The sequence below is a fragment of the Dendrobates tinctorius genome, unplaced genomic scaffold (assembly GCF_039654945.1).
Source record: "Dendrobates tinctorius isolate UK_male_01 unplaced genomic scaffold, ASM3965494v1 ptg000221l, whole genome shotgun sequence".
Lineage (NCBI taxonomy): Eukaryota > Metazoa > Chordata > Amphibia > Anura > Dendrobatidae > Dendrobates > Dendrobates tinctorius.
In genome coordinates, this window is record NW_027361888.1 from 801,678 (window position 1) to 945,856 (window position 144,179).

At 46.9% G+C, this 144,179-nt stretch overlaps 3 protein-coding genes across 3 annotated transcripts in view; 2 read left to right on the top strand and 1 right to left on the bottom strand.

The window, feature by feature from the left end:
* The first annotated feature begins 795 nt into the window (after window positions 1-795).
* LOC141058948 (uncharacterized) lies at window positions 796-10,818 on the top strand. Its single transcript, XM_073555159.1, has 6 exons — window positions 796-1,020; window positions 3,908-4,087; window positions 4,170-4,293; window positions 4,377-4,474; window positions 4,671-4,761; window positions 8,988-10,818. The coding sequence occupies exons 1-6, from the start codon at window positions 943-945 to the stop codon at window positions 10,430-10,432; spliced, it is 2,016 nt and encodes a 671-aa protein (XP_073411260.1). The 5' UTR covers window positions 796-942; the 3' UTR covers window positions 10,433-10,818.
* A 21,365-nt stretch (window positions 10,819-32,183) lies between these two features.
* LOC141058939 (uncharacterized) lies at window positions 32,184-110,528 on the bottom strand. The gene is made up of 11 exons (XM_073555152.1): window positions 110,329-110,528; window positions 72,930-73,079; window positions 72,625-72,804; window positions 67,891-68,014; window positions 67,710-67,807; window positions 52,785-52,934; window positions 52,476-52,655; window positions 52,270-52,393; window positions 52,089-52,186; window positions 51,800-51,890; window positions 32,184-34,813 (listed from the first exon to the last, which is right to left on the bottom strand). Exons 2-11 carry the CDS (start codon window positions 73,005-73,007, stop codon window positions 32,763-32,765), a joined length of 3,174 nt encoding a protein of 1,057 aa, XP_073411253.1. The 5' UTR covers window positions 73,008-73,079; window positions 110,329-110,528; the 3' UTR covers window positions 32,184-32,762.
* A 27,596-nt stretch (window positions 110,529-138,124) lies between these two features.
* The window catches only part of LOC141058950 (uncharacterized), a 6,759-nt gene continuing 704 nt past the window's right edge, over window positions 138,125-144,179 (top strand). Inside the window, exons 1-4 of the mRNA XM_073555161.1 lie at window positions 138,125-138,242; window positions 138,326-138,423; window positions 138,622-138,712; window positions 143,065-144,179. The exon at window positions 143,065-144,179 is cut by the window's right edge and continues 444 nt beyond it. Coding sequence (XP_073411262.1) covers window positions 138,158-138,242; window positions 138,326-138,423; window positions 138,622-138,712; window positions 143,065-144,179 — 1,389 coding nt within the window. The 5' untranslated portion in view covers window positions 138,125-138,157. The remainder of the gene's footprint in view (window positions 138,243-138,325; window positions 138,424-138,621; window positions 138,713-143,064) is intronic.

Sequence of the window (144,179 nt, forward strand, 5' to 3'; positions counted from 1 at the left end):
AGCCAAACTCTGTCACACCTTCTTAGATGCCATGTTTGCTTTTCAGGGTTTTTGTTGAAGCCTCATCTGTGCCGTCCCTGCGGTGTACATCTATGTTCTGGGGCCCAAAAAGATTCATTTCTTTTTAATAAATGTTTCACGTTAAAATTTATAAAATGTGTCTTCTGCTTTTTACATATTTTTTTCTTCTTACAAGAATAGTTGGAGCCAATTTTTCTTTAGAAACATTTTAATATCGGCTTTTTCTGGTGTTTTTCTTGTAATATAGGAAAGTCTAAGGCCAGAAATAATCCCCATAAATCACTGTACATGGAGACTTTGGGATCAGATCATTTCTGTCCGTTGTGATTGTGGAAACAAAAAATCTTTTCTAAAAGCCTCAAACTTCTGTGTGTGACTCAGAGCTGAGATCTAACGTGATAGAAGATTCCAGTGCGGGGAAGACGGGAAACCTTCATATAGACGGCTGGTGGGGATGGAGTCAGTGACCGACTCTGGCCAAATCTGTCTCTAGAGCCGCAGTAGAAGATGAAGATGTCGTCCTCATCATGAAGGAGTTATTTCTCATGTCGCGTGTAATGAATATCTCCTGCAGTATTGCTAATGCCGATTCCAGTGTCGGTAATGAGAGGAGAATTAGCGTTATGGAAGATGAGTCTATGAGGAACGTGTTCAGCTGCCGACTCCGAGGAGGAAACTGCTTGTTGTCTGTGGCCTAAATATATAGGTTTTATTAGTAGATGTCAGGGAAGAAAACTAAACCCTGTAAGATAATAAATCTCCTCATATGTTTCCCTTATTATCTCCAGTAATTGTATTATTACACAGGATTCTTATGCTGTTACATCGGATCATCTTCTTCTCATTCAGGTCTCTACAATATCGGATCCTCTCAGTGAAGATCTTCTACAGAAGAGAATTTTCCTGATTTACCCATCAAGGATGGATATGGACAGAGACAAGATGACGGAGAGGATGTTACACCTCACCCTAGAGATCCTCTTCCATCTCACTGGAGAGGTGAGAGATTCTGATGACGTCATGGATCGCCCTCACCCAGGGAGGCGGGGTACTCGGTACCGGGCCCGTTGATCTCAATGGGAGTTGTCACTGTAGCTGTGACCCGGTCCGTGGCCCTGGGCGTCCATTGTAAAAGGGGGATGATTGCAAGTACTTGTGGATAATGATTAAAGTTTATAAGTGGATGATTCGTGATGCCACCTGTGGTGTTCGGCAATGAAGATTTTAAGCCGACGTTGCAGACAGATCCTCTGGGACAGATGGTGTGGTGCAGCAATGATGTTGTGGCCCTCCACAGGTAGGGCTGCAGTCCCAGGGCAGAGTAGACATAGAGACAGTGAAAAGAGGGAGATGGTGCGGTGTTAAGCACAGAGATGTAGCAGTGCTGAGTGTGTTGGCGCAGGAATAAGCGGAGGACACCAGGGCATGTAGTTCCAAAGCTTTACTCACAGTCTGTTGTGCATACAGGTGCCCGCATCCATGCCGTGTCCTCCAGGTCAGGAGCTCAGCCAACATCCAGGCAAGATGAAGTACTCCATTCCAACACTCCGCCAACATATGTCTTTCCTGAACGTCTCCCTTATAGCGCCTATTTGAAGTACTCCTAGTACTGAGTTACACTGGAGTTCCTCCTGTCAGATGTTCCTATGAACTCTACTTGTACGGCAGACAGCTGTAGCCTGCTTCGGGGACTAATTGCTACTAAGTCCCGGCTCACTCACGTTGCTGTTGTGCCCCCAAGTCTTGTGTGGGAATAAAGTGGTGACAACTTCTATTCCTCCGGTGTCTGCTGCAGGACCATTAGTATCCATACAACCTCAGGGACCGGACCCCGGCCATTCGCTTAGAACTTGAGGAAGGCCTCTGCTCTAACCCTAGTCCTTAGTTCTCTTCTTCTCCTTACGTTCCGAACAAAACTATCTTTCCTATGGAGAATTAGGCTTTCTGAATATCTCTTTCCTGTGCCAGCAGACACAGGTCACTGAGGTCTGCTGCAGCACTTCCTTCAATCCATCCCACTCACAGGATCTTATCTCACAGACTACTTAGTCAGACCGCTGATGCCTGGTTCGTCACCTGTATTCAAATCTTTATTCAAATTTTACACATCCTTATCAAAGTGCTACCATAAGTCTAAATTCTGTAAAATATTCACTCCTAATCAGATACCTAGATATTACTACCAGCTAAACTCTATATAAAATCTGTTCTATTGCTATCAACATTTTTATTAAAGACCACTATAAAGTTCTATAACTATACTCTATTGCTATTAATATTTTTAAGGCACATCATATAATACTTCACATTAAGACGTCAATAATTCTTGCACTTGTTGGACACCGCTCCCAGCCGGGATTTCTTGCAGTGTCCTTTGGGTGGGAGCCATGCTCCAAGATGAGGTAGTTCTTATCTATAAAAGACTTATGTAAAACCAAGAGAGGGCACCTTAAGAGGCTCAACTATTTACAAGGACAGTTTGTGGATCACTCATTGTCCATGATCTCTGCAGTTCAATAAGAAATGCTGCCAACGCAACTAAGCAAAAAGAAAACTGAAGAAAACATGATAACAAAAAGGCACAACGGTGCTAATACCCTCCTGGGTAACAGTTAGTTATCGTGGACATGTTCCTTAATGTGGGTCTCCTCCTTGGGTGGTGGAAGCAGGTTTCTTGGGCTGCTTCCAGGGGAAAACTTCAGGTTTTCCTCTTCCTGTTGATGATCTACAAATTGCAGGTATTCCTGCTCCCAAGGAGTTAAGGTGGTGGCTGGAGCTGCCTGTGTAGATGGGGTGGCAGCTGATGGAACCATTGCCTGGGGTACAGCAGGGGTGGCAACTTGTACCAATGTGTGTTGTTCCTCAGCTTCAGGTGATATCTCCGCTGCTCTGCTTTTTGGTCTGACAGCTGGTGAAACTTGAGTGCTGCCGCTTAAGACCTGAGCAAGCACTGGACCATTTTGGTCCACAGGTACAGTTCCCAGCACCAGGATCATGGCAGGGGCAGTGATCATACCTGGTGCCTCCTGGTGATGTTCTGGCTCCGGTGCAGGTACCGGGTGGTGAACGGTGGCAGCTGCAACCTCCGGAGCTGCTTGGTGAGCGGGTGACAGCTGGATCTGAGCGGGCACAGGACTGGTGCCTGCCGATGCCTCCGGTAGGGACCTGCGCGGCCACGCCGGGTCCGGGCGGGGACACAGCCCTTGCCCCACAGGCTGCTCTGGGACTCTCATGTATCTCCTCCTGGCAGGCCGCATCCAGTGGCAGTATCGACTTGGAGGTTGTGGCGGGTCCTGCAACTGGTATCGCAGCGGCCATGGGCTCCGCAGGTGCTGTCTCGGAGAGAGTTGTTTTTCTCCACCGTTTTCTCTTGGCCTCCATCCTTCTTCCATCATGGTGTCCTGGCATTCTCTCTCCTTCCTGGGCTCCTTTCCCACCATGGGGCTTCACTCCTCCTTCTGGGGGCGGCATCTTCTTCCTACTCCTCCATAACAGGCCAGTATACGAACCCCTCTGGGAGTGGGCCATGTTGCTGTAGCATAGAAGTTTAGGCAGGGGAGGCCCAGAACAGTTTGCGCTCTTTTCTTAGGACCACCCATGTTGTTCGTGTTCCAAGCAGGGAGCCACCAAAGGTGCTTTGCTACACTACTATGTTGTGTGGGATGCAGGTGTTGGAGCGTGGTCAGGTGTCTCCACCTTACCTGGATGGTGGGGCACCACACCTCAGGAGGAGGTGCAGTACCTCTGTGACGACTGAACCCTCAGGGGCACCACAGTCACATTGCATCATTCTTATCTATGGGAATAACAGATGGACAGAACTGGAGAGGTGAGGACTCTGGAAATGTCTTTAGTGAGATTTATTAATGTGTCTCTCCATAACCAGGATTACACAGTGGTGAAGAAGACCTCTAGTGATCGCTGTCAGGACCCTGTGTCTGAGGGATGGGGAAGTCTCCTGAGCCCAATCACGGGGACTCCACCTCACCCCCTGATCCATGAGGACATCAATGACCAGAAGATCCTAGATCTCACCTACAAGATGATTGAGCTGCTGACTGGAGAGGTGACACTGCTGGGAATGCTGGGACATTATACAGTAATGCTATGAAGGGATCGGGGGATGATGGTATCATTGTATGTGTCAGGTTCCTATAAGGTGTCAGGATGTCGCTATCTATTTCTCCATGGAGGAGTGGGAGTATTTAGAAGGACACAGAGATCTATACAAGAATGTCATAATGGAGGTTCCCCAACCCCTCACATCACCAGGTAATAGACAGGACTAAATACACACGGCCTATAATTATCTGTATGTAGAGAATGAATTCAGTCCCTGTATGTGTTTCCTCCAGATCTATCCAGTAAGAGGACAACACCAGAGAGATGTCCCCGACCTCTTCTTCCACAGGACTGTAACCAAGAAGATCCCAGTGCTCCTCAGGATCATCAGGTAGATGGAGAGAAGGTGTCAGGAGATCTCCCCTATGATGTGTAGACGGCTGTGAAGGTCTTGTTCTCAGTTGTTTTATCCACCAGTATTATATGTTTTATACTTGTGTAATGAGAGCGGTGGAGATGGCAGGATTAGAGCTGATCATAGATGGGACTTCTCCATCTGTCGGTGACTTTTACAATATTTGTTTCAGGGTGAAGATCTGACCCATATTAATACTACAGAGACATATGTGAGGGGTGATGAGCGGTGTAAAGAGGAGATTCCCACATATGACTACCCAGGTGAGTAGTAACCACTGAATGCAGAGAAGTCACAGATTCCTCTCAGTCACCGGCTGTGGCTGCTTTATCGGTGGTGTAGTCCGGACGTATTACCATGACCACCATTTTGCCTCTAGACCACAACATTCTCCTCCACCCAAAACTGTTGAAATGACTTTGGGCAGTGAAAGCCCTTTTCTATAGAACTTACAACCTGGAGGATCCACCTACTCCCTGGTATTAGTGTGAGGGTGATCCCTTAAAGCGAGATCTATATGATTGCTTGTATCTGACCCAATATAGGCCGAGTGCGCGCTTAAAGAGTCACACCGAACACAGAGTTAGGCCGGATTCACACTACCTTGTGTGATACGAGAAACTCGCACGAATCTCTCGTAATCAACATCCGGTGCTACCGCTGGTACTCAGGACCGGAGATGCGGCTGCATAGAAATCAGCAGACTTAATCTTCTGCTCAGGATCCATAGTAGCTCCAATGATCCACCATAAATGAGAGCAACTCTGGTTTACTGTTGTTTAATTTGCATTTGTAGTTTTCAGTTAATGAGATTCTCGTGCTCTGGGGCGGGGCTGTGGGTGGGGCTGTGGGTGGGGCTTTATGTGGTGCTTTGATTACATATTCATCTGTATTGGCTTATGACAGGTCGCTGACCCCTCACTGACCTGCCCCCATTATTACATAATGCATATAATAGCATTGATATTATTGGTGATAATTCCTATAATATTGTGGCTATTGTGATGCTTAGAAAAAAATTACATCTAGCAAAATGACACCAGCGGCGCCTGTCCAGTAGCCTCTATCTCTTACTTATAGATGCTACTGCGCAGGCGCCGCCATTTTACTTTTGAATGTAAAATATGCTGGACTAATTAGCGGTTGCCATGTCACATTTCGAGAGCCCCTAATGTGCCTAAACAGTGGAAACCGCCAACAAGGGACCCCATTTTAGAAACTAGACCCCTTAGGAAACTTATATAGATGTGTATGGAGCACGCTGAAACCACTGGTGCTTCACAGAAGTTTATAACGTAGAGCCGTGGAAATAAAAAATACAATTTTTCACAAATCTTTTCATCTCCATATTTTGCATTTTCATAAGGGTAAGAGGAGAAATTGCTCCATGCAATTTCTCCTGAACACGTAGATACCCCATATGTGGGAGAATACTACTGTTTGGGAGCATGGCAAAGCTTGGAAGGGAGGGAGACACCATATTGGAGAGCAGATTTTGCTGGAATTGTTTGTGGGTGACATGTCACATTGTCAGAGACAATGACGTGTCTAAACATTGAAGTGACCCCATTTTGGAAACTAAACCCCCCAAGGAACTTATCTAGATGTGTGGTGAGCACTGTGAAGCCCCAAGTGCTTCACAGAAGTTAGTTACATAGAGTTGTGAAAATAAAAAATCATATTTTTTGGACAAAAAATGAACTTTTTGACCTTAAATGTTTTTTCCAAAATGGTAACAGTAGAAATTGGACCCAAAAAGTTGTTTTGCAATTTGTCCTGAGTATGCTGACACCCCATATGTGGGGGTAATCCACTGTTTGGGCGCATGGCAGAGCTCGGAAGGGAAGGAGCGCCGTATTGGAGAGCAGATTTTGCTGGAATTGTTTGTGGGTGACATGTCACATTGTCAGAGCCCCTGAGGTGCCAGAACAGCATAAGCCCCCAAAAGTGACTGCATTTTACCAAATACTTCCCTGAATGAATTCTTCTAGTGGTGCAGTGAGCATACTGACACCACAGCTGTTCCATAGACAATTATACCATTGGGCAGTGAAGAAAAAATAATTACATTTTTACCACTAAAATGTTTTTAACCCCAGATTTTACATTGGAAAATAGGTAGATAGGTAAATGGTCACTACACCCAGAGATGAATTACCTCCTGAAGTGACCCCATTTTGGAAATGACACCCCTCTGGGAATTCATCTATGGATATAGTGACCATTTTCACTACATGGATGATTTCCAGAAACACGTAGAAGTTTCAGAGCAAAAATTGCAGCAATGTCATGGTAGTGCCCAATATATTGTGCCCAGCTTGTGTCTCTGGAGACCTCCCCCCCACCTACCCCCGGAAATTGTTAAGTCAGCTCTACTCAAATGTGTCTGTCACTAAATAAACCAAATGCTTGAATCTCAAAACAGTTCAAAAACGTGGTTCTGTGTGGAAGATTGTAAAGCCGTCATGGAGGCATAAGGCTGGCAGTGATGGGCATTGTGGGTAATAATAGCGGGGATCATGCCTCATTCCTCTCTAGGAACATACACGACATCTTCTCTGGGGTTCTTTCTTGTCTCAGTTACTGGGATGAGTGCAATAAAATGTCGCTCAGTGAGTCTTCTGACATCTTCACATTCTAAAGGATTGGCGGGGAAAGAATTATCAAAAACAAAATTTTCAGTGACCTTTTCCTGATAATCAAGGAAAGTGTCTGCATTTCCGGCTTTTTTGTATAACACAAAAGAATTATATGTGGCCACCTGAAACAAATACATGACTAACTTTTTATACCAGAGATATGATTTGTCTGATACCTGGTATGGCTGTAGAACCTGATCTGCAAGGTCCACACCCCCATATATTTGTGGTAGTCAATGACAGACACAGGTTTTGGAGTAGTGGATCCCTGTTGGTCTGCAGTGGCCCTTGTGGCATCTGTGTGGATCGAGCTCAGGATAAAAATATCTTTTTTATCCTTATACTTAATGGCAAGCAGCTGTCCATTGCGGAAAGCCCCTGACTGCCCCTTTCAGAACTTTTTGCTGACCATTGATTGTGGAAACCCCTGATGGTTTTTGCGAATGGTCCCACAAGCCCCTAATGTTCAACCAGACTTTTTAATAGAGATATGCTGGTGTAATAGTTATCAACATACAGATTGTAGCCTTCTTGTAAAAATGGAGTTATCAGCTCCCAAACGATTTTTCCAGATGTCCACAGATAAGTAGGGCATCCTGGTGGGTTTAGTTGGCTATCATTCCCCTCATTAATACGAAAAGCTTTCATAATAGGTCCTAGGAAGAATGGAAGAAAACATAGGGGTGGCTTGAACAGGGCGGTTGGACCAATAGGACCAAATGCTCATTTTTTTAACAAGCCCCATAGCGAATGTAAGTCCTAAAAATGTTTTCATTTCTAGGACATTAGTTGGTGTCCATAAATTTGACCTAGCATAATAGGATCGTGGATTCTGGCTGATGAATTGGGACACATATAAATTTGTAGGACAATATGCTCTAGCAAGCGATCTGTCATAAACAAATTAAAAAAAATAATTGGTCCAAAATGTTCCACCTCCACATTTATACCAGGAATGGCATTAAAATTAGGGATGAATGGAGTAGCCGAATCCGAAGCCTCCCATCTGGGAAATGCTACATCAAGAGGCAAAGCCCCTTGGACATCGGTGTGCGCCAATTCACGAGCACTAGGGACAGCGCTAGTACTGGGCATTGTTCCCTGAGTTGGAGACATTTCTCCAGAAGCGCTATTTGTCCTTCTTGTTGTACTGGTCCTTGTGTGTGTGGATGGACCAGAATCACTGCTCATTTCTGAGCTATCACTGTCGCTGTTACTAAAGCCCTCGAAATCCACATCGCCATCTGACACTGCAGTTTCTTCACTGTCAGAACATAAAAGTGCATAAGCCTCCTCTGCACTATAATACTGACGGGACATTTTATTTGTTTTTATTTTTTTTTTTTCTGGAAATAGAAAACTCTGACGTGACCAAATTATTTGGGAGACAATTGAGAAAAGCCTAATTCTTTAGCCTACCCCTAACTTTAGAATAAACCCTAACTTTAGCCTAACAGTAACCCTAACAGTAACCCTAACTTTAGCCCCAACACTAACCCTATCTATAGCATTAACTGTAACCTGCCTTATCTGTTTTCCCATTAACAAATGATGGACCTGAGTGGGGACTTGTTTTTGTGAGATGAGAATTGGTATTACTTTCGACTACATAACATTGATTGGTTTCTTTTTATTCGATATTTGGGAGGCAGAATGAACAAACAGTTGAACACCACAAACTACTGGCTCATCCAACACGGTTTTCTATTAGACTGTGAACTGTCATTGTCTTGGTAAATAATTAAAGTTTTTTACATAGCTTGCAATTTTTATGGACAGTTTAAGTAGAAATGTTCAAAAATATAAAACTCAAGGATATTTTATTAAAAAAAATTGTTTTTTTATCTTAGCAGATGACTATAACAGGAGATCAGATGGACAGTTGACATCTTCAATTTTTAAATCTGATAATCTTGAGATCCTACAAGATACAACTGAAGTGATTGCTGTTACTCCAGATATATCATCATCTATTTACAGCAAAGATCTGTCATCTGGTCCTATGAAACAGGTCCCATCTCCTGACTCATTACTGATTACTAAGGGAAATCAAGGTCACAAAAAAAGCAGTAAAAAACAAACTTCTCCTAAAGTAAATAAGTCATTTTCATGTTCAGAATGTGGGAAATGTTTTAACAAGAAATCTCTTTTTGTTACTCACCAGAGAATTCACACAGGGGAGAAGCCTTTCTGCTGTTCAAAATGTGGGAAATGTTTTAACAGTAAATCAGAATGTGTTAAGCACCAGAGAATCCACACAGGAGAGAAGCCTTTTTCATGTTCTGAATGTGGGAAATGTTTTAGCCAGAAAGTGATTCTTGTTAGACATCAGAGCAGTCACACGGGGGAGAAGCCTTTTTCCTGTTCAGAATGTGGGAAATGTTATAGTCAGAAAGCGATTCTTGTTAGACATCAGAGCAGTCACACAGGGGAGAAGCCTTTTTCCTGTTCAGAATGTGGGATATGTTTTAGCCGGAAAGCGATTCTTGTTAGACATCAGAGCATTCACACGGGGGAGAAGCCTTTTTCCTGTTCAGAATGTGGGAAATGTTTTAACCGGAAATCAGATTTGTTTAATCACCATAGAACTCACACGGGGGAGAAGCCTTTTTCCTGTTCAGAATGTGGGAAATGTTTTAACAAGAAAGAGCATCTTATTACTCACCAGAGAACTCACACAGGGGAGAAGCCTTTTTCCTGTTCAGAATGTGGGAAATGTTTTAATAATAAATCAGATTGTGTTAAGCACCAGAGACTCCACACAGGATTTAAGCCTTTTTCCTGTTCAGAGTGTGAGAAATGTTTTAACCGCAAATCACAATTGGTTAATCACCAGAGAACTCACACAGGGGAGAAGCCTTTTTCCTGTTCAGAATGTGGGAAATGTTTTAACCGGAAATCACAATTGGTTAATCACCAAAGAACTCATACAGGGGAGAAACCTTTTTCATGTTCAGAATGTGGGAAATGTTTTAACCGGAAATCACAATTGGTTAATCACCAAAGAACTCATACAGGGGAGAAACCTTTTTCATGTTCAGAATGTGGGAAAACTTTTAACCAGAAATGTCATCTTTTTAGTCACCAGAGAATTCACACAGGAGAGAGGCCTTTTTCCTGTTCAAAATGTGGGAAATGTTTTATCAATAAATCAGAATTGGCTAGGCACCAAAGAAGTCACACAGGGGAGAAACCTTATTCATGTTCAGAATGTGGGAAATGTTTTAACCAGAAAACGCTTCTTGTAAGACATCAGAGCAGTCACACAGAGGAGAAGCCTTTTTCATTTTCTTAAGATAGGAAATATTTTACTTGGCAATCAAGTGTTAATAAACATCAGAGACGTCACATAGGGGAGAAGCCTTTTTTATGTTCATAATGTTGGAATAGATTTAACCAAAATTGAATCTTCTTAAATGGGCTGTCTCTTGTCATTCCTCATGTTTGCTGACAAAATGATAAAACTAAACTTTATTAATTCCAAATGTAAAACTGTACCCATAATTCACCCCCTGAAGGTTAGTTAATAGGTGACTAATAGAAAAAACATGTACCCCACAGTTCAGTATATAGGGTGAGGTGACGTATACACACTCACTCTCCAAGCCTCTCATTTCTATGGGTTTCATCGTCCTCTCCAAAGGCGACTCATAAGGAGACTATTTAATATTGACCTATATTCAAGCGAGACTAGACAAAAAACTAAAATCATGTATCATGTTATCTGAAAAAGTCAGAAAACTAGCCCCATATTGGCAGATCCCAGACCTCAGACTATATACTGTGTAAGTTTATAAGCCCCTCCAGTGTCCGGAATAGATAGTATGTGACAATACAGTATAATTCTTGTGTTTTCCTCCTATAGGGACTGCCCTAGTTTGGTAATGTAACTGCTGATAATTAGTAGTGCAGACAAATTGTCCTAGACTAAACTCAGTCTTCAGACGGCCCAATATGTACCACTCAGGGAAAACTTACCTGCTCCAAAGATCATTAGCAGCTTCTAACTAATGGCCATGCTGCGGTCTGTCAGGGAATGAGTGCAATATCGGTATAAAGACTAGGGATATGTGCAGTCATAATGTCTGGGAGATCTGTGCCATTATTTAGTGTGAATATGGAAATTATCTCTGAAAGGTAAGTGTTCCCTGAGCAGTATATACTGTATTTTCACATACTATCTATTCCTGACACTGGAGGGGCTTATAAACTTACAAAGTATATAGTTTGAAGCTGGAGTCTGCCAATATGGGGCTAGTTTTCTGACTGTTTCAGATAACATGATACATGATTTTAGGGTTTTCTTCGTCTAGTCTCGCTTGAATATAGTTCAATATTAAATAGTCTCCTGATGAATGAATCCAATGAATATTCATTTCTCATAAGTAGCGGCACACATGACCACTGGCAGCAGCAGGATGCCGGTGGCTGAATCTGCACACTACTGAAGAGCAATGAGTACTCACTGCGATCTCCGATGAACAGTCCTGGCGAGTACTGCGGCAGCTGTGCTCTGCTTGTGAGCAGCGTATGATGTCCCTGCCATGTGCTGCTTACAAGCATATAGCAGTTACTGACACTGGAGCAGGACGCTGTGAGGGAGCGCCGGGTAGGTAAGTGTAATTTTTTTTAATGTTTTCTGATGGTGCCATGCATACCAGGATGGGGGAGGAGGCCCTGCATACCAGGACGAGATGGGGGCCCTGCATACCAGGATAGGGATGGGGGGGGTTGTGTATCGGATGGGGGTGAGGGGACCATATATACCAGGATAGGGGATATTAAGTACAGAATTGACCACATTTTTTGCATTAATTTATTTTCCTAATTTCCTGCTCTAAAACCAAGTGTGTCTTATAGTCCAAAAAATACGGTATATACATCTTTTTTTTTTCTCAGTGAACTCATTCCTCATGTTTGGCCTCTTTAAAATAAAAACACACATACTCCGCTGGCGTGCCGGCTCCACTTCAGTGGTGTTGAGACTCACTGTCCCGGGGCCTATGTGAGGTTCTCACATCACACGAGCCCTGCACCCAATCAGCGGCAGCTTCACTGTTCCTTCCTTCGGACGTATTGAACATGAACATGAAGCCAGGGCTGCGGCTGCTCTCTGACGGCCTCATGATGCTTGATTTGTCCGAAGGTGGGGACAGTGACGTCAGCGCTGATTGGGCACAGGGCTCACATGACGTAAAAACCTCAAAAGAGACCAAAGAACGCAAGTGCCGACACCACTGAGACGGTGCCAGCATGGGAGGTTTGTGTAAGTGTTTTTATTCTAACAGGACCAAACATGAGGAATGAGAAGGGGTTGTCCAACTAGTTGTCAACCTTTTTATCAAAAATCCCACAAAGGGAAAAGTCATTATATAGGTATTATTATAGCTAGAGTGAATTTAGACTTTTCAGACCATTTTACATCTTTCATATAATCTATTACTGATGACGGATCTTTTAAATAACCTGGTATTCTGGGAATGAATGGCTGTAGATAATCTACCCATCGTCTTAAATTCTCATTCAAGGAAGACATGCTCGATATAATGGGACGCAGGGGTGTAGGAAATTCTAATTTATGGGTTTTTGGAAGCCCATGAAATATTGGTGTTTTTCCTCTATGGTTAGATTATTTCTTTTGAGTGATACATTCTGTTTATTTTTTTGGAGAAAGTTCTATCAAATCTCTTTCAATTAAAGACTGAAAAGTTGAAATACATTCTACCTTGGAATCTTTTCGGTAAAATAAGAAAAAAGCAATCACCAGCTTATCCCAAAGAGATGACCTGGTGATTAAGAAATCCGATAAAGCCGGCTGCATTGTCCTTATGGATAAGAAACTTTATGGAAAATGGGTTTATGATTTCCTGGATTCAATTTGACTCTACAGAATCGTGCAGAAAAACCCTGGGTAAACTGGTTGAAGATGGAGAGAAAATGGGGGTGTTCTTTAATAAAATAAGTTGCAATATTATACCTGATAATCCGATAACACCAATATTCCATGGGATTCCATAAATTAGATTTCCTACACCCTGCGTCCCATTATATCGAGCATGTCTTCCTTGAATAAGAATTTAAGCCGATGGGTAGATTTTTATCTACAGCCGTTCATTCCCAGAAGCCCAGGTTATAAAAGATCCGTCATCAGTAATCGATTATATGAAAGATGTAAAATGGTCTGAAAAGTCTAAATGCCTGCCATGTGGTGAACCTGTTCTCATCTATTCCACAGAACTTAGCACTGCTGTGTTCCATAACCTACAAAAATACAGCGGATACACGGATGAAACAAAGAACATTATTCTCCGCAGCACTGAATATCTGTTACAGCATAACTTTATGTTCAATGAGGAATGTTACTTCCAAATCAGAGGTTGCCCAATGGGCTCGTGCTTCGCTCCATCTTTAGCGGTGCTTTTTGTATCGTGGTGGGAAGAAAACATTATTTTTACCGACAAAAATCCATTCAAAATTGACCTTGAGCTATATGTGAGATATTTGGATGATGTTCTATTAATATGGGTCGGGCAAGTGGAGAAAATCCCACATTTTGTATCCTATATCCATGCCAATGATGTAAATGTAAAATTTACATATACCGAACCACAGGGTAAAATCAGTCTCTTGGATTTGTTTCTTATGGGAGATGTAAAACAACAAAAAGTCAGATATCGGCACTATAGAAAATCAGTGGGAACACCACCCTTAGAGCGGACAGCTGCCACCCTGCACACACTGCGAATTCATCCCTTATGGGGACTAAATAGAATCTATAGAAACCGCTCTGACATCACACTATGCCATGAGCAAGCAGAGACAGCGACATCGAGACTGATGGGGACACAGGAAGAAACAAACTGATACAGCAATAACAAAAGTTCTTGTAAGAAACACTCGAGATGACGGAATAAATAGTAATAACAAAGTAATAACAAAATGAAAAATAAAACCATTTTTAGTTCTCCACATAGTGGCCAATTTCAGGAAATAAAAACATTGTACATAGATATGTCCCTATATTATTCCAAGGTCAGGACTTATATAAAATCCTGGAAAATGGATTAGTATGTGTGCCGAGAGAAGGGCGATCAGTAGGTGCTACTCTTTCCCCAAGTCTGTACAGGACTCCAAAAAGTGATAAAGAACCTTGGCTAAGCTGCAGAGGTTTATTAAATGTGCATGTCCCAAATGTGCCGTGTGTCAGTATACCCTGCAAACGCCAAAGATTGATGCCGCCAATGAGATCAAACGATTCATCAATTGTAGCACAAACCATGCTGTGTATTGTATATTCTGCAAAGAACGTAAAATGAAATCCATGGGCCGCACAATGCGTAAATTACAGAAAAGGACACAGAACATGTTACTAACATCAGAAATAAGAAGGCCTCCTACTCAGGAGCAGGAAACACTGTGCAGAGGGACATAAGGGGGAACAACCAATGTTTCACTCTATGGGATAGAAAGAGTGGAGAATCCTATCAGAGGCGGTGAGTGGAAGAAAAACTCCTCCGAAGGGAACGATTTTGGATCATCAGACGTGACACAAAATGCCCCAATGGTAAGAATGATAGAAATGACACTATCTATATTAAAATTCCGGTGGTTTGATTATGGAGGTTTTTGTTTTTTTCCTTGGGATCTAGCTTGCTGATTATGCAAATTATTCTCAAAATGTGATTGATTGCTAACATGTGTGTTCATTGATCAGCGGTTGGTTACCATTTGTTTTTAGATCATGTATCATAAGGAATCTGTATCTCAGTGAATAAGGGCTTTTGCCAGAAACGCGTTGAGATGTATCCCCAACCTGTATGAGCTTTTAAAATATGTGAAATAAATTTGAGGATTTTATAAATTTTTGGGACTTGCCAAAATTTTTTTTTTTTTAAATTCATTTATTAAATATCAGGGTACAAAGAATGTACAACATACACAATGGCTTATGATAACAGGCATTATACAAAGCACACATATCTCCGTCCATAGTAAAACATAATACAAAGAGATTGCACACTCATAGATAAACAAGGTAATGTGTACTTTTCCTTCCAAGCATATGTAAAGGATAACCGTTTATGTATTTCCCTACATGTACATCAATCCAATTTCACAAACCTTGTCATATCATGCAACAATAAGAACTAACTAAAAATTCCTAAACTACAACTACCGCTACATCAACTAATATCTACTATTTCCGCAGCCTGGTTTCTATATCATATTGTGTCGCCTGTGATGTCTCAGTCTTGCAACGTGAGGTGAGAGGAATTCCACCTCTCCCAGATCTCTTCACACTTACCCGGGCATCCCCTGTTTTGGTATAACGAGCGCTCATATGGAGCAATTGAATTTACCAACTTGATCCAAAACCTAAGGGAAGGACATGAACCCCCCATCCACCTCAGTGCCAACACCTTCCGTGTCATAAACAGCATCTCGCGCAAGAAGACCCCAGCATAGCGATCCCAAATCTCCTCCTCCCACACCCCAAACAAGCAGACCAATGGCTCTAGAGGGACAGGGGCCCGCACCAGGGACGTCAGTAGTGTAGTCACCTCTTTCCAGTAGTGTAGAATAATGGGACACTGCCACACCATATGGATAAAATCAGCATCTGGCGAGTGACATCGCAAACATTCTGATGATTGAAGCCGACCCATCCTAACAAGTCGCCTCGGAGTCAAATATGATTGATTTATTATATACAGCTGTATCATTCTGTTATTGATAGATGGTGATACTCCAATCGGAGACTCCAGAATCTCCTCCCACTCCTCTCTTTGCGCATCAGGGATGAGTCGTTCCCACTTCATCTCTATAGAGCTTATGGCCGATTCTGCCCCTACTGACAGCATATATGTGTACAAGGAGGATATGAGACCCTGGGGACCCTGCGAGTTAAGAATTCCTATCAGAGGTAAAGATGAAATAGTGCGGTCCACACCCCCATCCCTCGTGTGATTGAAGAGCCGATCTCAGCTGCAGATAGCGAAAAAACTGAGACCTCGGAATATCATGCGCGGCTTGTAATTGTTCAAAAGACTTTACGGTCCCTTGGTCATACAAGTCTCCCACTGAAGAAATGCCACACTGAGCCCAAAAAACAGCGGACGGGTGGTTCAGCAGCTCCGGAAAATAGCTATTACTCCACAGGGGCATTTCAGCTACAACATCTTTAAACCCTATTACCTTCTTAATTTGCCTCCATATTAATCGTGCCAGCCGGAGCAGGGGTAATAGACGCGGAGCACTGTTTTTTTCCAACTCAAGGAAACCTAATGGGCAATCCGCTTGTGCAGCGTGAAGCAGGTGGCTTTCAGAATTAGGAAGGCAATTACCCGTCATCCATTTATTTAAAGCTTTAGCCTGCCCAGCTAGGTAGTATAGGAAAAAATCTGGCAGCGCCGCCCCACCTCCCTTCCTTGGTCTTTGTAAAGTGGACAATTTAAGTTTGGGCCTAGTTTTCCCCCAAATAAAGGACGTGACCAGAGAATTAAGATTAACAAAAAAGGACTTGGGCACCGCTACCGCACTGTGCTGGAGCGAGTAGCCAAATTTAGGGAGTAATATCATTTTACTCAGGTTAATGCATCCAGCCACAGATAATGGGAGCCTACTCCAAATTTAGCTTTACCTAGGTCCAGCAGCGGGTGGACATTAAGTTGTAGATCAAGCGTACTATTATTAGAAATGTGGATACCCAGATATTTAAAACTAGATACAATAGGCAGCGAGGAGAGAGCCTCTAGCTGGGGAATCGGAGCATGGGAAAGGGGTAACAGGGCAGACTTCTCCCAATTTATATGTAAGCCTGAATATTTACTAAATTTATCTATAAGGGATATCACCTGCGGTAAAGTTTCTTCCACATTATTCAAGAATATCACCATGTTATCGGCATATAGGCCTATGGTATCTACCCTGCCTGCTATATCTATACCTCGGATATTAGGGAAGGACCTTATACGTATTGCTAGTGCCTCAATCACAAGGGCGAAGAGAGCCGGGGAAAGAGGGCAACCCTGACGGGTTCCCCTATGCAACGCGAAAGACTCAGATATAGAATTATTTATTATAATACAGGCCTTAGGTTTCATGTATAATATTTTGATCCATGTTATAAATTTATTGCCAAAGCGATACCTTTGCAAACATGCGGAGAGGAAATGCCATTCCAGAGAGTCAAAAGTCTTGGCAGCATCTAACGATGCCAATGCCCATCTGTTGTCTGGCACCAGGGAGCTATATTGGACTATTGACTGGACTCTTCTGATGTTGATAGAAGTACTTTTGCCAGGCATAAAGCCCATTTGATCTGGATGTATGAGATTCAATATAATGGAATTCAGCCTGGTAGCTAGAATCTTGGTAAAAATTTTATAGTGCGCATTCACTAATGAAATGGGACGATAGGATCCACATTCTAAAGGGTCCTTCCCCTCCTTCCGAAGCACTATGATATTAGCCCCGTAAAAGGACTCAGGCATAGAATTCCCCTCCCATATTCCCCGAAATACCTTTACAAGGAGTGGCGTCAATATATCCCGGTACTTCCTATATAGTTCAATAGGTAACCCATCAGGTCCAGGGGCCTTCCCAGAAGCCATGTCTGTCATAGCGTTATCTATCTCCTCTGCAGTAAACTCAGTGTCCACAAGGGCCCGCTGTTCCGAATTTAATGTGGGGAATGATATATCTGACAAATAGTCTAAGCACCCCAAAGTGTCAAAGTCACTTTTAGATTCATATAGTGACCTGTAGTAATCCTGAAAACAGCCAAGAATATCCTCGGTCGAAAACACCAATGTACCGTCCACCCTACGAATTTGCAATATCATATTAGAGGTGTTATGTTGGCGCACCAGGTAGGCCAAAAATGTACCCGCCTGGTTCCCCAGTTCAAAATAGGATTGACGAGTAAAGAATAATTTACGCTTAGATTTAGTGTCCACGTGCTGAGTATATAACCTCTGGGCAGTCAGCCACTCAATCCTGTTCCCGCTAGTTTGGTTAGATACATACGCTGCCTCTGCGTCTTTCAGACGTTGCTCCACCTCATCATCCTTCCTTGCGGTTACCCGCTTAATATAAGAGATCGTGGAGGACAAACAGCCCCTCAGGTATGCCTTAAGGGCATCCCAGAATAAATTAATATCTTGGGGTTCCGGGGGGGACGCGATGAAGCAATTCAACTGATCAATTGTTCTGTCAGGAGACCCCATCAGTTTTAACCAGAAAGGATTAAACTTCCAAGCTATCCCACTGTTTACTTGCCCATATTTGAGTTTAAGGATGACCTGACTATGGTCTGAGATCCCCCTACTTCCATGCTCTATATCAGCCACCCGCATTGCCAGACCGCCAGAACCAAATATATAGTCTATGCGTGATAGAGAGCATTTAGTGGATGAGTGACAAGTGTATTCCCTTAACTCAGGGTGACGCACCCTCCACAAATCCAACCACCCACCACCCCCCATAAATGATGAAAATGGGGTTGTAGTCGTTGGAGAAGACCCCCCAGTCGCTTCATCATCCAGCCTAAATTTATCAAGGTGGTTGTTCATGACCACATTAAAGTCGCCCATACAAATAACATCTGCGTCTGGGTAGTTAAGGGAAAAACTCATTGCCTTCTGCAGGATGGATATACGAGCCGGAGGGGGGTTGTAAATACATAAGACCACATATTTCCTGGTGTTTATCAATGCATGGACAGAAATAAAACCACCCTCAGGATCCCTCCGAGTCTCCCTCGCTTCCCATCTGACGTCTTTATGTACCAACAGTGAGACCCCTCTCGAGTAGCTGGTATGGAATGTATGGGCAGACCATTGTACCCAGGGCTTCTGCACTCACCGCGCTGTATCCCTAGTCAGGTGCGTCTCCACCAAGACCACAATGTGAGGGTGATAATGTCTGACCTGTGAGAAGACCTTGATCTTTTTTCAAGGAGTTTTTATTTCCCTCACATTCCATGTCATACATATTAACTCCGACTCCATATTTTACTCCTCTGAACATGGTGCATAGTATTACCCGGGCAAAGTTTAGAGACATCACCTAGAGACTGAAATTGTTGTTGACTGCAATTATAACCTAAAAAATACCAAAAACCACTACGGAAAAAAAAACAAAACAAAGTGAATAAACAACAAACAACGTAGGAGCAGAGTCCTGTACTCACATCACAAAACAAACAAGGGGATACCATCACTGAGCCCTGTGTCCGGTATTGTTGGTAACCTGGACGCCTTCGAGTAAAGCTCCAATCAGCCGATTAATAGAGAAAAAAAAATACCAACTAGCAATAGATGCGTTAGGATTCTTTTTCAGCAGACCCTCCATGGGATCGCAGCCACTCCGCCGCCTTTGCCGGGTCTGTAAAAAACAGAGTAGAGCCCCGGTGAACCACCCAGAGCCGGGCCGGGTAAATCATCGAGTACACAACATTCCTCTCCCGTAGATGTCTTTTGACCTCCGTAAACTGCGCCCGTTGTTTCTGGAGTTCCGCAGAGAAATCCGGGAAAATCGAGATCGTGGCATTGTTGAACTTGATAGGACTCTTTTTCCGCGCCAGACGTAGAGCCACGTCTCTATCCCTGCAGTTGAGGATGCGCGCCAGAAAGGGTCTAGGTGGGGCTCCCGGAGGAAGAGGCCTAGTAGGGACTCTGTGAGCCCTTTCCACCACAAAGATTGAGGAGAATTCGTCGCCCAAAGTGGTTTTAAGCCAGTCTTCTAGGAATTGCTCCCGGTGTTGTCCTTCCGATCGCTCCGGGAGGCCAATAATTCGGATGTTGTTCCGACGCATTCTATTCTCCAGGTCATCTGCTTTTTGCCTCCACACATTCATGGAGCCTGCCACTTTCGTTAGTTTAGCTTCCATGGGTGTGATGGTGTCTTCAACTGGGATACCCACGTCTCCACCTCCGTAATGCGGCCCTTCATGGCTTGCATATCTTGTCGGAGGCATCCCACCTCGGTGTATACATCCTCTATCTTCCCAGACCGAGATGTCCTGGTCAAGGAGATGGCCTGCAAGAGTTGCTCGGACGCCTGTTTAAGGGTTAATTCCTCCTCCTCACTCTCTTCCCCACCTTTAGAGGGGCGGCTCTTACGCTGAGCTTGTGAGGGACTATTTTTAATAGATCTTGAGCCCTCAGCATGGTCTATTCTGGCATATTCCTTTAGCCTTTCAGCCGTTGTTCCAGACCCCTTGGAACGACTCATTTTAGTAGCAATAGGGCACAGCCGGGTATTAGAAACAGTGCACTCTGGAGTCTTCTGAATCAGAGTTACAGACAGGGTATAATGATCAGATGATGGCTGCAGGGTCCCAGGAGCAGCACAGACCCGCAGCGTCTCACAGGGAGGTAATGTCCAGCCCCAGGAGGCAGGCAAGGGCCCCCACAGCCCAGGGAATGACCCTCAGGACCCCACAGGGACAACAGTTAGAGAGGGATCCAAATCCCTATAGTTATGGCGCTGGCTGGGCAGGCGATATAGTAAAGAGGGGGACGCGGGGCCCAATTTTTCAGGGCACACACCGCTTGTCCCTCACAACTGGTCAGATTGTCCGCTCACCGTCCTCCGGCATCCTCAGCGCTGCAGCGATGGAGCCCGGCGCCGCATCTCTCACAGGCAGAGCGCGCGCCTCCAAGATGACCGGCGCCCTGTGCAGGCCCCGCCGGCCGCCCAAGTGCACAGAGCCGCAGGCACTGAAGAATCCAGCCCCGCTCTCCCGCGGGGGTCCAGGAGCGGCCCCGAGTCCAGAGGGGTCAGAAGACAGGCAAGTGTGCTGCCGAAGCAGGGGTCCGCTGGCCGGATATTATCAGGATAACAGGAGCTTCCACAAAGCGCGTCCTCACTCCGTCGCTTACATAGCCACGCCCCTGCCAAAACATCTTTCTTATGATAAGTCGCAAGTCACGACTATTGGCTGGAGACCCACTACATTGCAAGACGAACTGAATAATAATATAGGACACAGTGAGACTAATTTTTTTGTTTTACCTTGTTGTTAATGACTTTATTTAAATTTAATAAAAAGCTTATGGAAAAAAAAGTTCTATGCCTCCAGGAGACTCATTTACTATGGGAAAAGGTGGAGGTGTTGAAGAGGAGGTGGATTGGGAGAGCATATCATTCCACGTATTCTTCATATGCTAGAGGGGTCTCGCCATTAATAGGAGCGTCTACGCCATGTGAAGAAATTGAAAGCCATGTTGATAGTGAAGGACAGTATATTTTTGTTATTTGTAGAATCTATGGGCAATCACTATGTATAGTAGCTATGTACATACCACCGCCATGTAGCGGGACAAAGCTATGTGAGGTTATGGAATTATATAAGCGGGGTACGGGATTACCATTACTTATTATTGGTGATGTCAATAATGTTATAGATGAGGGGCGGGATAGACCTAAACAGAGTGCAGGTAAAAGCATTAGGAAACTGACGGTACTTGGGAATTATATTACAGAGATTGGAATGATGGACCTGTGGAGGGTGAGGAATGAGAACGCGGTGTGCTACTCTTGTTATTCGACGACACATGGGTCTCTCTCACGAATAGATATGGCACTGGGACATGAACTAATGACACAACTGGTCTGTGGAGTGGAATACCTCCCAAGGGTGATTCCAGACCATAAGCCTCTAGAATTGTCCATTAGATGGGTAGGGGGGAAGAATGGGAAGGGAGGTGGGTGGAAGTTGAACCCAGTGTGGCTGGAATATATTGATATGAATATTATCAAGGAAGAATTGGAGGAGTATTGGCGGATTAATGAAGGGAGTGCTGATAGTCGGGTGGTGTGGGACGCTATGAAAGCGGTCCTAAGGGGTCTCTTGTTTCGAGACATTTCCAGGTGTAGGTCGAAATCTCAGCTAGAAGACAGGAAAATAATAGAAACTTTGGAGAGGGTGGAGAGGGATATGGTACTGGACCCGTCAGCAGAAAATCAGAGTAGGCCAAGGGGTGCACAGGAAGAGGTTAATAAGGTGTATCTGAGGAAAGCAGAGAGGAGGAGGGCCTTCCAGAAAATGCAATTTTATGATGAAGGTGAAAAAGTGGGGCCTCTGTTGTCAGTGGCGGTAGCGGCGCAGAGGGAATCGTCTTATGTATATAAATTGAAGACTGATGAGGGAAGGGAGGTGGGGGACACAGAGTATTTTGGAGGAATTTAGACGATTCTATAATCAGTTATATTCTTCGGGATTGGGGGATTCATTTGGGGACATAGAGGGTTTTCTTCAGGAAGCAGGGCTCCAGAGGATTAAAGACAGTGATAGGGGGAGACTGGAGCTGCCCATAACAAAAGAAGAGATAGAAATGGCTGTTACATCTATGGCTAATAATAGGGCCCTGGGGCAGATGGTATCCGAGTGAAATCTACAAACAATTAATTGAGATGGTGACACTCAGACTGCAAAAGGTTTTTGAAGAGGCTCTTCGGGAGGGTGAATTACTGGCGTCCATGAGGGAGGCGGTGGTGGTGGTCATTCCGAAATAGGGAAGAGATCCGGGGTTGGCAGAATCTTATAGGCCCATCTCTTTGCTGACGGTGGATGTAATGATTTTGGCTAGCCGTTTGGCGAGTGTGGTTAAGGATCTTGTCCATCCGGACCAATCCGGTTTTATGCCAAATAAGTCTACGGCGATTAATTTGCGTAGAATTTTTCTGAACTTGCAGCTGCCGTCGGACAATAGGGGCAGTAGGGTTGTGGTATCATTGGACATGTGTAAAGCGTTTGATAGTGTTGAGTGACAGTATCTTTGGAGGGTGTTGGAACGCTTTGGTTTTGGGCCAACCTTTATTTCATGGATACGGTTGCTATATACTTTTCCGACCGCTAGGGTCAGAGTTAATGGGCAAATGTCTGGGAGTTTTTCGCTTCATAGGGGGACTAGGCAGGGGTGTCCACCAGTGGCGGGCTGGGCCGGGTGGCAGGGAGGAATTTTCCCCCCGGGCCGGTTAATTGGCAGAAGGACAGGGCCACAGTGCTTGTTGTGAACATAATAGTACTGTCGGCATCATCAGAGGACTGGAGACAGGAGGAGGAGAGCGGCCGCCGCACTAGCAGCTGCAGACACAGGGGGGCCGGGCGGGCTGCCTGCCACACAGACATAGCATAGGCATAGGTTAGCATTAGCTGAGACAGGGTTGCTGGGCGGGTGGCCGGGCACTACTGCAGCCACACACACATAGGCTATGTGTGTGCGGCGCCCCGCCCACTCGCCCTCCCTCCATGTGTCTGCTAAATGCTATGTGACATTATCATAGCATTAGCAGACACGGGGGGCGGGCCGCCGCACACACATAGCACATTAACTGACACAGGGGGGGTGGGCAGGACACGGCAGCACACATAGGTTGCATCATTCATTATAGTACTGTGTAGCAGTACAGAGACATGGGGAGGGGCACTCAGTCACTGCACACAGAGTCAGACTGTCACTGCAGGCTGACTGAGACAGTGAGACAGCACAGACGTGGCAGCCTGTGATTGGAGGATCTGGCCGAGGTTCAGAGAGAGGGGGGTGGGTGGGTCATGTGTACAGCGTGCTACGTAAGCACGTCTCTGAACCGTCCGCAGCCATATCTGAGAGAAGAGGCAGAGATCAGCCGCCATTGCTCACACAGTGAGAGCCTCAGTCCTCAGCCAGGCCTCAAACTGTCCACTCGTGACTCGCTCCACTGAGTGCACTACTGATCGTGTGTCCTCCAGCCCAGGCAGGCTCCTCCAGCACAGCAAGTATGGGAAAATGTGTTTTAGCCACATTCACAGACATCTAAAATGTTAATGTGACTGTGACTGATGTGTCCCTCTAAGGCCTGTTTCACACCTCAGTTTTTTCTTGTCAGTTACAATCCGCCAAAATGGCAGAAAGCGGATCCGTTCGTAACTGATGCAAACGGACGGCAGCGGACCGTTTTTTTTACGGATCCGTTGACTGAAGAATTTTTAAGGAACCGCAGTTTGGGGAAAAGAAAGAGAGAGAAAGAGAGAGAAAGAGAGAGAGAGAATTTTTCCGTGCGCCAGAAAGTATTTCAGGGTTAAATTGCCGGCTGAGTTCATGCCTCCGGGCATGCGCAATACAAAAATGCGGATCATTCAGCCAAAAAAACGTTACATGCTCCGTCTGGGCATGTCGGCGGACGGTAAAAAAATGGCGGATCCGCAAAAAAACGGATTCAACGGATGGCCATCCCCATCCGTCAAGATCCGCCAGTAATGCAAGTCAATGGGAAAAAAAACTGATCCGCCAAATCAGACAAGGTGATTTTCTGGATTTGTTTTCTCATTTTGACTCTCATAGTTGTGGTCTACCTATGGTGTCAATTACAGGCCTCTCTCATCTTTTTAAGTGGGAGAACTTGCACAATTGGTGGCTGACTAAATACTTTTTTCCCCACTGTATGATACGTATAGGACAGTGAGGACCTTCATACTATATATAGGGGGCAGTGGGGACATCATATTGTATATAGGGGCTATGTAGCCATTTTACTATATATAGGGAGCTCTGGGGTCCTCAATGTATTATAAAGGGCTTTGGGGAAAATCATATTGTGTATTGAGGGCTGTAGGACTATCATTCTGTATATACAGAGCTGTGTGGGTACTCAAAGGACATTATTTATTATAAAAGGAGACATTATTAGTTTTGATAGGGGCACTCAGGTCCCATTATTTATTTTTGTTGGGGGGGGCATTATTAACTTTAAGTGGACACTCAAGAGTATTTGTTGCTGGAAGGGGGCACTTGGGATATTATATAGAATTTTTTGGGGAGGGAGTAATCCTAATGATGCCATAATTTTTTAAATATTGGGGTCAGTGCTCCACACCGCAAGTGCACGCAGAGTGGGGAGTTTTTGTAGGTTGGAAATAGATGGCTACGTCGCTTTAAATGTGTTTTTATTGTAATCTGTGCAGACAAGCTGTGGCTGGAGAAGTGGTAATGGAGGTCTGGGCCAGATGGAAAAGACTGGAAAAGTGAACAACCCGAATCAGAAAGAACGTCATGTGTAAGTTAAACTGTACTGTAATCACGTGTATGTTCTGTGGGACTGGTATCTACCAATATACAGTTACTGTAAGGTGGTAAGATTGCTCTTTTTAGTAGGGTTTTTATTTTTTTTATTTAGTAACAGGTTAATGTGTTTCAGTCATTATGTAGTAGAAGGTGTATGGTGGTATCATTGGTCTTTGTATAGAGTGTTTTGTTATGTAGAGATAATGGTCATATTATTATGTATTCTCTGTGTATTGGTGATGATAGTGGACATTGTGTAGCCGTATTGTTTGGTCTTTTGTAGTAGTCATTAATATTGGTCATTGCATTGTGTGTTGTTGGCTAGCAACAGTGATATACTGTAATTACAGATGCTATTTTATATGGATATAGGGCGGTCATATGGGGAAACATGCACTTTGGGGCTTGGACCCCTGGTCTTTTAGGACCCTAGCAACACCCCTGCGTACTGTGTGTTTACATGTCCGTGTTTCCGGAGTTGTATGTTTGAAGGTAAGCTCAGTTATGGTACCATATCTAAGCAGTAAGCTTGGTTCTGATACTGTATCGATGTAGTAATCTAGATTCTGGTACCATATGTATGCCGTAAGCTTGGTGTTGTTCCCGTATTTATGTAGTAGACTTAATAATCTCGGTTCAGCTCCCATATCTCTGGAGTAAGCTCTGTTCTGCTCCCATATCTCTGTAGTAAGCTCATTTCTGCTCCCATATCTCTGGAGTAAGCTCTGTTCTGCTCCCATATCTCTGTAGTAAGCTCATTTCTGCTCCCATATCTCTGTAGTAAGCTCGGATCTGCTCCCATATCTCTGTAGTAAGATCATTTCTGCTCCCATATCTCTGTAGTATGCTCGGTTCTGCTCCCATATCTCTGTAGTAAGCTCATTTCTGCTCCCATATCTCTGTAGTAAGCTCGGATCTGCTCCCATATCTCTGTAGTAAGCTCAGTTCTACTCGCTTATCTCTGTAGTATGCTCGGTTCTGCTCCCATATCTCTGTAGTATGCTCGGTTCTGCTCCCATATCTCTGTAGTAAGCTCATTTCTGCTCCCATATCTCTGTAGTAAGCTCGGATCTGCTCCCATATCTCTGGAGTAAGCTCATTTCTGCTCCCATATCTCTGTAGTAAGCTCTGTTCTGCTCCCATAGCTCTGTAGTAAGCTCTGTTCTGCTCCCATATCTCTGTAGTAAGCTCATTTCTGCTCCCATATCTCTGTAGTAAGCTCGGATCTGCTCCCATAGCTCTGCAGTAAGCTCAGTTCTACTCGCTTATCTCTGTAGTATGCTCGGTTCTGCTCCCATATCTCTGTAGTAAGCTCATTTCTGCTCCCATATCTCTGTAGTAAGCTCGGATCTGCTCCCACAGCTCTGTAGTAAGCTCAGTTCTACTCGCTTATCTCTGTAGTATGCTCGGTTCTGCTCCCATATCTCTGTAGTAAGCTCATTTCTGCTCCCATATCTCTGTAATAAGCTCGGATCTGCTCCCACAGCTCTGTAGTAAGCTCAGTTCTACTCGCTTATCTCTGTAGTATGCTCGGTTCTGCTCCCATATCTCTGTAGTAAGCTTGGCTCTGCTCCCATATCTCTGTAGTAAGCTTGGCTCTGCTCCCTTATTGCTGTAGTAAGCTCGTTTCAGTTCCCTTATCTAAGTAGTATTCTTGGTTCCGTTCTTGTGTCTATGTAGTTAGCTTGCTTCTGTTACTGTATCTATGTAGGCAGTAAGCTTGGTTCTACTCCCATATCTATGCAGCAAGCTTTGTTCTGTTCGCATATCTATGTACCAGCCTGTCTTTAAAGCTTGTCATTGCTGCTGCTTTAATGCAGCGGCCAGAGATAAGCAGGACAGAGGTGGGCCACAACTCGAGGGCCACTGCCTTGTGATTGCCCCCCAGGCTGAAAAGTGCCAGCCAGCCCCTGGTGTCCGCTGTCCCCGCTACTTTTTGCATTGGCAGTGGAGCCCCTGGAGCAGACAATTAGGAGGATGGCTTCGGTTAAAGGGTTCAGATATGGCTTGGTAGAAGAAAAAGTATCACTGTATGCAGATGATGTGTTGCTTTATTTGGAGGATTCCGGAGAGTCGTTGTTGAGAGCAATGGAAATTATTAAAACATTTAGGTCCATATCGGGATTAGAAATTAACTGGGAAAAATCCACTGTCATGGCTGTAGATGATTGTGTTGTTGATTTGCCAGTGTCGGGGGAGGGTAGTAGGTTGGCAGTGGTGCGACAGTTTAAATACCTGGGCATTCAGGTGACACTTCTGATTTTGAGCTATGCAGATTTGAATCTGATTCCACTGCTGAGTACGTTTTGGAGTAAAGTAGGGGTGTGGTGTAAACTGTATCTTTCGGTAGTGGGAAGAATTCATCTGATTAAGATGATTTTGATGCCCCAACTGCTATACGCCTTGCACAATGCCCCTATCTGGTTCCCTAAGCGATGGTTTCGTGCTATTTACTCTATATTTAGGGATCTTGTGTGGGACAAAAAAGCAGCCAAGGATCAGACTTGAGATATTACAGAGGCCCAAGGATGGAGGGGGACTGGCAGTTCCGAACCCTTGGATTTATTACTTAGCTGCTCAGGGCCAACAGACGAGGGGGTGGAGGGATGTGTCTGGGGCTGGTTCAATACAAAGGGTCTTCGTCCAGGTGACGGGGAGGGATCCCTTGGTTCAGGGGTTGGAGGCAGGAAGGTTTAGGAAGTTGGGTTTGATGTATCCTACTTTAGCGCTGATACATAAAGTCTGGGAAGCAATTAAAAAGATGAGGGGTTTGGAACACTTGACAAATTTTTCCCCGATATGGCAAAACGAGACTCTACCGGAATTTGTTAAAATGGGAGAATTTAAAAATTGCATGAGACTGGGAATACAGTACATGGTTCAGGTGCAGGACGCACAGAGACTGGTGCCGTTTGGAAAGTTCCAGGAAGATTATGGGCTACGGGAGGTCTGCAGATTTCAATATGGGCAGTGTAGGCATGCTTATGTTACGCAGAGTAGGACGATGAATATGGAGATTCAGAAGGATATATTGATTATGTCTCTGCAGAGGGGGGAACAAAAGGGGTAGTGTCGGGCATTTATAAGGATCTAATGCATACTTTTTTAAATAATTATCCTATTAGAGCACAGGGGAAATGGGAGGAGTTGGGTAGGATAGAGGAAGATAAATGGGAAGTGATTATGGAATATATACCCCAATTATCGCTGAGTTAACCGGGCAGACTCTCGCAGATATATGTACTCCATAGAGTATATAGGACTCCTGGATGGCTGTATAGAGCGGGTCTGAGACAGACTTCTGAGTGTCCTCGGTGCCGAGGGGGCTGGAGTTCTCTATATGTTATGGCAGTGTCCAAATCTGAACCCATATTGGACGGCGGTGCGTAATGCCATAGGAGGCGCGTATGGTTGTAGGATTGAGAGGGATCCTGTGGTGTGTATACTGGGATATGTGGAGGAGGTCCAGGTACATAATAAATATAAGGTGGCTATAGCTAGATTATTATATATTGCGCAAAAACTGATCGCCAGACACTGGATAAATGAAGATCCGCCGACACTGAGGGAATTTTTCAGACAATCTGACTATATTGTGAATACGGAAAAAAACATTTACATTAAAAGAAAAGGCAAAAGAACATCTGAGACACTGTGGACACCTTGGGTGGAGAGAAGATGACCCTGAACTTAGGTTACACCATCCATTATTTGCTGCTCTTGTATGTAATGGGGGGGAGGGAGAGAATTTCTGAAACTAATGACCATTGTTAATGCTGTACTCATTGCGATTTTTGTTCTTTTAGAATCATAGAATCATAGAATCGTAGAGTTGGAAGGGACCTCCTGGGCCATCTGGTCCAACCCCCTGCTCAAAGCAGGATTCGCTAAATCATCCCAGTCAGATGTCTGTCCAGCCTCTGTTTGAAGACTTCCATTGAAGGAGAACTCACCACTTCTCGTGGCAGCCTGTTCCACTCATTGATCACTCTGTCAAAAAGTTTTTTCTAATATCTAATCTGTGTCTCCTCCCATTCAGTTTCATCCCATTGCTTCTAGTCTTTCCTTGTGCAAATGAGAATAAAGTTGATCCTTCTACAATGTGACAGCCCTTTAGATATTTGTAGACAGCAATTAAGTCTCCTCTCAGTCTTCTCTTTTGCAAACTAAACATTCCCAAATCCTGCAACCTTTCCTCATAAGACAGGGTTTGCAGACCGGTCACCATTCTGGTCGCTCTTTTCTGAACTTGCTCCAGTTTGTTGATGTCTTTTTTAAAATGTGGTGCCCAAAACTGGACACAATATTCCAGATGAGGTCTGACCAAAGAGGAGTAGAGGGAAATAATGACTTCACGTGATCTAGACTGTATGCTTCTGTTAATACATCCTAGAACTACATTTGCCTTTTTTGCTGCTGCATCACACTGTTGACTCATATTCAGTCTGTGATCTATTAGTATACCCAAGTCTTTTTCACATGTGCTGTCACTTAGCCCTATTCCTCCCATTCTATATATGCTTTTTTCATTTTTATTGCCCAGATGTAGTACTTTGCATTTCTCCCTGTTAAAAACCATTCTGTTAGTTACTGCCCACTTCTCCAGTTTATTTAAATCTTTTTGAATCCTCTCTCTCTCTTCTCTAGTATTAGCTATCCCTCCTAGCTTTGTGTCATCAGCAAATTTAATCAGTTTACCCTCAATTCCTTCATCTAAATCGTTGATAAAGATGTTGAACAATACAGGGCCCAGGACAGAGCCCTGTGGTACCCCACTTGAGACATTCTTCCAACTGGATGTGCAGCCATTTACGACCACTCTTTGGGTCCGATCACTAAGCCAGCTATGAATCCACCTAACAGTTGCCTTGTCCATTCCATACTTAGTCATTTTTTCAATAAGGATTGTATGAGAGACTTTGTCAAATGCTTTGCTGAAGTCAAGATATACTATATCTACAGCATTTCCTTGATCCACCCAATCAGTGATACCGTCATAGAAGGAAATTAAGTTAGTCTGACATGACTTATTAGTTACAAACCCATGCTGACTCTGTTTGATCACTTCATTCTTATCCAGGTATTGACTTACATGTTGTTTAATAATTTGTTCAAAGATCTTTCCTGGTATAGAAGTCAGACTCACCGGCCTATAGTTGCCTGGGTCCACCTTCTTCCCCTTTTTGAAGATAGGAACAACATTTGCTCTTCTCCAGTCTTCTGGCACTTCTCCTGTTCTCCAAGAATTTTCAAAGATTATGGAGAGTGGTTCAGAAATTTCTTCTGCTATCTCCTTCAGTACTCTGGGGTGTAATTCATCTGGACCTGGAGACTTGAATTCATTTAGGTTAGCTAAGTGTTTCCTCACTATCTTTCTGTTTATAGATATCCTGGATTCTTCTATTCCCTTAATAGGACAGTGAATGTTTTGTACCTTAAATTTGGTTAAATAAAAATTTATCTGATTTAAAAAAACTATATGGGCCCACTCACCCTGACAGTGCATTTGTTTGGAGGTCTGGGCAGGTCAGCATCTCTGCCTCTTTGCTGTGTTTTAAATTATATTTTGCACAAATTATATTTACCCAAATTATATTTTCTTGTCTTAACTCTATACTATTTAACATTAGAAGCTGTGTATTTTTGTAGTTATTTGTATGTATACATGATTGATTACCACTTCTGTCTGTAAAAACAATCCCTTTTAACCCCTTTCTGACATTGGGTGTAAATGTACGCTGATGTCAGACTCCGTCCTTTTGATGTGAGCCACGGCGCTGAGTCTACATCTTTTCTCGCACATGATGGGCCAGAAATCCCGCACATCAGTGACCCTGTCACATGAGCGCGGGTCACTGATGAGTTAGCATGACAACCAGAAGTCTCCAGCCGACCTCTATGGTTGTCACTGCCGGATCCTATGAGCGCTGCCAAGTGGTTGGCGCTCATAGCAAGTGAGCAACTCTTCTACATACAGGTGATCTGAGCATTGCCTGTATGTAGCAGAGCCGATCAGATTATAGCAGCTTCTAGCCTCCCATTGAGACTATTGAAGCATGCCTGTGGAGACATGGGGTGGTCAGCGGGTGCCCACGTCCACTGGCTGAAACCACATGAATCAGGGATCGTCCCACCGAGCGCCGGCTCTCCCTTTAACATGGGCATAACGCTACTCTGACAACACACAGTGAGGGTAAAACAGTGTGGCAATGCTTTTTTGAACCACAAAACAGGCAGCTAACACATAGAACAGTCCCAGCAAAATACCCAACAGAGTGAACATTACAGAGTCTCACCCTTCCGCTGATTCACTCCCAGGGTCGCTACCCCACCTGTGGCACGCACAGAGAGGAGGTAACGACAAGCGTAGGAAGATGACAATCCATACAGTCCATACAAAGTAAAAGGCCAGTTGATCCGAGGATCACAACCTGGCTTCTCCAAATGTATCCATGGTTCAGCAATAGTAGATCTGTATAGATCTGTATTCTTCCAACCGAGGCTGAAAACCCCTAGGTTGTTTCCTGTAGAATGATAGATCCATGTCTCTCGTGATGTAAAAACTATATGAAGTATATAGTTTGAAGTCTGGGATCTGCCTATATGGGGCTAGTTTTCTGTTTCGGATAACATGATACATGATTTTAATTGTTTTTTGTCCAGTCTCGCTTGAATATAGATCAATATTAGTCACCTGATGACGCCTTTGGCGATCACAATGAAACCCATAGAAATGAGAGGCTTGGAGAGTGAGTGTGTATACATCACCTCACCCTATATACTGAAATGTGGGGTGTTTTTTTCTCTTAGTCACCTACTGACTAACCTTCAGGGGGTGAATTATGGGTATAGTTTTACATTTGGAATTAATGAAGTTTAGTTTTATCCCTTTGTCAGCAAACATGAGGAATGACAAGAGACAACCCATTTAAGAAAATTCAAGTTTGGTTAAAACTATTCCAACATTATGAACATAAAAAAGGCTTCTCCCTTACGTGACGTCTCTGATGTTTATTAACAGCTGATTTCCAAGTAAAATATTTCCCACATTAAGAAAATAAAAAAGACTTCTCCCCTGTGTGACTGCTCTGATGTTTAACAAGAAGCGCTTTCCGGTTAAAATATTTCCCAGATTCTGAACAGGAAAAAGGCTTCTCCCCTGTGTGGGTTCTCTGGTGAGGTGGCTCAGTAGTTATCTCTGCAGCCTTGTAGTGCTGTAATCCTGGGTTCAACTTCCCACCAAGGACAACATCTGCAAGGAGTTTGTATGTTCTTCCCGTGTTTGCGTGGGTTTCCTCCTGCATTTCAAAGACATACTGATAGGGAATTTACATTGTTATCCCCATTGGGGACAGTGATGATAATGTGTGCAAACTGAAAAGGGCTGCGGAATATGTAAGCGCTATATAAAAAGATAGATTATTATTAGTAAGATTCCATTTCTGGTTAAAACATTACCACATTATGAACAGGAAAAATGGCTTCTCTGATGTGATCAAGATTTATTTTTCATTTAACAAGAAAGAAGTTTCTCCCCTGTGTGTTATTTGGTGTGGAACAAGACTCCCTTTCTGGCTAAAAATTGTTCCACATTATGAACATGAAAAAGGTTTCTCCCCTTGGGTGAGTTCTCTGGTGCCTAACACACTCTGATTTAGTGCAAAAACATTTCCCACATTCTGAACATGAAAAAGGCTTCTCCCCTGTGTGAATTCTCTGGTGTCTAACAAAATGTGATTTATGTGCAAAACATTTCCCACATTCTGAACAGCAAAAAGGCTTCTCCCCTGTGTGAGTTTTATGGTGATTAACCAAATCTGATTTCAGCTTAAAACATTTCCCACATTCTGAACAGGAAAAAGGCTTCTCCCCTGTGTGAGTTCTATGGTGATAAACCAATTGTGATTTCCGGTTAAAACATTTCCCACATTCTGAACAGGAAAAAGGCTTCTCCCCTGTGTGAGTTCTCTGGTGAGTAACAAAATGTGATTTCTGTATAAAACATTTCCCACATTCTGAACAGGAAAAAGGCTTCTCCCCTGTGTGAGTTCTATAGTGATTAACCAAATCTGATTTCTGGTTAAAACATTTCCCACATTCTGAACAGGAAAAAGTCTTCTCTCCTGTGTGAGTTCTCTGGTGAGTAACAAAATGTGATTTCTGTATAAAACATTTTCCACATTCTGAACAGGAAAAAGGCTTCTCCCCTGTGTGAGTGCTATGGTGATTAACCAAATCTGATTTCTGGTTAAAACATTTCCCACATTCTGAACAGGAAAAACGCTTCTCCCCTGTGTGAGTTCTATGGTGATTAACCAAATCTGATTTCTGGTTAAAACATTTCCCACATTCTGAACATGAAAAAGGCTTCTCCCCTGTGTGAATTCTCTGATGTCTAACAAAATGTGATTTATGTGCAAAACATTTCCCACATTCTGAACAGCAAAAAGGCTTCTCCCCTGTGTGAGTTTTATGGTGATAAACCAAATCTGATTTCAGGTTAAAACATTTCCCACATTCTAAACAGGAAAAAGGCTTCTCCCCTGTGTGAGTTCTATGGTGATAAACCAATTGTGATTTCTGGTTAAAACATTTCCCACATTCTGAACATGAAAAAGGCTTCTCCCCTGTGTGAATTCTCTGGTGTCTAACAAAATGTGATTTATGTGCAAAACATTTCCCACATTCTGAACAGCAAAAAGGCTTCTCCCCTGTGTGAGTTTTATGGTGATTAACCAAATCTGATTTCAGGTTAAAACATTTCCCACATTCTAAACAGGAAAAAGGCTTCTCCCCTGTGTGAGTTCTATGGTGATAAACCAATTGTGATTTCCGGTTAAAACATTTCCCACATTCTGAACAGGAAAAAGGCTTCTCCCCTGTGTGAGTTCTCTGGTGTCTAACAAAATCTGATTTATGTGCAAAACATTTCCCACATTCTGAACAGGAAAAAGGCTTCTCCCCTGTGTGAGTTCTCTGGTGAGTAACAAAATGTGATTTCTGTATAAAACATTTCCCACATTCTGAACAGGAAAAAGGCTTCTCCCCTGTGTGAGTTCTCTGGTGAGTAACAAAATGTGATTTCTGTATAAAACATTTCCCACATTCTGAACAGGAAAAAGGCTTCTCCCCTGTGTGAGTTCTCTGGTGAGTAACAAAATGTGATTTCTGTATAAAACATTTCCCACATTCTGAACTGGAAAAAGGCTTCTCCCCTGTGTGAGTTCTCTGGTGAGTAACAAAATGTGATTTAAGTGCAAAACATTTCCCACATTCTGAACAGCAAAAAGGCTTCTCCCCTGTGTGAGTTTTATGGTGATTAACCAAATCGGATTTCTGGTTAAAACATTTCCCACATTCTGAACATGAGAATGACTTCTTTGCTTTAGTAGCAGGTTGTTTTTTAATGCCTCTTTTGTGACATTGATTTCCCTTATTAGTCAGTAATGAATCAGAAGATGGGACCTGTTTCATAGGATCAGATGACAGATCTTTGCTGTGAATGGATGATGATATATCTGGAGTAACAGCAATCACTTCAGTTGTATCTTGTTGGATCTCAAGATGATCAGATTTAAAAATTGAAGATGTCAGCTGTCCCTCTGATCTCCTGGTACAGTCATCTGCTAAGATAAAAAACTATTATTTATTAATAAAATATCCTTGAGTTTTATATTTTTGAACATTTCTACTTACGGTAGCTTGCCATTTTTATGGACAGCTTATGTAAAAACCTTTAATTATTTACCAAGACAATGACAGTTCACAGTCTAATAGAAAACCTTGTTGGATGAACCAGTAGTGTGTGGTGTTCAACTGTTTGTTCATTCTGCCTCCCAAATATCAAATATAAAGAAACCAATCAATGTTATGTAGGCGAAAATAATACCAATTCTCATCTCACAAAAACAAGTCCCCACTCAGGTCCATCATCTGTCAATGGAAAAACAGAGGTTCCCGCACTATTAGTGGCTCAAAGGCTGCTGAAAAGCAACAAGGTTTCTATAAACCAATCCAGCAAAATCCGCTCTCATTTCGGAGTCTTGCAGTGTGCGCAAACAGCATTTAGGCTGTGCTCACACGTAGCGTTTTTTTCGCGCTTTTTCCACGGATTTGCCAAAAAATCCGCTCAAAAAAACGATTAAAATACACTTCCTATTCATTTCTATGCATTTTGCACTTTTTGTGCATATTGATGTTTTTTACCGCGAAAAAACAAAACCGCTTCGCTGTAAAAACGCAGCATGCTCATTAATTTCACGGATTTTTCCGCATTTCTGGCTAGTTCTATGTGTATGGAATCGCGCGGAAAAAAAATGCATAAAAACCGTGCTTTTTTTTGCGCAAAAACCATGCAAAAAACACACGGAAAACGCGCAGAAAAACGTGCGGTTTCTGGGAAGGAATCCGGTTTATAAGCAGAAATTTTCTGCATACATGTGCACATAGCCTTAGGATCCCTGTATTTAGCAATATTATAGTGAGAAGAACCCACTTAATTTGCGGTGTGTGTCTCCTGGAGCACAATCTGGGCACTATGTGCTGGGTAAGAAAATGGCAAATGTGTAATTTTCACTCTCCAACATCCACTGCATGTTAATTTCCAGAAAGTGGCTGTAGAGTCAAAATATTCACTCCTCCTACACACATGGTCTAAATTGTTGGTACCCCTCGTTTAAGGACAGAAAAACCCACAATGGTCACAGAAATAACTTGAATCTGACAAAAGTAATAATAAATCAAAAATCTATGAAAATTAACAAATGAAAGTCAGACATTGCTTTTCAACCATGCTTCCACAGAATTTAAAAAAGGAAAACTCATGAAATCGGCCTGGACAGAAATGAAGGTTCCCTTAACTAAAATATTTTGTTGCACAACCTTTTGAGGCAATCACTGCAATCAAACGATTCCTGTACCTGTCACTGAGACTTCTGCACCTCTCGACAGGTATTTTGGCCCACTCGTCTCGTGTGTGAAGGTTGCCTTTTCCAGATGAAATGTTTCAGCTCTTTCCAAAGGTGCTCATTAGAATTTAGGTCAGGGCTCATAGAAGGCCACTTCAGCACAGTCCAATATTGTCCTCTTAGCCATTCTTGTCTGTTTTTAGCTGTGTATTGTGTCATTATCCTGTTGCAAGATCCATGACCTGCGACTGAGATCAAGATTTCTGACATCGGGCAGCACATTTCTCTCTAGAATCCCTTGATAGTCTTGAGATTTCATTGTACCCTGCAGATTCTAGACACCCTGTGCCAGATGCAGCAAAGCAGCCCCAGAACGTACAAAGTCTCCTCCATGTTTCACAGTAGGAACAGTGTTCTTTTTGTGATATGCCTCATTTTTCCGTCTATGAACATAGAGCTGATGTGCCTTGCCAGAAAGTTCCATTTTTATCTCATCTGTCCTTCGGAAATTCTCCCAGAAGCTTTGTAGCTTGTCAACATGTAGTTTGGCAAATTCCAGTCTGTTTTTCATGATTTTTTTTTCAACAATGGTGTCCTCCTTGGTCATCTCCCATGAAGTCCTCTTTGGCTCATACAACGACGGATGGTGCGATCTGACACCGATGTTCCTTGAGCTTAAACTTCACCTATAATCTGTTTAGAAGTTTTTCTGGGCACTTTTGTTACCATTCATATTATCCATCTATTTGATTTGTCATCAATTTTCCTCATATGGTCATGTCCAGGGAGGTTGGCTACAGTCCCATGGTATTAAATTTCTGAATAATATGGGCAACTTTAGTCACAAGAACATGAAGCTGCTTGGAGATGGTCTTATAATTTTTAAGGGGCCTGTCACACTAAGCGATATCGCTAGCAATATCGCTATAACGTCACTGGTTTTTGTGACGTTATAGCGATATTGCTAGCGATATCGCTATGTCTGATACTTACCTCCGACTGCTCCCCCGCTGGTTATCGCTGATCGCGCAAGAACATCCTGGACCGTTTCTCGTCGTCAGCCTCCTGCTGGGCTTCCTGTGGCGCCGACGAGCGATTGGTGGATGCGGGCGGGAGGACGTCAGGATCGCCTCGTCTGACAAGTAAGTAGCGACCCCCGACCCCTGCGATGTCGCTGGTGAGATTTGCCTGTGTGGCAGCTCACTAGCGACCACTTAGCGATGCACCAGAGATCCTGACTGCGTCATATCGCTGGTCGGGATCGCTGGTGCATCGCTAAGTGTGACAGTATCTTAACATGTTTGTCTATAACTTTCTTTCTAATCTCCTGAGACAACTCTTTCCTTCGCTTCCTCTGGTCCATGGTGAGTGTGATACGCACCATGTCAACACACAGCACAGTGAGGATCTGTAGCCTCTATACAGGCCACTCACTGATTCCAGGATTGTAGACACCTGTGATGCTAATTAGTGAACACCCCGCGATTTACACATTCTGTGGAAGCTTGATTGAAAAGCAATGTCTGACTTTCAATTGCTCATTTCCATAGATTTTTTCTTTATTATTACTTTTGTCAGATTCAAGTTATTTCTGTGACCATTGTGGGTTTTTCTGTCATTAAAAGAGGGGTACCAACAATTTTGACCCCGTGTATATAGATTACAACCATCAGTGAATTAATAACATGGAATCACTTTATGGGGATTTTGACTATTCTGGTTTTCTGTCATTTAGTTATATTAGGGCTTCTGCATATGGTGTGTCCAATCTCATCTGGGATCTGTTCCTGCTGTCCAGCTGGAGTAATCTGCTCCCTACTTCAGCCAACTGGAAAGTACCACACCCTACTAAAGCGCAAAGCACATGGCCGGAATCTGCCAGATACAGCGCTGTCTCCTCTGGTTCAGTCCTCTGTGCTCAGCTTGTGGCTTGTGTATTTGTTTCCTGCTGTGACCGTGGCCCGTTTACTGACTACTCTTGTGTCTTCTGATTCTATGTTCTGTCCTTCTGGTTCTGACCCAGCTACCTGACTATTCTTCTTGCCATCTAACACCACAGAATAGCAGGTAACACCATGGTCCAAGCCTAGGGGTCCCTGTGTAAGTCCAGATTCCATGTGAGGATGTTAAAGGGCGATGAGCAAGGCAATCCTTGGGATATGGAAAGCAGAGAAGATAGAGCCAAGCATGTTCATGGTGGACATCTTTTGAGCTGCCAGGTGACCATGAACAGTGCTCCCAATACATTGTGTCTGCAAACTATTCCAGCTAGATCTGCATTCAAACAGCTAAATGGCGCTCCTTCCCTTCTGAACACTGCCATGTGCCCAGACAGTAGTGTACAACCGTATGTAGGGTATAGTGAGAAGCTGGAGAATAATTTGTAAGATCCATTTGTTTTCTATTATCCTTTGTGAATAATTTATCACCACATAAAGTGACACACGTCAGATATTAATAATGGGGCCTGATTAGGAACACAAAACTGGCCGCAGGAAGAGGTTAAATCAGAGGATTTTGGACACTACTGTAATCAAACACTGTGACTATAGACAATAACATCTACTGAAATGATCAAACTCCACAGTCTCCATCAGTAATAAATGAGCAGCTAGTGGTGAAACCTCTCTGGGGTAATTAGAGTACGGGGCTCGGTGACGTCACAATCTAAACTATTGTAAGCTCCAATATTTTCTGTCAGATGAGTTTCAAGAAGAAATATTACACATTTATAGAGAACTGTGTATAATAGTGCAGAGCTGAGATGTCTTAAAGGGAACCTGTCAGCAGGATTGTGCTCAGTAACCTACAGACACTGTCAGGTCAGCGCCGTTATACTGATTACAATGATACCTGGTGATGAAATCCGTCTTGTGGTTGTTGTGTAATCTGTATTTGTAGTTTTCAGTTAATGAGATTCTCGTGCTCTGGGGCGGGGCTGTAGGTGGGGCTGTGGGCGGGGTTTTATGTGGTGCTCTGATTACATATTCATCTGTATTGGCTTATGACAGGTCGCTGATCCCTCACTGACCTGCCCCCATTATTACATAATGCATATAATCAAGAAAAACACATCCAGCCCATAAACTGAACTTGGTCCACACCCTAAATCAAGTTTCTGAGACTGGGATAAAAGGCTGCTACTATATATAAGTGTAACTGAATTTTATACTATTAGGATTTGTACTGTGTTTTTATGATACCTGATGAAGGATATACACTGTATCCGAAACGCGTTGTCTCTCTTTTTTAACCTATGAAATAAAAAAATATGGAATATCATCTTTGGATGTGAGTCCTGGGAAGCGCTGCCGTTTATGGGCTGGATGTGCCTTTCTTGATTTACTCATCCTGTGTGAGCCTGAACCCGGCTCTTTCACTTGGATCCACCCGAGGCAAGCTGCAAGCCCTGTCTTCTGAGAAGTATTCCAAAAGGAAGGATTTTTGAGGATACATAATCCAAAGCTATATTAGTCTTCTATCAGGTGAGTGCATAAAATTGTGCACCCTTTAAAGACTACAATATTGTGTTTACGCACTTAGGGCGCCGCAAATTGTCTGTTCTTCTCTCCCAAACAGGGGTTTTTTTGCATAATGCATATAATAGCATTGATATCACTGTTGATAATGCCTATAATTGTCACGTCCGCCATGTCTGTTTTGCCTCATGAACCCCTGGAGCGATGTGCATGCGCACCTTGGGTCTGCTATAACTGCTTGTTCCCTAGAGCAGTGTGCACACTCACCTCAGGTCTGCTGGGCTGCAGGATGCCTGCGTTTCTGCTTTGCCTTCTGTGATCTCCTCGTCATGTCTAGAATCCCCGATCATGTGTCTTTCCAAGGATCCTGCACTGTCTGGTTCTGCAATCATCTCGTCATGTCTGAAACTCTGATTATGTGACCTTTCCAGGGATCCTGCACTGTCCGGTTCTGCAGTCACCTCGTCATGTCTGAAACTCTGATCATGTGACCTTTCCAGGGATCCTGCACTGTCCGGTTCTGCAGTCACCTCGTCATGTCTGAAACTCTGATCATGTGACCTTTACAGGGATCCTGCACTGTCCGGTTCTGCAGTCACCTCGTCATGTCTGAAACTCTGATCATGTGACCTTTACAGGGATCCTGCACTGTCCGGTTCTGCAGTCACCTCATGTCTGAAACTCTGATCATGTGACCTTTCCTAGGATCCTGCACTGTCTGGCTCTGCAATTATCTCCTCATGTCTGACACCCTAATCATGTGACCGCACTCTGTGATCTTGGAGCATCTGAACTGGAAGTGCTCCCCTGGTCCTGACCTAGAAGAGGAGGTGCTATGCCCTATATTAGACGGCCCCTTCCTATGCCCAGTGCCTGATTATTGTGTTGCTTCCCTGCATGGCTCTTTGTCTGTGGGGTTGCTCCCTCTATTCTGTGCCCTTGCACTGTACTCGTATTCCGTCTCTTGTCTTGTGCCATGTCTTGTGTTGTCTCTCGTGCCATGTTTGTCTTTGCCTTGCTTTGCCTTGTAGTCCTTCCGCTGTTCTCTGCTTTAGCCTGTTTTGCTATGTCTCGCCTTAGCTATTCTTTGACTTGTAGTCCTTCCTCTGTTCTCTGCCTTGCCTGTTTCGCCATGTCTGGTCTTTGCTATTCTTAGCCTTGTAGTACTTCTAATGTTCTTGTCTCAGCCTGGTTTTCCACTCTCTGTCCTTTGGTGCGCTCTTGCACATTTCCAAGTCTAGTCCCAAGGTTCTCCCTTGGCCTGGCTCTGGGTTTCGGCCTATGCTCCGCTGCTAGACTCTGTCCTCGCTCTGACCTGGCTCTGTTCCTGTCTATGTTCTGCTCCGTGTTCCTTGCCTTGTCGTGCTCTGAACCCTGGTGTGGCTCCTAGCACGCACCCTGCCCTGAACCTGGCATGGCTCCTAGAACGAAGGTTCCTTTGCCCGCCTCCTGTGCCAAGGTCGTGCCTCGTGCTGGCGTTACAGCCATGTGCACTGGCCAGTGAGGTGTGTCCCCCGCGTGGCTCCTAGCACGCGTCCTGCTCTGAACCTTGGCGTGGCTCCTAGCATGCACCCTGCCTTGAACCCTGGCGTGGCTCCTAGCACGCACCCTGCTTTGAACCCTTGGCGTGGCTTCTAGCACGCACCCTGCCCTGAACCTGGCGTGGCTCCTAGCACGAAGGTTCCTTTGCCCGCCTCCTGTGCCAAGGTCGTGCCTCGTGCTGGCGTTACAGCCGTGTGCACTGGCCAGTGAGGTGTGCGTCCCGCGTGGCTCCTAGCACGAGTCCTGCTCTGAACCCTGGCGTGGCTCCTAGCACGCACCCTGCCTTGAACCCTGGCGTGGCTCCTAGCACGCACCCTGCCTTGAACCCTGACCTTGGCGTGTCTCTATACACGCACTCTGTCTCGTACCTTGTGCTTTGGCGTGTCTTTACACATGCACCCTGTCTCGTTTTGTGAACCCTGGCATGTCCCCTACACACACACCTTGCCTTGCACCTAGCCTTGAACCCTGGCGTGTCCACTACACACACACCTTGCCTTGCACCTAGCCTTGGCGTGTTCCCTAACCGCACCATGCCTGGATATCTGTCGTCAGACACTTGCCCATAGCGTTTCCCTGAGCCGGCCGTCTGGTCCCAGCAGTCGTGGTGGCTCACCCCCTTGGTCTTGCTCCTGACACTCCCTGTATAGGGGGTGGATTCTCACAAGGTAAGCTCGCCCTCGGTGGGTGGGTGCCACGGCCCAGAGGGTCCACTCAAAAAAGGGCTCAGCAGGAGCTGAGCCTGTCACAATAATATTGTGGCTATTGTGAGGCTTAGAAAAAAATTACATCCAGCAAAATGACACCAGCGATGGCGACGCCTGCACAGTAGCATCTATAAGTAAGAGATAGAGGCTACTGGACAAGTGCCACTGGTGTCATTTTACTGGATGTAATTTTCTTTCTAAGCCTCACAATAGCCACAATATTATAGGCATTATCTATATATATTTGAAAAACTAATATTTAACAGCCAATGGTGCTGCGTGAGGGTATAACAGCTGCAAATTAGCAGACACTGCCACTATTTTGTCTGAATGTTAAAACAATTAAAATAAAAACAAAGAATTGGGCTAGTAATACCCACATATAATCACTCTCTTAGTGGGAGGCAGGATTATTGTCTAGTGTTTCATATGTCTCCGTATAAGAACCTATATATCTCACTATAAAGAGAAAAACCACCCACATAAAACACTAACTTCATAGAAAACAGGATTTCAAGTATAAACGTGTAAATATGTATATCTCACTACAACCAAGGAGCAAAACTTTTTTTTAAAAATGCAGCCAATCTTAATGTTCAATATACATTGGTGCGTCTCTCACCAAAGGAGGGGAATCGTACTGACCATACAGGTTGTTGTTCAGACCATATGCGATGTGTGACAGTCTTGGATTCAGCACCTGGCAATTCCTCTCCTGATGAACTTTGATGAACTCCAATAATGGTGAAATAGTAAGTCCAAAAAATTGAGGAGTAATAATAGGTAAAAAATGATATGGTCAACTCTAATATACTAACGGGCGATGCTCCGGCCGGTAGCAATCGCCCAGTCTCCCCAGTGCTGCAATGTCCGTGGACAATGGAACATGCAGCGGGAGACGCGGTAAATGCCGGCAAGGTACAGGACCTTGCGTGACGTCACAGTCACGTGTTAGGTCACGTGATCGGCAAAGTAAGACTGACAGAACTCGCAACCAATCCTACGCGTTTCGGAGGCTTACTGCCTCCTTCCTCAGGGATGTTTGCTGTCATTGAGGCGACACATATATACCCAGTCCATATAATGTATTGGACCTATTTATTGAAAGCAAATAATTCAATCTCGCTGTTTAAGCCATGTGGTCTAAGAGTGTTCATTTTAAATATCCACTCACTTTCTACTTTAGACATTTGTTCAATAAAATTTCCTTTTCTCCAGTTTTTCTTAACTATTCTAATACCAGTTACCGTAATACGACTAATAGAACCTCCATGATGTGTAAAAAAGTGATTGGAAAGAGGATGGCCAGTAAATTTATTGATAATATTACGAAGATGTTCAGCGATTCGTACCCACATTGGACGAATGGTTCTTCCAATATATAATTTGCCACATGGACAACTAAACCCATAAATAACCCCTTTAGTATTGCAATCAATAAAATCGGTGATTCTATTCTCAATCCCTTTATTAGTGATCATTTTTTGTTTTTTAGTGTTTAATTTTTTACATGGTCCACATTTCCTACACGAGAAAAAACCACATAAGAGATTTTGACCACCATTACTGTTAACGTTGGAAATTCTTGGAATTGAAGGTGCAATCAAATTACCAAGATTATTTGCCTTCCGAAAAACAAACCTCGGATACATAGGTAATGTTTCCCCAATAATTTTATCATTTTGTAAAATGTTCCAATGTCTATTGACAATGTTCCTAATAATCCTGACGTTCGAATTATATTGTAAAATAATCGGAATTTCATTTTTGACAAAAAAATCATTCGGAATCCGTTCTTTTGTAGAGTCTAATAATTGGTCCCTTTGTATTTTTCTAACTACTTCTGTAGTTTTTTCCAATAATTTTACATCATATCCCTTATGTTTAAACTTCATATTCATGGACTCGGCTTCTTTCTCAAAATCTTGTTGTTTGGAACAATTTCTATGTGCTCTTATGAGCTGACTTTTAGGAACATTAAGAAGCCATTTCGGAAGATGGCAACTATCTAAGGAAATAAAATTTTTTGAATCCGTAGGTTTGTGGTATATTTGAGTCTGAACAGTGTTCCCCTCAATAAAAATCCTCAAATCTAAAAAATTTAACTCTTTATGGCTAATGTTTGCAGTGAAATTTAAAAAATAACTTATTTAAATCACTTAAAAATTCATTCAATAAAATATCACCCCCTGACCAAATGAAAAAAATATCGTCGATAAAACGACGCCATAATACCAAATTTGTCCGTAATTCACCTTCCATATAGATGGTCTCGAGTTCCCATTTTCCCACATAAAGGTTGGCATAGCTAGGGGCAAACCTTGTACCCATAGCTGTGCCCCATTTCTGGGAGTAGTAGTTCGCCCCAAATTTAAAATAATTATGCGTTAAAATAAATTCAATACAATCCAGAATAAACTCCCTTTGTTCCTTAGGTATCACACTGTTCTTAGACATGAAGAACTCGGCTGATTCACATACTTTTTTATTTTGTATTACAGTGTACAGTGAGGTGATATCCAGAGTCCCCATAATGTAGTGATCCTGCCACACTACATTTTTCAAAAGTTTTAAAATATGGGTACTGTCTGCCTAGTCCATGAATATGAAGTTTAAACATAAGGGATATGATGTAAAATTATTGGAAAAAACTACAGAAGTAGTTAGAAAAATACAAAGGGACCAATTATTAGACTCTACAAAAGAACGGATTCCGAATGATTTTTTTGTCAAAAATGAAATTCCAATTATTTTACAATATAATTCGAACGTCAGGATTATTAGGAACATTGTCAATAGACATTGGAACATTTTACAAAATGATAAAATTATTGGGGAAACATTACCTATGTATCCGAGGTATGTTTTTCGGAAGGCAAATAATCTTGGTAATTTGATTGCACCTTCAATTCCAAGAATTTCCAACGTTAACAGTAATGGTGGTCAAAATCTCTTATGTGGTTTTTTCTCGTGTAGGAAATGTGGACCATGTAAAAAATTAAACACTAAAAAACAAAAAATGATCACTAATAAAGGGATTGAGAATAGAATCACCGATTTTATTGATTGCAATACTAAAGGGGTTATTTATGGGTTTAGTTGTCCATGTGGCAAATTATATATTGGAAGAACCATTCGTCCAATGTGGGTACGAATCGCTGAACATCTTCGTAATATTATCAATAAATATACTGGCCATCCTCTTTCCAATCACTTTTTTACACATCATGGAGGTTCTATTAGTGGTATTACGGTAACTGGTATTAGAATAGTTAAGAAAAACTGGAGAAAAGGAAATTTTATTGAACAAATGTCTAAAGAAGAGAGTGAGTGGATATTTAAAATGAACACTCTTAGACCACATGGCTTAAACAGCGAGATTGAATTATTTGCTTTCAATAAATAGGTCCAATACATTATATGGACTGGGTATATATGTGTCGCCTCAATGACAGCAAACATCCCTGAGGAAGGAGGCAGTAAGCCTCCGAAACGCGTAGGATTGGTTGCGAGTTCTGTCAGTCTTACTTTGCCGATCACGTGACCTAACACGTGACTGTGACGTCACGCAAGGTCCTGTACCTTGCCGGCATTTACCGCGTCTCCCGCTGCATGTTCCATTGTCCACGGACATTGCAGCACTGGGGAGACTGGGCGATTGCTACCGGCCGGAGCATCGCCCGTTAGTATATTAGAGGTGACCATATCATTTTTTACCCATTATTACTCCTCAATTTTTTGGACTTACTATTTCACCACTATTGGAGTTCATCAAAGTTCATCAGGAGAGGAATTGCCAGGTGCTGAATCCAAGACTGTCACACATCGCATATGGTCTGAACAACAACCCGTATGGTCAGTACGATTCCCCTCCTTTGGTGAGAGACGCACCAATGTATATTGAACATTAAGATTGGCTGCATTTTTTAAAAAAAGTTTTGCTCCTTGGTTGTAGTGAGATATACATATTTACACGTTTATACTTGAAATCCTGTTTTCTATGAAGTTAGTGTTTTATGTGGGTGGTTTTTCTCTTTATATCAGACACTTTCAGATTCCCTACACTCATCTCTGTCCCCAATCTCCTCTCTTTCCTGTCCTAATCTGGCTGTTCATCACTACAATGACACTCTTAGAAGCACCCTTGACCAAGTAGCTCCCCTCACCCTCAGAACCTCCAAACACAGAGTAAAAGAGCCCTGGCTCACATCGCAAACTCAACTTCTCCAGCGATGCTCCAGGAGTGCTGAACGCCTATGGAGAAAAACCCGCACACCAGAAGACTTCATCCACTTCAAATTTATGTTAAGAACCTATAACGCTGCCCTTCACCTTGCCAAACAGACCTACTTCACCACCCTGATCTCCTCACTAGCCAACAACCCCAAGAAACTTTTTGACACTTTTCACTCCCTCCTCAGGCCAAAAGCACAAGCCCCTATCACAGACATTTGTGCTGATGACCTGGCCTCCCACTTTACAGAAAAAATAGATAATATCCGTCAAGAAATCTGCTCCCAACCACCAAGTGCTGTGACTCCCATCCCTTCCTACATCTCCCCTGGCTCACTCTCCACATTTGATCCCATCACAGAAGAAGTCTCCAGACTCCTCTCTTCTTCTCGTCCGACTACATGCACTACCGACCCCATTCCCTCACATCTCCTCCAGTCTCTCTCTCCAGTCGTCACAACCCACCTAACTACAATCTTTAATCTCTCCCTCTCCTCGGGCATTTTCCCATCCTCCTTCAAACACGCCATCGTTACTCCACTACTAAAGAAACCTGCTCTCGACCCATCCTGCACAAACAACTACAGACCAGTCTCCAATCTCCCCTTCATCTCTAAACTTTTGGAACGCCTAGTTTACTCCCGCCTTACCCGTTACCTCTCCATTCACTCCCTTCTAGACCCTTCACAGTCCGGCTTCCGCCCCCTACATTCGACTGAAACTGCACTCATCAAAGTGACCAATGACCTTCTGACAGCAAAACGTAACGGTGACCACTCTCTGCTCATTCTTCTTGACCTATCTGCAGCTTTCGATACTGTTGACCACCATCTCCTACTCTCTAGGCTCCAGTCACTAGGCATTAAGGACACTGCACTCTCCTGGTTCTCTTCCTATCTCTCTGACCGCTCCTTCAGTGTTTTGTTCTCTGGCTCCACGTCATCTCCTCTTCCTCTTGCTGTCGGGATACCTCAGGGCTCAGTCCTTGGCCCCCTTCTTTTCTCTCTCTACACGGCCCCAATTGGACAGACCATCAGCAGATTTGGCTTTCAGTACCATCTTTATGCTGATGACACACAACTATACACGTCTTCCCCCGACCTTACCCCCGCTGTACTACAGAACGCCAGTGACTGTCTGTCCGCAGTCTCCAATATCATGTCCGCTCTCTATCTGAAACTCAACCTCTCCAAAACTGAACTTCTTCTGCTCCCGCCGTCTACTAACCTCCCTAAATCTGACATTTCCTTCTCCGTGGGTGGTACCACAATAACACCCCGGCAGCAGGTGCGCTGTCTGGGTGTTATGTTTGACACCAACCTCTCCTTTACATCCCATATACAATCCCTTGCCCGCTCTTGCCGCTTACACCTAAAGAACATCTCTAGAATCCGCCCTTTTCTCACTATGGAAACAACAAAAACCCTCACTGTTGCACTGATCCACTCTCGCCTGGATTACTGCAACGCTCTATTAATTGGCCTCCCCGTCACTCGACTATCCCCTCTCCAGTCCATACTCAATGCAGCAGCCAGGATCGTCCATCTGGGTAATCGGTACTCGGACGCGTCCGCTCTTCGCCAGTCCTTACATTGGCTGCCCATTCATTATAGGATCCAATTCAAAGTACTTGTTCTCACCCAAAAAGCTCTCCACAGTGCGGCACCCACTTACATCTCTTCTCTCATTTCTGTCTATCGGCCTAGCCGATCGCTGCGCTCTGCAAACGACTTTCGACTAACCTCTGCACTAATCCGTACCTCCCACTCCCGACTCCAAGACTTCTCCCGTGCTGCTCCTATCCTCTGGAATGCTCTACCCCAAGAAATCAGGACTATCCACAATTTGCATAGTTTTAGGCGCTCCCTCAAAACACACCTGTTCAGAGCGGCCTATCACATTCACTAATCAAAGTCATTCTCTGTGTAAGTGTGCGTGTGTATCCCATTCACTATCTCCATCCATCCCTCAATCCCACAAGATGGCTGGACCTTCATTGTAAATACACCATTGTAAATACACACCTGTACTCTGTATCTCCCTCACCTCATTGTAGATTGTAAGCTCTCACGAGCAGGGTCGTCTTATTTCGTCTTATTTTGCTTTAATTATTGTATTGTTAGCGTTGTTACTTATGACTTGTGTTTTGAAACTGTTAAACTGTAAAGCGCTGCGGAATATGTTGGCGCTATATAAATAAAGATTATTATTTATTATTATTATTTATAGTGAGATATATAGGTTCTTATACAGAGACATATGAAACACTAGACAATAATCCTGCCTCCCACTAAGAGAGTGATTATATGTGGGTATTACTAGCGCAATTCTTTGTTTTTATTTTAATATATATATATATATATATTTATCTTAAATTGTCTGTCATCCACTTCCGTCTGGATGTCGTCGAATCCCACAATCCACAGCGCCGCACCGGAAGTACGCCGACGGCCATATTGGAATACCAAAGTGATGGGTATTCCAATATGGCACATGCTGGTGATACCAGGCCCTCCCACAGTACCACCAGTGGGATACCGCCGGGACCCTCCCGCCACCACCGGACCTGCCGCTGCCTGCCCACCTACCTCTGTCACAGCCGGCAGTAAAGACCGCAGCTTGCGGCCTGTGCTGGAGATGGGGTGCGGGCGCCCTCTGGTGACGCCGCACCCCATCTCCAGCACAGGCCGCAAGCCACAGTCTTTCCTGCCAGCTGGCTGCTGCTAGAAACCCACCCCGCCGCTGGACCCGCCGCTGCCTGCCCATGTACATATACACACACGTACTCACATACACACATGTACTCACATACACACAGACACACCTCCAGCACAGGCCGCAAACCACCCTCTTTCCTGCCAGCTGTGACTGCACGGAGGTGGGTGCGCAGGCAGCTGCGGGACACACACACCCACATGTACACACACATACACTTCCCTCTCGATGCGATAACATCGGGCACACCTCTAGTCAACAATAATATCAATGCTATTATATGCATTATGTAATAATGGGGGCAGGTCAGTGAGGGGTCAGCGACCTGTCATAAGCCAATACAGAGGAATATGTAATCAGAGCACCACATAAAGCCCCGCCCACAGCCCCACCCACAGCCCCGCCCCAGAGCACGAGAATCTCATTAACTGAAAACTACAAATACAGATTACACAACAGTAAACCAGAGTTGCCCTCATTTATGGTGGACCATTGGAGCTACTATGGATCCTGAGCAGAAGATTAGAGAAAATAATATTGCTCCCCATTTCAGGAGAGATTGTGCAGTAATCTGAATTCCTTAGGATCAGAAACAATGTAATGTATGACGTGGAGTGAATCCATGACACCAGGGCTGGAGCCAACACATCTCCTGCAGGCGGGAATAAATGTATATTACAGCCCTCAGCCACGCACAGCTTCGAGATCTATCATGGCACAGGTGGAATGTTTGTCCTGGAGATTATCACAATCCTCCTTGAAGTTAGTTGGTTTTAAAACAAATTGAAAAGTCAGGATAAAGCGAAACTCTGCTGTTATTCTACAGAAATTCACACTTAGCCTAAGGCCATGTGCACACGATGCAGATTTGCAGCGTTTCCGCAGCGGATTTTATCGCGCAGAAACATTGCATATCCGCATTGTGATGTACAGTACCTTTAAAATGAATGAAAAAAAAAAAAACCGCTGTGCAGACGCTGTGGATTTTTGCGCGCGGTTTTCCTGCGGTACAAAATCCGCAGCATGTTACTTCTTTTGTGCGGTTTTCTATCTCCCCTGTTACCAAATCCGCAGGGGGAAGACCGCAATGGAAAACCGCGTGAAAAATGGAAGAAATCCGCAGGAAAAATGCAGGTCATTTGACCTGCGGTTTTCTTCCATTCTGCACGGAAAAATCCGCAGGGCTCAAAACTCCGTCTGCACTCAGCCTAAATGTGCAGTGAGGTTATGTGCACACGTTGCGGAACTCCAGCGGAAGTTACCGTGAGAATTCCGGAATTCCATTCTGCGGGAAAAATCGCATTTTAAATTCCCGCGATTTTCCCATGGAAAAACTTGCGTTTTGCAAGTGTAATTAGCTTGCAGAATGCTAGCATTTTCCAAGCGATCTGTAGCATCGCTTGGAGAACTGATTCACAGGTTGGTCACACACGTCAAACATAGTGTTTGACGAGTGTGACCAACGTTTTACTATTGAGGCTGCCTATGTGGCATCAATAGTAAAAGATCTAATGTTAAAAATAGTAAAAAAAAAAACAAATACAAAAATTGGGCCATATTCACCTTCTGGCGTCCCGCGCAGCGTCCCCAGGCCTCCGCGATCCTCCGACAGGTCCCGTTCCCAGTGATGCATTGCGGCAATGACCTTTGACGTCGCGGTCTCACGAGATCGCTACATGATTGCGACACACGACGTCAGCAAAGGCATTGCAATGCATTACTGGGAACGGGAGCTGCCGCATGTATCGCTGAGTCCTGGGGACGCTGCGCGGGACGCCAGAAGGTGAATATAACCCGATTTTTTTATTTTAATTCTATTTTTTACAGGGATATGGTACCCAGAGCCTGGAGGACAGTCTCCTCTCCTCCGGACCGTGGGTACCATCCGCAAATGTTCTGCTTACTTTTCGCATGGTGGGCACAGCCACATGCGGAAATTAAGCAGAACAATGCATCCCTACGTGGGTGGAATCGCCGCGATTCCGCAAATTAATGAGCATGCTGCAGATTTTACCGCGAAGCGATTCCACCGCGGGAAAAGCCGCAGCATTAGCACAGCATTGCAGAATCCCATAGGATTGCATGGGTTGCAGTTTTTTCGTGTTTTAGCGGCAAAATCGCACGGTAAAAACCACCGCGAAAAAAACGCGATGTGTGAACGCAGCCTTACTGTTGTTAATCATAAAAGGGAAGTTTGGCCAGAAAGACTGGAATCATGAGACATTCAGCAGCACAGAAGGGAGAGAAGATTCATCCGATAAGATCTCAGGGATCTAGGAAGCCAACAGCATCATTACCCTCCGCTTTCTCTTACAGGCCCAGCATAAGATTTTTCTTCAAGTGATTTTCTATCTTGTCAGCACATTCTACGTACGCTGTCATTTGGCTTTATAGTTACAGATCTGGGCAGGTAACGGTCAGCGTCTCCTAATGTGAAGGAGAGAATGGCTAATTCCTGTCTCTTTGTCTTGAGAATAAACTTCAGTTTTGTGCAAGCCTTTACTGAGAAAAGAGAAGACATCTAAGGCCGGGATCACACTACTGTGTGTGATGTGAGAAACTCGCACGAGTCTCTCACATCAACAGCCATGTGTTTCTATGCAGCTGCAGCTCCGGTCCTGAGTACTGGCGGCAGCGCTGGATGTTGATGCGAGAGACTCATGCGTTTCTTGTATCACACACGGTAGTGTGATTCCGGACTAACTCTGTGTTCGGTGTGACTCTTTAAGCGAGCTCTCGGCCTACATTGGGTCAGGTACAAGTACAAGTAATCATATAGATCTCGCTATAAGGGATCACCCTCACACTAATCCCAGGGGGTAGGTGGATGCTCCAGGTTGTAAGTTCTATAGAAAAGGGCTTTCAATGGCCAAAGTCATTTGAACGGTTTTGGGTGGAGGAGAATGTTGTGGTCTAGAGGCAAAATGGTGATCATGGTAATACGGCCGGACTACACCACCGATAAAGCAGCCACAGCCGGTGACTGAGAGGAATCTGTGACTTCTCTGCATTCAGTGGTACCTACTCACCTGGGTAGTCATATGTGGGAATCTCCTCTTTACACCACTCATCATCTCTCACATATGTCTCTGTAGTATTAATATGGGTCAGATCTTCACCCTGAAACAAATATTGTAAGAGTCACAGACAGATGGAGAAGTCCCATCTATGATCAGCTCTAATCCTGCCATCTCCACCGCTCTCATTACACAAGTATAAAACATATAATACTGGTGGATAAAACAAGACTGAGCACAAGACCTTCACAGCCGTCTACACATCATAGGGGAGATCTCCTGACACCTTCTCTCCATCTACCTGATGATCCTGAGGAGCACTGGGATCTTCTTGGTTACAGTCCTGTGGAAGAAGAGGACGGGGACATCTCTCTGGTGTTGTCCTGTTACTGGATAGATCTGGAGGAAACACATACAGGGACTGAATTCATTCTCTACATACAGATAATTATAGGCCGTGTGTATTTAGTCCTGTCTATTACCTGGTGATGTGAGGGGCTGGGGAACCTCCATTATGACGTTCTTGTACAGATCTCTGTGTCCTTCTAAATACTCCCACTCCTCCATGGAGAAATAGACAGCGACATCCTGACACCTTATAGGAACCTGACACATACAATGATACCGTCATCCCCCGATCCCTTCATAGTGTTACAGTATAATGTCCCAGCATTCCCAGCAGTGTCACCTCTCCAGTCAGCAGCTCAATCATCTTGTAGATGAGTTCTAGGATCTTCTGGTCATTGATGTCCTCATGGATCAGGGGGTGAGGTGGAGGCCCCGTGATTGGGCTCAGGAGTCTTCCCCATCCCTCAGACACAGGGTCCTGACAGCGATCACTAGAGGTCTTCTTCACCACTGTGTAATCCTGGTTATGGAGAGACACATTAATAAATCTCACTCCAGACATTTCCAGAGTCCTCACCTCTCCAGTTCTGTCCATCTGTTATTCCCATAGATAAGAATGATGTAATGTGACGTCATCAGAATCTCTCACCTCTCCAGTGAGACGGAAGAGGATCTCTAGGGTGAGGTGTAACATCCTCTCCGCCATCTTGTCTCTGTCCATATCCATCCTTGATGGGTAAATCAGGAAAATTCTCTTTTGTAGAAGATCTTCACTGAGAGGCTCCGATATTGTAGAGACCTGAATGAGAAGAAGATCATCCGATGTAACATCATAAGAATCCTGTGTAATAATACAATGACAGCAGCAATCTGCAGAGTCGGGAGATATGACTCTGCCAAATATAAATAGTATGAGATTCAGGACAGCCCTTAGTTCAGAACTACTACGGGCATACTCGCTGTCCCTATTTTTGATCACAAGGACCACATCCTTCATGAACCACTACATTGTTCAAGGCGACTTATGTGATCAAGGTCTTGAATGACCGAAACGTCATTCTGTCGCAATCACTATAAGAGCACTTGCTTTCAATAAATTTCACTAATAAGCAAATACTCCTTAAGTGTATGTGTGCAGGGATTCTAATAGACATATATATACATACACACACATTATATATATATCTCTCTCTATCTATATACACACACACACACTAGCTGAAGAGCCCAGCGCTGCCCGGGCATAGTAACTAACTGTGGTTAGTTATAGCAAATTATAATTATCCTCCATCCCACAGAACCATGCCCATATACCCATCATACATATCCGCCATCCCATAGTCCCGTGCCCATATACCCATCACACATCCTCCATCCCATAGTCCCGTGCCCATATACCCATCATATATATCCTCCATCCCATAGTCCCATGCCCATATACCCATCATACATATCCTCCATCCCATAGTCGAGTGCCCATATACCCATCATATATATCCTCCATCCCATAGTCCCATGCCCATATACCCATCACACATCCTCCATCCCATAGTCCCATGCCCATATACCCATCACACATCCTCCATCCCATAGTCCCGTGCCCATATACCCATCACACATCCTCAATCCCATAGTCCCGTGCCCATATACCCATCATACATATTCGCCATCCCATAGTCGAGTGTCCATATACCCATCACACATCCTCCATCCCATAGTCCCGCGCCCATATACCCATCATACATATTCTCCATCCCATAGTCCTGTGCCCATATACCCATCACACATCCTCCATCCCATAGTCCCGTGCCCATATACCCATCATACATATTCTCCATCCCATAGTCCCATGCCCATATACCCATCACACATCCTCAATCCCATAGTCCCGTGCCCATATACCCATCATACATATTCGCCATCCCATAGTCGTGTGCCCATATACCCATCACACATTCTTCATCTCATAGTCTCATGCCCATATACCCATCATACATATCCTCCATCCCATAGTCCCGTGCCCATATACCCATCATACATATCCTCCATCCCATAGCCCCGAGCCCATATACCCATCATACATGTCCTCCATCCCATAGTCCCATGCCCATATACCAGTCATTCATATCCACGATCCCATAGGCCTGTGCCCATATACCCATCATACATATCCTCCATCCCATAGTCCCGTGCCCATATACCCATTACACATCCTCCATCCCATAGTCCAGTGCCCATATACCCATCACACATCCTCCATCTCATAGTCCCATGCCCATATACCCATCATACATATTCTCCATCCCATAGTCCCATGCCCATATACCCATCATACATATTCGCCATCCCATAGTCGAGTGCCCATATACCCATCACACATCCTTCATCCCATAGTCCCGTGTCCATATACCCATCACATATCCTCCATCCCATAGTCCCGTGCCCATATACCCATCATACATATCCTCCATCCCATAGTCCCATGCCCATATACCCGTCATACATATCCGCCATCCCATAGTCCAGTGCCCAAATACCCACCACATATCCTCCATCTCATAGTCCCATGCCCATATACCCATCATACATATTCGCCATCCCATAGTCGAGTGCCCATATACCCATCATACATATTCGCCATCCCATAGTCGAGTGCCCATATACCCATCACACATTCTTCATCTCATAGTCCCATGCCCATATACCCATCATACATATCCTCCATCCCATAGTCCCGTGCCCATATACCCATCATACATATCCTCCATCCCATAGCCCCGTGCCCATATACCCATCATACATGTCCTCCATCCCATAGTCCCATGCCCATATACCAGTCATTCATATCCACGATCGCATAGGCCTGTCCCCATATACCCATCATACATATCCTCCATCCCATAGTCCCGTGCCCATATACCCATTACACATCCTCCATCCCATAGTCCCATGCCCATATACCCATCATACATATTCGCCATCCCATAGTCGAGTGCCCATATACCCATCACACATCCTTCATCTCATAGTCCCATGCCCATATACCCATCACACATCCTCAATCACATAGTCCCGTGCCCATATACCCATCATACATATCCTCCATCCCATAGTCCCGTGCCCATATACCAGTCATTCATATCCACGATCCCATAGGCCTGTGCCCATATACCAGTCATTCATATCCACGATCCCATAGGCCTGTGCCCATATACTAGTCATTCATATCCTCCATCCCATAGTCCCATGCCCATATACCCATTACACATCCTCCATCCCATAGTCCCGTGCCCATATACCCATCATATGTATCCTCCATCCCATAGTCCCATGCCCATTACACATCCTCCATCCCATAGTCCCATGCCCATATACCCATCATATATATTCTCCATCCCATAGTCCCATGCCCATATACCCATCATACATATTCGCCATCCCATAGTCGAGTGCCCATATACCCATCACACATCCTTCATCCCATAGTCCCGTGCCCATATACCCATCACATATCCTCCATCCCATAGTCACGTGCCCATATACCCACCATACATATTCTCCATCCCATAGTCCCATGCCCATATACCCGTCATACATATCCACCATCCCATAGTCCAGTGCCCATATACCCATCACACATCCTCCATCCCATAGTCAACCATTATGACATAATGAGCGGCGGGGCTTGTAACCTATGACGACATCAGCGTCGCCATGGCAACCATTATGACATCATAATGAGGGGCGGGGCTTGACGTGCACACACTTTTTCTCCAGTATGTAGATAGGGGCAAAATTGTTTGGTGAATTGGAACGTGCAGGGTTAAAATTTCGCCTCACAACATAGCTTAGGACACTCTCGGGGTCCAGACGTGTGACTGTGCCAAATTTTGTGGCTGTAGCTGCGACGGTGCAGATGCCTATCCCGGACATACACACATACATACATACACACTTGAGCTTTATATATTAGATATATATAATTTCACCATCAAAGAAAGTAAGGACTGCAGCACCCACTGATCCATATTGAAAGTCCGTAGTTTATTTGTAGCAAAAGTTTAAAACTTCATGGCCGGGAGGCTGAAGAAAGGAGCGAGTAAACTCTGACGACGGCCTAACAGCGCTTCCACGGGTCAGCTATATATAACATATATATATATATATATATATATATATCTATTTATATAATCGTCTAATTCTGTCTGTCTGTAACGGAAATCCTGCGTCGCTGATTGGTCGCGCCTGGGGACATCACTGAAGGTGGAGGAAGATGGCGCCCGCAGCAGTCCTCCACAGGAACTTCACCAACGATGTGCCCTGCCTTAACTTGAGCAGAGGAGGGCAAAACACCCCGGTCAGCAAGGGGCAAGCCTAAGGCAGGACGCAGATGCTGTTCAGAAGGAAATCTCCACACCGCCCGAACACCGGGTAGCGGTGACGTCACCACAGAGTAGGAAGATGGCGCGTGCAGCAGGCAGACACGGAACCTTCACCAGCGGTGTGCCCATGGAGTACAAGGTCAGATGAGGGTCCAGCCCCCCAGGTCTGCAAGGGGCAATCTCAAAGTCGATCCCAGAAGCCTTTCCAAAGCAATTTTCTACACCGCCCGAACAGATATATTTGGCAGAGTCATAACTCCCGACTCCACAGATTGCTGCTGTCGTTGTAGGCCCAGACCAGATAGTATGGAGATGAATGAGGGAGACCAAAGTTCAAAAATAGACTTTCCTTTACTTAACAAGACCTTGATGAGAAGTATATACATCAGATGGCAGGCACAACACTTTATGAATGCTTCTTCTGCGTTATGCAGTCAGGAACTTTCCGGTGACATGCGGCGGTACATAACCTTTACTATAAGCCACAATAGTGCAGCAAACCTGAGCTAATGACCTCTTCCTGCTCTGTGTCTCCGCTATGCTCCCTGCCTGGAATCCGAATTCTTACTGCCATTATATCTTTGCTTTCCTTCAGAACGTACTATCTGATGTCTCCCTCCTGGCACACAACACCATATCAATTCAGGAGGACGGCAATCAGATAGACCAAAGGCCTGGATTTCTCACTTTCTATCTGACTCATCACAAGGAAATTGTTCTCCTGTGTGGCCATGTAGCTCAGTATGAGGTCTCCCACACAGTATGACGGCCCCACAACACCTCACACAGTATTATGGCGAGAGATGAGCGAATATTTCAATGCTCGGCCCACGATCGCCGAATTTGCAATATTTGCTGATTTAATCACAGAATATAGCGGAAAATGCACAACACAAAAGCCGGTGTTTCCCAAGCTGTGTGGCAGTGTGGTAAACACCGGTGTAGCACTTCTGATTGGCGGTAAACATCTCCGCCGGTCACAGAGCCGCGGTTCCCACACTGTCAGAACACAGCATGACCGCTCAGCTGTGATCGGAGGTAAAAAGTTTATCTCCGGTCACTGGTGTTGTTATGGAAAGATATATGTACAGTTGTGGTCAAAAGTATTGACACCCCTGCAATTCTGTCAGATAATACTCAGTTTCTTCCTGAAAATGATTGCAAACACAAATTCTTTGGTATTATCTTCATTCAATTTTTCTTAAATGAAAAAACACAAAAGAGAATGAAGCAAAAAGCAAAACATTGATCATTTCACACAAAACTCCAAAAATGGGCCAGACAAAAGTATTGGCACCCTCAGACTAATACTTGGTTGCACAACCTTTAGCCAAAATAACTGCGACCAACCGCTTCCGGTAACCATCAATGAGTTTCTTACAATGCTCTGCTGGAATTTTAGACCATTCTTCTTTGGCAAACTGCTCCAGGTCCCTGATATTTGAAGGGTGCCTTCTCCAAACTGCCATTTTTAGATCTCTCCACAGGTGTTCTATGGGATTTAGGTCTGGACTCATTGCTGGCCACCTTAGAAGTCTCCAGTGCTTTCTCTCAAACCATTTTCTAGTGCTTTTTGAAGTGTGTTTTGGGTCATTGTCCTGCTGGAAGACCCATGACCTCTGAGGGAGACCCAGCTTTCTCACACTGGGCCCTACATTATGCTGCAAAATTTGTTGGTAGTCTTCAGACTTCATAATGCCATGCACACGGTCAAGCAGTCCAGTGCCAGAGGCAGCAAAGCAACCCCAAAACATCAGGGAACCTTCGCCATGTTTGACTGTAGGGACCGTGTTCTTTTCTTTGAATGCCTCTTTTTTTCTCCTGTAAACTCTATGTTGATGCCTTTGCCCAAAAAGCTGTACTTTTGTCTCATCTGACCAGAGAACATTCTTCCAAAACGTTTTAGGCTTTTTCAGGTAAGTTTTGGCAAACTCAAGCCTGGCTTTTTTATGTCTCGGGGTAAGAAGTGGGGTCTTCCTGGGTCTCCTACCATACAGTCCCTTTTCATTCAGACGCCAACGGATAGTACGGGTTGACACTGTTGTACCCTCGGACTGCAGGGCACCTTGAACTTGTTTGGATGTTAGTCGAGGTTCTTTATCCAACATCCACACAATCTTGCGTTGAAATCTCTTGTCTATTTTTCTTTTCCATCCACATCTAGGAAGGTTAGCCACAGTGCCATGGGCTTTAAACTTCTTGATGACACTGCGCACGGTAGACACAGGAACATTCAGGTCTTTGGAGATGGACTTGTAGCCTTGAGATTGCTCATGCTTCCTCACAATTTGGTTTCTCAAGTCCTCAGACAGTTCTTTGGTCTTCTTTCTTTTCTCCATGCTCAATGTGGTACACACAAGGACACAGGACAGAGGTTGAGTCAACTTTAATCCATGTCAACTGGCTGCAAGTGTGATTTAGTTATTGCCAACACCTGTTAGGTGCCACAGGTAAGTTACAGGTGCTGTTAATTACACAAATTAGAGAAGCATCACGTGATTTTTCTAACAGTGCCAATACTTTTGTCCACCCTCTTTTTTATGTTTGGTGTGGAATTATATCCAATTTGGCTTTAGGACAATTCTTTTTGTGTTTTTTCATTTAAGACAAATTAAATGAAGATAATATACCAAAGAATTTGTGTTTGCAATCATTTTCAGGAAGAAACTGAGTATTATCTGACAGAATTGCAGGGGTGTCAATACTTTTGGCCACAACTGTATATGTATTTCATCTAGATCTCACTTGCCTGCTGTAGGCTATATGCTATATACTTACAACATATACGCTATATACTCATTCATGTGCACCTAGATATAATCACAGCTGTCCTGAACTTTATAATCAGTTGCTAATGATGACCTAACCCCATGAGCCAGGGCCTGGGGAGCTGATGTTATCTCATGATAGCATTATCTTGTGACATTTGTCCCAGACATACAGAAGAGGAAGTAAGGCCAGATGTGCCAGCCGATATCTGAACATTGCTGACATTGTAAGACAAGGGGCAGTAAATCATCTGATTCTTAAATCACCTCAGGTCGGACACCCATATATGTACATGTATTTAAACTGACCAATTAGATAAGAAGTTCAGCCTTTATGTTAATGAGTAACCACTCCTTTGTACGAACTGATAAAACCAAGTATATTCAATAAACTTCCAGAGTTTTGCTGGAATGGATTGCTGCTAACTAGGTGTGGCGTCTTTCATTCCTTGAGCGCTCAATAAGACTCAGCCACAGCACGCACGAGGGTATATCTACCTAATCAATCAAATTTCCATGCCAATTGGCGCCCAGACGCGAGGCTGTGGACGAAAACGCAAGGGGATCCTGCTGACCGGAGAGGACAGAGGTGCCGGCCAAGGCCTTGGCTCATGGGAACGGAGATTTGCGCAATTCCATAAGTAAGGTAAGAAAATCTAGTTATCTTACCTGAATGTTCCCTGTGCCCAGTCCGGGTCAGCAACTCTAGCCGGTCAGTGTGGTCACCAAACCAAGGTAGTGTAAAAAAGTCCACCCTTATCCAAACCCTGGGATAAGCTAAGTGTCTGCTGTGGTCCTGTGTGTTTTGATCCGGGAGAGAGCTGGTGGAAACACGGTGACTGATTTGTGCTTGTGGCTGCTGGGAAACTGATAACAGGGTAGTTTGACTCGCTCAGATAGGTCCTCACAAATACACCTGGACACAGGGGAAGGACAGGAGAAGCCTTGCCCAGGGACAGGTGGTGGGGTCTTACAGAGTTATCACAAGGCGAATCTCACATCAAGCTATCACAATAAACACCTGTGCATAGGAATGGACAACAGCGCCCACGCCAGGCACGCGGTGGTGTTAGCTTAGGGGAAATATTGCAAGCCAAACCACTTGACAAATTGCCACCAACACACCTGGTCACAGGGAAGGACAGGAGAAGCCGGCCCAGGTATCAGGTGGTGGCAGTTTCGTGGGATTTATCACATTCCTGTTATGGACGAGCCAGCCAGGACGTCCGAAACAGCGTGGTAAACATTCCCGGGTCACCAAGCGTAGTGCACCTAGTGTGGTTAGCAGTTATGGGTTACCAGCAGCTGTTTGACATACGTGTCACAAAACAAGGGCTTCGATCTCTACCCAGACGTCTATATGTGCATCAACCTGTTTTTTCCACTGCACTTCTCCACAAAGATCTGAAGGAGATAAAGTTTTTCCTTTTTTATTGTACACTTCCTCTTTTGCCTACAGGGTGTGCCCCTGAAATATATATATATTTTTTTCATATTGTCATATTTGTACTCTGCTTTTCCCTATTTTATGCTTTATCTTGCATTTTTGGTGGAGATTATTGTTACTGTAGTGTGAGCATTTTCGTGAAAGTTGGGTCTTTTTGAGTATATCACTGCAGTCTCCGTTAGGTTTTCTTTTTCTCTCTCTTCCATTGTTCTCAGAAGATTTCACTGAGAGACGCAGGCAGAAAAAAGGGAAGTGTGTGTGTTCTGCAGTCAGCACACTTTTTATATTGTTGGAAGTGTACTTGCATCGATCTTTGATTTTTTCGAAGTGGTTTCTAAGTTTTATCAACTTTTTGATTTGTTTTTCCTTTTAAAAATCTTTTACTCCCTGATCATTTTTCTCTTTTTCTTTTGGGTTTTTCCATTTTTGAGTTTTGTTTTCAGTCTTTTTGATTTTCACTTCTCAGACATTTTTCCTTTTCCTTTATTTTGTTTATAACAGAAATTTTGCCTGCTTTTGGTTATTCCTGTGTTCTCTTGTCAATTTTGATTTTCCATTTTGTGTCCACTACTTTTGAAATTTTTTACTAAATATTTTTGTTTTGTTTTTCATTCCTTTTTAAGCAAGTTAAAAGGGGTTGCAAAGTTTTTAAAGTTTTGATCACTTTTTTCAGTTTTTAAAACAGACATAGTATGTGGTTTTGCAAGAACAGTTTCCTTTAAAGCTGTAGCATGGCATGATGTATTGAAAGGAAAAAGGGAAGTAGCTAGTAATTGCCGTCTGCATTTCTTAAAGTGACAGCGGATTTTACAGCGTAGAAGGTGCTAACAGATAGTGTGAACAGGAAAGGATTGTTTTTTTTACGTGTAGAGAAAAAGTGTTTTCAGCGGCATTCTAATCTGTGCCGTCTGAGAGGTACCACAGATCTAAGCATGCCTTCTGTGATGGCAGAAGGGGGGCAGCAGGTCGCTCCCCCCACCATCTCCTCTCTCCCCACTCTTCCCTCCTCCCATCTCTCTCACCTCTCTCTTCCCTCTATCTCCGCTATTCTCACTCCCAACTCCCCTCTCTCATCTATTTCTCCTCCTATACCTCATCCTCCCTCACCATATCTCTCTCTCCCTCCTCTATCTTATTCATCTCCACCTATCTCTCCCCCTTCTCTCTCTCATCTCTCCTCCCTCTCCACCATCATCACCAACATCATCTCTCATCCCCCTCATCTCCACTTTCTCCTCCTCTTTTGTCTCCTCCCCACTCTCCTCCTATTCCAAATCTCTCCTCCACCCTCCCCTGCTCCTCTCTCCCCCACCCACCTCTCAGTTCATCGTCACCAGCTGGCCCAGTGCCAGATCCAGACAATGAGGTGTCCCTATTTCCACAAGGCACCCTCTCTAAAGAGACAGCTATGACACCGGGAGAAGAAAGTGAATCACTCCCCACACATAACAAAACAGGTGCCCTCCCTATACAACAGCTAGCAGAAGGGAGGTGTGTGCCATCAGAGACTGCACCTGCTAAGTCTAACACGGAGCTGCAGTCTCAGAAGGGGGGAGTACTACCCACACAATGGCACAGTTCCTCCTCTGATGAACATGAAGAGGAGATTATGCTTCATAGTACTAGGAGAAACTCACAGACACCAAGTAGGCAGAGGCAGATAGAGCCAGAACTCTTACACTATGTGCCCTTCACCCCTAGTCAGGTGTTCAGTATTCTAAGAAATCTGCCAAACCCAGATATGGACCCAATGCCATTTTACCGAAGAATGCAGCAGAGCCAGCAGACATATGCTGCAACCTGGAGTGATCTCTGGTCCATAATGGAGATAAAAGCAGGTGAAACACTCTGGCCAATCATGAAGGAACACTTCAAGCTTCCATCAGAATTAGATGTGCATTCCTGGGAATCAGGATCAAAGCTAATTGAACAGCTCAGAGAGTGGGCCAAAGCCAGACAAGCACTCAGCATGCATAACATGAGCCAGGCCGAGACAGAGTCTGTACACGAGTTTCATGGCAGAGTGAGGCAAGTATTCCAAATTTAAGGCTTCACTATTCATGATCAGATACACGGACAAATGTTGGCACAAGCCTTTGTGCATGGACTAAGAAAACCAATCAAGAAACTATTGATAGTGGCCAGGCCTGAGTACAGGACAATAGCAGTAGATGTCCTGCTCGCAGTAGCCAGAAGAATTGAGTCCCTCCCAGGAGTGCAGAGGACAGGCCCTCCTGTGGTGGCCACTGACGTGAAGGAGCAACTATCACACAGAGTCAGGAGAGCTAGCAAGTGTTTCAACTGTGGCAACCTTGGCCATTTCTGGAACCAGTGCACAGCACCCCAGGAACCCAGGTCATCCCGCGGAGGAATAGGCCAAGAAAGAAACACAGAAGACAATGAAGAACCCTGTCCATAGGACAGAAGCAAACCAGGTCCGCCAGACGTCACGCCCCTGACATGTGAAACCCCGTCAGCGGACCCAATACCTCAAATCACTGGGGGCTGTCATATTTTTCCTTGTGGACACTGGTGCAGTCAGAAGTGAAAATCCCCGACCCCACCAGTCTATCAGAGCACTGTGTGTCTTATATAGGGACTGCAGGTCAAGACAGACGTTCCCCAGCTTGCAAGACCCTGAGCATGTGGACACAGCCAGGACACTCCATCCCGTTCCAGTTTATGGTGGAGACCTGCCCACCACACCTGATGAGAGCAGACCTACTGCATGAACTGAAGGTGACCAAAGTGTCCCATGAAAATGTGACCTTGACCTCCTCTCCACCCCAGGCCCAGGAAGAATCAATCATGCCCATGCTGGTGGCCCTACAAGAGCCTCGCTCGAACAACCGGTTCAGGTCTACCCAAGGAGGTGCTGGACATAGCACCCGGAAGCCTATGGTCCAAGGGAGACTTCAAGTTGTGCCAGTGTGGGTGTCACTCAAGTCTGGAACCCCGGACGCTCAGAAGGCCCAGCATCCGCTGCTCATCACCCAGAGCCAAACTGCCTCTGACCAACTGGAGGTCTAAGTGGAACTGCGGTTCAAGAAATGGCCTAAGAACTTTGGCATGGGCCAGGAAAACTCTCAACCCAGAGGGACCACACCCGCTCCGTGAGATGGCTGCACTGCTTCCAGCTCCAGCGCCAGAGGATCATCTTGGACAAGATTCTGAAGGTGCTCCCTGAAGTTAATCCAGGCCCTGGACTGGAAGACAACCACTTAGCTCCTCAAACTGGTTAACAAAAGCTGACCTGAGATCAAGCTGGGTGAAAGGAACTGCTGCAGGCTGGTAAAGAAGACGCCCCAGCAAAGAGACCCCCTGTGAGAGCAAGAAAGCTCAGCTGGACGTCATCTCTGATGAAGAGGTCACCAGTATAACGGCTTGTTTTCCTGCTGGCCCTCTGCCAGAAGATGGGAGTCACTCACGGCACTGTGAAGAGCAAGGCCAGATTGAGCCGCCTCACTCATGGGAATCATCATGCAGTCCCAGCTTTTCTCAATCAAGAGGAAGACTGTGAAAGGAGAACCAGACTGGGTTGAATGGTGCATAACCTGAGGGCTGTGAACAAAGCAACCGTGTTTGAAACCCCAGTTGTGCCAGATCTGCACACTCTGCTGACAAATGTGCCAGCCACAGCAACGGTGCTCATGGCAATGGATCTGCCTGAAGCTCTCCTCAATGTCCCCCCCCCACCTGGACGACCAGTTCCTGAAAACGCACAAGGGGGGTGCGAAACAAATGGACAGTGATGCCCAAGAGGGCCCGGAACAGCCTTTCACAGCTCGCCAGAGCATTGTCCTCCATCCCCGTCAACTGGATTGCGGAGCATGCAGAAGTCATCGACATCGCTACCTGCACAGCGCTTTCCATGTCTCCTCTACTCTGCCTGACGGAGCAGCAACGTAAGTTCTGCGAAACAGAGTCCAGTGGTGTCAAAAAGCAAGTTCCTGAAGACACCGTATCGCCCACTACATGAAACACTTGACAGATGACCGGAAGACCGCGGAGGAGAAGATGGCTCCCTCAACAACTCCGAAGATGCAGGCCTTCCTTGGTCCAGTCTCGTACTGCAGAACTTGGATCCCTGGTGCTCCAGGCTTAATGCAGCCTCTGCACAATTGCATCAACGCATTGCAGCCTTCATCTCGTACAGGAAACTGAAAGACTTCATAGTCTCTGCGCCAGCTCTAGGCCTCCCTGACTATGAGAAGCCATCCCGTCTGTGCCGAACAGAAAAGGAAGGACAAGGATGGAGAAGGTCATGCTACTGGCCTAAAACAGACCCGCCGAGGAAAACCAGAGGCCTCTAGACTACCTCTCAGCCGGTCTGGATCCAGTTGCAAGGGGGGGCCCTCCTGCATGAAAACAATATCTGCAGCACACGCCCTCCTGACAAGGCTGCTCTCCACCACTTTTCAGTGCTCTCAGCCGTTACCTGTCTCTACTCCCACTTCCAAGGGGTGATGCGGTTACGGACCCTCAGATGAAAAGTCTGCAAGATACTGTAGATGGCTCCAGTTTTGCAGATGATGAAAGAAGGTTCCACACGGGATGTGCAGTGACCAGCCATCAAGACATCCTATGGTCCAGAAGTTTGTCAGCCCAAGAAGCGGAACTGGTAGAGCTGACGAAAGGTCTGCCACATTGCAAGGAACAAAACTTCCAGGTACTCGCATGACATGGCACCCGACTTCAGACCCATCTGGGCTGCAAGAGACTTCATCACAGTAAGCGGATCGGCCATGAAGCATCATGGAGCCATCAGAGACCTGCTGGACGCTCTTCAACTACTAAAAGTGGTGGGAGTGTTGAAGGTCAAGGCACACGGAAACCTGAACACAGTAGAGACACGGGGCATCAACAGCAGACGTGGCAGCCAAAGAAGCAGCCAAGAGGAAGACAATATGGAAAATGGGAGAGGTCGTAGAGTCGGACGGCTACTACAAGACGACTGAAGACGAGAAAGCCTGACAAAATGACTTCCCGAAGCCTGTACAAGAAGTAGCATGATCAGACTCGGAAAGAGAAGGAAAGCTGGATGCTGTAGGGCAAAAGCACTGGGCTCCAAGAAACCTGTCTACCTCAAACATGTCTACCTCAAGACGTCTACCTCAAGACAGACCCAGTCTACCTCAAAGTGTGTACCCTACGGCGGTTCAATGGGCACATGGCCCCCGCACAGAACTGACGACACAGATGAATGACCTGATTGACTGGACTCTCACCTTAACAGCCAAATTCCCAGCAGCTGTTTGGCCTCGGACAAATTCAACATCGGACAAGCGGGAAAAGTTCCCCCACATCATCTGGCCTGAAGACTTCCCAGTAAGGATCCGGTTGGCGAAGACTACTGCAAAGAAGCTACCCTCAAAAATAGTGTGCAGATATGGGGGTTCCAGAAGCAATAGCAAGTGATCAGGGACCCACATACACAGAAAACCTGACACAAGAGATCTGATCAGCAGTAGGGTTAGATTTAGGCCTACACACACTTCCCACCCCATCCTACACCATAGACTAGGTGGGACATTCAAGAGCAGCATGCTAAAAAATTTGCCCAAGAGACAGACAAACCCTGACATTAGACACTCCCATAGGCTCAGAAAAAGCTGTCACCAATATGAAACTTGATTTGGGTCTACCCCCCATGTTAGGGGTATTCTTTACTTAGCAGTTGACTATGCAAAATGATACTTTGTCTGCATGTGTAATTGAATTTATCAAGAATCTTTCTAATGTCCATTCTCGAGTTTTCTCCTTCATTGCCAGGTCCAGATTCGGTGCCTGGTATGCACACCCTGAGGTCAGGAGACTGCTGAGTGTTGGTGGAAAAAGTCCGTAAAGAGAAGCACTCGATCCCAGATTTGATGGCCCTTCTCCAAGTGCTGACGCCGCCAACCTGGAAGGAAAACCCCCACCTGAATCCACGCACCGCATTGCAGGAAAAGGCCTTCATACCAGAAGATACACCTGAGCTGGAATGATGCCGTGGATGACCTACCTGACTGAATAAATTACCTACCTGATAGAGAATACACATGCACTGACTGCATAGACTGCTAACTAAGAGACTTTGATTACATTGCACAAAACCCCCGTTAGGGACAGATCTCCTGACCGCCCATTTGCGAAAGTCTGTACAGAGGAGGATGTATGCGCTAGGCGTGCGTCAAACCACTGGCAGCATAAAAGACTTGCAGCGCTTTGGGCCAGGAGCAGGACTTTAGGGCAAGTGATATCTAAGGGGGGATTGTTATGGAAATATATATGTATATGTATTTCATCTAGATTTCACTTGCCTGCTATAGGCTATATACTTATATACTCTATATACTCATTCATATGCGCCTAGATATAGTCACAGCTGTCCTGAACTTTATAATCAGTTGCTAAAGATGACCTAACCCCATGAGCCAGGGCCTGGGGAGCTGATGTTAACTCATGATAGCATTGTCTTGTGACATTTGTCCCAGACATACAGAAGAGGAAGTAAGGCCAGATGTACCAGCCAATATCTGAACATTGCTGACATTGTAAGACAAGGGGCAGTAAATAATCTGATTCTTAAATCACCTCAGGTCGGACACCCATATATGTACATGTATTTAAACTGACGAATTAGATAAGAAGTTCAGCCTTTATGTTAATGAGTAACCACTCCTTTGTACGAACTGATAAAACCAAGTATATTCAATAAACTTCCAGAGTTTTGCTGGAATGGATTGCTGCTAACTAGGTGTGGCATCTTTCCTTCCTTGAGCGCTCAATAAGACTCTGTCTAATTAGGACAGGCCACAGCACGCACGAGGGTATATCTACCTAATCAATCAAATTTCCATGTCAGTGTCAGCTGTAATCCTGCCATCTCCACCGTTCTCATTAAATCATCATGGATAAAACAAGACTGAGCACAAGACCTTCACAGCTGTCTACACATCATAGAGGAGATCTCCTGACACCTTATCTCCATCTACCTGATGATCCTGAAGAGCACTGGGATCTTCTTGGTTACAGTCCTGTGGAAGAAGAGGACGGGGACATCTCTCTGGTGTTGTCCTCTTACTGGATAGATCTGGAGGAAACACATACAGGGACTGAATTCATTCTCTACATACAGATAATTATAGGCCGTGTGTATTTAGTCCTGTCTATTACCTGGTGATGTGAGGAGCTGGTGAACCTCCATTATGACGTCGTTGTAGAGATCTCTGTGTCCTTCTAAATACTTCCACTCCTCCATGGAGAAATAGACAGCGACATCCTGACACCTTATAGGAACCTGACACATACAATGATACCGTCATCCTCCTGATCCCTTAATAGTGTTACTGTATAATGTCGGTCTGTCATTCCAAGGATGTCGTTCTAAGGCTAACAACTGAAATATGCCTGAAAATGACTCCCTGCTATAGATGCTTCATTATTATTACTATCACTCTGACAATCGATCTGCTTCATCCACAGGTATGTGTTCTGGCTGCAATACCATCATCACACATCTTTCCTGAACCCCAATCACCCCTGAATCTGTCTGCTATCAATGGTATGTGTTCTGATTGCAATACCATCATCACACATCTTTCCTGAACCCCAATCACCTCTGAATCTGTCTGCTATCAATGGTATGTGTTCTGGCTGCAATACTATCTCCCTTAGCATTTCCTCTTGTTACTTCTAATTAATCATCTCCTGTGTCTGCATCCAGTCCCCCTACTGCTCCTTCCTTTCAGATCACACCTGGGCCCTTTCATATGCTGTTTAGTATAAATTCAGACTAAAGCCCCCATCACACATAGCGATGCACCAGCGATCCCGACAACGATATGACCTTGTCGGGATCGCTGGTGTGCTGCTATATGATCGCTGGTGAGCTGCCAAACAAGCAGATCTCATCAGCGATCAAGACCAGCGACGACTCGGGTAACAAGCATGCTCGTTGCTTAGTTACCCGCTGTGTACCTTGGATACCAGCGTGCTGGCGCTGGGAGCCAGTATGCAAGGTACACAGCGGGTAACTAAGCGACACGCGCACTTGTTACCCACGGTTTACCTTGGATACCAGCTCGCTGATCGATCGTCTCATGCTGCCACATGCAGCGATGCGTGCTGGCCAGCGGGAGACTAACGATCAAAAAAATGTCCAGGGCATTCGAGCACGATCAGCGATAAATGGTGGTGGGCGGTCGCTGATACGTCACACACAGCGAGATTGCTGATGAGATCGCTGTTGCGTCACAAAACTTGTGACTCAGCAGCGACCTCGCTAGCGATCTCGCTGTGTGTGACGGGGGCTTAAGAGGTCTGCCTGACCTCGGTCTGTTATTCCAAGGATGTCTTCTAAGGATAACATCTGAAATGAGCCTGAAGTGACCAGAAGGTACGACTAACCACTGCGTTTACATGTTCTAAATTTCTTTTGCCTTCTAAATTACTCTCACCATGCTGACATACGCACTAACAGTTTTGGCTCCACTACTACTCACTCTCCTTCGATATCCACAAACCCCAGCACCCGCTAACCAAATAATAATCTCTTCTTCCCTCTGGCCTCCCCACCTGACCTCCTCTGCTGGCCTGCTCCTCGACCTCAGAGCTCTCCTAATAAAATACAAAACAAGCCACCCACCCTCCTTCTCCCACATGCTCTCCCTCTTTCTGCTTCTCCTCACTGCTGGCGACATATCTCCCAACCCTGGACCCCCACAACCCACACCTCCCATTATTACCCCCTTCTATCGTTCCCAAACCAACACAAACACCAGAAATCTTTCCCACCTCAAATCCGTGCCCTTGACGCCCACCACCATGCTCCCACTCTCTGGATCACTCTGGAATGCCCGCTCCGTCTGCAATAAACTCCATGTGATTCACGACCTCTTTACCTCTCATAATTTTTCCTTCCTTGGCCTCACCGAAACATGGCTGACACCCTCCGACACAGCCTCCCCTGCTGAGCTGTGTTACGGCGGCTTCCACTTCACCCACACTCCTCGCCCTGGCAACAGACATGCTGGAGGAGTGGGCCTTCTCCTTTCTTCCAATTGCACCTTCAACCCAATCCCACCTCTACCCTCCCTTATCCTCCCCTCTTTTGAAGTCCACTCTGTCTGCATCTACTCTCCCTCCAACCTCCAAGTGGCCATCATATACCGACCTCCAGGCCCGACCAATGCCTTCATTGACCAATTATCCACCTGGCTCCTTCACTTTCTCTCTGCTGACATTCCCACCATCATCATGGGTGACTTCAACATCCCCATTGACACCCACCATTCATCAGCCTCCAAACTCCTGTCCCTTACTTCATCTTTTGGACTTACTCAGTGGTCCTCCTCAGCAACCCGCACAGACGGACATACATACATTAAACGTGGTCTTCACCCGCCTCTGCTCTCTTTCTAACTTCACCACCTCCCCTCTCCCTCTATCTGACCACCATCTACGCACTTTCTCATCCCTGTTCTCCACCTGTCACCCATGTCCAGCAGCATGCGCACCCCCGCACAAACCTCACATCTAGACACTCGCACACTCTCTGACTCTATTCTACCACTGTCCTCCATATCTTCGCTCCACGACACAGACACTGCAACTACTTTCTACAATGCTACTCTTGCATCAGCCATGGACTCAGTCGCCCCTGTCATGCATAACAGAGTGCGACGAATCAATAGACAACCCTGGCACAATAACACCACTAAAAAGCTTCGGCAAGCATCCAGAATTACAGAACGATGCTGGAAGAAAACACATTCGCAAGACGACTTCACTGCACTAAAACAAGCAACACTTGCATTCAAATCTGCCCTCACCTCTGCTAAACAGGCCTACTTTACATCCCTTGTATCTTCCTTATCCCACAATCCCAAACAGTTGTTCAATACTTTTAACTCCCTCCTCCGCCCACCACTGCCTCCTCCGACTTCCCTCATCTCTGCAGAGGACTTTGCCGCACACTTCAAAAACAAGATAGACCAAACACGGCAAGTCTTTATTGCTTAACCACCACAACCCTTTTGCACACCAGACCAATGCCCAAACCCCATAACCTCCCTATCTAACATCACTGAAGGGGAGCTTGCTCATCTTCTCTCCAAATCACACCTCACCACTTGTGCACTTGACCCTATTGCCATCCCACCTCCACCCCAACCTCACCACCACACTTATCCCATCCCTAACCCACCTCTTCAACCTATCACTAACTTCTGGTACCTTCCCTTCTGCTTTCAAACATGCCACAATCACGCCTATCCTTAAAAAGCCAACCCTCGACCCAACAGCCACGTCCAGCTATCGCCCAATATCGCTGCTCCCATTCGCTTCTAAACTCCTGGAGCAGCATGTCCACGCTGAACTTTCCTCCCACCTCTTATCTAACTTGCTCTTTGACAATCTAAAATCTGGCTTCCACCACCATCAATCCACTGAGACAGCCCTGACAAAAATTACCAAAGACCTACTTACAGCAAAAGCTAACGGACAATACTCTATACTCCTCTTTCTAGACCTGTCCTCTGCTTTCAACACAGTTGACCACTGCCTCCTACTACAGATCCTCTCCTCCTTCGGCATCAAAGACCTCGCCCTATCCTGGATTTCCTCATACCTTTCCAACTGCACATTCAGGGTCTCTCACTCCCACACTACCTCCTCATCCCACCCTCTCTCTGTTGGGAGTCCTCCAAGGCTCTGTTCTAGGACCCCTACTCTTCTCAATCTATACACTTGGCCTGGGGCAACTCGTAAAGTCCCACAGATTCCAGTACCACCTTTATGCTGATGATACTCAGATCTACCTCTCTGGCCCAGACATCACCTCTCTGCTCTCCAGAATCCCGGAGTATCTATCACCTATATCCTCCTTCTCCTCTCGCTTCCTCAAACTCAACGTGGACAAATCTGAACTAATCATCATTCCCCCCATCTCACAGATCTTCCTTAACCGACCTTTCTATAACAATTGACAACATCACACTTTCCCCACTACTGGAGGTCCGCTGCCTTGGAATAACCCTTGACTCAACCCTTTTCTTCAAACCGCACATCCAAGCTCTCTCCACCTCCTTTCGCCTCCAGCTCAAAAATATTTCCAGAATCCGTCCCTTCCTCAACCCTCAATCTACTAAACTACTTGTGCATGCCCTCATCGTCTCCCGCCTCGACTATTGCAACATCCTTTTCTGTCGCTTCCCTGCTAACACCCTTGCAACCTCTCCAGTCCATCCTTAACTCTGTGCCTGACTAATTCATCTCTCTCCTCGCTACTCCCCCGCTTCTCCCCTCTGCAAATCTCTTGACTGGCTCCCATTCCCTCAGCGTATCCAATTCAAATTACTAATACTGACCTACAAGCCCATCTATAACCTGTCTCCGCCATACATCTCTGAACTAATCTCCTGATACCTTCCATCACGTAATTTCTGGTCCTCCCAAGACCTCCTTCTCTCCTTCACACTTATTCGCTCCTCACCCAACCGCCTCCAAAACTTCCCCCGAATAGCACCCATCCTCTGGAATTCCCTGCCCCAACACGTCCGGCTATTATCCACACTCGGATCCTTCTTACGGAATCTGACAACCCACCTCTTCAGGAAAGCCTACAGCCTGCAATCATCCCCGCTGCCTCCTCACCACTACTGGAGCTACCGCGTCACCATCACTGGAGCTGCTGCAACCCCCCCAAACTACTGTCTCCTTCCCCACCATCCTGTAGCATGTAAGCCCGAAAGGACAGGGTCCTTTCCCCTCTGTATCAGTCTCTCATTGATAGTTTGCTTACTGTAAGTGATATCTGTAATTTGTATGGAACCCCTTCTCATGTACAGCACCATGGAACCAATGGTGCTTTATAAATAAATAATAATAATAATGTCCCAGCAGTGTCACCTCTCCAGTCAGCAGCTCAATCATCTTGTAGATGAGGTCTAGGATCTTCAGGTCACTGATGTCCTCATGGATCAGAGGGTGAGGTGCAGACCCCGTGATTGGGCTCAGGGGTCTTCCCCATCCCTCAGACACAGGGTCCTGACAGCAATCACTAGAGGTCTTCTTCACCACTGTGTAATCCTGGTAATGGAGAGACACATTAATCTCACTACAGACATTTTCAGAGCCCTCACCTCTCCAGTTCTGTCCATCTGTTATTCCCATAGATAAGAATGATGTAATGTGACGTCATCAGAATCTCTCACCTCTCCAGTGAGACGGAAGAGGATCTCTAGGGTGAGGTGTAACATCCTCTCCGCCATCTTGTCTCTGTCCATATCCATCCTTGATGGGTAAATCAGGAAAATTCTCTTCTGTAGAAGATCTTCACTGAGAGGATCCGATATTGTAGAGACCTGAATGAGAAGAAGATGATCCGATGTAACATCATAAGAATCCTGTGTAATAATACAATTACTGGAGATAATAAGGGAAACATATGAGGAGATTTATTATCTTACAGGGTTTAGTTTTCTCCCCTGACATCTACTAATAAAACCTATATATTTAGGCCACAGACAACAAGCAGTTTCCTCCTCAGAGTCGGCAGCTGAACACGTTCCTCATAGACTCATCTTCCATAACGCTAATTCTCCTCTCATTACCGACACTGGAATCGGCATTAGCAATACTGCAGGAGATATTCATTACACGCGACATGAGAAATAACTCCTTCATGATGAGGACGACATCTTCATCTTCTACTGCGGCTCTAGAGACAGATTTGGCCAGAGTCGGTCACTGACTCCATCCCCACCGGCCGTCTATATGAAGGTTTCCCGTCTTCCCCGCACTGGAATCTTCTATCCCGTTAGATCTCAGCTCTGAGTCACACACAGAAGTTTGAGGCTTTAATTAAGAAAATATTTTTAGTTTCCACAATCAACACAGACAGAAATGATCTGATCCCAAAGTCTCCATGTACAGTGATTTATGGGGTTTATTTCTGGCCTTAGGCTTTCCTATATTACAAGAAAAACACCAGAAAAAGCCGATATTAAAATGTTTCAAAAGAAAAATTGGCTCCAACAATTCTTGTAAAAATGAGAGAAAAAAAATTAAAAAAGCAGAAGACATATTATTGTATTTTAACAAGTGAAAATTTTTTTTTTACAAATTAACTCTTTTGGGCCCCATAACATAGATGTACACTGCAGGGACAGCACAGGAGCGGCTGCAACAAAAACCCTAGCAGTATAACCACTTGCTGATGTGAAAAGCAAACATGGCATCTAAGGCTAGTTTCACACTTGCTTTTTTTTGCAGCGCGTTTTTCCCGCAAAAAAACGCATTGAAAAAACGCATACAAAAGCATACAACTGCTGCGTTTTTTTCAAGCATTTTTATGAGCATGCATGAAAAAAACGCAGCGTTTTTATGCGTTTTTACCGCGTTTGCGTTTTTTTCCAACATTAGGTGGCCCCTCACACTAACCCAAACCATGACTTTACTAACCCTAACCCTGACCCTAACCCTGACCCTAACCCTTAACCAAATCATACTTAACCCTAACCCAAACCCTAACTAACCCTAACCCTGACCCTAACCCTAACCCTGACCCTTAACCAAATCATACTTAACCCTAACCCAAACCCTAAACCCTAACTAACCCTAACCCTGACCCTAACCCTGACCCTAACCCTTACCCAAACCATACTTAACCCTAACCCTGACCCTAACCCTTAACCAAACCATACTTAACCCTAACCCTGACCCTAACCCTGACCCTAACCCTTAACCAAACCATACTTAAGCCTAACCCTGACCCTAACCCTGACCCTAACCCTGACCCTAACCCTTAACCAAACCATACTTAACCCTAACCCTGACCCTAACCCTGACCCTAACCCTTAACCAAACCATACTTAACCCTAACCCTGACCCAAACCCCAACCCTAACCCTGACCCTAACCCTAAACCCCCTTAACTAACCCTAACTCTAACCTAAACCCCTAAATTCCATGGTTAACAAAAAAAAAACGCATGTGCAAAAAAACGCATACATGAGCATGCCAGTGCGCACATATGCGCATCCATAGGCTATAATGGCCATTTTTAGCGCAAAACGTGCGCATATGTGCGCATGCGCTTTTTTGCAGGGCCAAAAAATGCAACATGCTGCGTCTGGAAAATACAAACGCACACCCCAAAAAAACGCAGCGCATGAAAATCGCATACATGCGCTTACCAGCGCGCAGGTATGCGCACCCATGTTAAATATAGGGGAAAAAACGCATGCGCACATATGCGTTTTTTTCCAGCGCTAAAAAACGCAAATGTGAAACCAGCCTAAGAAGGTGTGACAGAGTTTGGCAGAATGTTCCTCCGCCCCCCAAGTATTTGGCGGCCTAGTTACTACTATACTTATTTAAGAAGATGAGCCAGGGCAGAGTCAGCGGTTCTCGGTACACTTTGGGGCCGGAACTATCGGGACTGTCACCACTGTTGCTGAGGGACGATTACTTTGAGTGGGGAGGACCTTTGCACTGGACAGCAGGGGGCGTGGGGGAGATAGAAGGGGCTGAGCGAGGGAACAGGGGAGAATTGTCGGGAACGGCGACAGGAGAAGGAGAAGGATGACTCCTTCCCCACTGCTCCGACTGCTAATTCCTCATCAGCTATTCCCCAGCGGTTTGACGTACCCACTGACTATGTCCTTACTGAGCTGTCCCCAGACCTTCCTTTACTGGACGGCTCATTCCCGCTCTCAGTGAAAGACAATCTGACTCGCTCTGTTCCTAGCGACTAGTTCAGAGGTTTGCATGCTGCTGCAGCCTGCAAGCATGCATGCTGTTTGTGTACTGCGTCATTCCAGAGGAATCAACAAAAGAGACTGTTTCTACATTCCAACGCACTCAAGCCCAGTGAGCCCGGATACATGGGCACGGTCGGGAGACAGTACTTTTCGTCCCTCCGCAACAGGGTCAGAGACATTGTAGATGATTTACGATGCCGGCGGTAGATATTCCAGCCTCTCCACAACAAGAACTGCAAGCGATAAGTTCTCTCTTTTTCGTACACCTTTATTCCAAATATTGTGTTTTTGTGCAAATCTTGTAGTTGTGCTCAGTGTTCCCGCGTTTTCCCACTGTTGATTTCATCTCCCTGCGCGGAGTATTCCTTGTACCACAATAACCTGTTGTAGTAAACCCTGCTAACCCCTTCTCTGCCTCCGGCTCTTCACTGCATCCAACGAACCTCATTTCCAGTGCCCTCTTACATTTGGCGTAGTCGGCAGAATGCAGTCCAATTGCACAGAGGCCGCAGAACAGGCGGCTGGGCCCAGAACCAGTATCTCCCTGGGGGGCCATGCTGAGTAAGTTGCCTAAATATACGGGGTCCAATACTATGTTGTGGAGTTGGACGGAGCGCACGAGGGGTATGATGAGAATGCACCCTATGAGCCCTGCACTCAAGGCCGAGGTGGCCATTAAGGCTTTGGATGGAGAGGCTAGAGACTCTGTGAAGCTGCATACCCCCCGAGATCGTGATATGTTTTACCAAAGTTCTCCAAATTTTAGAGGTGACCCATGGGGACCCCACTCACATAGGAGAACTTAGGACTCGCCTGTTTAGCCGCATGCAAAGAGAGGGGGAGACAGTTACACAGTATATGAATGTGCTGCAAGAGTTACACACCACCATTGTTAGAAAGGACTGAGTGGTGATAGGGTCAGCAGATGTCGTGTTGCATGACTTGTTGGTGACTGGCTGCGGGATGCTCTGACCAAGCAGACTCAGAGAGCAGGTACGGGCGGACTCTCGTATCACTTTTGCGGACATAGGAAAAGAGGCCCGCTTACGTGAACAGGAGCAGGGGGTGACAGTCCCAGTAAGGAAGGTCCAGAGGTGTGATGCAGCAGAGCAGTAAAGACTGTTGCTGAACCCCAATGGGTTGAAGAGATGAGAAAGGAGCTGTTGAATATTCAAGGGTTACTGGCTCAAGTGAAGGAGAAAGTTGAAATCGGTCAGTATGCAGCCGGGGGCCAAAGTGAAACAGAAGCCCGTAACGATGCCAGAAGGTTCCGCCGGCAGAGGCCCTTCGCTTGCTATAACTACGGAGAAGTGGGACATATGGCCAGGGAACGTCCACGGAGGAACGGGTCCCGGCCGCACCGTCCGTTAAACTAGAGGGCTCCGAGCCTGGGGGATGTCGCCCGGAACCAGAATGGAAAGGAAGGAGTAGTGAAAGTCCCACAAATCTGGGGTCTACGTGGCTGTTGGTCTGGGCCGAGTTAGATGGTCGAGCCGTGCTTTGCCTGGTAGATACTGGGTTCCAAGTGACCACGATGCCATGCCTGAAGGGTATTTCCGATGACACTTCCCAGAGCCTCTCCGGCCTGAGTGGGGCCCGGTAGTGAAGCTGACAGCGGCAAACCACTTGCCCATCCCGGTCGCATGGGTGGTGTGGATGCAGGTCTCCTTGTGAGGGAAAGATCTTGGACGGAAGGGTATAGTGCTGACACTGGGGGAAGCGTCACCCTGGGGATGAATATCCTGAAAGAGTTTGGAAAACTGCTCATCGATGAACCTTCTCATTTGTCTCTGAAACAGTGGAGTCCGCATACCCCCCAGTGACAAGTGTTTCAATGGTTAATTCGTACAGCTCAAGCTTAGGGAGGCCTCTAGTCAGGGGAAACATTAGAAAAAGTGGTTGTGCCGGCCTCCACTAAACTCACCCTACCACCAGGACAGATCATACTGACTGTCAGTCCGAGCACATGCCCCACTAGAGGGGGTAGAAGTACAGTTGGAACCCTCTGTAACAATTGCCTGCAGGACTCTTAGCGGCCCGGACACTGGCCATGGTGCGTGAAGGGACGGTTCCTGTATGCTGCGTTAATTTGACAGATCAGGAATTTGTCCTTCCACACAGGGGTGAAGTGGCACTGGTAGTGGGAATAACCTCAAGAAATTATACATCCACAGACCATACAGTTGGCAGTAAATCCAGAAAACCTGTGGTCGGTAAAGGTCACCACTTCTCCGACAGCCGAACCTCAATACATCCAGGAGGGTCGACGCATACTGGAACAGATGTGTGCCAAACTATCTGAACTCACCCCCACCAAGGTACAACAAGTGGAAGAGTTACTGCGGCGATACCAATCCATGTTCGCGAAACATGACGATGACTTTGGCTGCACTACAGCGATTACCCACAAAACACCAACGGGGGATACGGCACCCATTCAAGAATGTTATTGGCAGTTTCCCCCTCAGTTATATCAGGAAGTAAGAGAGATCTTCGGTCAGATGCTACAGGCGGGCGTCATCAGGGAGAGCCAAAGTCCGTGGGCATCCCCATTGTGCTGGTGCGAAAGAAGGACGGGACACTAAGGTTCTGTGTAGACTACTGTAAACTCAATGCCTGCACCGTGAGGGATTCATACCCTCTACTCCGGATTGAGGAATCTCTGTCTGTATTGGGGAAAGCCAAATTTTTCTCGAAGCTGGATCTCGCCAGTGGCTAATGGCTAGTGTACATATCGGAGAAGGACCAGGCAAAAATGGCCTTTATACTACCTATGGGCCTCTTTGAATTCAAAAGGATGCCATTTGGCCTGGCCAATGCCCCTGGTACGTTCCAACAACTGCTGGAGAGGTGCCTAGGTGATTTGAACTTTGAAGCCACACTCATTTACCTGGATGACATCATATTATATGCTGCCTCATTTGAAGATCACCTGCGGAGACTAGAGCAATTGCTGAGCTGTCTGCAGAAGTATGGACTGAAGGTGAAACCACAGCAATGCCACTTGTTCCAGACCCAGATAGAGTACCTAGGTCATGTTGTTTCATCTGAAGGAGTGAAGCAGTCATGGGAGGAAATCAAGGTAATTTAGGATTGGCCGACCACAGAGACCGTAAAAGATGTCTGAGCGTTCCTGGGACTGACGGGGTACTATCGTCGCTTCGTGAAGAACTTTGACCATGTGGTACAACCTCTGCTCAAGCTTCTGAAAGGGGTACTCCCGAATGTGATGGGTTAATCCATCTGTTGGGAGGAAAGGCAGGAGAAGGCTTTTCGTGACTTGAAGAAAGCGCTGACCGAAGCTGCGGTACTGTCCTATGCGGACTTCTCTATACTGTTCATTCTCCGCACCGACGGACTCTTGCACGGACTTGAGGCTGTGTTGTCACAGGTCCAGGATGGGAAGGAGGGTGATTGCCTATGCTAGTCAGTCCCTTCACGATTCCGAGCGCAACCCGGACAACTACTTTTCCTTCAAGCTCGAATTGTTGGCATTAGTGTGGGCTATGACGGAGAGATTTGCACACCATCAGGCTCTTCCGCCCCCTCTCCCTCAGGGTAGCGGTCATATACCGGCCCCCAGGCTCACCCACCCACTTCCTTGACCACTTTTCAGCCTGGCTGCCACACTTCATGTCCTCAGAACTACCAACCCTCATCCTGGGAGACTTCAACATCCCCATTAACAGCCCTAATTCCACATCTGCATCCCAGCTTCTATCACTAACCACCTCTCTAGGCCTCTCACAGCTTTCAACCTCTGAGACACATAAGGACGGTAACACCCTTGATCTGGTCTTCTGCCGGCTCTGTTCAATCTCCCACCTAAACAACTCACCGCTTCCACTCTCTGACCACAACATTCTCTCCTTCACGCTCACAAATCCTCGCCCACCCCAGCTCATTCCTACCTACCACACAGTCAGAAATCTACAAGCTATTAACCCTCAGACACTTTCAGATTCCCTACATTCATCTCTGTCCCCAATCTCCTCTCTTTCCTGTCCTAATCTGGCTGTTCATCACTACAATGACACTCTTAGAAGCACCCTTGACCAAGTAGCTCCCCTCACCCTCAGAACCTCCAAACACAGAGTAAAACAGCCCTGGCTCACATCGCAAACTCAACTTCTCCAGCGATGCTCCAGGAGTGCTGAACGCCTATGGAGAAAAACCCGCACACCAGAAGACTTCACTTCAAATTTATGTTAAGAACCTATAACGCTGCCCTTCACCTTGCCAAACAGACCTACTTCACCACCCTGATCTCCTCACTAGCCAACAACCCCAAGAAACTTTTTGACACTTTTCACTCCCTCCTCAGGCCAAAAGCACAAGCCCCTATCACAGACATTTGTGCTGATGACCTGGCCTCCCACTTTACAGAAAAAATAGATGATATCCGTCAAGAAATCTGCTCCCAACCACCAAGTGCTGTGACTCCCATCCCTTCCTACATCTCCCCTGGCTCACTCTCCACATTTGATCCCATCACAGAAGAAGAAGTCTCCAGACTTCTCTCTTCTTCTCGTCCGACTACATGCACTACCGACCCCATTCCCTCACATCTCCTCCAGTCTCTCTCTCCAGTCGTCACAACCCACCTAACTACAATCTTTAATCTCTCCCTCTCCTCGGGCATTTTCCCATCCTCCTTCAAACACGCCATCGTTACTCCATTACTGAAGAAACCTGCTCTCAGCCCATCCTGCACAAACAACTACAGACCAGTCTCCAATCTCCCCTTCATCTCTAAACTTTTGGAACGCCTAGTTTACTCCCGCCTTAGCCGTTACCTCTCCATTCACTCCCTTCTAGACCCTTCACAGTCCGGCTTCCGCCCCCTACATTCGACTGAAACTGCACTCATCAAAGTGACCAATGACCTTCTGACAGCAAAACGTAAAGGTGACCACTCTCTGCTCATTCTTCTTGACCTATCTGCAGCTTTCGATACTGTTGACCACCATCTCCTACTCTCTAGGCTCCAGTCACTAGGCATTAAGGACACTGCACTCTCCTGGTTCTCTTCCTATCTCTCTGACCGCTCCTTCAGTGTTTTGTTCTCTGGCTCCACGTCATCTCCTCTTCCTCTTGCTGTCGGGGTACCTCAGGGCTCAGTCCTTGGCCCCCTTCTTTTCTCTCTCTACACAGCCCCAATTGGACAGACCATCAGCAGATTTGGCTTTCAGTACCATCTTTATGCTGATGACACACAACTATACACGTCTTCCCCCGACCTTACCCCCGCTGTACTACAGAACGCCAGTGACTGTCTGTCCGCAGTCTCCAATATCATGTCCGCTCTCTATCTGAAACTCAACCTCTCCAAAACTGAACTACTTCTGCTCCCACCGTCTACTAACCTCCCTAAATCTGACATTTCCCTCTCCGTGGGTGGTACCACAATAACACCCCGGCAGCAGGTGCGCTGTCTGGGTGTTATGTTTGACACCAATCTCTCCTTCACATCCCATATACAATCCCTTGCCCGCTCTTGCCGCTTACACCTAAAGAACATCTCTAGAATCCGCCCTTTTCTCACTATGGAAACAACAAAAACCCTCACTGTTGCATTGATCCACTCTCGCCTGGATTACTGCAACGCTCTATTAATTGGCCTCCCCGTCACTCGACTATCCCCTCTCCAGTCCATACTTAATGCAGCGGCCAGGATCGTCCATCTGGGTAATCGGTACTCGGACGCGTCCGCTCTTCGCCAGTCCTTACATTGGCTGCCCATTCATTATAGGATCCAATTCAAAGTACTTGTTCTCACCCACAAAGCTCTCCACAGTGCGGCACCCCCTTACATCTCTTCTCTCATTTCTGTCTATCGGCCTAGCCGATCGCTGCGCTCTGCAAACGACTTTCGACTAACCTCTGCACTAATCCGTACTTCCCACTCCCGACTCCAAGACTTCTCCCGTGCTGCTCCTATCCTCTGGAATGCTCTACCCCAAGAAATCAGGACTATCCACAATTTGCATAGTTTTAGGCGCTCCCTCAAAACACACCTGTTCAGAGCGGCCTATCACATTCACTAATCAAAGTCATTCTCTGTGTAAGTGTGCGTGTGTAGCCCATTCACTATCTCCATCCATCCTTCACTCCCGCAAGATGGCTGGACCTTCATTGTAAATACACCATTGTAAATACACACCTGTACTCTGTATCTACCTCACCTCATTGTAGATTGTAAGCTCTCACGAGCAGGGTCGTCTTATTTCGTCTTATTTTGCTTTAATTATTGTATTGTTAGCGTTGTTACTTATGACTTGTGTTTTGAAACTGTTAAACTGTAAAGCGCTGCGGAATATGTTGGCGCTATATAAATAAAGATTATTATTATTATTATTAATACCTGTCTGGCTCGGAGGTGTTGGTGCGCACCGATAATCTATTAGCACATCTGGAGAACGCCAAGTTATGGGGCTCTGGAACAGCGCTCGGTGGCCCGGATGGCGAAGGTCTGATATAGAATCGCTTACGGGGGGGGGGGGGGTGGAGAATACCCACACCAACACCCTATCCAGAGCAAAGCATGCGACACCTGGAAAGAGTAAAGATGAGATGCTAGAGGAGGAGATTCCCCGGTTTCGGAAGACCGCTGGGAGGGTGGTGGCCACGCTGGACCAGATACGGAACCCCCACCATGAAGGAGTATTGGGAAAATCTCAGGATAAGTGGGTCCGGTTGCAGCAGGAAGACCGTGAACTTGCCCTGCTTAGACAATGGGTGACACTGAAGAAGCTGCCCAATCAAGAACACTGAAGATAATCTGGCAGTAGGAGCACCTCCAGATGAGAAACGGGCTGTTATATGGGAACGTTCAACTGCAAAAAGAGTTAGGAGCCTCCTGGTAGGTGGTGATTCCGGCGACAGTGCTGTCTACAGTGGCCGCTGAATCTCATGAAAAATTAGCTCACTTCAGTAATGAAAAAACTTTCCAGTGGCTACAGCGGTTTGTCTACCACCCTCGGTTAAGAACAGTGGTTGAAGAGGCTTGCAGTCTCTGCCGGGCATGTGAGTTGGCCAAATCCCCAGAAAAGAGAGCTCCTACACAAACTGTAGCAACATCAGCCCCCCAGGAGATGTTGACTATCGACTACTTGACCATCGGGCCAGCACACCAAGGATGCGACCACTGTCTAGTGATGATAGATCAAATGGATGCCCACAGCGGATCCATTCTGATCAAGGAACCTGTTTCTTGGGAAGAGTAATGGATGAGCTAAAATAGATCTATCAGCTTGACAGGTCTCATAGCACACCGTACCACCCTCAGGGAAACGGGGCCTGTGAACGGTTTAACCATATTCTAATCAAAATGTTAAGGACCCTGGAAGACGATAGGAAGGCTCGGTGGCCCGAGTACGTGTCTGAGCTTGTGTGGATCTACAATAATCGAGTCCATCAAACCACCGGTTACACGCCCTACTCCTTGTTGTTTGGCCGAACAGGAAAGACGTCACGGAACTAGAGCTGGACCCGATGGAGGACTACCCACAGACGGGGGAGTCTTCCTGGATCTGAGAACATCAAAACCCACTTAACACCAGACACTATATCCAGAATGAATAAAACTTGGGATACAATGGTAGAAGCATGTTATGTACATGTCCTATTCTAGGGGGGTGGCCGTTATGATACATGGATCTTTGAGATGGTCGGTTCACATGGTCAAGAGGGACCCGAAGGGCAGATTTATTTTTATATACAGTATGCATTTATAGATATGGTACCTTATGTACTACTCAATATTTATAATCTGCCACCGGCTAAAATGGATGTAGTCCAACAGGCTGCAATTTTTGTATCACAGTATCCTGATGCCAAGATGTTATGTCTGGGTGATTTTAATATGTTTCTTAACACCTACTTGGATGAATGAGTGCTGCCACACTCTAGGCCTAGTAATCAGGACACTACTGTGTTAGATGCTTTCATAACAGAGATGGGCTGGATTAATTTGTGGAGATAGCAGAATCCTCTTAAGAAAGAATTCTCCTGTTATACGCCATCTGTTCACTGTTTATCCAGAATTGATCATGCATTTGGGAATAATGCTGTATTATCGGATCTGCGTGAAACTGAGTACTTTCCTAGGGCAGTATCAGCCCATGCTCCATTGGTGATGTGCCTTCATCTAGGTGGCCCTAACAGACCTAAGAGGCTCCGCATACATCTGTTTTGGCTCTCCCTCATAGGGGAACAAGACAGAATAATAGACCAATTAGAGGTATTTAGACTATGCTTATTTCCCTGACAGATTGCTAGTGTGGGATACACTTAAAGCATAATTGAGGGGATGTGTCAGGTCCACGATTTCATATATTAAAAGGAAATCCTGTATTGGGGAGCAGAGACTTGCTGAGGAGTGTAAATTATTGGACGCTGAGTATATCAATAACCCCTCTGATGATACTTTACATCGGTGGCTTGGGAAGGGGAGGATTTGATACAATTACAGGATAAAGCCCAGAGAAGACTTTTTTTCTCTAAACAAACTCATATTGAATTGAATAACCAATTGTGTAAATTCTTAGCATACATAGTCGAACAATATCAAATGTCTCCATCCATTCTGACCATTAATACAAGAGAGGGAACTCCGCTACTTAAATCTGACCAAATCGCAGACAGATGTGAAGAATACTTTAGAGTTATATGACTCTCAACTGAATCCCACTATAGAAGAGATTGATGAGGACTTGGACCATATAGAATTTCCTAAACTTTCTGGTGAGGATCGGGCGTTCTTGGATAGAGATATCACGTTGGAGGAAATTCGGGAAGCCGCCATGTCTCTCTCCAATGGGAACACTCCGAGCCCTGATGGCATGCCCATAGAACTATATAAAAGATACATCGATCAGACAGGGCCGGGTCTGCTGCAAACCCTCTCCGAAGCACTTGTAAAACACTCACTTCCCCAATCCTTTTATGATGCCACTGTAGAGGTAATTCCAAAGCCAGATAAACCTTCTGAGGAGTGTGGTGCTTATCGCCCTATATCCCTGCTTAATACAGACTATAAAATACTCACTAAACTTATAGCTAATAGAAAGCGGTAATACTAAGCATTGTACACGAAGATCAATCCGGCTTCATGCCAGGAAGATCCACTTCCTCTAATGTTAGAAGGGTACAGGTTCTAACGCAGATAGGCCACAAATATAGGAAACCTCGGGCGATAGCCTCTTTAGATACAGCCAAGGCTTTTCATTCATTGGAGTGGAAATTTTTGCAACTTGTGCTTCTGAAATTTGGCTTCTCTGACAAATTTTGCAAGTGGATTGAATGACTCTCTTACATGCCGAGAGCGAATATACTTGTTAATGGCTCGCTATCGGAGTATTTTAATCTGGGTAGAGGGACTAGACAGGGCCGCCCACTATCCCCAATGCTCTTTGCCCTCGCGATTGAACCAATTGCACTTAGGCCTCTTTCACACTTCAGTTTTTTGCATCAGTTCAAATCCGCCAGAAAGTCAGACAAGCGGATCCGCTCTCAACTGATGTGAACCGATGCCACAGGATCCGTTTTCAGACGGATCCTGAAAATGAGGAAATTTAAAGGAGAGGGAGAGGGAGAGGGAGAGGGAGAGGGAGAGGGAGAGGGAGAGGGAGAGGGAGAGGGAGATTTTTTGTCCATCCAGAAAGAATTTCGGGTTAAATGAGTGTCTGGAGGATCCGCCAGAGAAAAAAACGTTGCAAGCTCAGTTTTGAAATCTTTGAGGATGGTGATGGACAGAAACTTTTGGCGGATCCTCCAAAAAAACGGATACAACGGGCAGCAATCCGTCACAATCCGCCATTAATGAAAGTCAATGGGGAAAAAAACGGATCCTCAAAAGAAAATTGAGGATCCGTTTTTTTTCAAAACCTGGCGGATTGTGACTGATTGTAAAAAACTGAAGTGTGAAAGAGGCCTTAGGATTAGACAAGATCTTTTGGTGGAAGGAATTAATGTTAATTCTAGGGTGGACAAGGTGGGATTATATGCTGATGATCTGGTACTCTTTCTAGTTAAAATAGAGCAATCTCTTCCAAGAGCAATTCACCTCATCAATCGTTTTGGAGAATTGTCAGGTCTTAGGTTGAGTTCACACGTGGCGTTTTTTTCGCGTTTCCGCGGCGGTTTTAACCGCGCGATTTTGCCGCGAAAAATAAGCATCCCATGCATTCCTATGGGATTCCGCAATGCTGTGCTAATGCTGCGGTTTTTACCGCGGCGAAATCACTTCGCGGTAATAACCGCAGCATGCTCATTAATTTTGCGGAATCGCGGCGATCCCGCACCCGTAGGAATGCATTGTTCCGCTTACTTCCCGCATGTGGCTGTGCACACCATACCAACATTAAGCAGAACAATTGCAGATGGAACCCATGGTCCGGAGGAGAGGAGAATGTCCTCCGGGCTTTGGGTACCATATCACTGTAAAAAATAGAATTTAAAATAAAAAATATTGTTATTCTCACCTTCCGACGTCCCGTGCAGCCCTCCCGCCTCTCTCCACGGTCCCAGTAATCCTTTGCAAAAATGCCCGCGATGGCGTCCGTTCTCGCGGGATCGCGAAGTCTCGCGGTAATTCGCGCGACATCATCGCGAATTACCGCGAGACGTTACGATCCCGCGAGAACGGACGCCATCGCGGGCATTTTTGCAAAGGATTACTGGGAAGTCTGCGCGGGACGTCGGAAGGTAAGAATAAATACCATTTTTTATTTTTTTTTATTATTTTTTACATTTTATCTTTTACTACTGATGCTGCATTGGCGGCCTCAGTAGTAAAAAGTTGGTTACACTTGTCAAACACAGTGTTTGACGAGTGTGACCAACCTGTCAATCAGTTCTCCAAGCGATGCTCCAGATCGCTTGGAAAACGCTAGCATTTTGCAAGCTAATTACGCTTGCAAAATGCTAGTTTTTCCGCGGGAATTTAAAATGCGATTTTCCCGCTGAATGGAATTCCGGAATTCTCGCGGTAATTTCCACGAGAGTTCCGGTACGTGTGAACTTAGCCTTAAAATTAATTGGAGTAAATCTGTGGTCATGCCGCTAGTCGATATCATAACCGTACGATATAATTCCTTATGAAAACATATTATATAGACACAGAAGATGTCCCTAGAAGTTCCATAGGATTCGGGAATGGTGGTGTATCTCACCCTTGTCACACTTGGCTCCTAATGCCATGGTCTCCTCCATCTCGCGATACAATCCCTGATGTATATCCCTTCCAGAGTATGAAAGTGACGATATGTGTGGGCTTGGGAATATGTGTATAACCTGACCTGGTACGAGCTCATAACATAATAATGGACCTGTTGGTTAGGAGGAGCAATGCTTTATAGAGCACATTATGGTGAATGCTGTCTCATTCGTTTTATTACTGAAAGTGTGATATTATATCTGTGTCACTGTGGATGGAGATTATACGGATTATTCTGATCTTACACTGCATTGTCATATGTCTGTCATCTTATTTTGTGGAATCTTTCAATAAAAAGAGTTTAAAAAAAGAAATAATCCGTCACTATATGGAAAACAGAGTCACTGCACAATGTTAGGTATGTCAGGACCTTAACAATTTTATTGTACATACTCGTACATACATACACACAGGGTCAGACTGGCCTGGGGGGTATCGGGGAAATCCCCAGTGGGCCCTTGGTTGTGGGAAGGAAAGGAGGAGAAGAAGAGAAGAAGAAAAAAAGAAAAAAAAAAGTCTGCAGTTTTTAGGGGTGCGGGCCCTTTAAAAGCACGGGCAGAGTATGTGCAGGGGTGCGTGCACGCAGCGGTCATTACATGAACCACTGCCGAGCGTCTTGATCAATACTGAAGAGTGTGCGCCCGTCGTCACCGGCGTATGACATCAGTGTCATTCAGCGCCGGCCTCTGCTATGTCGGCGGCCATTTTACTTTGTGCGCTCTGGACCTGAGGACGCTGTACAGCGCTGGAAGCGCAGGAAGGTAAGAGGAATCTTTTTTTTTTTGTCCCCTCTCTCTGTACATAAAGCCAGGACAAAGGGCAGGGATGGAGACACATGCGGGGGCCACGGGAGGCAGACACATGCGGGGGCCACGGGAGGCAGACACATGCGGGGGCCACGGGAGGCAGACACATGCGGGGGCCACGGGAGGCAGACACATGCGGGGGCCACGGGAGGCAGACACATGCGGGGGCCACGGGAGGCAGACACATGCGGGGGCCACGGGAGGCAGACACATGCGGGGGCCACGGGAGGCAGACACATGCGGGGGCCACGGGAGGCAGACACATGCGGGGGCCACGGGAGGCAGACACATGCGGGGGCCACGGGAGGCAGACACATGCGGGGGCCACGGGAGGCAGACACATGCGGGGGCCACGGGAGGCAGACACATGCGGGGGCCACGGGAGGCAGACACATGCGGGGGCCACGGGAGGCAGACACATGCGGGGGCCACGGGAGGCAGACACATGCGGGGGCCACGGGAGGCAGACACATGCGGGGGCCACGGGAGGCAGACACATGCGGGGGCCACGGGAGGCAGACACATGCGGGGGCCACGGGAGGCAGACACATGCGGGGGCCACGGGAGGCAGACACATGCGGGGGCCACGGGAGGCAGACACATGCGGGGGCCACGGGAGGCAGACACATGCGGGGGCCACGGGAGGCAGACACATGCGGGGGCCACGGGAGGCAGACACATGCGGGGGCCACGGGAGGCAGACACATGCGGGGGCCACGGGAGGCAGACACATGCGGGGGCCACGGGAGGCAGACACATGCGGGGGCCACGGGAGGCAGACACATGCGGGGGCCACGGGAGGCAGACACATGCGGGGGCCACGGGAGGCAGACACATGCGGGGGCCACGGGAGGCAGACACATGCGGGGGCCACGGGAGGCAGACACATGCGGGGGCCACGGGAGGCAGACACATGCGGGGGCCACGGGAGGCAGACACATGCGGGGGCCACGGGAGGCAGACACATGCGGGGGCCACGGGAGGCAGACACATGCGGGGGCCACGGGAGGCAGACACATGCGGGGGCCACGGGAGGCAGACACATGCGGGGGCCACGGGAGGCAGACACATGCGGGGGCCACGGGAGGCAGACACATGCGGGGGCCACGGGAGGCAGACACATGCGGGGGCCACGGGAGGCAGACACATGCGGGGGCCACGGGAGGCAGACACATGCGGGGGCCACGGGAGGCAGACACATGCGGGGGCCACGGGAGGCAGACACATGCGGGGGCCACGGGAGGCAGACACATGCGGGGGCCACGGGAGGCAGACACATGCGGGGGCCACGGGAGGCAGACACATGCGGGGGCCACGGGAGGCAGACACATGCGGGGGCCACGGGAGGCAGACACATGCGGGGGCCACGGGAGGCAGACACATGCGGGGGCCACGGGAGGCAGACACATGCGGGGGCCACGGGAGGCAGACACATGCGGGGGCCACGGGAGGCAGACACATGCGGGGGCCACGGGAGGCAGACACATGCGGGGGCCACGGGAGGCAGACACATGCGGGGGGCCGGGAGGCAGACACATGGGGGGGCCGGGAGGGAGACACATTGGGGGGCCAGGAGGGAGACACATTGGGGGGCCAGGAGGGAGACACATGGGGGCCCAGGAGGGAGACATGGGCTAGGATGGATATATATGGGGGGTAGGACAAAAGACCAAGAAGCATATATATGGGGGTTCAGGATGCACATATATGGTGGTCCAGGATTCATATATATGGGGAGCCAGGAAAAGGGACCAGGAAGGATATATGGGGGTCCAGGAAAGGTATATGGGAGACACAGGATAAAACACATATACAGTTGCGGCCAAAAGTATTGACACCCCTGCAATTTTGTCAGATAATACTCAGTTTCTTCCTGAAAATGATTGCAAACACAGATTCTTTGTTATTATTATCTTCATTTAATTTGTCTTAAATGAAAAAACACAAAAGAGAATGACGCAAAAAGCAAAACATTGATCATTTCACACAAAACTTCAAAAATGGGCCAGACAAAAGTATTGGCACCCTCAGCCTAATACTTGGTTGCACAACCTTTAGCCAAAATAACTGCGACCAACCGCTTCCGGTAACCATCAATGAGTTTCTTACAATGCTCTGCTGGAATTTTAGACCATTCTTCTTTGGCAAACTGCTCCAGGTCCCTGATATTAGAAGGGTGCCTTCTCCAAACTGCCATTTTTAGATCTCTCCACAGGTGTTCTATGGGATTCAGGTCTGGACTCATTGCTGGCCACCTTAAAAGTCTCCAGTGCTTCCTCTCAAACCATTTTCTAGTGCTTTTTGAAGTGTGTTTTGGGTCATTGTCCTGCTGGAAGACCCATGACCTCTGAGGGAGACCCAACTTTCTCACACTGGGCCCTACATTATGCTGCAAAATTTGTTGGTAGTCTTCAGACTTCATAATGCCATGCACACGGTCAAGCAGTCCAGTGCCAGAGGCAGCAAAGCAACCCCAAAACATCAGGGAACCTCCGCCATGTTTGACTGTAGGGACCGTGTTTTTTTCTTTGAATGCCTCTTTTGTTCTCCTGTAAACTCTATGTTGATGCCTTTGCCCAAAAAGCTCTACTTTTGTCTCATCTGACCAGAGAACATTCTTCCAAAACGTTTTAGGCTTTTTCAGGTAACTTTTGGCAAACTCAAGCCTGGCTTTTTTGTGTCTCGGGGTAAGAAGTGGGGTCTTCCTTGGTCTCCTACCATACAGTCCCTTTTCATTCAGATGCCGACAGATAGTACGGGTTGACACTGTTGTACCCTCGGACTGCAGGGCAACTTGAACTTGTTTGGATGTTAGTCGAGGTTCTTTATCCAACATCCGCACAATCTTGCGTTGAAATCTCTTGTCAATTTTTCTTTTCCGTCCACATCTAGGGAGGTTAGCCACAGTGCCATGGGCTTTAAACTTCTTGATGACACTGCGCACGGTAGACACAGGAACATTCAGGTCTTTGGAGATGGACTTGTAGCCTTGAGATTGCTCATGCTTTCTCACAATTTGGTTTCTTAAGTCCTCAGACAGTTCTTTGGTCTTCTTTCTTTTCTCCATGCCCAATGTGGTACACACAAGGACACAGGACAGAGGTTGAGTCAACTTTAATCCATGTCAACTGGCTTCAAGTGTGATTTAGTTATTGCCAACACCTGTTAGGTGCCACAGGTAAGTTACAGGTGCTGTTAATTACACAAATTAGAGAAGCATCACATGATTTTTCGAACAGTGCCAATACTTTTGTCCACCCTCTTTTTTATGTTTGGTGTGGAATTATATCCAATTTGGCTTTAGGACAATTCTTTTTGTGTTTTTTCATTTAAGACAAATTAAATGAAGATAATAATAACAAAGAATTTGTGTTTGCAATCATTTTCAGGAAGAAACTGAGTATTATCTGACAGAATTGCAGAGGTGTCAATACTTTTGGCCACAACTGTATGAGGGCCAGTATGTATATCTGGGGGCCAGGCTGGACAAGGGACATAAGGGGATCAAAATGGGGCATATTATAAAATAAAGTGGGCAAGGCTGGAGCATATTATAAAATAAATGGGGCCAGGCTGGGTGAGATTATTAAATAAAGGGGGCCAGGATGAGGGACTAAATTACTGCTTGAAGGCCAGAATGAGGAACACGCTATATTAATTTATGGTGACAAGTGGGAAACATAATTTCTTTAGGGTCCAATTAGGGACATTACTACTGTAATATAATTTACTTTTTAGGAAATACTGTACATTGGGGATCTGCACAACGGAGGCAAGCGCAAGCAAAAGGCAACAGGATTAACCTCCTCTAAAATTTCGTAAGGACCAATGAACTTGGGACCCAACTTAGCAGAAGGAACCTTCAACCTTATATTCTTGGTGGATAACCATACCTTATCCCCCACCTGGAATGCCGGCCCCACCAAGCGTCGTTTATTCGCAAAAAATTTATACTTGCCCTGAGCCTCCCCAATGTTCCTCTGGTCCCTCCAGATCTCCACCTACCGCAGAATGGTCGAATCAGCCCCTGGACACTCCAAATCAAGCTGGGAAAACTCACCAAAATGAGGGTGAAAACCATAATTACAGAAGAACGGGGAAGTACCAGTGACTGATTGACACGATTATTAACCGCAAATTCTGCCATGGGTAAAGAAGAGCACCAATCATCCTGTCGAGATGTGGAAGACACCGTAAAATCTGCTCCAAAGACTGATTGGTCCTTTCAGTCTGACCGTTGGTCTCGGGATGATAGACTGATGTAAAGGTCAAACTGATACCCAGCCTTTTTTCAAAAAGCCCTCCAGAACTTAGACACAAACTGATACAATACACCCCTTCAAACAATTAGGACCCCAATTAGCAATGTCCTGGGATTCCCAGTCAATAATCGGGTTATGTACTCATAACCAGGGAAACCCCAACATCAATCCCGCAGGAAGATGGTCCAGAACAAAACATGTAATACGTACTTGATGACAGGACCCCACCTTGAGGATAATCTCCTCTGAGACAAACTTAATAACATTATTAGCAAGAGGTGTCTAATCAATAGCCACGATATTAATGGGAGTTCCCAACCTGACTGTCCCTAACTTACATTTGGCCACCGTTAGATTCAATCAAGTTCAAAGATGACCCGCAGTCCACAAAAGCCGAAGTGGGAGTACAATAGTTCTGGACATAAAGTTCCACTTCCAGCAGTAACTTAAACAATAAGGAAAAAGGTACCTGAGAGTCTGGGCAACCTCCTCAATAGTTACCCAAACTTAGGCGTTTCCCGGCACATTGGGAAGGGAGGAGGGGCAGTCCATTTTCCAGTGTCCCGAACTACCACAGTAGAAGCAGAGTCTCTCTTTCCATAGTCGTTTCCTCTCCTTTTCCTTGACGGTGGTGGCCCCCACCTCCATGGGCTCGGAATGTAGTGTAACGTTGAGATTACTTGGAAGTAATGGAACTTCCAGCTGCATAACACACCTCTCCCATAGTCTTCGATCTATCCGGATGACCTGAGACATAGCCTCCTCCAAGGAACTAGGTGGTGGATGGAGAGCCAGAGCATCCTTCAGATGATCAGACAGTCCCCTCCGGAACTGGCACCTGAGAGCAGAGTCGTTCCTCGGGGAACTATCGTCTAAACTCCGAGCAATACCACTCGGCTGAGCGCTTTCCCTGAACAAGACCCATGATAGTGTCCTCTGCCAACCTGACATGGTCCAGTTCGTCATAGATAAGTCCTAAGGACTCAAAAAACCTATCCACCGACATCCGATCAGGGGCAGTAGGGGGCAGCAAGAAAGCCCCGGACTGAGGATCCTCCCTGAGCAAGGATATAATTATCCCCACCCGCTGACTCTCATCCCCACAGGATCGAGGTCAAATAATAATTTGTAACTCTCACTGAACGTACGAAACTTATCCTTCTCACCAGAAAAGGTGTCAGGTAGCTTGACTGAGGGTTCGGGAGAGTGCAAGGCGACATCTACAGAATCTCCAGTCCTACCAACAACATGGGGGGGCACCCAGCACAGTCTTTTAGTCTCCATCAACTCTTTCTGCAATTGAGTATGGGACGTGGCCAGGGCCCGGTGTTCTACCAACAATTCCCGCAACATCTGCATCAAACTGGACACCTGATCCGCCAAGTTACGAAGCAGATCCATAACCATGAGAAAATAATGATAAACACCTTTAAATATACTGGTCAGTTATAATGTAATGCTGCTGTAGCGCAGTAGTGCTTAACCTCCACCAGGGGGTGCTGATGAGAGAAGAAAGGTTGCACTCACAGCATAGGACCACATTGCAGCAGCACAGGTGCCACTACGTGGCAAGAGATTGGTCAGACGAGCCGGGTCAATAATGGACAGGGAACACAGTACAAGGAAAGAGCAATACAAGTGGTCAGCTACAAGCCAGAGAAGTCAGAGCCAGTCGGGAGCAGAGATGCCAGAGACGTGAGACAGTAACAGGTCAGAGGACAAGACGGGTCAAATACCAAGAGGTCACAGCACTGGAAGCAGACACTAAGATGAGCGGGGAAGGCATGGGAGCTCAGGAAACGGGCAGAGGACAAATCAGGGTGTAACGGAGTCAGCCGGTCAAGCCAGGGGCAGGAACTATATGTCACGCTCGCGCCTTGGCGCGAGCCGGGGGGTTGTGGCCCCACTGTGCCACAGACGAGACTACCCTGGAAGAGGTGTGACTGCGACAGCTACCTTGGTCTTCACTGGAGCCTCTGATGGTGAGGTCAGGCTTGTGCGGCAGATAGCTGTCGGGTGCCACTCCAGGGTGGTGTCTGGCTGTGGCTGCTGATCCCACTTGGAGACAAGTCACTTGGACAGGTGTGACTGACAGGCAGGCTGAGACACAGGGCAAGAAGGTATGACAGACACAAGACAGGCGGGCACGGCTTGAGACACAGGACAGGCGGGCACGGCTTGAGACACAGGACAGGCGGGCACGGCTTGAGACACAGGACAGGCGGGCACGGCTTGAGACACAGGACAGGCGGGCACGGCTTGAGACACAGGACAGGCGGGCACGGCTTGAGACACAGGACAGGCGGGCACGGCTTGAGACACAGGACAGGCGGGCACGGCTTGAGACACAGGACAGGCGGGCACGGCTTGAGACACAGGACAGGCGGGCACGGCTTGAGACACAGGACAGGCGGGCACGGCTTGAGACACAGGACAGGCGGGCACGGCTTGAGACACAGGACAGGCGGGCACGGCTTGAGACACAGGACAGGCGGGCACCTGTTCACACAGCAGGTGCAGGTATGGATGCAGGCAGGCAGGCGTGGAATATGAAGGAACAGGTTTGGACCTGTTCACACAGGAGGTGCAGGTGAAGGCAGGAGTGGAGAGAGAAGCTGCAGAAAGAGGTTCTGCAGCGGCAGCAGGAGTGGAGCAAAGCTGAATCACAAGGTCTGTGGAGAGAAGCTGCATCAAGAGGTTCCGCAGCGGCAGCAGGAATGGAGCAAAGCAGAAACACAAGGTCTGTGGAGAGAAGCTGCAGCAAGAGGTTCTGCAGCGGCAGCAGGACTGGAGCAAAGCAGAACCACAAGGTCTGTGGAGAGAAGCTGCAGCAAGGGGTTCTGCAGCGGCAGCAGGAATGGAGCAAAGCAGAACCACAAGGTCTGTGGAGAGAAGCTGCAGCAAGAGGTTCTGCAGCGGCAGCAGGAGCCGCGCAGGCAGAGCGGCTAAGGAGCCGCGCAGGCAGAGACAGACCCGGACCAAAGGTTATGGAGATGAATGAGGGAGACCAAAAGTTCAAAAACAAACTCCATTACTTAACAAGAACTTGATGAGAAGTATATACATCACATTACGGTTGTAACACTTTATGAATGCTTCTTCTGCATTATGCATATTCAGGAACTTTCCGGTTTCCTGTGGTGGTACATCATTTTTGTTATAAGTCACAATAGTCCAGCAAACCTGAGCTAAGGACCACACCCTACTCTTTGTATTCCAGGCCTGGAGCGTAGCGGAGACAAATTCCCAATTCCCATTTTTGCTTTCCTTCAGAGCTAATGACCTCTTCCTGCTCTTGGTCTCCGCTATGCCCCCTGCATGGAATCCAGATTCCCACTGCCATTATATCTTTGCTTTACATCAGAACGTACTATCTGATGTCTCCCTCCTGACACACAACACCATATCAATTCAGGAGGACTGCAATCAGATAGACCATAGGTCACTAATCACAAGGAATTAGTTCTCCTGTGTGCCCATGTAGCTCAGTATGAGGGCTCCCACACAGTATGGTGGCCTCCACAAACCCCACACAGTATCACGGCCCTCACAGCACCTCACACAGTATTATGGCCACCACAACCTGCTACAGAAAATAAGGACCCCCAGTCAGTATGGAGGAACTTACAGTCCACCACAACCCCTTACTCAGTATAATGTCCCGTACCAGCCACACATTCAGTATGAGAGTCCCAACAGCTCTTCTCTTAATATTAAGCCTCCACAATTCCTGATTTAAAAACACACACTACTCACCCAACCCCGTTCCCGAGGTGAACTGCTCCAGTCTGTGCGGTGTGAGCACTGAGGCTCCATACTACAGGTGTGATGTAGTGACGCCATTGTGCCTGCAGTGCACGGAGTCTCAGACTCACAGGTGAAGGCTGAATGGTGGAGCAGGAGCTTTGGACTCCCTGATTCACTATTGTATTCAATGGTATCACCGTCATGGGAATGTGGATATCGCTGAAATTGTGATGATGGGAAGGAGAGGGTGACCAATACCACACCCCACGAGCCCTCTCAATGTATGGGCATCATAGCAACCGAGTGGGCTAACTTTATGGGTGATACACTCCTGCCTATCCAACTATTGTATGGTAAATATCTAATAGATCCTGGGTTCATTAGTATCTGCACCAAGAATGAGGCGAAGTGAGTATATGATAATTAGCTGTGAGGTTGTCAGTGGGGTAGATGGTACCATCTTGTGCATGTAGGGGGAAGTACTGTTGGAACATTAGAAAGTGGGGGAGAAGGCAGTACTGTGGGAACAATATACTGTGTGTGAGGGGGATGCCAGTCCTGTGGAAACATTATCCTGTGTATGGCAAGCTGCTAATGTGGGAACATTTTAATTTTACTATGTAGGGGGATGGTGATAATGTGAGAAGATTATACTGTGTGTGGTGGGATGGTGATACTGTGAGATTATACTGTGTGTGGTGGGATGGTGATACTGTGAGAAGATTATACTATGTGTGGTGGGATGGTGATACTGTGAGAAGATTATACTGTGTGTGGTGGGATGGTGATACTGTGGGAAGATTATACTGTGTGTGTGGGATGGTGATACTGTGAGAAGATTATACTGTGTGTGGTGGGATGGTGATACTGTGAGAAGATTATACTGTGTGTGGTGGGATGGTGATACTGTGAGAAGATTATACTGTGTGTGGGGGGATGGTGATACTGTGAGATTATACTGTGTGTGGTGGGATGGTGATACTGTGAGAAGATTATACTGTGTGTGGGGGGAAGGTGATACTGTGAGAAGATTATACTGTGTGTGGGGGGATGGTGATAATGTGGGAAGATTATACTGTGTGTGGTGGGATGGTGATACTGTGAGATTATACTGTGTGTGGGGGATGGTGATACTGTGAGAAGATTATACTGTGTGTGGTGGGATGGTGATACTGTGAGAAGATTATACTGTGTGTGGTGGGATGGTGATACTGTGATATTATACTGTGTGTGGGGGATGGTGATACTGTGAGAAGATTATACTGTGTGTGGTGGGATGGTGATACTGTGAGAAGATTATACTGTGTGTGGTGGGATGGTGATACTGTGATATTATACTGTGTGTGGGGGATGGTGATACTGTGAGAAGATTATACTGTGTGTGGTGGGATGGCGGTACTGTGAGAAGATTATACTGTGTGTGATGGGATGGCGATACTGTGAGAAGATTATACTGTGTGTGGTGGGATGGTGATACTGTGAGAAGATTATACTGTGTTTGGTGGGATGGTAATACTGTGAGAAGATTATAATGTGTGTGGAGGGATGGTGATACTGTGAGAAGATTATACTGTGTGTGGTGGGATGGTGATACTGTGAGAAGATTATACTGTGTGTGGTGGGATGGTGATACTGTGAGAAGATTATACTGTGTGTGGTGGGATGGTGATACTGTGAGAAGATTATACTGTGTGTGGGGGATGGTGATACTGTGAGAAGATTATACTGTGTGTGGTGGGATGGTGGTACTGTGAGAAGATTATACTGTGTGTGGGGGATGGTGATACTATGAGAAGATTATACTGTGTGTGGTGGGATGGTGATACTGTGAGAAGATTATACAGTGTGTGGTGGGATGGTGATACTGTGAGAATATTATAATGTGTGTGGTGGGATGGTGGTACTGTGAGAAGATTATACTGTGTGTGGTGGGATGGTGATACTGTGAGATTATACTGTGTGTGGTGGGATGGTGATACTGTGAGAAGATTATACTGTGTGTGGTGGGATGGTGATACTGTGAGATTATACTGTGTGTGGTGGGATGGTGATACTGTGAGAAGATTATACTGTGTGGGGTGGGATGGTGATACTATGAGAAGATTATACTGTGTGTGGTGGGATGGTGATACTGTGAGAAGATTATACTGTGTGTGGTGGGATGGTGATACTATGAGAAGATTATACTGTGTGTGGGGGATGGTGATACTGTGAGATTATACTGTGTGTGGTGGGATGGTGATACTGTGAGAAGATTATACTGTGTGTGGTGAGATGGTGATACTGTGAGAAGATTATACTGTGTGGTGGGATGGTGATACTGTGAGATTATACTGTGTGTGGTGGGATGGTGATACTGTGAGAAGATTATACTGTGTGTGGTGGGATGGTGATACTGTGAGATTATACTGTGTGTGGTGGGATGGTGATACTATGAGAAGATTATACTGTGTGTGGTGGGATGGTGATACTGTGAGAATATTATACTGTGTGGTGGGATGGTGATACTGTGAGAAGATTATACTGTGTGTGGGGGGATGGTGATACTGTGAGAAGATTATACTGTGTGTGGGGGATGGTGATACTATGAGAAGATTATACTGTGTGTGGTGGGATGGTGATACTGTGAGAAGATTATACAGTGTGGGGGGGGATGGTGATACTGTGAGAAGATTATACTGTGCGTGGTGGGATGGTGGTACTGTGAGAAGATTATACTGTGTGTGGAGGGATGGTGATACTGTGAGATTATACTGTGTGTGGTGGGATGGTGATACTGTGAGAAGATTATACTGTGTGTGGTGGGATGGTGATACTGTGAGAAGATTATACTGTGTGTGGGGGATGGTGATACTGTGAGAAGATTATACTGTGTGTGGTGGGATGGTGATACAGTGAGAAGATTATACTGTGTGTGGAGGGATGGTGATACTGTGAGATTATACTGTGTGTGGTGGGATGGTGATACTGTGAGAAGATTATACTGTGTGTGGTGGGATGGTGATACTGTGAGAAGATTATACTGTGTGTGGGGGATGGTGATACTGTGAGAAGATTATACTGTGTGTGGTGGGATGGCGGTACTGTGAGAAGATTATACTGTGTGTGGTGGGATGGCGATACTGTGAGAAGATTATACTGTGTGTGGTGGGATGGTTATACTGTGTGTGGTGGGATGCTGATACTGTGAGAAGATTATACTGTGTGTGGTGGGATGGTGATACTGTGAGAAGATTATACTGTGTGTGGTGGGATGGTGATACTGTGAGAAGATTATACTGTGTGTGGTGGGATGGCGATACTGTGAGAAGATTATACTGTGTGTGGTGGGATGGCGATACTGTGAGAAGATTATACTGTGTGTGGTGGGATGGCGATACTGTGAGAAGATTATACTGTGTGTGGTGGGATGGTGATACTGTGAGAAGATTATACTGTGTGTGGTGGGATGGTGATACTGTGAGAAGATTATACTGTGTGTGGAGGGATGGTGATACTGTGAGATTACACTGTGTGTGGTGGGATGGTGATACTGTGAGAAGATTATACTGTGTGTGGTGGGATGGTGATACTGTGAGAAGATTATACTGTGTGTGGTGGGATGGTGATACTGTGAGATTATACTGTGTGTGGAGGGATGGTGATACTGTGAGATTATACTGTGTGTGGTGGGATGGTGATACTGTGAGAAGATTATACTGTGTGTGGTGGGATCGTGATACTGTGAGATTATTCTGTGTGTGGTGGGATGGTGATACTGTGAGAAGATTATACTGTGTGGTGGGATGGTGATACTGTGAGAAGATTATACTGTGTGTGGTGGGATGGTGATACTATGAGAAGATTATACTATGTGTGGTGGGATGGTGATACTATGAGAAAATTATACTGTGTGTGGGGGATGGTGATACTGTGAGATTATACTGTGTGTGGTGGGATGGTGATACTGTGAGAAGATTATACTGTGTGTGGTGGGATGGCGATACTGTGAGAAGATTATACTGTGTGTGGTGGGATGGCGATACTGTGAGAAGATTATACTGTGTGTGGTGGGATGGTGATACTGTGAGAAGATTATACTGTGTGTGGTGGGATGGTGATACTGTGAGAATATTATAATGTGTGTGGTGGGATGGTGATACTGTGAGAAGATTATACTGTGTGTGGTGGGATGGTGATACTGTGAGAAGATTATACTGTGTGGTGGGATGGTGGTACTGTGAGAAGATTATACTGTGTGTGGTGGGATGGTGATACTGTGAGAAGATTATACTGTGTGTGGGGGCATGGTGATACTGTGAGAAGATTATACTGTGTGTGGGGGGATGGTGGTACTGTGAGAAGATTATACTGTGTGTGGTGGGATGTGATACTGTGAGAAGATTATACTGTGTGTGGTGGGATGGTGATACTGTGAGATTATACTGTGTGTGGTGGGATGGTGATACTGTGAGAAGATTATACTGTGTGTGGTGGGATGGTGATACTGTGAGAAGATTATACTGTGTGTGGTGGGATGGTGATACTGCGAGAACATTATACTGTGTGTGGTGGGATGGTGATACTGTGAGAACATTATACTGTGTGTGGTGGGATGGTGATACTGTGAGAAGATTATACTGTGTGGTGGGATGGTGATACTGTGAGAAGATTATACTGTGTGTGGTGGGATGGTGATACTGTGAGAAGATTATACTGTGTGTGGTGGGATGGTGATACTGTGAGAACATTATACTGTGTGTGGTGGGATGGTGATACTGTGAGATTATACTGTGTGTGGTGGGATGGTGATACTGTGAGTAGAATATACTGTGTGTTGTGGGATGGTGGTACTGTGAGAAGATTATACTGTGTGTGGTGGGATGGTGATACTGTGAGAAGATTATACTGTGTGTGGGGGGATGGTGATACTGTGAGAACATTATACTGTGTGTGGGGGGATGGTGATACTGTGAGAAGATTATACTGTGTGGTGGGATGGTGATACTGTGAGAAGATTATACTGTGTGTGGTGGGATGGTGGTACTGTGAGAAGATTATACTGTGTGTGGTGGGATGGTGATACTGTGAGAAGATTATACTGTGTGTGGTGGGATGGTGATACTGTGAGAAGATTATACTGTGTGTGGTGGGATGGTGATACTGTGAGAAGATTATACTGTGTGTGGGGGGATGGTGATACTGTGAGAAGATTATACTGTGTGTGGGGGGATGGTGATACTGTGAGAAGATTATACTGTGTGTGGGGGGATGGTGATACTGTGAGAAGATTATACTGTGTGAGCGGCACCATATATCACATAAGGGGTGTTAGAAATGGCGTCATAAGAACAAATCCTCAGGGCTGTGCGGCATTTGTACATAGACTGCCATCTGCCCTCCAGACGGGACTATGTGGAATCAATGGGAAGAGGGAGAGTTTCAGGAAGGAAGAGTCTAGATGGTGCACCAGGTCAGGTGACCTTGATGACCCAGTTTACTGTTATTATAAAGTCCATAGCCCCAAAGGAAAGGGGTGCGAGGAGGAATCTGAGGTATCGGCCATGGTAAAGTGCCCGAGGCAGCTGGGTGTGGGGCAGAACCCTGCCTGTGGGGCATAATGGGGGCATTACACTGTGTGGGGCCAAGAAAGGGGCCCTGTACTATGAGAACACTCTGTCTCCTCACTGCCTGTCTTCCATAGTGGGGTCGTATGTATCTATTACAGGAAATAGAAACGTGATGATTCTTATAAAGAGTCTCAGCGCAGAAGGGGTTAATGTCCCCCCCGCGCTCAGTAATGGGGGGTAATCATCACATACCTCCACCTGCAGAGCCGCACTCCACATATATGGCTGCTCTGTGCACAGGACCTGTGATGAGGTCACAGGAGGGGAGGAGTCAGGGGTCACATGATCTCCGGAGTGCAGACCTCCATGGAGCCTTCTCCTCAGTCAGTGACATTCCCGCCATTATTCGCCCCTCACTACTGGCACAATTACCCCGCGCCGCCTTTTCTACACAGTGTTATGTGTGGAATGTAACGTGTGATGTCTCTGGAGGGAAATAGACCCCACACATGAGGGAATTATCCCAGTTACCGGCCGTCTACTATATGGCGGCATATGATTGTGCTATCGACTCCACACCAAGAGCTAAAATGCCCAAATCTCGGTTATTTCCTCCCTTCCAGAGTCCGGCTGAGGCCGGGGTCACACTTGGGAGAATCTCGCACGAGTCTCGCTCCTCAATACCCGGCACTGCCGCCGGCCCTCGGACCGCAGCACATAGAAATCCATGGAGCTGAACGCTCCGGTCCCGAGTGCCGGCGGCAGTGCCGGGTATTGAGGAGCGAGCCTCGTGCGAGTTTCTCTTATGTCTGACCCCGGCCTATATGTGATTATATGCTAATGTCAGAATTTATATGTGGGAAGGACGACCCAACCCGGCGCCGTATTTGGCATTGATGCTGCCCGAGGCGCTGTGAGTGGTCGCTCCCCCTATTGGGAAGTCAGACAACAGTCTCCTGCAGCCGTCAGTGTCACACGGACAAATTCTATCCGGAGTTTTCACACCTACAGGACACCATTATAGTCTATGAGGCCACATGGAGGTGATTTCTCACTGTGCGCCTGGGCAAAACTTACAGAGATTTCTCTGTTTTTTTACAGCACAACATATGAAAAGTGCTAATACAGGTCTATGGGTCCAGAAAACCTATCACACGGGTAGTATTAGTATACAGCGTGTGCGCCATCCGTGTGCTGCCTGTGATTAACACTGCGAAGTATAACAGAGGCGCCATCATTTATTTATCCATCTGTGAGAACCACGGACGATAACTGATGGTAAAAACGGGCGCGCGGACCGCACACTGATGACACACGGACTGTGTCACACACAGGGTGTGTGTGATAGAGGGGTGCAAGAGGGTGCAGGGTGTGTGTGATAGACGGGAGCAAGAGGGTGCAGGGGGTTTGATCCCCTCTATCACACACCCCCTGCACCCTCTCGCTCCCCTCTATCACACCCCCCCTGCACCCTCTTGCTCCCCTCTATCACACCCCCCCTGCGCCCTCTTGCTCTCCTCTATCACACCCCACCTGCACCCTCTTGCTCCCCTCTATCACACCCCACCTGCACCCTCTTGCTCCCCTCTATCACACCCTCTTGTTCCCCTCTATCACACACCCCCTGCACCCTCTTGCTCCCCTCTGTCACACACCCCCTGCAACCTCTTGCTCCCCTGTCACACACACCCTGCACCCTCTTGCTCCCCTCTGTCACACACCCCCTGCACCCTCTTGCTCCCCTCTGTCACACACCCCCTGCACCCTCTTGCTCCCCTCTGTCACACACCCCCTGCACCCTCTTGCTCCCCTCTGTCACACACCCCCTGCACCCTCTTGCTCCCCTCTATCACACACCCCCTGCACCCTCTCGCTCCCCTCTATCACACCCCCCGCTCCCCTCTATCACACCCCCCGCTCCTCTCTATCACACACCCCCTGCACCCTCTTGCTCCCCTGTCACACACCCCCTGCACCCTCTTGCTCCCCTCTATCACACACCCTGGCCTCATCTTCCCTGTTCCCGTCATTACCGCGGACCGTACACTGATGACACTGGCACCATCTTACACGTACGTGGTTATACACAGCTGAGTGACAGATGCTGATAAGAGCCGTTCCCATTACAGAGTAGTTACTGTCCCCATACACATTAGACTACGGTCAGCCACACCGGCAGATCTCAGCGCGCTCGGCGACACTCTGACCCTAGACCCCTAGATTAGCACACCGTGTGTTACTGAGAGAAGCCACTGACTGTTCTCCACTTTGTTACATTGTTTCTCTCCAGTTTTGTGTCACTGAAGAGGCGTCACTTCACCCAATACAAAACCCTCGGAAGGTCACGGGTTATTCAAGGTCATCACTGAGAAACAAATGCCATCAATTCACTATTACTGAGAGAAGCAGGATACATGGGACCGGCCTGTGACCCCCGGTAGGAAATCACATGTGTAAGGGCACGGGGTCGCTCTCTGGTATCAGGGAACCGTCACAGCGTGAATACAGACTCTTGTTCTAAGTCTGAGCGCCCCTTTATGGTATTGGCGGGATGTTTGGGCTCGCTGTACAATCTGGAGCCAGACGCCTCCTTGGTCATCACCTGCCTCAGCTAGGTGTATCCAGCCAAAAATGATGGAGGACCGAGCAGAGGCCGACTCTGCCCCATTATAGTCACTGACCCCATCAGCCACATCACTGACCGCTGCTCTGTGGGGTCAGATCTAAGCCCGACAGCCCCCGAATGCACAGAACAGCCTGTCACTCACACACTGCACGAGCAACATGTCCGACCACTGAGCGACAGACAGGATAAGATTGTGTACTGAGGCCACGACTTTACCACCGATGACCGATCCGTATCCTTAGGATGGGTGATCAATGTCTGATCAGTGCAACACCGCCACTCCCATCACTCACCTGTCACTGGAGGCTGGAACGGCACATACCCTACACCCCTCCATCTCCCGCACCCTGCGCCCCTCTGTCTCATACACCCTCGCGCTCCCCTCTATCACACACCCCCTGCACCCTCTTGCTCCCCTCTATCACACACCCCCTGCACCCTCTTGCTCCCCTCTATCACACACCCCCTGCACGCTCTTGCTCCCCTCTATCACACACTCCCTGCATCCTCTTGCTCCCCTCTGTCACACACTACCTGCGCCCTCTTGCTCCCCTCTATCACACACACTACCTGCACCCTCCCGCTCCCCTCTATCACACACCCCCTGCACCCTCTCGCTCCCCTCTATCACACACCCCCTGCGCCCTCTTGCTCCCCTCTATCACACACTCCCTGCACCCTCTTGCTCCCCTCTATCACACACACTCCCTGCACAACTCTTGCTCCCCTCTATCACACACCCCCTGCACCCTCTATCACACACTCCCTGCATCCTCTTGCTCCCCTCTGTCACACACTCCCTGCGCCCTCTTGCTCCCCTCTATCACACACACTACCTGCACCCCTCTGTCACACACTCCCTGCGCCCTCTTGCTCCCCTCTATCACACACACTACCTGCACCCCTCTATCACACACCCCCTGCACCCTCTCGCTCCCCTCTATCACACACACCCTGCACCCTCTCGCTCCCCTCTATCACACACCCCCTGCACCCTCTCCCTACCCTCTATCACAAACCCCCTGCACCCTCTCGCTACCCTCTATCACACACCACCTGCACCCTCCTGCTCCCCTCTATCACACACATCCCCTGCACCCTCCTGCTCCCCTCTATCACACACATCCCCTGCACCCTCTCGCTCCCCTCTATCACACACCCCCTGCACCCCTCTATCACACACCCCCTGCACCCTCTTGCTCTCCTCTATCACACACCCCCTGCACCCTCTTGCTCCCCTCTATCACACACCCCCTGCACCCCTCTATCACACACCCCCTGCACCCCTCTATCACACACCCCTTGCACCCCTCTATCACACACCCCTTGCACCCTCTCGCTCCCCTCTATCACACACCCCCTGCACCCTCTCGCTCCCCTCTATCACACACCCCCTGCACCCTCTCGCTCCCCTCTATCACACACCCCCTGCACCCTCTCGCTCCCCTCTATCACACACCCCCTGCACCCTCTCGCTCCCCTCTATCACACACCCCCTGCACCCTCTCGCTCCCCTCTATCACACACCCCCTGCACCCTCTCGCTCCCCTCTATCACACACCCCCTGCACCCTCTCGCTCCCCTCTATCACACACCCCCTGCACCCTCTCGCTCCCCTCTATCACACACCCCCTGCACCCTCTCGCTCCCCTCTATCACACACCCCCTGCACCCTCTCGCTCCTCTCTATCACACACCCCCTGCACCCTCTCGCTCCTCTATATCACACCCCCCCTGCACCCTCTTGCTCCCCTCTATCAAACACACCCTGCACCCTCTCGCTCCTCTCTATCACACACCCCCTGCACCCTCTCGCTCCTCTCTATCACACACCCCCTGCACCCTCTCGCTCCCCTCTATCACACACCCCCTGCACCCCTCTATCACACACCCCCTGCACCCTCTCGCTCCTCTCTATCACACACCCCCGCACCCTCCTGCTCCCCTCTATCACACACCCCCTGCACCCTCCTGCTCCCCTCTATCACACACCCCCTGCACCCTCCTGCTCCCCTCTATCACACACCCCCTGCACCCTCTCGCTCCCCTCTATCACACACCCCCTGCACCCTCTCGCTCCCCTCTATCACACACCCCCTGCACCCCTCTCGCTCCCCTCTATCACACACCCCCTGCACCCCTCTATCACACACCCCCTGCACCCCTCTATCACACATCCCCTGCACCCTCCTGCTCTCCTCTATCACACCCCCCCTGCGCCCTCTTGCTCTCCTCTATCACACCCCACCTGCACCCTCTTGCTCCCCTCTATCACACCCCACCTGCACCCTCTTGCTCCCCTCTATCACACCCTCTTGTTCCCCTCTATCACACACCCCCTGCACCCTCTTGCTCCCCTCTGTCACACACCCCCTGCAACCTCTTGCTCCCCTGTCACACACACCCTGCACCCTCTTGCTCCCCTCTGTCACACACCCCCTGCACCCTCTTGCTCCCCTCTGTCACACACCCCCTGCACCCTCTTGCTCCCCTCTGTCACACACCCCCTGCACCCTCTTGCTCCCCTCTGTCACACACCCCCTGCACCCTCTTGCTCCCCTCTATCACACACCCCCTGCACCCTCTCGCTCCCCTCTATCACACCCCCCGCTCCCCTCTATCACACCCCCCGCTCCTCTCTATCACACACCCCCTGCACCCTCTTGCTCCCCTGTCACACACCCCCTGCACCCTCTTGCTCCCCTCTATCACACACCCTGGCCTCATCTTCCCTGTTCCCGTCATTACCGCGGACCGTACACTGATGACACTGGCACCATCTTACACGTACGTGGTTATACACAGCTGAGTGACAGATGCTGATAAGAGCCGTTCCCATTACAGAGTAGTTACTGTCCCCATACACATTAGACTACGGTCAGCCACACCGGCAGATCTCAGCGCGCTCGGCGACACTCTGACCCTAGACCCCTAGATTAGCACACCGTGTGTTACTGAGAGAAGCCACTGACTGTTCTCCACGTTGTTACATTGTTTCTCTCCAGTTTTGTGTCACTGAAGAGGCGTCACTTCACCCAATACAAAACCCTCGGAAGGTCACGGGTTATTCAAGGTCATCACTGAGAAACAAATGCCATCAATTCACTATTACTGAGAGAAGCAGGATACATGGGACCGGCCTGTGACCCCCGGTAGGAAATCACATGTGTAAGGGCACGGGGTCGCTCTCTGGTATCAGGGAACCGTCACAGCGTGAATACAGACTCTTGTTCTAAGTCTGAGCGCCCCTTTATGGTATTGGCGGGATGTTTGGGCTCGCTGTACAATCTGGAGCCAGACGCCTCCTTGGTCATCACCTGCCTCAGCTAGGTGTATCCAGCCAAAAATGATGGAGGACCGAGCAGAGGCCGACTCTGCCCCATTATAGTCACTGACCCCATCAGCCACATCACTGACCGCTGCTCTGTGGGGTCAGATCTAAGCCCGACAGCCCCCGAATGCACAGAACAGCCTGTCACTCACACACTGCACGAGCAACATGTCCGACCACTGAGCGACAGACAGGATAAGATTGTGTACTGAGGCCACGACTTTACCACCGATGACCGATCCGTATCCTTAGGATGGGTGATCAATGTCTGATCAGTGCAACACCGCCACTCCCATCACTCACCTGTCACTGGAGGCTGGAACGGCACATACCCTACACCCCTCCATCTCCCGCACCCTGCGCCCCTCTGTCTCATACACCCTCGCGCTCCCCTCTATCACACACCCCCTGCACCCTCTTGCTCCCCTCTATCACACACCCCCTGCACCCTCTTGCTCCCCTCTATCACACACCCCCTGCACGCTCTCGCTCCCCTCTGTCACACACTACCTGCGCCCTCTCGCTCCCCTCTATCACACACACTACCTGCGCCCTCCCGCTCCCCTCTATCACACACCCCCTGCGCCCTCTCGCTCCCCTCTATCACACACCCCCTGCGCCCTCTCGCTCCCCTCTATCACACACTCCCTGCGCCCTCTCGCTCCCCTCTATCACACACACTCCCTGCACAACTCTTGCTCCCCTCTATCACACACCCCCTGCACCCTCTCGCTCCCCTCTATCACACACACTCCCTGCACAACTCTCGCTCCCCTCTATCACACACTCCCTGCATCCTCTCGCTCCCCTCTGTCACACACCCCCTGCGCCCTCTCGCTCCCCTCTGTCACACACCCCCTGCGCCCTCTCGCTCCCCTCTGTCACACACCCCCTGCGCCCTCTCGCTCCCCTCTGTCACACACCCCCTGCGCCCTCTCGCTCCCCTCTGTCACACACCCCCTGCGCCCTCTCGCTCCCCTCTGTCACACACCCCCTGCGCCCTCTCGCTCCCCTCTGTCACACACCCCCTGCGCCCTCTCGCTCCCCTCTGTCACACACCCCCTGCGCCCTCTCGCTCCCCTCTGTCACACACCCCCTGCGCCCTCTCGCTCCCCTCTGTCACACACCCCCTGCGCCCTCTCGCTCCCCTCTGTCACACACCCCCTGCGCCCTCTCGCTCCCCTCTGTCACACACCCCCTGCGCCCTCTCGCTCCCCTCTGTCACACACCCCCTGCGCCCTCTCGCTCCCCTCTATCACACACCCCCTGCGCCCTCTCGCTCCCCTCTATCACACACCCCCTGCGCCCTCTCGCTCCCCTCTATCACACACCCCCTGCGCCCTCTCGCTCCCCTCTATCACACACCCCCTGCGCCCTCTCGCTCCCCTCTATCACACACCCCCTGCGCCCTCTCGCTCCCCTCTATCACACACCCCCTGCGCCCTCTCGCTCCCCTCTATCACACACCCCCTGCGCCCTCTCGCTCCCCTCTATCACACACCCCCTGCGCCCTCTCGCTCCCCTCTATCACACACCCCCTGCGCCCTCTCGCTCCCCTCTATCACACACCCCCTGCGCCCTCTCGCTCCCCTCTATCACACACCCCCTGCGCCCTCTCGCTCCCCTCTATCACACACCCCCTGCGCCCTCTCGCTCCCCTCTATCACACACCCCCTGCGCCCTCTCGCTCCCCTCTATCACACACCCCCTGCGCCCTCTCGCTCCCCTCTATCACACACCCCCTGCGCCCTCTCGCTCCCCTCTATCACACACCCCCTGCGCCCTCTCGCTCCCCTCTATCACACACCCCCTGCGCCCTCTCGCTCCCCTCTATCACACACCCCCTGCGCCCTCTCGCTCCCCTCTATCACACACCCCCTGCGCCCTCTCGCTCCCCTCTATCACACACCCCCTGCGCCCTCTCGCTCCCCTCTATCACACACCCCCTGCGCCCTCTCGCTCCCCTCTATCACACACCCCCTGCGCCCTCTCGCTCCCCTCTATCACACACCCCCTGCGCCCTCTCGCTCCCCTCTATCACACACCCCCTGCGCCCTCTCGCTCCCCTCTATCACACACCCCCTGCGCCCTCTCGCTCCCCTCTATCACACACCCCCTGCGCCCTCTCGCTCCCCTCTATCACACACCCCCTGCGCCCTCTCGCTCCCCTCTATCACACACCCCCTGCGCCCTCTCGCTCCCCTCTATCACACACCCCCTGCGCCCTCTCGCTCCCCTCTATCACACACCCCCTGCGCCCTCTCGCTCCCCTCTATCACACACCCCCTGCGCCCTCTCGCTCCCCTCTATCACACACCCCCTGCGCCCTCTCGCTCCCCTCTATCACACACCCCCTGCGCCCTCTCGCTCCCCTCTATCACACACCCCCTGCGCCCTCTCGCTCCCCTCTATCACACACCCCCTGCGCCCTCTCGCTCCCCTCTATCACACACCCCCTGCGCCCTCTCGCTCCCCTCTATCACACACCCCCTGCGCCCTCTCGCTCCCCTCTATCACACACCCCCTGCGCCCTCTCGCTCCCCTCTATCACACACCCCCTGCGCCCTCTCGCTCCCCTCTATCACACACCCCCTGCGCCCTCTCGCTCCCCTCTATCACACACCCCCTGCGCCCTCTCGCTCCCCTCTATCACACACCCCCTGCTCCCCTCTATCACACACCCCCTGCTCCCCTCTATCACACACCCCCTGCACCCTCTATCACACACCCCCTGCACCCTCTCGCTCCCCTCTATCACACACCCCCTGCACCCTCTCGCTCCCCTCTATCACACACCCCCTGCACCCTCTCGCTCCCCTCTATCACACACCCCCTGCACCCTCTCGCTCCCCTCTATCACACACCCCCTGCACCCTCTCGCTCCCCTCTATCACACACCCCCTGCACCCTCTCGCTCCCCTCTATCACACACCCCCTGCACCCTCTCGCTCCCCTCTATCACACACCCCCTGCGCCCTCTCGCTCCCCTCTATCACACACCCCCTGCGCCCTCTCGCTCCCCTCTATCACACACCCCCTGCGCCCTCTCGCTCCCCTCTATCACACACCCCCTGCGCCCTCTCGCTCCCCTCTATCACACACCCCCTGCACCCTCTCGCTCCCCTCTATCACACACCCCCTGCGCCCTCTTGCTCCCCTCTATCACACACCCCCTGCTCCCCTCTATCACACACCCCCTGCTCCCCTCTATCACACACCCCCTGCTCCCCTCTATCACACACCCCCTGCACCCTCTTGCTCCCCTCTATCACACCTCCTGTCCTCCCCATGTTCCCTGTTCCCGCCATTACCTCTCACAAGTTTCCCATATCTTTCAGCTTTCCACGATGCAAACTCTCTGGCTCCTCCCCCATTGCGCCACATGGTCGTGACGTCACCGCAGGTCCTGTACCATCCAGTCAGATGTCATGTCTTCCGGTTAGGCGGGGATGTGGCAGACCCTGAGGCCCCTGATCATGTGACCCCTGACTCCTCCCCTCCTGTGACCTCATCACAGGTCCTGTGTGCACAGAGCAGTCATATATGTGGCGGACACTCCTGGACCTTCTGCTTTCTGGGTCGGTTCCTCCTGTGAGTCCTATTAACCCTTTCGCTCCCTGTCTTCTCCTTTCTGACAGGACAATCTCTGAATTCGGACAGTGTGACAGGAATTTCAGCAATGTGGAAGGAGAAAATGACAATTTTCCTGTTTTCCTCACAGAAATGTGACTTTCCCCCAATGTATCATTGTCCTAAAGGTGACAGGAGTGCTGAGGCCGCACAGTGCGCTGTGTCTCCTGAGTGCCGATACCCCACAGGCTCGGGAGGGAAGGGGCGCCATTGTGGGGGGATAGACGGCGGACACCGTGTGACGTGTGAAGAGCGCTGACACCAGAACAGCAGAGACCCCACAAGTGGCCCCATGTTACCCCCTCCACCTCTGGGGGCTCATCTAGGGGGCAGGGAGGATTATTAACCCTCAGGGGTCACAGAATTGTGTAACATTGAGCGGAGGAATGAAATGTTCCCACTAAAATGTCGCTCCGTCCCCGAGTCTGTAATTATCACACGGGAGAAGAGGAGAAAACAGAAACCACTTGTTCCACAATTTCCCCTGAGCGCCGATACCCCATAAGGGGCCGGACACTCCTCAGGAGGGAAGGAGCGCCGTCTGACAGGGCAGAGTCTGCTCTTATGGTGTTAGGGGCCAAGTCACATTATCAGAGCCCCCAATAAGAGGCGCCATGTTACACCCGCCACCTCTCAATTACTCATCTTTCTCCCAGAATTTTATACCATTGGGCGATGAGGAAAAAATAATTACATTTTACCACAAAAAATAGTTTTCTCCCCAGAGTTTACCTTTATACAAGGGGAAATAGGTAAAAATGGCCCCAAAATGTGTCCGACAATTCCCGATGACTGTGGCTGTCCAGCGCTTCATGCCCACCCGGCGAGTCTTGGGAGGGAAGACGCTATTGGATTCCTGGAGAACACATTTTCTCAGGATACAGTAGGGAGAATAAGTCTTTGATGTTCTTCCGATTTTCCAGGTTTCCCCCTACAGAGAATGGAGAGGTCGGTAATTGTTATTGTAGGAAGACTTCACCTGTGAGAGACAGAATCTAACAATAAATAACAGAAGATCACATCCTATGATTTCTAAGGAATTAATGGGAATTTTATTGCATGAAATAAGTATTTGACACAATAGAAAAACAGGATTTTTGCCCCCCCCATACAGATCTTCTCCAGATATTTCAGTTTTCGGGTCCGTCACTTGGTAACATTGAGTTTCCGCTCCTCCAAAGATTTTCTGCTGGGTTCAGGTCTGGAGACCGGCTAGGCCACTCCAGGACCCTGACATTCTTTAGTAGCCGCTCCTTAGTTTCCCTGTCTGTGTGTTCCGGGTCATTGTTCTGCTCGCAGACCAAGCCTCCACCCATCTTCAATGCTGTTACTGAGAGAAGGAGGTTGTTGGCCAAAATCTCCCGATACATGACCCCATCCATCCTTTCTTCAATACGTTGCAGTTGTCCTGTCCCCTTTACAGAAAAGCACCCCCAAAGTATGATGTTTCCCCCACTAGGCTTCACGGTTGGGACTGTGTTCTTGGGGTTGTACTCATCCTTCTTGTTCCTCCTCACATATGTAAGGAGTTGATACCCAAAAATTCTCTTTTGGTCTCATCTGACCACTTGACCTTCTCCCATGCCTCCTCTGGATCATCCAGATGGTCATTGGCGACCTTCAAATTGGCCTGGACATGTGCTGGCGTGAGCAGGGGAACCTTGTGTGCCTTGCAGGATTTTAATCCATGACAGCGTCCTGTATTACTAACTGTAATGTTTGAGACTGTGGTCCCAGCTCTCTTCTAGTCACTGACCAGGTCCTCGTCCCATGTAGTTCTGGCCTGATTCCTGACCTTTCTCAGAATCACCCTTACTCTACGAGGCGAGATCTTGCATGGAGCCCCAGACTGCGGAAGATCAGTCATCTTGTATTTCTTCAATGTTTCTAATAATTGCACCAACAGTTGCCTTCTCACCTAGCTGCTTGCCTATTGTCCTGTAGCTCATCCCAGCCTTGTGCAGGTCTACAATTTTTTCCCTGGTGTCCTTGGACAGCTCTTTGGTCTTGGCCATTGTAGAGAGGTTGGGAGTGTGATTGAGTGTGTGGACAGGTGTCTAGTATACAGGTAATGAGATTAAATAGGTGCAATTAATACAGGTAATGAGTGCAGAGGAGGCTTCATAAAGAAAAACTAACAGGTCTGTGAGAGCCAGAATTCTTGCTAATTGGCAGGTGATCAAATACTACTTTCCTGCAATAAAATGTAATTTAATTATTTAGAAAACATACAATGTGATTTTCTGTTTTTTATTTTTACATTTTGTCTCACAGTTGAAGTGTACCTGCAATAAAAATTACAGACCTCTTCATTCTTTGTAGGTGGGAAAACTTGCAAAATTGCCAGCATAACAGATACTTATTTCCCCCACTGTAGTTTGTGGACTCCATATACAGTATGTGGGCCGTGCTATATACTATGTGGGCCGTGCTATATACTATGTGGGCCGTGCTATATACTATGTGGGCCATGCTATATACTATGTAGGCTGTGCTATATACTATATGGGCTGTGCTATATGCTATGTGGGTTGTGTTATATGCTATGTGGGCCGTGCGATATACTATGTGGACTGTGCTATATACTATGTGGGCCGTGCGATATACTATGTGGACTGTGCTATATACTATGTGGCTGTGCTATATACTATGTGACTGTGCTATATACTATGTGGGCTGTGCTGTATACTATGTGGACTGTGTTATATACTACGTGGGCTGTGCTATATACTATGTGGGCCGTGTTATATACTACGTGGGCTGTGCTATATACTATGTGGGCTGTGCTATATACTATGTGGGCTGTGCTATATACTATGTGGGCTGTGCTATATACTATGTGGACTGTGTTATATACTACGTGGGCTGTGTTATATACTATGTGGGCTGTGCTATATACTACGTGGGCTGTGTTATATACTATGTGGGCTGTGCTATATACTATGTGGGCTGTGTTATATACTATGTGGGCTGTGCTATATACTATGTGAGCTGTGCTATTTACTATGTGGGCTGTGCTATATACTATGTGGGCTGTGCTATATACAACGTGGCTGTGCTATACTATGTGGGCTGTGTTATAATATTATTGGGAGGTATATTATATTCTATGGGGGAGGCTGTGTTACATACTATGTGGCTGTGTTATATACTATGGGGGCTACATTATATTCTATATGGAGGACTATAGGGAGTGTATTATACTATATAGAGGACTATGGGGCACGTATTATATGGAGGACTATGGGGTGTGGATTGTACAATATGGAGGACTGTGGTGCACATTATAATGTATGGCGGACTATGGTGTGAATAATACTAAACAAGCAAAATGCTGCATATTCATCGAGTGATTGGATTGTTTATGCTGCAAGAAAAATCATTGTTCTCAGCAGCACATCGGCGGTGTAAACTGTAGATGTGCTGCTGATAACATGATACTGTATGGGGACAGATTCATCTAATAGTGATTGTTCCGTTCCCATCATTATTCCTCAGCCGGTGTAAAGAGGCCGGGAAACAAGTGTGGAACGATTTCAATATTGTCGATCACGCTTGTTTAGCGTCCTGAACTCAGCGCATGTAACTACAACCGAAATGCTCCTGTGTGATGTGCAATATGTCAGCATTTGGGCCCCATTTTAAACTTTGCCTAAAATCGGCCCTGCGTGTCACGTTAAGTTTGTAAAACCATTTAGCTCCAGATAATTGTATAAACAGGTCAGGTATAAGGGGTAAAGGATAGGGAAGGTGAACCGTGACTCACAGGCACAGCCCTCCATCCTTCTACCAAACCCCCCACGGTGACCGGAGAGGAGCATGGCCGTATATGAGCCTCAGTCGGTCTCTGGAAGGGAGGAAATAAACAAAATTTTGGCATTTTAGTTTCAATAAATTTGTATTTAGAAACTTATTAAACCAAGTCCAAGTTATGATCTCCCATGCAAGGGAGCGTAAACTAACAATTTACCACACATTCAATAAACTTCAAATAATATAAGGGAGACAGGACATAGACAGGGGTAGGGAAAGGCACAAAGGATTTATTTATACGATATCCAATAATCTATAATGGTGTCATCAATAACCAATCCAGGGCGATTAAAGCGGTTATGCAACCCACTATTGTAGGATCATATATGAATCCCGTCCCAGGCCGTGACAAGTTCTCAGTTGGCTACAGAGAGAGCCTCAGAGCCTGATCCAGTCGAGTATCTGAGTGAAGCTCCATCCAGGGATGCCAAACCCTGAAGAAAGAATCCCACCTGTCGGTTCTAGTTTCTTCTATTCTTTCATATAACATAATGTTGTTCATCTTCTCTTTCACCATAGATATTGGCAGTGAGGGCGACTTCCACTTTGCCGCAATGTGGATTTTAGTGGCCATACATAAGTAGTTTACTATCTTCTGAAAGCTTTTTGGAAGCCGGGAAGGCCTGGTTCCCATTAAAAGGGTAGAAGGTTCCAGATCAACCGGTCCACCATACATCTGTGCTATCAGACGCTTCACCTTCTCCCAAAGCCCAGAAACCACCGTACAAGACCACCAAATATGTCTCATGTCACCAGATATTCCACAGCCCCAAAACAGTCTCCCGAGATATTGGGGAAAATGCTGTGAATTTTTTCTGGTCCATAATAGACTCTGTGCAATAGTTTTAAGGAGGTCTCCACAAGGGAAGTCTGGTGACTACCTTCTGATAGGGTGTCACAGCTACGATACCATTCAATTGACTGTTCAAACCCCAGATCCTCCTCCCACTGTAACATATACTTCAATTTTTTATCATCTTGTGGAGAATTTATAGCATAGTAGATCAATGAGATCGTTCCCCTGCCCAAAGGGTCATTTAGACATTAATTTTCAAAACTGGTTGCCCTGAGAGTAGTACCGCTCGGGAGGATCTGCTTTGCAAAGTGGGAGATCTGGTTCAATCGCATTACCTCCCTAACTGGAGGTTCAAATATTTGAACAAATTCCTGTCTGTCAAGTAAGGCTGTGTTCACACACAGCGTTTTTTTAGCGGTATTTTTAGCGGTTTTTCCAATAAAACCGCTAAAAATAAGCTTCCCATTCATTTCTATGCATTTTTCACCACGAAAAAAACCGCATCACGGTAAAAAACGCAGCATGCTCAATAATTACGCAGATTTTTCCGCGTTTCTGGCTAGTTATATGCGTTTTGAAAACGCAGAAAAAAAAACGCACAAAAAACACGCGCAGAAAAAAACGCGCGGTTTCTGGAAAGGGAGTCAGGTTTTTCAGCAGAAAATTTCTGCTACGTGTGCACTTAGCCTAAGATATTAAATGGGGAACACAAATGTTTAAGGCTATGTGCACACGTAGCAGAAATTTTCTGCTGAAAAACCTGACTCCCTTTCCAGAAACCGCGCGTTTTTTTCTGCGCGTTTTCCGCGTGGTTTTTTTGCGTTTTTTTCCGCGTAGTTTCTAGACACATGGAAAAAGCCAGAAACGTGGAACAAAACGCGAAATTAATGAGCATGCTGCGTTTTTTACCGCGATGCGTTTTTTTTTTTCGCGGTAAAAAACGCATCAATGTGCACAAAAAGTGCAAAATTAATGGGAAGCTTCTTTTTTGCGTTTGCCAAAAAATCCGCGGGAAAAACCGCGATAAAAACGCTGTGTGTGAACACAGCCTAAGTATATGAATACCTTTCAGCTTCCACCAAGAAAACATTTGTGGCTCAAGACCTGGCGGGAACATGGGGTTTTGTAATATAGCTGTCAGGGGAGAAGGGCTTGATTGTAAGTTATATTTAAACTTTCCTCCAAAGAAGCAACGAGTGGACTGTAAAAGGAGCCACATTCATTAACCCCCATGGAAGTCGGTCTGTGGTCCACATTAGGCCTGATAAAGAGAATGGTTTGGAGAGAAATGATTCCAGAATAACCCATCTCGGACTATTGGGATATCAACACGCACTTATTAATGGAGCAATCTGTGCCGACTTGTAATAAAGTGTAAAATTAGGGAGGGATAAACCCCCTTCTTTTCTGTGACGGAACATAAGTTTTTGCACAATTCTGGGTTGTTTTCCTAGCCAAAGAAACTTAGACATCATAGAGTGTGAATGAGTGAACGTTCTGGCTGGTACCATAATTGGGAGGGACCTAAATAGATACAGTCATATGTAAAAGTTTGGGCACCCCTATTAATGTTAACCTTTTTTCTTTATAACAAGCTATTTCAGTTTCATATATCTAATAACTGATGGACTCAGTTATATTTCTGGATTTTAATGAGGTTTATTGTATTAACAGAAAATGTGCAATCTGCATTTAAACAAAATTTGACTGGTGCAAAAGTATGGGCACCCTTATCATTTTCTTGATTTGAACACTCCTAACTACTTTTTACTGACTTCCTGAAGCACTAAATTGGTTTTGTAACCTCATTGAGCTTTGAACTTCATAGCCAGGTGTATCCAATCATGAGAAAAGGTATTTAAGGTGGCCACTTGCAAGTAGTTCTCCTATTTGATTCTCCTATGAAGAGTGGCATCATGGGCTCCTCAAAACAACTCTCAAATGATCTGAAAACAAAGATTATTCAACATAGCTTTTCAGGGGAAGGATACAAAAAGTTGTCTCAGAGATTTAACCTGTCAGTTTCCACTGTGAGGAACATAGTAAGGAAATGGAAGAACACAGGCACAGTTCTTGTTAAGCCCAGAAGTGGCAGGCCAAGAAAAATATCAGAAAGGCAGAGAAGAAGAATGGTGAGAACAGTCAAGGACAATCCACAGACCACCTCCAAAGACCTGCAGCCTCATCTTGCTGCAGATGGTGTCACTGTGCATCGGTCAACAATACAGCGCACTTTGCACAAGGAGAAGCTGTATGGGAGAGTGATGCGAAAGAAGCCGTTTCTGCAAGCACGCCACAAACAGAGTCGCCTGAGGTATGCAAAAGCACATTGGGACAAGCCAGTTACATTTTGGAAGAAGGGCCTGTGGACTGATGAAACAAAGATTGAGTTGTTTGGTCATACAAAAAGGCGTTATGCATGGAGGCTAAAAAACACAGCATTCCAAGAAAAACACTTGCTACCCACAGTAAAATTTGGTGGAGGTTCCATCATGCTTTGGGGCTGTGTGGCCAATGCCAGCACCGGGAATCTTGTTAAAGTTGAGGGTCGCATGGATTCAACTCAGTATCAGCAGATTCTTGACAATTATGTGCAAGAATCAGTGACGAAGTTGAAGTTACGCAGGGGATGGATATTTCAGCAAGACAATGATCCAAAACACCGCTCCAAATCTACTCAGGCATTCATGCAGAGGAACAATTACAATGTTCTGTAATGGCCATCCCAGTCCCCAGACCTGAATATCATTGAACATCTGTGGGATAATTTGAAGTGGGCTGTCCATGCTCGGCGACCATCAAACTTAACTGAACTGGAATTGTTTTGTAAACAGGAATGGTCACAAATACCTTTATCCAGGATCCAGGAACTCATTAATAGCTACAGGAAGCGACTAGAGGCTGTTATTTTTGCAAAATGAGGATCTACGAAATATTAATGTCAATTTTATGTTGAGGTGCCCATACTTTTGCACCGGTCAAATTTTGTTTAAATGCAGATTGCACATTTTCTGTTAGTACAATAAACCTCATTTGAATCCAGAAATATAACTGAGGCCATCAGTTATTAGATATATGAAACTGAAATAGCTGTTGCAAAAAACAAAATTGTTATAAAGAAAAAAGGTTAACATTAATAGGGGTGCCCAAACTTTAACATATGACTGTATAAGAAGCGAGGCAGTGACACCAATTTTAATGCATGTGTTCTGCCGAGCCAGGATAACTTTGAGGAAGCCCATCTATCCAGGTCCCTCTGGAAGTTTTGGATCAGTGGAGTGTAATTCCACCGAAACAGAGGTGACCTGTTGGCTGTTAAGTTGATACCCAGATATGTTAGATACCGTATTTTTCAGACCATAAGACGCACTTTTTTCCCTCAAAATTTTGGGGGAAAGTGGGGGGTGCATCTTATGGTCGAAATATACTAACCTGCGGTGCGGTGGTGGCAGCGAGCGGGGCTCTGCGGTGCGGTGGTGGCAGCGGGCGGGGCTCTGCGGTGCGGTGGTGGCAGCGGGCGGGGCTCTGCGGTGCAGGGTGGCGGCGAGATCTGAACCCGCGCATGCGCCGTCCCCGGACCAGCGGCCATCTTTCCGGCAGCCATGTTCCCGGAGGCCACCGCAACATGGCGGCAGCCAGCAAGGGATGTGCGGGGGACTCCAGGCTGCGAGGAAATGCCGGCGGAGCCGCCGCCCCTGCACCGGAGCACAGCCCGCCACCACCCTCACCCAGCACAGGCCACCTGCCCCTGCCCCAGCACAGCTGCCCCAGCACAGCTGCCCCTGCCCCAGCACAGCTGCCCAGCATAACCAACCTGCCCCAGCACAGAGCCGTCACCGCACGAGCCTGGACCACTGAATGACCCCTGTGAATACTCCTCCACCTGTGCCGGATCCCTTCCCAGGTAAGCTGAATTCGGACTGTAAGACGGACCCCCATTTGACACATTATTATTTTTTTCCCTATTTTCCTTCTGAAAATTGGGGTGCGTTTTATGGTCCGGTGCGTCTTGTAGTCCGAAAAATACAGTAATGTTCTTTGTGTATAAACCCAAAATGGGAGGCTATATTAGTTTGCTCTGTCTTAGGAAAATTTACAAAAAATGCTTTGGATTTATCAATGTTAATCTTTAACCCTGAGATCATCTCAAATTCGTGAAGGAGGGAAAACAAGTGAGGGAGTGTAGTGTGGGGACTTATTAATGTTAGCAGGAGATCATCCGCAAAGAGGCTGACTTTATATTGGTCTCCCATATTCTCAGGGCCCAGGATATTCTGATCTCTCCTTATTGCTTCCACAATGGGTTCCATTGCAAGTGCAAAAAGATCCGGAGATAGAGGACAGCCCTGCCTGGTACCCTCTGAATATTAATTGGAGGGGGGTGTGGTGACGGGAGTTTTACATAAGCGATAGGGCTATCATATAACAATTGGAGGCACTTTATAAGTTTAGGGGAGAATCCGACTTCCGATAGAACCGTAAAGAGATATGTCCAGGACGCCGAATCGAAAGCCCTCTCAATATCTAATGCAAGCAGGAGAAGTCGCTTTCGCTGTAGGTTAGTTGTATGAATAATATTTAACGCTCTCCTAATATTATCTGGGGCCTGTCGCGCTGGTATAAAACCATCCTGATCCCGATGGATGAGGTGAGGGAGGATTTTATTGGTCCTGTTAGTCACAATGGATGTAAAGATTTTGAAGTCAATGTATAAGAGGGATATAGGTCTATAATTTGTGGTGAGATGATCTTTCTTAGGATTAGGGATTACGGTTACATGCGCCACGTAGAGCTCAGGGGGCAGCTGTGAGCCATTTAGTAGTGAATTACAGAGGTTTTTATATGTGGTGTCAGCACATCGCTACATAGAATCATAGAATCGTAGAGTTGGAAGGGACCTCCTGGGCCATCTGGTCCAACCCCCTGCTCAAAGCAGGATTCGCTAAATCATCCCAGTCAGATGTCTGTCCAGCCTCTGTTTGAAGACTTCCATTGAAGGAGAACTCACCACTTCTCGTGGCAGCCTGTTCCACTCATTGATCACTCTAACTGTCAAAAAGTTTTTTCTAATATCTAATCTGTGTCTCTTCCCATTCAGTTTCATCCCATTGCTTCTAGTCTTTCCTTGTGCAAATGAGAATAAAGTTGATCCTTTTTTATCATATATTGCTGTAAGACCATCCGGCCCCGGGGCCTTTCCTCTTTTTAGTTTTTTGAGTGATGAAACTATTTCCTCCTCAGAGATGTGTAAATGGAGTTGTTGTGCCGCGGACTCAGTCAGGTTAGGTAGATGTAGTGTGTGAAGGAATGACTCCAGTAGTGAGGGGGGGGTGATTGTGGGGGCGAATACAAACTCTGGGGGTATTCATTATAAGTGCTATACATGACATCGGGGTGGGCTGAGGTCTGACCCTTAGGGTCTTTTATAGAGGAGATTATATGCAGTGACTCTCTCATTCTGAGCTTACGAGCGGCATCTTATTAGGCTTATTGGCATGGTGATAAAACGCGGCTTTACTCCAAGTTAGCGCCTCTCCGTTCTGGTGGTGAGAATGGCGTCTAATTGTCATTTCATATCTTGTATTTGTGTAGATAAGTATAGGGGTGAAGAGCGCTGATTGGCCAATTCTCACTCCTGCAGTTTCTCCTCCAGTCTGGGCTGTAATTCAGACCTTTCTTCTTCCTGTCGGCCGATAACTTATCACAGAACCGGGAATAGATTTTCTGTGCGCAAGTCACATTGCTCCAAGTGAGGCCTCCTCCGCTGTGTGAGTTTAGGGGAAATTTGTTATATCTTCTCTTATAGCGGTTACATTAGAGATTTGGGCATTTTAGCTCCTGGTGTGGAGTCGATAGCACAATCATATGCCGCCATATAGTAGACGGCCGGTAACCGGTGAGAATTCCCTCATGTGTGGGATCTATTTCCCTCCAGAGAAATCACACGTTACATTCCACACATAACACTGTGTAGAGAAGGCGGCGCGGGGTAATTGTGCCAGTAGTGAGGGGCGAATAATGGCGGGAATGTCACTGACTGAGGAGAAGCCGCCATGGAGGTCTTCTCTCCGGAGATCATGTGACCCCTGACTCCTCCCCTCCTGTGACCTCATCACAGGTCCTGTGCACAGAGCAGCCATATATGTGGAGTGCGGCTCTGCAGGTTAGTGATCGGCAGTCCAGCTCTTCTTTCTCCTTTCCCCACTTTTCTCCCTCCTGTCCCTTCACTATAAAGCCTGAGCCTCATTATACAGCTGTACAGGGGTCTAGTGAAGGCTTTTTAGCCCTTTCCTCATACTGTAGCTCCTGGGAACAGGCCCTCACTCCTGTCCCCTCACTATAAAGCCTGGGCCTCATTATACAGCTGTACAGGGGTCTAGTGAAGGCTTTTTAGCCCTTTCCTCAGACTGTAGCTCCTGGGAACAGGCCCTCACTCCTGTCCCTTCACTATAAAGCCTGGGCCTCATTATACGGCTGTACAGGGGTCTAGTGAAGGCTTTTTAGCCCTTTCCTCAGACTGTAGCTCCTGGGAACAGGCCCTCACTCTTGTCCCTTCACTATAAAGCCTGGGCCTCATTATACAGCTGTACAGGGGTCTAGTGAAGGCTTTTTAGCCCTTTCCTCAGACTGTAGCTCCTGGGAACAGGCTCGCACTCCTGTCCCTTCACTATAAAGCCTGGACCTCATTATACAGCTGTACAGGGGTCTAGTGAAGGCTTTTTAGCCCTTTCCTCAGTGTGTAGCTCCTGGGAACAGGCCCTCACTCTTGTCCCTTCACTATAAAGCCTAGGCCTCATTATACAGCTGTACAGGGGTCTAGTGAAGGCTTTTTAGGCCTTTCCTCAGACTGTAGCTCCTGGGAACAGGCCCTCACTCCTGACCCTTCACTATAAAGCCTGGGCCTCATTATACAGCTGTACAGGGGTGTAGTGAAGGCTTTTTAGCCCTTTCCTCAGACTGTAGCTCCTGGTCACCATGTGATCTCACCATAACCCTAACAAGCGAATTAAGGTGTGAAATCTTGATCAAAATTATCTCAGTACACAAATCTCTAAATGTGCCCAAAGTTTTGCATCGCCCCTTTTACTTTTTGCAATTATGAAATTGTCTATATATATATATGTGTTTTATTATTATTTTTGCCTAAAATACAAAGGCCATGTGTCATCTTAGAGGTTCGGCCTTTTAGAGATCATTTCATCTTCATCTTACTACTCACAATAACGGTCATTTTGACCAGGGGCGCCCACACTTTTACATGCCGCTGTCAATGCTTCGTCCCGCTGGTGCTCAATATTTAATAGGGTCTTGCTATTAATCTTAATGAAAATTTCGGTGAATGTCTTTGAGCTGTTATTACTAGAGATGAGCGAATATCGTCGGAGAAGTTGTTATTGGCTAATATCGCTTACCGAATAGCTGCATCGGGACCCCGGATCCCTGGAGCGCTCCCGATAATCAGCTGCATGTGTCGCCCTCCATGCAGGTGCTGTGACTATCACACAGCGCGACACACGCAGCTGATTATCGGGAGCGCTCCAGCACACTGAGTCCTGCACACACTGAGGCCCCTGATCATGTGACCCCTGACTCCTCCCCTCCTGTGACCTCATCACAGGTCCTGTGCACAGAGCATGAACATAAGGATGAGTGACCTCATGGAGATCAACATCCAACACTGCGGAGACACCATCACATGTTTCTCAACGCAGTGATCTAGAGCAATGCCCCCATCCCTTATGGGAAATATGCAAAAGCATGTAAATCAACAGCCGCGGAGACACCATCACATGTTTCTCAACGCAAGCAATGACTAGCCAGGTCTTTCCCCGGGAAGGAACAACCACGGGAAGGGCAGTCTCCAATGAAGGAAACCACCTATGCCAAAACATGGTATCCATCCACAGACAGCTGTTTCGGGGTATTGCCCCTCATCAGTGTGGAGTAGGAAACTGGCTAGTAGGAGCAATGCCTAGTGAAAGGCTATGAACATAAGGATGAGTGACCTCATGGAGATCAACATCCAACACTGCGGAGACACCATCACATGTTTCTCAACGCAGTGATCTAGAGCAATGCCCCCATCCCTTATGGGAAATATGCAAAAGCATGTAAATCAACAGCCGCGGAGACACCATCACATGTTTCTCAACGCAAGCAATGACTAGCCAGGTCTTTCCCCGGGAAGGAACAACCACGGGAAGGGCAGTCTCCAATGAAGGAAACCACCTATGCCAAAACATGGTATCCATCCACAGACAGCTGTTTCGGGGTATTGCCCCTCATCAGTGTGGAGTAGGAAACTGGCTAGTAGGAGCAATGCCTAGTGAAAGGCTATGAACATAAGGATGAGTGACCTCATGGAGATCAACATCCAACACTGCGGAGACACCATCACATGTTTCTCAACGCAGTGATCTAGAGCAATGCCCCCATCCCTTATGGGAAATATGCAAAAGCATGTAAATCAACAGCCGCGGAGACACCATCACATGTTTCTCAACGCAAGCAATGACTAGCCAGGTCTTTCCCCGGGAAGGAACAACCACGGGAAGGGCAGTCTCCAATGAAGGAAACCACCTATGCCAAAACATGGTATCCATCCACAGACAGCTGTTTCGGGGTATTGCCCCTCATCAGTGTGGAGTAGGAAACTGGCTAGTAGGAGCAATGCCTAGTGAAAGGCTATGAACATAAGGATGAGTGACCTCATGGAGATCAACATCCAACACTGCGGAGACACCATCACATGTTTCTCAACGCAGTGATCTAGAGCAATGCCCCCATCCCTTATGGGAAATATGCAAAAGCATGTAAATCAACAGCCGCGGAGACACCATCACATGTTTCTCAACGCAAGCAATGACTAGCCAGGTCTTTCCCCGGGAAGGAACAACCACGGGAAGGGCAGTCTCCAATGAAGGAAACCACCTATGCCAAAACATGGTATCCATCCACAGACAGCTGTTTCGGGGTATTGCCCCTCATCAGTGTGGAGTAGGAAACTGGCTAGTAGGAGCAATGCCTAGTGAAAGGCTATGAACATAAGGATGAGTGACCTCATGGAGATCAACATCCAACACTGCGGAGACACCATCACATGTTTCTCAACGCAGTGATCTAGAGCAATGCCCCCATCCCTTATGGGAAATATGCAAAAGCATGTAAATCAACAGCCGCGGAGACACCATCACATGTTTCTCAACGCAAGCAATGACTAGCCAGGTCTTTCCCCGGGAAGGAACAACCACGGGAAGGGCAGTCTCCAATGAAGGAAACCACCTATGCCAAAACATGGTATCCATCCACAGACAGCTGTTTCGGGGTATTGCCCCTCATCAGTGTGGAGTAGGAAACTGGCTAGTAGGAGCAATGCCTAGTGAAAGGCTATGAACATAAGGATGAGTGACCTCATGGAGATCAACATCCAACACTGCGGAGACACCATCACATGTTTCTCAACGCAGTGATCTAGAGCAATGCCCCCATCCCTTATGGGAAATATGCAAAAGCATGTAAATCAACAGCCGCGGAGACACCATCACATGTTTCTCAACGCAAGCAATGACTAGCCAGGTCTTTCCCCGGGAAGCAACAACCACGGGAAGGGCAGTCTCCAATGAAGGAAACCACCTATGCCAAAACATGGTATCCATCCACAGACAGCTGTTTCGGGGTATTGCCCCTCATCAGTGTGGAGTAGGAAACTGGCTAGTAGGAGCAATGCCTAGTGAAAGGCTATGAACATAAGGATGAGTGACCTCATGGAGATCAACATCCAACACTGCGGAGACACCATCACATGTTTCTCAACGCAGTGATCTAGAGCAATGCCCCCATCCCTTATGGGAAATATGCAAAAGCATGTAAATCAACAGCCGCGGAGACACCATCACATGTTTCTCAACGCAAGCAATGACTAGCCAGGTCTTTCCCCGGGAAGGAACAACCACGGGAAGGGCAGTCTCCAATGAAGGAAACCACCTATGCCAAAACATGGTATCCATCCACAGACAGCTGTTTCGGGGTATTGCCCCTCATCAGTGTGGAGTAGGAAACTGGCTAGTAGGAGCAATGCCTAGTGAAAGGCTATGAACATAAGGATGAGTGACCTCATGGAGATCAACATCCAACACTGCGGAGACACCATCACATGTTTCTCAACGCAGTGATCTAGAGCAATGCCCCCATCCCTTATGGGAAATATGCAAAAGCATGTAAATCAACAGCCGCGGAGACACCATCACATGTTTCTCAACGCAAGCAATGACTAGCCAGGTCTTTCCCCGGGAAGGAACAACCACGGGAAGGGCAGTCTCCAATGAAGGAAACCACCTATGCCAAAACATGGTATCCATCCACAGACAGCTGTTTCGGGGTATTGCCCCTCATCAGTGTGGAGTAGGAAACTGGCTAGTAGGAGCAATGCCTAGTGAAAGGCTATGAACATAAGGATGAGTGACCTCATGGAGATCAACATCCAACACTGCGGAGACACCATCACATGTTTCTCAACGCAGTGATCTAGAGCAATGCCCCCATCCCTTATGGGAAATATGCAAAAGCATGTAAATCAACAGCCGCGGAGACACCATCACATGTTTCTCAACGCAAGCAATGACTAGCCAGGTCTTTCCCCGGGAAGGAACAACCACGGGAAGGGCAGTCTCCAATGAAGGAAACCACCTATGCCAAAACATGGTATCCATCCACAGACAGCTGTTTCGGGGTATTGCCCCTCATCAGTGTGGAGTAGGAAACTGGCTAGTAGGAGCAATGCCTAGTGAAAGGCTATGAACATAAGGATGAGTGACCTCATGGAGATCAACATCCAACACTGCGGAGACACCATCACATGTTTCTCAACGCAGTGATCTAGAGCAATGCCCCCATCCCTTATGGGAAATATGCAAAAGCATGTAAATCAACAGCCGCGGAGACACCATCACATGTTTCTCAACGCAAGCAATGACTAGCCAGGTCTTTCCCCGGGAAGGAACAACCACGGGAAGGGCAGTCTCCAATGAAGGAAACCACCTATGCCAAAACATGGTATCCATCCACAGACAGCTGTTTCGGGGTATTGCCCCTCATCAGTGTGGAGTAGGAAACTGGCTAGTAGGAGCAATGCCTAGTGAAAGGCTATGAACATAAGGATGAGTGACCTCATGGAGATCAACATCCAACACTGCGGAGACACCATCACATGTTTCTCAACGCAGTGATCTAGAGCAATGCCCCCATCCCTTATGGGAAATATGCAAAAGCATGTAAATCAACAGCCGCGGAGACACCATCACATGTTTCTCAACGCAAGCAATGACTAGCCAGGTCTTTCCCCGGGAAGGAACAACCACGGGAAGGGCAGTCTCCAATGAAGGAAACCACCTATGCCAAAACATGGTATCCATCCACAGACAGCTGTTTCGGGGTATTGCCCCTCATCAGTGTGGAGTAGGAAACTGGCTAGTAGGAGCAATGCCTAGTGAAAGGCTATGAACATAAGGATGAGTGACCTCATGGAGATCAACATCCAACACTGCGGAGACACCATCACATGTTTCTCAACGCAGTGATCTAGAGAAATGCCCCCATCCCTTATGGGAAATATGCAAAAGCATGTAAATCAACAGCCGCGGAGACACCATCACATGTTTCTCAACGCAAGCAATGACTAGCCAGGTCTTTCCCCGGGAAGGAACAACCACGGGAAGGGCAGTCTCCAATGAAGGAAACCACCTATGCCAAAACATGGTATCCATCCACAGACAGCTGTTTCGGGGTACCTCATCACAGGTCCTGTGCACAGAGCAGTCATATATGTGGCGGACACTCCTGGTCTTATGCTTTCTGGGCCGGTTCCTCCTGTGAGTCCTATTAACCCTTTCGCTCCCTGTATTCTCCTTTCTGACTAGGACAATATCTGAATTCGGACAGTGTGACAGAAATTTAAGCAATGTGGAAGGAAAAAATGACAATTTTACTTTTTTCCTCACAAAAATGTGACTTTAGCCCCAAAATTGGCAGCGTAACAAATCCTTATTTCCCCCACTGTAGTTTGTAGACTCCATATACAGATCCCTTAAGTGAGAAAAGAGCTGAATTCCCCACTTAAGTTATTGCATTTTGGAAATTGCCCCCACTGGGAATTTATCTCCAGGTAAAGGCACAATTGTGTCTCCATGGGGGTTGTGCTCGCAGCCCAACATCGTGTGACCCTCCAAAGAAATGCCACCCCGCACCATTACTGACCACTGCCAAACTGGTCATGCTGAAGGATGTTGCAGACAGCAGATCGCTCTCCACGGCGTCTCCAGACTCTGTCACGTCTGTCACATGTGCTCAGTGTGAACCTGCTTTCATCTGTGAAGAGCACAGGGCGCCAGTGGTGAATTTGCCAACCCTGGTGTTCTGTGGCAAATGCCAAGCGTCCTGTACGGTGTTGGGCTGCGAGCACAATCCCCATCTGTGGGCATCGGGCCCTCAGACCATCCTCATGGAGTCAGTTTCTAACCGTTTGTACAGACACATGCACATTTGTGGCCTGCTGAAGATCATTTTGCAGGGCTCTGGCAGTGCTCCTCCTGTTCCTCCTTGCATAAAGGTGGAGGTAGCGGTCCTGCTGCTGGGTTGGTGCCCTCCTACGGCCCCCTCCACATCTCCTGGTGTACTGGCCTATTCCTGGTAGCGCCTCCAGCCTCTGGACACTACGCTGACAGACACAGCAAACCTTCTTGCCACAGCTCGCATTGATGTGCCATCCTGATTGAGCTGCACTACCTGAGCCACTTGTGTGGGTTGTAGAGTCCGTCTCATGCTACCACGAGTGTGAAAGCACAACCAACATTCAAAAGTGACTAAAACATCATCCAGAAGCATTGGTACTGAGATGTGGTCTGTGGTCCCCACCTGCAGAACCACTCCTTTATTGAGGGTGTCTTGATAATTGCCAATAATTTCCATCTGTTGTCTATTCCATTTGCACAACAGCATGTGAAATTGATTGTCAGTCAGTGTTGCTTCCTAAGTGGACAGTTTGATTTCACAGAAGTTTGATTTACTTGGAGTTATATTCTGTTGTTTAAGTGTTCCCTTTATTTTTTTGAACAGTGTATATAGATTGATAGATTTTTTTTTCTTTGCATTGGAGGGTCCAATTCCAGCTATTGCTGTGGGATCTGTGATTTCTATCTACTCCACTGTGTACAGGATAATAGAGTATAATAAAGTAGTTATGGATGAGACGTAACTAACATTGTGCAGTGACTCTGCTTTCCATATAGTGATGGATATTTCTTGTTGATGAAACTGTGATTTTTTTTTCAACTTCAAACCTTTTTTAAACCCCTCTGATCAGTGCGATCATACAACATACAAGCCTCTGATGGCTCCGGTGATGCCCTGTACTACTGTAGTGCCGTGTATCATCACTGCCTGTCAGTGTAATACTAACGGCCCCATACACATGAGATCAGAGTTGGCTGAACGGTCATTTGGCAGACGGCGATCTCTCCCGACTCCCCCATACACACAAATATTCCAGCTTTCCTGTGGTCTGTATGAGAGAGTCGCCTCCAGACTCCTCTAGAGGAGGATTATCTACAGGAAGAACAGACGGATTATCCTCTGAAATTCAGGATGCCGGATCCTTCTCTGTCCTGACATCATCTGTCGGGAGGCCCCCAAATACATTATGTGATCGGCCAAACCCCCCGAAGTCAGTGCTTTCATGGAACTTTAGTCTAATGTGTATGGGGGCGTTATAAGGTAACTTATTGGACGCTGCCTCTGGCCCGACCTAATAGACCTTCATACATTGCAGCCCAGACCCCGTTATTAGGCATGTAAGTATCGCAGTAACTAGGCCGCCCCATACTATCGAGTACTTGGAGGCGGGGGGCATTCAGCCAAACTCTGTCACACCTTCTTAGATGTCATGTTTGCTTTTCAGGGTTGTTGTTGCAGCCTCATCTGTGCCGTCCCTGCGGTGTACATCTATGTTCTGGGGCCCAAAAAGATTAATTTCTTTTTAATAAATGTTTAACATGTTAAAAACTATAAAATGTGTTTTGCTTTTTACATATTTTTTTCTTCTTACAAGAATTGTTGGAGCCAATTTTCCTTAGAAACATTTAAATTTCGGCTTTTTCTGGAGTTTTTCTTGTAACATAGGAAAGTCTAAGGCCAGAAATAAACCCCATAAATCACTGTACATGGAGACTTTGAGATCAGATCATTTCTGTCCGCGTTGATTGTGGAAACAAAAAATCTTTTCTAAAAGCCTCAAACTTCTGTGTGTGACTCAGAGCTGAGATCTAACGGGATAGAAGATTCCAGTGCGGGGAAGACGGGAAACCTTCATATAGACGGCCGGTGGGGATGGAGGCAGTGACCGACTCTGGCCAAATCTGTCTCTAGAGCCGCAGTAGAAGATGAAGATGTCGTCCTCACCATGAAGGAGTTATTTCTCATGTCGCGTGTAATGAATCTCTCCTGCAGTATTGCTAATACCGATTTCAGTGTCTGTAATGAGACGAGAATTAGCATTATGGAAGATGAGTCTATGAGGAACGTGTTCAGCTGCCGACTCCGAGGAGGAAACTGCTTGTTGTCTGTGGCCTAAATATATAGGTTTTATTAGTAGATGTCAGGGGAGAAAACTAAACCCTGTAAGATAATAAATCTCCTCATATGTTTCCCTTATTATCTCCAGTAATTGTATTATTACACAGGATTCTTATGATGTTACATCGGATCATCTTCTTCTCATTCAGGTCTCTACAATATCGGATCCTCTCAGTGAAGATCTTCTACAAAAGAGAATTTTCCTGGTTTACCCATCAAGGATGGATATGGACAGAGACAAGATGGCGGAGAGGATATTACACCTCACCCTAGAGATCCTCCTCCGTCTCACTGGAGAGGTGAGAGATTCTGATGATGTCACATTACATCATTCTTATCTATGGGAATAACAGATGGACAGAACTGGAGAGGTGAGGACTCTGGAAATGTCTGTAGTGAGAGTTATTAATGTGTCTCTCCATTACCAGGATTACACAGTGGTGAAGAAGACCTCTAGTGATCGCTGTCAGGACCCTGTGTCTGAGGGATGGGGAAGACCCCTGAGCCAAATCACGGGGCCTCCACCTCTCCCCCTGATCCATGAGGACATCAATGACCAGAAGATCCTAGAACTCATCTACAAGATGATTGAGCTGCTAACTGGAGAGGTGACATTGCTGGGAATGCTGGGACATTATTACTATTTATTTATAAAGCACCATTGGTTCCATGGTGCTGTACATGAGAAGGGGTTACATAGAATTACAGATATCACCGACAGTAAACAAACTAACAATGACAGACTGATACAGAGGGGAGAGAGGACCCTGCCCTTTCGAGCTTACATGCTACAGGATGGTGGGGAAGGAGACAGTAGGTTGGGGGGTTGCAGCAGTTCCGGTGTTGGTTGAGGTGATATCTGCGGTAGTGGTTAAGAGGTAGTGGAGTCATTGCAGGCTGTAGGCTTTTTTGAAGAGGTGGGTTTTCAGGTTCCGTCTGAAGGATCCGAGTGTGGTTGATAGCCGGACGTGTTGGGGCAAAGAATTCCAGCGAATAGGGGCACTTCGGGAGAAGTCTTGGAGGCGGTTGGGTGAGGAGCGAATAAGTGTGGAGGAGAGAAGGAGGTCTTGGGAGGACCAGAGTTTACGTGAGGGAAGGTATCAGGAGATTAGTTCAGAGACATATGGGGGAGACAGGTTATAGATGGCCTTGTAGGTCAGTATTAGTAAATTGAATTGGATACGCTGAGGGAATGGGAGCCAGTGAAGAGATTTGCAGAGGGGAGAAGCAGAGGAGTAGCGAGGAGAGAGATGAATTAGTCAGGCGGCAGAGTTAAGGATGGACTGGAGAGATGCAAGGGTGTTAGCAGGGAAGCCACAGAAAAGGATGTTGCAATAGTCGAGGTGGGAGATGATGAGGGCATGCACAAGTAGTTTAGTAGATTGAGAGTTGAGGAAGGGACAGATTCTGGAAATATTTTTGAGCTGGAGGCGGCAGAAGGTGGAGAGAGCTTGGATGTGCGGTTTGAAGGACAGGGCAGAGTCAAGGGTTACTCCCAGGCAGTGGACCTCGGGTAGGGGGGAAAGCGTGATGTCAATTGTTATAGAAATGTCGGGTAAGGAAGATCTGTGAGATGGGGGAAAGATGATGAGTTCAGATTTGTCCACATTGAGTTTGAGGAAGCGAGAGGAGAAAAAAGAGGATATGGCTGATAGACACTCTGGGATTCTGGAGAGCAGTGAGGTGACGTCTGGGCCAGAGAGGTAGATCTGAGTATCATCGGCATAAAAGTGGTACTGGAATCCATGGGACTCCATGTTGCCCCAGGCCAAGTGTATAGATTGGGAAGAGTAGGGGTCCTAGAACAGAGCCTTGGGGGACTCCAACAGAGAGAGGGTGGGATGAGGAGGTAGTGTGGGAGTGGGAGACGCTGAATGTGCGGTTGGAAAGGTATGAGGAAATCCAGGATAGGGCGAGATCTTTGATGCCGAAGGAGGAGAGGATGTGTAGTAGGAGTCAGTGGTCAACTGTGTTGAAAGCAGAGGACAGGTCTAGAAGGAGGAGTATAGAGTGTTGTCCCATAGATTTGGCTGTAAGTAGGTAATTGGTAATTCTGGTCAGGGCTGTCTCAGTGGAATGATGGGGGCGGAAGCCAGATTGTAGATTGTCAAAGAGCAAGTTAGATGAGAGGTGGGAGGAAAGGTGAGCGTGGACATGCTGCTCCAGGAGTTTAGAAGCGAATGGGAGCAGCGATATTGGGCGATAGCTAGATGTGGCTATTGGGTCGAGGGTCGGCTTTTTAAGGATAGGCGTGATTGTGGCATGTTTGAAAGCAGAAGGGAAGGTACCAGAAGTAAATGATAGGTTGAAGAGGTGGTTTAGGGATGGAATAAGAGTGGTGGCGAGGTTGTGGAGGAGGTGAGATGGCATAGGATCAAGTGCACAAGTGGTGAGGTGTGATTTGGAGAGATGAGCAAGCTCCCCTTCAGTGATGTTATATAGGGAGGTTATGGGGTTTGGGCTTTGGTCTGGTGTGTAAAGGGGTTGTGGTGGTTGAGCAATAAAGACATGCCATGTTTGGGCCATCTTGTTTTTGAAGTGTGCGCAAAGTCCTCGGCAGAGATGAGGGAGGTTGGAGGGGGCAGTGGTGGGTGGAGGAGGGAGTTAAAAGTACTGAACAACTGTTTGGGGTTGTGGGATAAGGAAGATACAAGGGATGTAAAGTAGGCCTGTTTAGCAGAGGTGAGGGCAGATTTGAATGCAAGTGTTGCTTGTTTTAGTGCAGTGAAGTCGTCTTGCGAATGCGTTTTCTTCCAGCGCCGTTCTGCAATTCTGAATGCTTGCCGAAGCTTTTTAGTGGTGTTATTGTGCCAGGGTTGTCTATTGATTCGTCGCACTCTGTTATGCATGACAGGGGCGACCGGGTCGATGGCTGATGCAAGAGTGGCATTGTAGAAACTAGTGGCAGTGTCTGTGTCGTGGAGTGAAGATATGGAGGACAGTGGTAGAATAGAGTAAGAGAGTTTGTGAGTGTCTAGATGTGTGAGGTTTCTGCGGGGGTGCGCATGCTGCTGGACATGGGTGACAGGTGAGGAGGACAGGGATGAGAAAGTGCGTAGATGGTGGTCAGATAGAGGGGAGGTGGTGAAGTTAGAAAGACAGCAGAGGCGGGTGAAAACCAGGTCTAATGTATGTCCGTCTGTGTGGGTGGCTGAGGAGGACCACAGAGTAAGTCCAAAGGATGATGTAAGGGACAGGAGTTTGGAGGCTGCTGAATGGTGGTTGTCAATGGGGATGTTGAAGTCACCCATGATGATGGTGGGAATGTCAGCAGAGAGAAAGTGAAGGAACCAGGTGGAGAATTGGTCAATGAAGGCAGTGGTCGGACCTGGAGGTCGGTATAGGACGGCCACTTGGAGGTTGGAGGGAGAGTAGATGCGGACAGAGTGGACTTCAAAAGAGGGGAGGATAAGGGAGGGTAGAGGTTGGATTGGGTTGAAGCTGCAATTGGAAGAAAGGAGAAGGCCCACTCCCCCGTCATGTCTGTTGCCAGGGCGAGGAGTGTAGGTGAAGTGGAGGCCGCCGTAACCTAGCACAGCAGGGGAGGCAGTGTCGGAGGGTGTCAGCCATGTTTCGGTGAGGCCAAGGAAGGAAAAATTACGAGAGGTAAAGAGGTCGTGAATCACATGGAGTTTATTGCAGATGGAGCTGGCATTCCAGAGTGATCCAAAGAGTGGGAGCAGGGTGGTGGGTGTCAAGGGCATGGATTTGAGGTGGGAAAGATTTCTGGTGTTTGTGTTGATTTGGGAACGATAGAAGGGGGTAATAATGGGAGGTATGGGCTGTGGGGGTCCAGGGTTGAGAGATATATCGCCAGCAGTGAGGAGAAGCAGAGAGAGGGAGAGCATGTGGGAGAAGGAGGGTGGGTGGCTTGTTTTGTATTTTATTAGGAGAGCTCTGAGGTCAAGGAGCAGGTCAGCAGAGGAGGTCAGGTGGGGAGGCCAGAGGGAAGAAGAGATTATTATTTGGTTGGCGGGTGATGGGGTTTGCGGATAGCGAAGGAGAGTGAGGAGTAGTGGAGCCAAAACTGTTAGTGCGTATGTCAGCATGGTGAGAGTAATATAAAAGGCAAAAGAAATTTAGTACATCTTAATGCAGCAGTTAGTCATACCTTCTGGTCACTTCAGGCTCATTTCAGATGTTATCCTTAGAAAACATCCTTGCAATGACAGACCGAGGTCAGACAGACCTCTTAGTCTGAATTTATACTAACTTAACAGCACATGAAAGGGCCCAGGTGTGATCAGAAAGGGAGGAGCAGCAGGGAGACTGGATGCAGACACAGGAGACGATTAATTAAAGTCACAAGAGGAAATGCAAAGGGAGATAGTATTGCAGCCAGAACACATACCAGTGATAGCAGACAGATACAGGGGTGATTGGGGTTCAGGAAAGCTGGGTGATGATGGTATTGCAGCCTGAACACATACCAGTGATAGCAGACAGATACAGGGGTGATTGGGGTTCAGGAAAGATGGATGATGATGGTATTGCAGCCGGGATACATACCATTGATAGCAGACAGATACAGGGGTGATGATGGTATTGCAGCCGGGATACATACCATTGATAGCAGACAGATACAGGGGTGATTGTGGTTCAGGAAAGATGGGTGATGATGGTATTGCAGCCAGAACACATACCTGTGGATGAAGCAGATCAATTGTCAGAGTGATAGTAATAGTGAAGCATAGTAATAATAATAATGAAGCATCTAGAGCAAGGGAGTCATTTTCAGGCATATTTCAGATGTTATCCTTAGAACGACATCCTTGGAATGACAGACCGACATTATACAGTAACACTATGAAGAGATCGGGGGGGATTGACGGTATCATTGTGTGTGTCAGGTTCCTATAAGGTGTCACGATGTCGCTGTCTATTTCTCCATGGAGGAGTGGGAGTATATAGAAGGACACAGAGATCTATACAAGGACGTCATAATGGAGGTTCCCCAGCCCCTCACATCTCCAGGTAATAGACAGGACTAAATACACACCGCATATAATATATGTAGAGAATGAATTCAGTCCCTGCATGTGTTTCCTCCAGATCTATCCAGTAAGAGGACAACACCAGAGAGATGTCCCCGTCCTCTTCTTCCACAGGACTGTAACCAAGAAGATCCCAGTGTTCCTCAGGATCATCAGGTAGATGGAGAGAAGGTGTCAGGAGATCTCCCCTATGATGTGTAGACGGCTGTGAAGGTCTTGTGCTCAGTCTTGTTTTATCCACCAGTATTATATGTTTTATACTTGTGTGATGAGAACGGTAGAGATGGCAGGATTAGAGCTGACACCAGTGACCGGAGGTAAACTTTTTACCTCCAATCACAGCTGAGCGGTTATGCTGTGTTCTGACAACGTGGGAACCACGGCTCTGTGACCGGCGGGGATGATTTTACCGCCAATCAGAAGCGCTACACCGGTGTTTACCGCACCTTCACACAGCTTGGGAAACACCGGCTTTTGTGCTGTGCATGATCGGCTATATTCTGCTATTAAATCAGCAAAAGTGTTGTGCCTGCCATCTGATGTATATACTTCTCATCAAGTTCTTGTTAAGTGAAGGAAAGTCTATTTTTTAACTTTGGTCTCCCTCATTCATCTCCATACTATCTGGTCTGGGCCTACAACGACAGCATGCAATCTCCGGAGTCGGGAGATATGACTCTGCTATAATGTGTGTGTGTGTGTATATATATATATATATATATATATATATAATTATACTATACTAGATGGTGGCCCGATTCTAACGCATCGGGTATTCTAGAATATGTATGTAGTTTATTTATGAAGATTTAAGAATAATGCAATGAATGTTCGGGCGGTGTAGAAAATTGCTTTGGAAAGGCTTCTGGAATCGACTTTGGGATTGCCCCTTGCAGACCTGGGGGGCTGGACCCTCATCTGACCTTGTTTTCCCTGGGCACACCGCTGGTGAAGTTTCCCTCTCTGCCTGCTGCACGCGCCATCTTCTTCCTTTGTGGTGACGTCACCGCTACCCGATGTTCGGCCGGTGTGGAGATTTCCTTCTGAACAGTATCTGCGTCCTGCCTTATGCTTGCCCTTTGCCGAACGGGGTTTTTTCGCCCTCCTCTGCTCAAGTTAAGGCAGGGCACATCGTTGGTGAAGTTCCTGTGGAGGACTGCTGCGGCGCCATCTTCCTCCACCTTCAGTGACGTCCCCGGGCGCGACCAATCAGCGACGCGGGATTTCCGTTACAGACAGAATTAGACGAATATATATATATACTAGATGGTGGCCCAATTCTAACGCATCGGGTATTCTAGAATATGGCCAAATTCGCATGCGTTTTGCCGCAGAAAACATGCGTTTTTCACGCGCGGAATTCAAGCGCATACCAAACGATTTGAAGCATCACTTGGAATGTGATTGACAGGTTGGTCACACTTGTGAAGCATAGTGTTTTTGACAATTGTGATCAACTTTTTACTATTGATTGAAACCACAATTTTTTGCAAGTATTTAAATAGGCACTCCAACACATTAATCCACACTTGCGGGTAAAAAAGAATATTACTCCTTCTTATCCAAAATGAAGCGAACCACAATTATATTACCAACATGTAACTTTATTAAACAAAATAAAGACATTTAAAATTGGCTACATATTCATTGTTTCCTGATAACCTACCCCAAAAGGGGAAAAAAACAGCAGACAATTATCTCTGTTTTGTTTAATAAAGTTACATGTTTTTAATATAATTGTGGTTCGCTTCATTTTGGATAAGAAGGAGTAATATTCTTTTTTGTCCGCAAGTGTGTATTTTTACTATTGATGATGCCTATGCAGCATCAATAGTAAAAGATAGCATGTAAAAAAGAATAAAAAAAAATTAAAAAAAGGTTATTCTCACCTTCCGACGGTCCCCGGACTCTTTCTTTCCTCTCCACGCTCCCGGCATCTTCCGTTCCCAGTTATGCTTAGCGCGAATTACCGGAGATGACGTCACTCTCGAGAGCACGATGCTTGCGAGATTGCGACGTCATCAGCGGTCTTTCTCGCAAAGCATTACTGGGAACGGAAGATGCCGGCTGCGTGGTTAGAGGCGGGAGAGCTCCGGGGGCCGTCGGAGGGTGAGTATATCACTATTTTTTGCTTTAATTCTATTTTTACAGGTTTATGGTACCCACGGTCCAGAGGAGTCTCCCGACTCCTAGCGCCGCTGATCTCCCGACGGTAGCGGTGGCGTGTGTCCTTCAAATTCCGGACTGCGCCTGCGCACTGCGCCTGTCGCTGATTGGTTGCGGCCTGCCGGCCACGACCAATCAGCGACACGGGATTTCCGTTACAGACAGACAGAGTTAGACGATTATATAAATAGATATATATATATATATATATGTTATATATAGCTGACCCGTGGAAGCGCTGATAGGCCGTCATCAGAGTTTACTCACTCCTTTCTTCAGCCTCCCGGCCATGAAGTTTTAAACTTTTGCTACAAATAAACTACGGACTTTCAATATGGATCGGTGAGTGCTTCAGTCCTTACTTTCTTTGATGGTGAAATTATATATATATATATATATAGATATATTCTGTATATATGTGTATATATATATGTTTGGCAGAGTCATATCTCCCGACTCTGCAGATTGCTGCTGTCATTGTATTATTACACAGGATTCTTATGATGTTACATCGGATCATCTTCTTCTCATTCAGGTCTCTACAATATCGGATCCTCTCAGTGAAGATCTTCTACAGAAGAGAATTTTCCTGATTTACCCATCAAGGATGGATATGGACAGAGACAAGATGGCGGAGAGGATGTTACACCTCACCCTAGAGATCCTCTTCCGTCTCACTGGAGAGGTGAGAGATTCTGATGACGTCACATTACATCATTCTTATCTATGGGAATAACAGATGGACAGAACTGGAGAGGTGAGGACTCTGGAAATGTCTGGAGTGAGATTTATTAATGTGTCTCTCCATAACCAGGATTACACAGTGGTGAAGAAGACCTCTAGTGATCACTGTCAGGACCCTGTGTCTGAGGGATGTGGAAGACCCCTGAACTCAATCACGGGGCCTCCACCTCACCCCCTGATCCATGAGGACATCAATGACCAGAAGATCCTAGAACTCATCTACAAGATGATTGAGCTGCTGACTGGAGAGGTGACACTGCTGGGAATGCTGGGACATTATACAGTAACACTATGAAGGGATCGGGGGGATGACGGTATCATTGTATGTGTCAGGTTCCTATAAGGTGTCAGGATGTCGCTGTCTATTTCTCCATGGAGGAGTGGGAGTATTTAGAAGGACACAGAGATCTGTACAAGGACGTCATAATGGAGGTTCCCCAGCCCCTCACATCACCAGGTAATAGACAGGACTAAATACACACGGCCTATAATTATCTGTATGTAGAGAATTAATTCAGTCCCTGTATGTGTTTCCTCCAGATCTATCCAGTAAGAGGACAACACCAGAGAGATGTCCCCGTCCTCTTCTTCCACAGGACTGTAACCAAGAAGATCCCAGTGCTCCTCAGGATCATCAGGTAGATGGAGAGAAGGTGTCAGGAGATCTCCCCTATGATGTGTAGACGGCTGTGAAGGTCTTGTGCTCAGTCTTGTTTTATCCACCAGTATTATATGTTTTATACTTGTGTAATGAGAACGGTGGAGATGGCAGGATTAGAGCTGATCATAGATGGGACTTCTCCATCTGTCGGTGACTTTTACAATATTTGTTTCAGGGTGAAGGTCTGACCCATCTTAATACTACAGAGACATATGTGAGAGATGATGAGTGGTGTAAAGAGAAGATTCCCACATATGACTACCCAGGTAAGTAGTAACCACTGAATGCAGAGAAGTCACAGATTCCTCTCAGTCACCGGCTGTGGCTGCTTTATCGGTGGTGTAGTCCGGCCGTATTACCATGATCACCATTTTGCCTCTAGACCACAACATTCTCCTCCACCCAAAACTGTTCAAATGACTTTGGGCATTGAAAGCCCTTTTCTATAGAACTTACAACCTGGAGGATCCACCTACTCCCTGGTATTAGTGTGAGGGTGATCCCTTAAAGAGAGATCTATATGATTACTTGTACCTAACCCAATATAGGCCGAGTGCGCGCTTAAAGAGTCACACCGAACACAGAGTTAGATGTCTACTCCTTTCTCAGCAAAGGCTTGCACACAACTGAAGTTTATTCTCAAGACAAAGAGACAGGAAATGGGTGTCACACAATCTTCTGAGTAGCCAGTGTCAGTCTATGATAGGTCCATTTCAGCTTCACTTCCATATATGGTATCCAGTATCTCAGCTTCTGCATTCCAAGGATTCCTTCCAAGGTGTTGTCTGAAGACACAGACGCCATCTTGGTACACCATATCTGAACTGACTTATATAAGGTTAGCTGCGTTGTACAGTACCATGAAAGTGAATGTAAATTGAAAAACGCTGTGCACATGCTGCAGAAAAATCTGCGTGGAAACGCTGCGGGTTCATGTCAATTCTTTGTGCGGATCTGCAGCGTTTCTGCACCCATTGACTTGCATTAAGTCGGGCATATCCGGAGCAAAACCGCAGATCTAAAAAATATCTGCGTTTTTGCTGTGGATGAAACGCTGCAGATCGGGAGGGGGGGGAAGAGTGGGGGCGGCGTGTCGGCGGAGACTGTCTGCTTGTGTATGTGTGTGGGCGGTGACTGTGTGCGTGTATGGGCCTGTGTGTGCGGGGGTCATCAGGCGGTCTGCCGGGCTGTGCGAAGGTCATTAGGCATATGTCAGGGCTGTGCGGGGGTCATTAGGCATATGTCGGGGCTGTGCGGGGGTCATCGGGCGGTCTGCTGGGCTGTGCGGGGGTCATTAGGCATATGCCGGGGCTGTGCGGGGGTCATCAGTCGGTCTGCCGGGCTGTGCGGGGGTCATTAGGCATATGTCGGGGCTGTGCGGGGGTCATTGGGCGGTCTGCGGGTCTGTGCGGGGGTCATTAGGCACATGCCGGGGCTGTGCGGGGGTCATTAGGCATATGTCGGGGCTGTGCGGGGGTCATCGGGCGGTCTGCTGGGCTGTGCGTGGGTCATTAGGTATACGCCATGGCTGTGTGGGGGTCATTGCGCGGTCTGCCGGGCTGTGCGGGGGTCATTAGGCATATGTCGGGGCTGTGCGGGGGTCATTGGGCGGTCTGCCGGGCTGTGCAGGGGTCATTAGGCATATGCCGGGGCTGTGCGGGGGTCATTGGGCGGTCTGTCGGGCTGTGCGGGGGTCATTGGGCGGTCTGCGGGGCTGTGCGGGGGTCATTAGGCATATGCCGGGCTGTGCGGGGGTCATTAGGCATATGTCGGGGCTGTGCGGGGGTCATTGGGCGGTCTGCTGGGCTGTGCAGGGGTCATTAGGCATATGCCGGGGCTGTGCGGGGGTCATTGGGCGGTCTGCCGGGCTGTGCGGGGGTCATCAGGCGGTCTGCTGGGCTGTGCGGGGGTCATTAGGCATATGCCGGGGCTGTGCGGGGGTCATTAGGCATATGCCGGGCTGTGCGGGGGTCATTAGGCATATGCCGGGGCTGTGCGGGGGTCATCGGGCGGTCTGCTGGGCTGTGCGTGGGTCATTAGGCATACGCCGTGGCTGTGCGGGGGTCATTGGGCGGTCTGCCGGGCTGTGCGGGGGTCATTAGGCATATGTCGGGGCTGTGCGGGGGTCATTGGGCGGTCTGCGGGGCTGTGTGTACTACAAGTCCCATCGGGCTATGCCTGCTACACTGTCAGTGCTTATACACTTAGATTGGAAGGAAGGATCATCCCCGCGCTGCCGCAAGAAGAATTCCAGAAATTGTAGAGGTGTTAACGTGGTTTCTTCTACGTGTTTGGGGGGTTCAGGTGACCCCTTCATCAGGACATACCACAAATATTGTACCAAATCATTCTCAAACACTATCCGAAGCCAGGAAACATCTAGAAAAGATTAAATTACAAATTAATCTAATTTAAAGATAAAACCACTGCTGCCCCGAAGACACTGAGAGGTAATAATAAATCTGGGACCAAAGGAGCCAACTCTAATTCGGATCTGTCCAGTTCTCTCCCTCTTTCACTTCTTGAGTTCTCCATTCATGATACCACTCCAAGCATGTTGGTACCTTCACTAACCACTATCTCATTAGGTCCTGACGACCCTGATACCTCCACTCCACCAGCCCCACCAATGACACTATTGTAGTGGATCATTCAGATGCCTCTAAATCCGGGACGGTTCCTCTTTTACCCCGGGCAATAAAAAAACTCCCAACTGAACCAATTTTTTGTACCCAAAACCGTAAAAATAAAAAGCACTACAGAGGAACTAGGGGAGGGAGAAAAAGAGGAAAAATACCACCTTAACCCCTCCATTGCTAATGAATTAACTTCTAATATTTGTAATCTTTCTGACTACAAACTCTCTGAAAGTGAGGAATCCCTCCTATCTAGAGGATTGTCCTTCTGTCTCTCCAACAAACCTAAGGATTTTAATTTATTTTTAGATTTACAAATTTTCATAAGGAAATTAAACCTTAAAAGACATTTCTTTATTAAGGAAAATAAATCCAACCCTCCAACCAACACAGAAAATACTGAAGAAACAGATGAATGGTTTCACCTGAACGTACCTGCTAAGTCTAAATTTTATCCTGTTGAGGACAAAAGCCACCATCTATCTATTATCTATCTATCTATCCTTCTATCTATCTCTCTATCTATCCTTCTATCTATCTATCTATTATCTATCTATCCTATAGCTATCTATCTATTTCTCTATTTATTTATCCTTCTATCTATTTATCCTTCTATCTATTATCTATGTATCTGTGTGTTATGGAGTGTGGGTTGGACAAATGTAAATGAGGAGGTTGGACAGAAATGACATCACAAATCTTTTTTTTTTGTTAAATAAGATATCTTTATTTAGCTTACAAAAACGCATACAAATCCGCCTGAAAAACCGCAGCAAAAAGGCATCAAAGACGCAACTGAGTTTTCTCCCAAGAACTGTGGATTTTGTGCGGAAAAATCCGCGGCAAAATCTGCAACGTGTGCACGCAGCCTATATGTTGTTTGCGCACACTGCAAGACTCAGAAGTGAGAGCGGATTTTGCTGGATTGGTTTATGGAAACCTTGTTGCTTTTCAGCAGCCTTTGAGCCACTAATAGTGCGGGAACCTCTGTTTTTCCATTGACACATGATGGACCTGAGTGAGGACTTGTTTTTTGTGAGATGAGAATTGGTGTTATTTTCGCCTACGTAACATTGATTGGTTTCTTTATATTTGATACTAGATGTGTGCCCGATGCTATCGCATCGGGAGGGCAGTAACATCACGATGGGGGCAGCTTTGTGGTGCTGGGGGTGGCGGCCCACCCACTTCCATGCAGTCACAACTGGCAGGAAAGACTTTGTTTTGCGATCTGTGCTGGAGATGGTGTGCGGCGCTTCCAGAGGGTGGCCGCACCCAATCTCCAGCACAGGCCTCAAGTCGCAGTCTTTCCTGGTGACTGTGACTGCATGGAGGTGGGTGGGGAGGCAGCGGTGGGATCCGGCGCATGTAGTCAGACAGTGGGTCCTGGCGGGGGTCTGGCGGTGGCATCCCTCTCATTACTCCCCCCTCATTACACCCTCTCATTATACCCCCTTTATTACACCCCTCTCTTTATACCCCCTCGTTACACCCCTTTAACAGCCTCATGATCGCAGTGATGGCCGGGATCCGAGCGGTGGCCGGGATCCGAGTAGCGGTCGGGATCCCAGCGCCGGTAGGGATCACAGTGGCAGCCTGGATATAAGCGGCAGCTGGGATCCCAGGGGTATTCGGGATCGCAGCTGCGTCCTGGATCTGAGCGGCATCACTTGGGTGTACCAAAATAGCGGTCGGCGTACTTCCGGTGCGGCGCAGTGGATTGTGGGATTCGGGGACATCCAGATGGAAGTGGATGACAGACAATTTAAGGCAATTATATATATACATTTGGGAGGCAGAATGAACAAACAGTTGAACACCGCACACTACTGGCTCATCCAACAAGGTTTTCAATTAGACTGTGAACTGTCATTGTCTTGGTAAATAAAGTTTTTTACATAGCTTGCCATTTTTTAAGTAGAAGTGTTGAAAAATATAAACCTCAAGGATATTTTATTTAAAAAAATTGTTTATTATGTTAGATGACTGTACCAGGAGATCAGAGGGACAGCTGACATCTTCAATTTTTAAATCTGATGATCTTGATATCCTACAAGATACACCTGAAATGAATGCCGTTACTCCAGACACATCATCATCCATTCACAGCAAAGATCTGTCATCTGAACCTATGAAACATGTCCCATCTTCTGATTCTTTACTGACTACTAAGGAAAATCAAAGTCACAAAAGAGGCATTAAAAAACAAACTGCTCCTAAAGCAAAGAAGTCATTTTCATGTTCAGAATGTGGTAAATATTTTACACGGAAATCAGATTTTGTTACTCACCAGAGAATTCACACAGGGGAGAAGCCTTTTTCATGTTCAGAATGTGGGAAATGTTTTAATCATAAAGGGAATCTTAATGAACACCATAGAACTCACACAGGGGAGAAGCCTGTTTCATGTTCAGAATGTGGGAAATGTTTTATCAATAAATCAGTTTGTGTTAAGCACCAGAGAATCCACACAGGAGAGAAGCCTTTTTCATGTTTAGAATGTGGGAAATGTTTTGCACATAAATCACATTTTGTTACCCACCAAAGAACTCACACAGGGGAGAAGCCTTTTTCCTGTTCTGAATGTGGGAAATGTTTTGCACATAAATCACATTTTGTTACCCACCAAAGAACTCACACAGGGGAGAAGCCTTTTTCCTGTTCAGAATGTGGGAAATGTTTTAACACTAAATCAGAATGTGTTATGCACCAGAGAACTCACACAGGAGAGAAGCCTTTTTCATGTTTAGAATGTGGGAAATGTTTTAACACTAAATCAGATTGTGTTATGCACCAGAGAACTCACACAGGAGAGAAGCCTTTTTCATGTTCAGAATGTGGGAAATGTTTTATCAATAAATCAGTTTGTGTTAAGCACCAGAGAACTCACACAGGGGAGAAGCCTTTTTCATGTTCAGAATGTGGGAAATGTTTTAACCTTAAAAGGAATCTTGATGAACACCATAGAACTCACACAGGGATGAAGCCTGTTTCATGTTCAGAATGTGGGAAATGTTTTAGCAGTAAATCAGCCTGTGCTAAGCACCATAGAATCCACACAGGAGAGAAGCCTTTTTCATGTTCAGAATGTGGGAAA

Bases quoted from the DNA above. Each gene is read 5' to 3' on its own strand.
- LOC141058948 (XM_073555159.1), top strand. From the start codon at position 943: ATGGATATGGACAGAGACAAGATGACGGAGAGGATGTTACACCTCACC. The intron at 1,021-3,907 runs GTGAGAGATTCT...CTCCATAACCAG, and splicing joins TCTTCCATCTCACTGGAGAG to GATTACACAGTGGTGAAGAA. The intron at 4,294-4,376 runs GTAATAGACAGG...TGTTTCCTCCAG, and splicing joins CCAACCCCTCACATCACCAG to ATCTATCCAGTAAGAGGACA.
- LOC141058939 (XM_073555152.1), bottom strand. From the start codon at position 73,007: ATGGATATGGACAGAGACAAGATGGCGGAGAGGATGTTACACCTCACC. The intron at 52,935-67,709 runs GTAGATGGAGAT...CTTCTCATTCAG, and splicing joins GTGCTCTTCAGGATCATCAG to GTCTCTACAATATCGGAGCC. The intron at 51,891-52,088 runs GTAGATGGAGAG...TATTTGTTTCAG, and splicing joins GTGCTCCTCAGGATCATCAG to GGTGAAGATCTGACCCATAT.